General features: G+C 41.5%; 5 protein-coding genes across 10 annotated transcripts in view; 1 reads left to right on the plus strand and 4 right to left on the minus strand.

Moving 5' to 3' along the window:
• Window positions 1–24,060: 24,060 nt before the first annotated feature.
• On the minus strand, window positions 24,061–77,509 carry map7d1a (MAP7 domain containing 1a). Of its 6 annotated transcripts, none has more exons than XM_049583011.1 (19): window positions 77,107–77,509; window positions 60,170–60,376; window positions 52,714–52,782; window positions 51,917–51,937; window positions 47,109–47,272; window positions 46,704–46,815; window positions 42,745–42,849; window positions 41,277–41,399; window positions 41,017–41,138; window positions 40,488–40,618; window positions 37,966–38,204; window positions 34,772–35,054; window positions 33,764–33,944; window positions 32,398–32,502; window positions 30,693–30,743; window positions 30,550–30,610; window positions 29,287–29,368; window positions 28,679–28,914; window positions 24,061–25,059 (listed from the first exon to the last, which is right to left on the minus strand). In XM_049583011.1, the coding sequence occupies exons 1-19, from the start codon at window positions 77,174–77,176 to the stop codon at window positions 25,049–25,051; spliced, it is 2,373 nt and encodes a 790-aa protein (XP_049438968.1). In that variant the 5' UTR covers window positions 77,177–77,509; the 3' UTR covers window positions 24,061–25,048. The 6 variants fall into 6 exon arrangements, with proteins under 6 accessions (XP_049438968.1, XP_049438965.1, XP_049438966.1 ...); XM_049583008.1 differs by having other exon boundaries at window positions 41,017–41,162; XM_049583009.1 differs by lacking the exon at window positions 51,917–51,937 and having other exon boundaries at window positions 41,017–41,162.
• A 15,727-nt stretch (window positions 77,510–93,236) lies between these two features.
• si:ch211-1i11.3 (mitogen-activated protein kinase kinase kinase 5) lies at window positions 93,237–123,063 on the minus strand. The gene is made up of 28 exons (XM_049582998.1): window positions 122,574–123,063; window positions 122,336–122,475; window positions 119,447–119,634; window positions 119,099–119,267; window positions 118,471–118,577; window positions 118,161–118,331; window positions 116,332–116,444; window positions 115,840–115,999; window positions 114,355–114,505; window positions 113,497–113,601; window positions 113,117–113,166; window positions 112,421–112,516; window positions 110,053–110,137; window positions 109,540–109,673; window positions 107,656–107,783; window positions 104,790–104,926; window positions 104,564–104,669; window positions 104,278–104,435; window positions 102,240–102,438; window positions 101,760–101,928; window positions 99,827–99,989; window positions 97,248–97,433; window positions 97,039–97,144; window positions 96,686–96,932; window positions 96,403–96,515; window positions 94,299–94,396; window positions 94,112–94,188; window positions 93,237–93,904 (listed from the first exon to the last, which is right to left on the minus strand). The coding sequence occupies exons 1-28, from the start codon at window positions 122,902–122,904 to the stop codon at window positions 93,808–93,810; spliced, it is 3,984 nt and encodes a 1,327-aa protein (XP_049438955.1). The 5' UTR covers window positions 122,905–123,063; the 3' UTR covers window positions 93,237–93,807.
• A 253-nt stretch (window positions 123,064–123,316) lies between these two features.
• snip1 (Smad nuclear interacting protein) lies at window positions 123,317–127,779 on the minus strand. Its single transcript, XM_049583020.1, has 4 exons — window positions 127,476–127,779; window positions 127,097–127,229; window positions 124,480–125,015; window positions 123,317–124,357 (listed from the first exon to the last, which is right to left on the minus strand). The coding sequence occupies exons 1-4, from the start codon at window positions 127,634–127,636 to the stop codon at window positions 124,099–124,101; spliced, it is 1,089 nt and encodes a 362-aa protein (XP_049438977.1). The 5' UTR covers window positions 127,637–127,779; the 3' UTR covers window positions 123,317–124,098.
• Window positions 127,780–128,018: 239 nt separating this feature from the next.
• Window positions 128,019–132,903, plus strand: dnali1 (dynein, axonemal, light intermediate chain 1). The gene is made up of 6 exons (XM_049583033.1): window positions 128,019–128,325; window positions 131,102–131,238; window positions 131,311–131,480; window positions 132,111–132,289; window positions 132,507–132,671; window positions 132,768–132,903. The coding sequence occupies exons 1-6, from the start codon at window positions 128,245–128,247 to the stop codon at window positions 132,801–132,803; spliced, it is 768 nt and encodes a 255-aa protein (XP_049438990.1). The 5' UTR covers window positions 128,019–128,244; the 3' UTR covers window positions 132,804–132,903.
• Window positions 132,883–144,179, minus strand: part of gnl2 (guanine nucleotide binding protein-like 2 (nucleolar)) — a 22,296-nt gene continuing 10,999 nt past the window's right edge. Inside the window, exons 9-16 of the mRNA XM_049583015.1 lie at window positions 142,248–142,376; window positions 141,206–141,310; window positions 138,227–138,385; window positions 134,897–135,004; window positions 134,305–134,789; window positions 133,867–133,952; window positions 133,521–133,597; window positions 132,883–133,378 (exon numbers count right to left, since the gene is read on the minus strand). Of these exons, the coding sequence (XP_049438972.1) occupies window positions 133,235–133,378; window positions 133,521–133,597; window positions 133,867–133,952; window positions 134,305–134,789; window positions 134,897–135,004; window positions 138,227–138,385; window positions 141,206–141,310; window positions 142,248–142,376 (1,293 nt within the window). The 3' untranslated portion in view covers window positions 132,883–133,234. The remainder of the gene's footprint in view (window positions 133,379–133,520; window positions 133,598–133,866; window positions 133,953–134,304; window positions 134,790–134,896; window positions 135,005–138,226; window positions 138,386–141,205; window positions 141,311–142,247; window positions 142,377–144,179) is intronic.

The raw sequence follows: 144,179 nt of genomic DNA on the forward strand, positions 1-144,179 counted from the left end.
GTTAATAATACTTTCGATAGCCCGACACCCATTAACTGGTAACTAACTAGCCAAGTTTTAAGAAAAGCACATAATGACATGAAATACAAGCGACTTGTCCTTTTTGGACTGGTGCTGACTCAGTGAGCTTTAGCGCTGCATTTTAAACACTGTTCATTTAGAGGTGGTGAAATTTTAATGATTTGTGGTGTAAATGTCTTGCCATTTTTTTTATTTTTGTCATCTTTGCTGACAGACAGCCTTCTAACCACATCAACGTGGAATCATAGTGCCTGCTGCCCACCCTCTGGGCTCCACTGGTTAGATAATATTAGCCTTGGCACCTCTGCACATCACCCATGTCCGTGGAAGCTAACTCAGGTCGCTGCTCTTGCTGTGAGTACTGCTTGAAATAGGATGGCATTGCTGCAAAACATGGTGGCCTACCTCTGGTTTCCCCCCAGGTAACCCCGGTGGCTTCATTTTGAGCCACAAAACCTCTTTAACATTAACTATGTTAGCACCACTAGTTGTGTTTACACTATTAACAGTGCTAATAGAGCTAACAGTGATAACATGTGTTACCTCTCTCAGTGACAGCTTACTGACTCTGAACCGTAGTCGGGAACACGCTGGCTTATTAACATTAATTTTAGCTTGGCTCGTTATTACCTGGTAACTACCTTCTAGTGGTCCAGACCACTCTGCAGATGGAAGGATGGTGAGGCGTTCAGGTGCTGTTCACCAACAATGGCTTTATTGCAGTCTTCATCACAAAACAACAAACATGGCCTTTGCATGAGGTTGAACAGCAGCTCTGAGCTCATCTAGACACTTATTCTGCCGACTATCATCACTTTGCCACGTGCTGTCTTCACCATGACACACTGAGAGAGCTGCTTCCCTCCAAACACACAAAGCACATGTCACACCCTCACAGGTTACCCACAAGGTCACCACCTTAAAGGAGAAAAATGGTGAACTGTTTTCACAGTGACACTGCTGTGTCAGGACAGCATTACTAGCTGCGTTTGCTGAATGTGGTACACTGCTAGTTAGCTCCCAACGGATCCATTTGGTGCACAGTGCAGTAAACTGAATAGTAGCAATAGTCCGACATTGGTAAACACTCAAAAATATTCTTGGCATTTCACTGATAACAATTTGGAATGGGGATGTCAATGATTAACTAGTTAACAGTGAATCATTGACATCCCTATACTAAACAAATCAGCAAACCCTTTCTTAACTTATTCTGTACCTTTACCATGAGTCACATAATAACTAAACATAACCATTTTGTTTATGAAGCTTGTGGTGAGCAGTTTGTGTGTGAACATTATGTGGGTTTAATTCAGAACAAAATGTCTTTAAAATGCAGCTGTTTACAAACTTTTACTAGAATTTCCAAATGCCCTCATTTTCTTAATTTCTCTCAAAAGCAAATGGCACTAAGTGAAAGCTAATGTTGTGCTTCACATGTTTACTGTGAATTTCTTAACTTTTCCATAACTTGGAATTGGACAAAAAAAGATGTTTTATAAATGAAAGAGGGTGTAGGCTGCAGATGTTCTTCCATGAGCAAGTTTGAGCATCTGATTTAATTCTGGTGCTAAAAAGACTCTTTTCAGTATTACAACACTTGCGTGCTGTTTTTTGAGCCTTTGCTGCATGTTGTTTTGGTTATCTAAAGAACACAAGTTTCCCACGGCCTTGCAAGTCTCGAAAATGATACAAGGTGTTGGAAAATAGCACACATAAACACAAAAGACAAACAAAAAAAAATGCAAATGAATTTCAGGTATTTAAAAATGCCTTGATTTTTAAAAATCAAGACCAGGAAAAGTCAGCTTTTAGTGGTCCTCTTAAGACAGGATTGGCTCATTGTACTGAATAGATTTGTGTGATAAATTCTCCTTCCCTTTTACCTCTCTGTATGGTCCTCACTGAATGTGTCTTTTGTCCATGTGTATTGTGACTCGCAGAGGGAACTATACAATGCATCTCTCGTTATGCTGATGATAGTTTGTTGTATTTGTTAAATTACAGTAAGCCGATTTCTCATTACTGACCTTTTCAGACTTCTTGGGATCTTTCTTGGCTTCAGAGTTATCCCAAACATTTCTCCATAATAATAATAATGTGAAATAAAGAGTAGATGATGCAGTGTGAGCAGCCTAAAACATATTCTTAATGGGTGGTATGATGCCACGACCGGTGTTAAAAGCATTTAAGATATGCTTTTTTACAACACTTAGAAGGTTAAACTGTGGAAAAGATGCTAAAATAGAGACATTTAATACTTGGCCTCTTGCCTTGGATTTCAGCAAGAACTTTATTTAGATTGTAATCACTCACCTAACTTGTAAGCCATAATGTGCCTTCTCAAGTATCTACCGAACAGTATGCACTGTAGATGTGTTTATGGTATAATTATATGTTGGATGTCATTTATCCATCCACTTGCATGTCTGCGTTTGCTATTTATTGCAATCAGTTGTGCACCGTAGTTGATGTCTGCTTGAGGAAAATAATTTACGTTCTATTCTGGCTTGTCAAACACACTGTTATTAGCTTGAACACCTGGAAGGCAATCCAGCTTGTGACTAAGATCAGGGAGTATGTGAAGGTTGCGATCAGCCAGCACACCTGTTTTCTCTCATAGGGGCCAGTTTAATCAAGACAATGTGCTTGTTAGGTTTCGTCTCTGAAGTGTATGTTTGAGTTCAAGCTAATTTTCTCAAAAAGTCATACATTTGAACAGACATTCCCCTAGTCAGAAAGAAATGTAAAAAACAGGAGTGACAGGAGAGAGGTGGAGTAAAGGGGGTCAAAGTGGAATCATACTGTGAATGTACTCTTTCGCTCTTACCCTGGTGAGGGAAACCTTTCCAGTCTCCTCCACTTCCGCAAAGAAACAACTCCACCAGGAAAAAATGAGGCCCCTTTAGTTTCAACCCAAACAAACTTTAGTTTCTGGTCTTGCACTTTCATAGCTATACGATGAAATTTGATCGCATTCAACCAACAGACACATAAAGATCATCTGCTGTTTTGGAAGGTGGAAAAATGCGTTCTTTTCTGTTTTCATTTAATTTTTTCTGACATTTCTGTGATGGCAAAAAAGAGTGATCTCATTTTATACCCATTCAGACTGGTGCCAGGGAAAAATGGTTTGGTTTGAATAGACCCACTGTTCTGCTCTGTTCTGTTCTGCTAGACGTCTCTACAGGGCTCAGGGATGCTGGATCCAGACCTACTTCTGTGGCTTTTGGTTCCGCTCCAAGATTTGGTTGAGCTGTGTTTCCCCCTTTTCCCCTTCTCCGTCTGATCTGTGCTGCAGACACATGCACAGTCTGTATGTACACTCACTTTTACAAATAATGCAAAGAGCAGCCGTGCTCCTCACACATGTTCCATCACTCTCTCACTCATGTTGACACACTGAACATCTTCGAGCTCAGAAACACATTTCAGACAACGGGGGCATTCACAGTTCCCTCGCTGCTCAGAGGAGGGACTGTTAAGGGGCAGCCGGAGAGAGAGCAGAGAGCAGGCTGTCTATCAACATTACATCCAAGGCTGTGGGGCTCAGAAAGCTTTAGGCTTTCAGGAATAGCAATGGCGACATACTACACCATTGTAAACCTGCAAGGCACTCTAAAATTGTTCCTCTCATAAACAACCTAAAGCTTTCAATGATGAAATCACATCAGGTTCACTGGAAGGGCACAGACATTACCTCCTCTTAAATAGTCTCAACCCCACACCTATTAAACACCAAATTTTTTATTTATTTCTAGGACCTCGAAGCAACACATAAGCAGTCAACTGTTGCTCAATTTTTCATAGACGTGATAGGTAGGGGTGTAACGGTACACAAAAATCATGGTTCGATACGTACCTCGGTACACAAGTCACAGTTCGGGGTTTTTTCGGTACAGTAATGAAAAAAATAAACAACTATTAAATTATGTCCGTCGGGGAACTAGATATTTTAAATGGTTCGGCTCACAAAAACGGAATTAAAATAAAACAAAATAAAATAAATAATATCCTGCGCCCAATAATTCGGTACAGGGTCGTGCCGAACCGAAAGTCGCGTACCGAATGGTTCGACACAAATACATGTACTGTTACGGCCCTAATGATAGGTAAAGCGTTTGTGCAATAGTTCTAAAACAGAAGTCATGAAATCTTTGATTTTCTATCATATTGTGCAGCAATGTGTGTAAATTCACATTTAGCCAAGAGGATCCAAAACATGCAATCATCTGTCCTGTGCAGTTTGACCATAATATTAATCTATCACAGATCAACATGATTCTGGTCTTCCTCCAGTTCCAGTATGTGTTTCCCTCGGTCCCAATGAAACCCAAGATGTTGCACAAGCTGAACTTCTTCTCCATGTCCGTATGAGCATTTTGCCTGTCCAGTCTTTGGGAAATGACTGTTTATGATCATCATGTGCAAAGATGCTTGGCTTTTAGGAAGTACCCTGGCACTGGACCCATCAAACTGTTCTCATAGAGGGTTTTTTTTCACCCTCCCACAGCTCCCACAGCCTACAGAGACTGTCTTTTTTACAGAAGGTTGATTTAGTACCGTTTTCACACCAGATGAAGAACACATGTAGAGGACTTTTGGTTCTGGTGTTCCTCTTTCCATGGCTGCTTTTTTATGGAAAAGGAAAAAAAAATAGAGGACAATTGTCTTTTGTGCAAAAGGGTGTAATAACGTCGTCGCTCATTTTCAACAGCGAACAAATAAACATAAATAAAGTTATTTGGACTGCTTCCTAAGAAACTCATCAGGGTGCCAAATAAAATGCCTGCATCATGTACTTGACAAAGTCCTTCTGACTCTGATTTATGACAGCATGCATGTGTGTTGGTAATGGTTGGCTTAGCTCAAAATAAATAATACTTTTAATATCAGTACATTTTTATCTTTTTCTCTGAACCCAAAGTAATAAAACACTAGAAGCTTGTATAAGCTGCAACCAGCTTCTTCATGCAATTCATTTGGTGTTTGTTTTTTTTTTTTTTAAAGGAGAATGAGATTCACATGGGAACATATGTGCTCCTGCTAGTGATAAACTGTAATGTGCATCATCAACACAAAAAAATGTTGACAAACATTTTGCACACAAAGTTGCTCCCTTCAGCTTTTAACAAAGCAAATCACAATCCTTAACGCAAGCCTGATATTCTGTCACACTTCTCCTGCAGCATGCACATCTGTACTGAGTGCTACATAGTGTATATGTGTGTGTGGCAGCGTCTAGAAGTACCACTTCCCTGGCACACTGCAGCCCTTCTTGGCTGCACTGATTGTTTTTGGATCTGAGTTATGCAAGTTCATGAATTAAATCAAGTCCAAAGCAGTTTTAAAGTAACCAGGACCAGCTTGTTCCCCTCCATGCCAGCCCCTGGGCTTTACTGATGCCAACCCTGGGCAACTATTTCCTTGTTTGGCGATATCAGCAGGAGGACCAAAACTTCTGCAGGACTCTTTAAACCCAAGCAGCCTGGAGCCACTGGAAGTGATTAGGTAGTATGCAACCTGACACTACTTTCATACGCAAAATGGAGTCTGATGACTTAAACATGGCGGAGCAGGAGTGGTAGACTTCTTTGGACTTTGGTTCAGCTGCCATGTTGCTGAACAAACACCAAAAAGAGAATCTGAGAACACAGGGCAGAGCAGAAGGGTGCTGACAGAGGCAGGGAGCAAATAGATGACTCCGGGTCAGAACCCTGCTGTGGGGCTTCTTGTGATGTTTCTATGAAAGTATGGGTCTCCGCCAGCTTGCTTTCAAAGTGAAAATGAGGTGCAGGCATTTTGTTTCCATCCTGAAGATGGTAGAAACTGATCTTGTGGCCTCAAGACCCTAGAGCCTTGTGGGGGTCCTGCAGACAGCTGCTGTTTATTTTTAATTAGTGCTGGTTTAAGAGGATGGAAGAGAAAAGTAACCTCAGATTTTACTGAGAAGGAGCTTTGTCTGAGCTAAAGAGCTCTTCCTGAGACATTTTTTAGCCATGCCTACAGTATGGCTCTTGGGATGGTAATATTAGTCTGTCAGGGTTTGTTGGGTTGGTCCCTGTTTACTTCCTGTCAGCTACGGGAATTTACATAATCTCTCAAGACAGATTCTGCAATTTACATTGTAGAATCTGTCGGCAGCCCTGTGTGAAAGACAACTACAGAGGGATGGGGGGGGGGGGGGACGGGGACGGGGGGGGGCTTTGAGTTTGAATGATGCTGTGCTTTAGCCAATCACAATGGAGGGGGCAGAAACAGCAAGCTCCGCGTCCATGGCGACCGCTCCACCCAAAACGCTGTCTCGTCAACGTGAAAAAATATTTTTTCCAGCGGATGTCTTAGTTACAACATGATTGAGCTAACTGGAGTAATTTCATGTCGTATCCGACAACAGGAGGCTTTTAACTAGGGTGACCATATTTTGATTTCCAAAAAAGAGGACATTCCGCCGGCCACGACATAGCCTACTTAAATGATAACCGCAGCTTACTCAAAGATGCCTTATCATTTTAATATATTTAAAATTTATATGTATGGATAGAAAATTCAGTTATATTACAAAATAATATCTCTCAAAGACAGAAATTCAGATAGGCCCCAAAAGGGACACATACACACACTAGAGTGTGGCGATCTGAGCCCGACGGTACCCGACAGGTCGGGCCGGGTTTGGTCAAAAATGTAGCTATAAATTGTATTCGGGCTCGGGTCGGATTCGGTCAGCTTTCAGTGAAAATGTAGTGTAAAAATAAATACAATCCTATTGTCTGTCCTGTTTATTGCTTGGGCACTGTTATTTACGTGACAACACCTGAACATAACACACACAGACACACATTGGCTGTTTGGTTCTACCTCTCCCCTCTCTGGAAGTCTCAGACCTCCAGCCGCCCGCCTCCGCCTTGATTAAACGCTGAAAATAAAATAAAAGAGAGAGACAGGTTTTTCCTATTTTATCTTATTTTGTTTTATTTCGCCCTCTCCTCTCGCTGGAACCGTCCTCCCGCCTCCCGCTCCCTTCTCAAACACGGAGGTCTCTCTCTCCTCTCCGCTGAGGACACCTGGTCTGTTAAATAGCCTGTAACCATAACAACTGTGTGACACAAACTCATTGCTATGGTCATTAAATAATGTCGGGCTCGGGTCGGGTTCGGACAGAAATATTCGGCCTGTGCCGCACTCTAACACACACGAACACACGGAAAATCGGACATTATCATCAGTTTATAAAAATCCCCCGGACGCCCCGGACGGGACGTGAAAAGTGGACATGTCCAGGCAAAAGAGGACGTTTGGTCAGCCTACTTTTAGATGACGTCCTGATGTTAGCTTTGCTACTGCTGTTAGCTGTCCCTGTCAGCTGCAGCCACTGATGCTTTCTAGACATCGTGATTTCCCAAAACTGAATAAATACCACACATAGCAACACAAAACTGCTTTGCCAGCTCAATCATGTTGTAACTAAGATATCCGCTGGAAAAAATATTTTTTCACGGACCATTTATTGAGTTACTGAGTTGCTACAGACACCGCTAACGGGGCTAACAGCTAACGGTTAGCCCAGCTAATCTACGATAACCATGTTATTAATTACAAAACGTGCACACAGAAATAGTAATGTTTGTTCAATCATTGTGTTTATAGACTTTACAAATATCAGATTAGTCTAAACAGTGATATAGTGACGTGAAAAATGTGATTGATATATATGTGTGTTTGTGTGTTTGTGTGTGTGTGTGTGTGTATATATAAAATATATATATATATATATATATATATATATATATATATATATTAGGAAACAACATTAATATATATGATTGGCTCTGATTGGCTAGTATTCAGTTCCTTCATTGGTTGGATTTGATAGGTTTGACTGAGATTGGTAAGAGCAGAGATATTTGATGAAGCGAGATACCCAACTCAGCACATTTCCTGATTCAGTGACGTCAGCACCACGCCCCCGTAGGAGACTTGCAGCAGCTGTGAATGTATTGTCGTCAATGAGGAAAATGAACGTGATCACAATTTATGGTCAATTCTTTCGCCCTGTAGTCACTAAAGTAAATATTGGTTTCATTTTCCACAAGCCACACATCTTCCCAATATTCTAACACTAAAACTGCATTTTTCATCCGCACAGATCAAGAGAAAATTAACTTTGTTTGAGCCCTGTCCGTCTCAGAAAACAAGTTCTCGCGAGATCTCGTGATTTTGATAAACAGGCGGTAAAATCACAGTTAGCTTACAAACAGTTATTTACCGGTAGTAATAAATAAAAAATGCCCAAGCTTTGTGCAGCAATAGGCTGCAATAATAGGAAGAATGTATTTTCATTCCACCTGCTTCTCGATCCACATACACAGACATCCACAGAGCCTCTGTTCAACACGGTGGTGGTGGGGGGGAGTTGAGGGAGAACAGGCTCTGATTGGAGGGAGAGCTAACCACGCCCACTTGGGAGACAGGAAGAGTAACTGTATTCTTAACATTGGATAAGTCTACAGTTGGGTATCTCCCTTCATCCAATGTCTCTGGTAAGAGTTAGGGTTAGGGTTAGGTTTATGGATGTCAGGGTAAGCCAATCAGAGGCATAGTAGGACGGGTCATGCCTTAGCCATCCTAGGAAACAAAAATAAGCATCAGAATCAGAAATACTTGTTTGATACCTGAGGGGAAATTGTAATTTGTTACGGTCACTCTGATGTAAAGAATAGAGAAATGTATGCAGCAAGAACAAGGGTATGAAATAGAGTTGTGTAAATATAAAGTAATAAAATAGAAATGAAAATGTCTAAAAATGTGTTTCAAAATAAAGATAGACTGTGCATTATGCTACAGTGTTTAACACTCATACTTAAGATGTTAAAAATATTAAAAATAAAATACATATCTTTAGCTACTGCATAAGCAGACATTCCAACAGGAAATACACTTGGACCCATTCAGAATTTTTATGTTGTTTGAAACTGTCTACAGTGAAATGACTCAACAACAATTGGATGGATGGACATAAAATTTCTTGCAAATATTCATGTCTCTTTCATTAATTGTAATAACTCTGGTGACCCCCTGACTTTTCATGCAGCATCATCATCAGGTCAAAATTTTACTCATCTGATAGTTTGGTTTTTGACCAATATCAGTCTCAGCTGTAGTTTGTGTTTATTCTTAGCGAGCAAATGTTATCATGCTAACAGGTTAACACAGAGCTGCTAGCATGCAGGTATGGGTAGTAACACATTAAAAATAGTGCATGAGTAAAATAATCTTTTAATGTTCCTTTAAACTGTACTCCTAATATTTACTTGAGTATGTTTTTGAGCCAGTTATCAACCATACTTTTACACCTTCATTACATCTAGTAAAGTAATCAATAGATGCGTTGTAAATCCCATTGACGCTCTTCACTAAAATGAGAGCACTGTTTCTTGAAGAATTAGAGCTTTTCTTTTCTATATGAATTAACGAGCGGTTAGGTTAAGCACATTCATTGTGCTCGGCGCTCTGCTCCTCTGAGAGTGTGGTGCTCTGATAAACTAACGGTACTATATTCCAACAGTGCTCCAAATTTATGAAGGTCCAGTTTGTGCCAGAGTGCGCTTATTACTTGAACAGTCATTGTAACAAACTTTACACTGCAAAGATGAATATATTATCACAAATTATGATTGAGTTAAATTATAAAAGGTCTTAAGAACAGGACAAAGGGAAGGAGGGAAGACTGGATATTTCACTGCAAACCTCCAGGTGTGCACTTATAATATCAGGCGATGTTGCAACGGTACTTTCTGATCAAACTTTTAACTCACACAGGCCACCAAACAGAATTTCAACAGACTTTAATTTTTACAGGTTACACAATAAATGGAAACATACACTCACTGGCCGCTTTATTAGGTACACCTGTTCAACTGTTGTTAATGCAAATTGCTTATTAGCCAGTCATGTGGCAGCAACTCAAAGCATTTAGGCAAGTAGACATGCCTTGTTGATGCCAGAGGTCAGAGGAGAATGGCCAGACTGGTTCAAGATGATAGAAAGGCAACACTGACTCATATAACCACTCGTTACAGCCAAGGTCTGCAGAAGACCATCTCTGAACCAACAACACGTCCAACCTTGAAGCAGATGGGCTACAGCAGCAGAAGACCACACCAGGTGCCACTCCCGTCAGCTAAGAACAGGAAACTGAGGCTACAATTTGCACAGGGTCAATAGAATTGAACTATAGACAATTGTAAAAATGAGGCCTGGTCTGACGAGTCTCGATTTCTGCTGCGACATTCAGATGGTAGGGTCAGAAGCTGGCATAAGCAACACGAAAGCATGGATCCATCCTGCCTTGTATCAGCGGTTCAGGCTGGTGGTGGTGGTGTAATGGTGTGGGGGATATTTTTTGGCACACTTTGGATCCCTTAGTACCAACTGTGCATCTTTCAAACACCACAGCCTACCTGAGTATTGACTGTGTCCATCCCTTTATGACCTCAGTGTATAACACACCATGTCACAAAGCTCAAATCATCTCGAACTGGCTTCTTGAACATGACAATGAGTTCACTGTACTCCAATGGCCTCCACAGTCACCAGATCTCACTCCAATGGAGCACCTTTGGGATGTGGTGGAATGGGAGTTTGACATCATGGATGCACAACTGACAGATCTGCAGCAACTGTGTGATGCTACCATGCCAATGTCGACCAAAATCTCTGAAGAATGTTTCCAGCACCTTGTTGAATCTATGCCACCAAGAATTAAGGGAGTTCTGAAGGCAAAACGGGGTGCGACCCGCTACTAGCAAGGTGTACCTGATAAAGTGGCCAATGCCACATATAAATGTACATGATACAAAGTAGCTGGCCTGTGGTAACGTGTTGACCTAGCTGACACAAAGTAGCCAGGTAGTGTGCAGAATGTTTATGTGTATGTGTTGCTTGGCATCAGTCAAGTCCCAGTCCAGTGGCAGAACTATTTGTGTTGACTGAGCATAATAAACGATTCAGTAAACAAATAAATCATTATCTGTTATCACTTTTTACTGTTAACAAATGAAAGCAATATTAAACTCGTCACCATGCAGTTTTACTGAATATCAGCACAGCTGTGATTATCTTCAGCACTCCCTCTTGCGTGATGTTTGATTAACGTACTTGCTGTACTTCAACAACTGCTGTTTTTTAGTATTTGCATCGGCCCACACACCTTAAATGTAACTCATGCTTTCAGTAATCCGGTACTCTTTAAGTTTTGCTTGAGTAGGTTTCTCAAATGGTAATTCTCACTTTGACCCCAGCAGTTTTTATTTTCTGAGTAATTGTACTTAAATATGGACTTTCAGTACTCTACCCACTGCTGCTAATATGACTGTAGACCGTCATCTTAAATGTCTATACTTGTGGTCTAAGTGAGGAGTACATGCAGCTGTAATCATGAAGAATCCACAGGGGACAACATTACAGCCTATATGTTGCAGCATGTCACTCCGATCAGCACCATGTGGTTGTGATACCTTATATATATAGATATATTGTGTCCATCTGTCCTGTATGTTTACAATATGTTTGGGGACAGCCAGAGTTTTAATATGACTGTCGTTTCTCAGTTCAAAGGTGTTCTAAGTTCAGGCTTCAAACTGCGTAACTTATCCGGATTTCCTAAACTCAAAGACATGCTGTGAGGGGACTTTCAGAGTGAGGGCACACAGGGTAAGGGGATTGCATATGGCATCTGTTTTGAATAAAATTTCAGCTCCAGCCTGACTTGAAATGATTATATGGGTTTACATCTGAAATATATAAACATAAGATAAACTAAGATAATATTCCACAGAGGGGAATACGGTTGTTGTTGCAGCAGCAGCACAGGGACAGAAATAAAAAGGCCTATGGGTAAATAGAGAATGTAAAAAGTAAATAAAAAGATGTATACAAAAGTAATATAAGATTCTAAGAAAAAATAGAAACTATACAAGAGCAATTAACGTAAACAGCACACACCAGACTAATATATAATATGATTAGATAGTTGTATGTTGTGTCTTAACATAGAAATACAAGATAGTATTAAGTGTAAAAAAACAGCATAACATTAACATAATATAGGATGGGATATATGCCAACGCAAAGTCACGATTTGTCCCTGTAAGAGAAGCACATGACTTTTAACTCAAGGTCAGTGGCTGAATTCTCCAGAAAGCATCAATCATCTTCAGATTAGCAGTAAAAAGCTGAGCCACGTCACACCCAGCAACATCAAACCCAGACAGTTGACACTGCTGGCGAGCCCGCTTCCTCTCACATCTGAAAAGGAACGAGCAAGAAACTGAAAAAAGGGATGAGGACCATGATGCACAAAAGGGGACTTTCCACTGTTCAGAGTGAGAACCAGCTGTGCCTGACATCCCCACTGGGAGAATATGTTCAGTTAAATCAGGACAATAATTGGTTTCTTCACAGATCGGTGGAGTAAAAAGACCCAGTATCTTGCTGGCATCCCAACACACTTGATTAGAAGATTTAGCAAATGTGTGCATGATAACTGGCTCAGACTTTTCATGTTACCATTCAGCGGCTGCAGTTGAATTAGACACACAGGTACACATACTCTTTTTTATATTAGCCTCACAGCAACACAGCTGGTAACTATTTCCTGTGTTCTGCAGACAGATTAGTTTGAAGGATGGAGGAAAATATCAATAACCACCTTCATTCCCTCCTCTCTCTCAGTAGAGTTTATAAAGCAAATCTCAGAGGTGACATTTAACTTTAAGGGACAAAGAACAATGAATATTACTTAAAAACGAACAACTACACCATATATTTACCACGTACTTGTCAACCTTCTATTATCTGTACTTGAGATTTTGTGGATATAGGTTAGATAACAGTGAGAGTAAAACTGTCAAACCAGTTTGATATTAAGCCAAACACTGGACCAGATGTCGCACTTGACTCAGCAATGTTAAGTGGAACATAATGACACTGTGTCCCAACAGCCAACGAGTGTCTGGCTACTGCAGTAGCTTGTTATTAGCCATGGTCATTTACCTTACAAGAAACATTAGCTCCCTGGCTATCTTCCTCCATCCAGCTGCCACCTTGTTTTGTTTGTTGTAGTGAAAGAAAAAGGTCTCTAGTACAACCCCAAGTCCAAGAAAGTATGGACGCTGTGTAAAACCTTAATAAAAACAATGAGGATGAGATTAGGACAGCCTATATATATATATCCTCATGTCCTTTTCCGTAACTCCGTATCCTGTTAGGAGTTGCGGGCAGGCTCCCCAACAGGATAAGCGATATATATATATTTTCTTGCTTGATGTATGTCTTCAGTTCCTAAACAGTCTGGGATCTCCATTGTTGTATTTTGAGCTTCCTGATGGGCCACACATTTTCAGTGTTAGACAGGTCTGGACTGCAGACAGGCCAGTCCTGATTCACTCTTTTACTACATAGTCATGCTGATGGAACACGTGCAGAATGTGGCTTGGCATTGTCTTGTTGGAATAACCAGGGACATCCCTGAAAAAGGAGTTGTCTGGGTGGCAGTGTATTTAGCTCCAAAACCTGTATGTACCTTTCAGCATTCATGGTGGCTTCACATATGTGCAAATTACCCATGCTTTAGGGCACTGACGCTCCCTCATGCCATCACAGATGTGGGCTTTTGAACTATTGAGCTGGTAACAATCTGGATGGTGATTCTCCTCTTTAGCCCAGAGAGCACAACATCCACGATTTCCAAAAAGAGTTCGAAATGTGGACTGAGACCTCAGCACACTTTTACACTCAGGTCCAGAAAGGTTGGCAGTGTTTCTGGATGTATGGCTTTCACTTTGCATGGTAGAGTCTGAACTTGTATTTGTAGATGCAACAACAAACTGTGGTTTTCCAAAGTGTCCCTAAGCATATGTAGTAATTTCCTTTATACAGTCAAGTCAGTTTTTAATGCAGTGCTGTCTGAGGGATCAAAGGTCATGGGCATTCGGTGTTGGTTTTCAGCCTTGCCCTTTTCATGTAGAGATTTCTTCATACTCTCTGAATCAGTTGTGCATTGAGAAAAACTGTTCTCAAACTGTTGGACTGTTTGCCTATCCAGTTCTTCACAAAGTGAAAATCCTTGCTTGTTGACGACTAAGCGTTTCATGGATGCCCCTTTCATTACTCTTAATAATGCTATTATTTGTTACCATTTAACCAGGTTACCTGTGGAATGTTCCAAATAAGTATTTTACTGACTATCCAAGTACGTCTGAATGCTCATAAATCTTCGACTTTTCCTACTCTCTGTTATGACAGGGTATTGCTCATGCTGCCTGCATGAGCAATACCCTTTCAAGACCTTTGCCAGACAAGGCCAATGTTGCTCTCACATGCTCCTCAGATGGTAGTTCTTCCTACTTCAATGTATTCATGATTCATTAAGTTGTAATTAGGAAACAACATGAACGCTATGAAGAAGATGGTATGTATTTTTTTGCTCAGAGCATTTTAATGACGCATTATAATAAAAAGCAAAGGAAACAGATAAAGTTAGCCATGAAATATGATTGGGAACTCATTTCTCAGATTGTTCTGACACAGTATGATTGTAGCTAGAGATGCACCGATCCAGCCTTTTCAGTTTCGATACTGATCCTGATGCAGTGGATTCAATACCAATCTGATACCATGGTTGACCTAAAAAGCCATATACCTTTACATGTAGAACAGAAAAGATTAGTGGCATCAGGCATTGATGACTATGCAGTTCTTTCCTAAGATAAAATGAAACAAGATGAAACAGATTAATGCAATGATGAACTATTTATTTTTAACAAAAATCAACAATTGTGCAACAGCAGTTGAAATAAAATCGGATCGTGCATCTGTAATTGCAGCTCATGGTTGCAGAGGTAATTGGGACATCTACTACTTGGCCCTCAGTGAATGACAGATTGGTCAGCGACATTTCTGTAACATCATATTGTGCTTACATCTTCCACCCAGATACAAGTGGGATGAATCAATGCGTTAAACTCTACATATTGACTGGTAGTGCATTTGACAGCTTGACACTTTGTAGTGTGACTCATAAAGTGACACCATATTTTGCAGAAAGTATCAAAACTCAAAAGGTTTTGATTCATTTACATGGATGAACTCAAAGGAACCGATACTGTGACAAGAATCAGTCGGCCCATTACCACTGATTTTAAATTTAGAGTGCTTTCACACCTGCCCTGTTTAGTTTGTTTCAATCAAAGTAAAGTTTGTTTGCCCCCTAAGTGAGGTTCGTATGGGCAGATGTGAACACAGCAATCATACCCAGGTGCGCACCAAACAATCAGATTGAGACCTTCTTGAAGAAGTGGTCTCGTTACAAACAAACTCTAGTGCAGTTTGTTTGTGGTGACGTGTTCCGACCTGGATCTGAACCAACTGCAGTCACATGACACATTGTTTGGGTTAAACATGAGCATGTTACAGTCCTGGAGGATTATTAATGTGCACCTCCTCCTGTACTGCCTTAATATGCACATTCAGCACATCCAATGCATCTAGTTGGAGCTGCGCCTCGTTTTCAAACTGTATGGTTTGACTAAAATGAACAATGACAGCAATATAGTACACAATGACCAGCACTAAAAAAGTGTCACATTTATCTTACAAGTGTACTCTTCTTCAACGTTTTGTTTTCTTCCTGGATTTTTTGACCAATAAAGAGCAACTTTCTCGCACAAGGCATTTGATCTGGTCCGCTTGTAAATGCTGCCGTGAGAACATGAACCAATTCTAGGCAATTCACCTTTCACTAGTTCCTGTACAGCAGGGTCAGTCTTTTTTTCACTGTTATAATCATTAAAAAGCAAAAGCAGCATGTGTATACATTCAGTAGGCTATATCTTCAGTAGCTAGCTAGCTAACCTTACACTTTTCAGGGTTTGATTTTGGTTTTGGAACAGGGAAGAAACGTCTATCTTTTTCCAACCTCTCCAGGTAACGAATATCATTAATACACAACGTGCCCCAGGCACAACATTTAGCTCCAAATCCACAAAACCAGCCTGAAAATGAAGGAAATCTGAAACAGTTGCATTAGAGTCAATGGAGCACAGCTGTGTTGTTGTCAGACCCTGGTCTGAGCCGGCCCCATGCTACGTTATGATTGGCCAGTCTGCGTCCGGGGGTGGGACTTAGCAAAGGGTAAATTTTGCAACTTTGTAACAAAATGAGTCCCTGATTCGGACCAAAGCAAGACAACTATAGGTCTGACAGCACCCTAAGTATTAATAATGACCAAGCTGAAAACATCCCAATACACATTGTACATTTTGGAGAAAAACATTAGGAACCTGGTAAGATCTTAACAATGTTTTCATGACAATAGCACATGTATTTCTGGAAAGCTACTTTTGTCCTTTACAAGTCTAATTTTTGATTAAGTTGTAGCCACATTAAAAAAAACAACTACGCAAGCACACTCGTGTTTATTCACACTTTCTACCAAATGCCCTCACTATTTTCCCTTTAAAACAAACTACGAAAACAAAATGATGAAAGGCAAATAATCACACCATATTAACACATCAAAGACAAACAAAGAGGCATGGAAAGAATTTGGTTAAAGTTGCTCATTAAACAGCGTTCTGTTCAAGAGGAATCAAGAGTAAAACACAGATGTTTTTTTTTTTGGTCAACATGAGTGTCTGCTCACCTGGCATTTCATGTCAGTTTATGTAAATTTCTTTTAATTTTCAGTCTCTTTTCTCATGAATGTTCCCACCACTTTGTCTAAGTGAAGCTGCTCTTTGACCCTGAGCGGTGTGAAATAAAAATGTCACACTTTTTTTTAAAAAAAAAAAACTTCCCCTCCACCACCTGAATGCTTTCACTCTGACAGTGTTGACAAGTCAGGGACACTGTCGCCGGGCGGACGGTAGTTTCAGCCCCCCTTTTCTGTACTCCCTCTGCTCTCCAGGGTCCCTGACGGCTGCTCTCATGTGTCATGCACACACACTTGCTTGCTACCTCTTTCTCACACACACGTTCCCACACTTCAGAAAACACATTGAGTGTGTGCACGTACACATGAATACACATGCAAACAGAATTGTGGGAATGCAAACACAAATTCACATACATTCTCTCTGTGTGTGTTTGTCTCTCTCACACACACAACCGCACAGATGCACAGATGCCCGCATACAACACCTCGTTAATGCCTCGATGATATATTACTAACAAAGTTTTTCCTAGCAAGATTTAAAAAAAAAACTTTAAAAGATTCAGTGCCTTAGCAGCATCGACTAAACTGACCGAAGGGTTGAGTCATTATTTTGCAAATAGTATCTCATGTTCTTGTTATGGGGGTTGTAACTTTTGTAGAGCAGAAAATGTAAGAAAACACGGTCTAATTCCAAAGGTACTTTAAGTTTGAAAAAATCTCCCAACATTAAATCAGAAGGACAGAAATTCCTGATGGAAAAGAAACCAGTCAGTGAGACTTCATCTGATTACTGCTGTGGTTGTGATGTTCCACAGTGTCACAGCAACCAAGACACAACATATTAGTGGAGCGAAGATATACTCCACGGGGACACCAGACACCATAGGTGCCAATCCAATAGTCAGAGAAATCGTCTATAGGAGTTCTACTCTACTGAGCCAATACTAACACAGAGTAGCACCAGAGGATCCCCTTTCTACTTTACACATTTTTGGCTTCTTCTTCTTCTTCTCATGAGCCCCCGTTTTTGGGGGTTTGCCTTCCAGATGGAACAAAAAGAAAACTGAGCAATCCAAAGGCTCTTCCTGTAGCTGGCAGCGAGCGTGCGACAGGGATTAATTCTCAGTTATCCCATGAACTGAAAATAACCAAGCCTGCAAGCTGGCAAAATTGAAGCCGCTTGTCCTCTGTGTTCTGATTGGCAGCGATGCTGTAAAACTGTCAGCTCCAAGATTGAGAGACAACAGATCTTTGAAATTAAAACTGTCTCGGTCTAAATGTGAAACCTCCTGGGTGTAGTTGGTCATTCAGCTTTTTAGCCACCAGCCACAGTAGCTGCAAGGCTCTCGGGAGGTAATGTTGGTCAGTTGGTCCACCATTTTGGTCCAGACTGAAGTACCCTCATGCTATTGGATGGACTGCCCTGACATTTTGTACAGACAGTCATGAAACCTACTGTCATAGAGAACCTCTGACTTTTACTCTAGCACCACTCAACATCTATTGGATTCATTGCTGTGGAATGTTGTGAAGATGAGTCCTATTTACATTGGCAACTCCCTGATTTCTTTTTTTATCTCTAGCACCACTAGCAGCTCAATGTTTTTACTTATTCAGTGAAATACAGGTTGAATTCTTATGGTGATCCCTCAGCAATTCCCCTATCCCAATCCTTACCTCAAAATCCAATATGTCCTATACTTTGATTATGATTTAAGACCTTAAAAACACACCAGCCTCAGCTGTACTTTGTGTGTGGTGCTAATGATTAAATGTTAGCATGCTAACATGCTAAAATAAGATGGTAAACATACCTGCCAAACACGAGAGTGTTAGCAATATCATGAGCTTTTTGCTCAGCCCTTGCTCAGAAGCTCTACCAAAGCACTGTTGTGCATAGGTAGTCCATAAGGAGAGTCCGACACATTGAGTGTGAACCCAAACCAAATACTGGGGAGTGGAAATGGGTTATAAAACCCTCCAACAGCGAACTTGCATCGATGCTGACTTACTGACCATGTGCAACACCGTTTTGTGTTTGTATGGAAGACACCCGTACAAACATAAACTGCTCAAACAATGATAGACATTTAATATTACTATATAGACGTTAACAGCCTAAATGTTACATTGTATTTAGGATTAAATAAACCCTTCTCGCATCTCTTGAAAACGCTAGTTGTGTTCTGATGCAAAAACCAAGTAGCTTGTAAACAGTGTGAACAAGAAGAAGATGTTTATAAAGGTAAAATAAAATAAATACCACCAAATACACTTACTATGACATTTCTTGGGCATACTTTTGTTTTTATGTTTTTGGTGACACGTTATGTCATGCTATACTATGACATTTTTTGGGGCATAGCATTGTATGGCGTTTTTTATGACATGTTTTGGCATACTATACTATGACTTTTTTTTTGACATACTATACTTTGACATTTCTTGGCAGACTTTACTGTGACTTTTTTTTGACATGTTATACTGTGACTTTTTTTGGCATACTGTTCTATGACATTTTTAATCATGCTATACTATGACATTTTTTAGGCATGGTATTGTATGACATTTTTAATGACATTTTGATGGCATACTATACTATGACATTTTTTATCATGCTATGCTATGACATGTTTTTTGGCATACTATACGATGACTTTTTTTATCATGCTATACTATGGCATTTGTATCATGCTATACTATGACATTTATTTGTCATGCTATACTATGACAATTTTTATCATGCTATACTATGACATTTTTATCATACTATACTATGACATTTTTTTGTCATGCTATACTATGACATTTTTATCATACTATACTATGACATTTTTATCATACTATACTATGACATTTTTTTGTCATGCTATACTATGACATTTTTATCATACTATACTATGACATTTTTATCATACTATACGATGACTTTTTTTTATCATGCTATACTATGACATTTTTATCATACTATACTATGACATTTTTATCATGCTATACTATGACATTTTTATCATACTATACTATGACTTTTTTTTGTCATGCTATACTATGACATTTTTATCATACTATACTATGACATTTTTATCATACTATACGATGACTTTTTTTATCATGCTATACTATGACATTTTTTTGGCATGCTATACTATGATAATTTTTATCATACTATACTATGACTTTTTTTTTGTCATGCTTTGTCATACTTTTTTGGCATAATAAACTATGACATTTTTATCATGCTATACTATGACTTTTTTTTGGCATACTATACTATGACTTTTTTTTATCATGCTATACTATGATTTTTTTTGGCATACTATTCTATGACATTTTTATCATGCTATACTATGACATTTTTTATCACGCTATATACTATGACATGTTTTTTGGCATACTATACTATGACTTTTTTATTATGCTATACTATGACATGTTTTATCATGCTATATACTATGACATGTTTTATGGCATACTATACTATGACATTTTTATCATGCTATACTATGACATTTTTATCATGCTATACTACGACATTTTTTGGCATACTATACTATGACTTTATTATCATGCTATACTATGACATTTTTTTTTGTCATGCTATACTATGACTTTTTGGCATAATATACTATGACATTTTTTTGGCATATTATACTATGACTTTTTTGGCATACTATAGTATGACATTTTCTTATCATACTATACTATGACTTTTTTTATCATGCTATACTGTGACATTTTTTTTGGCATACTATGACATTTTTATCATGCTATACTATGACTTTTTTTGGCATACTACACTATGACAATTTTTTTATCGTGCTATACTATGACTTTTTGGCATAATATACTATGACAATTTTTATCATGTTATACTATGACATTTTTTTGGCATACTATGACATTTTTATCATGCTATACTATGACATTTTTTATCATGCTATACTATGACATTTTTTTGGCATACTATACTATGATATTTTTTTATCATGCTATTCTATGACATTTTTATCATGCTATGCTATGACTTTTTTTGGCATAATATACTATGACATTTTTTTTAATCATGTTATACTATGACCTTTTTTGGCATACTATACTATGACATACTTTTTTATCATACTATACTATGACATGTTTTTTGGCATACTATGCTATGACTTTTTTGTCATGCTATACTATGTCATTTTTTTGGCATACTATACTATGACATTTTTGGCATACAATACTATGACTTTTTTATCATGCTATACTATGTCATTTTTTGGCATACTGTACTATGACTTTTTTTTATCATGCTATATTATGACTTTTTTTGGCATATTATACTATGGCTTTTTTGGCATACTATACTATGTCTTTTTTTTTTATCATGCTATACTGTGGCTTTTCTTTTTCTTTTTTTGCTTACCATACTCTGACTGGTTTGACTGGTTTGTGTGTTCAGGTAGTTTTTGTGGTGGGGTTCCAACATTATTTAGCAATACAGGTTTTCAGGTCTACATTTTGCCTAAGCTGTTAACAAAGGAATCTCAATACCAATAACCACCAAGCAGATGCACCCATAAAGTAAACGCCTACTTGTCCAATAAATGATTGCCACTTTCTCTGAGCATGCTTTTCCTCACATGTAGCAAGGGAGAAACATCTTATGCCTTCAGCTCACAATATTGTGAATGCAGAGTGCACCTCTGAGGTCAGTCTTATTAAATACTTAAGGTTTTGTGGAACATCGCACAGTCAGAAAGGACTTCATCAGGCAGTGTCCATCCCTGACTGGTCTTGACAATGATCCAACAGCTGCCTGTTTATAGTCAGCTGCTTTTTGTCCCCAGTGACCACCCTGATAGGATGTGAGGCCTTGGGATGTCTGTGCAACCTGAGGGCAGTTCTGTGGTATCAAAGCTCTGTCTGATGCGAGGGGGGCTGCTCTTAAATCTTGCCATCTCCCGTTGGAATAGCTGAGAGGTTGCTCTGCTCTGAAAGCTCCGAGGGGGATCAGGAAACAGCCTTGCTGTGAGTGCTGGCCGTTCTTTGGCCTGTCATTAATGCACTGCCATTTGAGAACAGCTGTGTGCAGAGAGCCTGTTGCTGAGCAGATCAAGACAGGTCAGTGTGAGATGGGGAGGGGGCGTGAGCATAAACACTGAACAGAGTTTGGGCCATGGGCTTTTGATGGTTATGGTGTATGCATAACTAGCAGTGGTGGTCGTATCTGAAGTGGTACTTCGAGGTGTAACCCAGCACTGACCCCTATATTTTAAAATCAAGGCGGAGCAGGCGCACTTGCCATTCTGAAACATTTGCAAGATTCCTCACAGTCTTCAGGTTCAGAGATTTACGTCTGAAACAACAGCGAGCTCGTGTCCATAAGTAGCCAGGCTGCATACGCATTACATTCAGAACATAAACACAGAGGTCTGACAACAGGCCCATAAAGTCCTCACACATGACAGGATGTGGTTAGCTCTTCTTTCTTTTTTTTTCACAACCCTTACGTTATTCATCCTTATGGAGGAGAGTAAGAATAGAGAGATAGATTGTGACAGCTCACATGCGCTGATCAGTGTACTTGCATTCTGTGGAGATAATGCACCCATCAATCAAAGTGGCATGAACAAAGGAGAGGGGGGCCCAGCCATTCCAGCTAGTCTGACTGGCAGAAAGCACCTTTATCCATTGACCATTAGTGTATCACTCTACCCATCCACAAATACATCTTTTCTTTGCAGTCCTCATTCCGTGGGAATTTCTTTAGAGACTTGGCACGACTCCGCCTGTAACTGTGCACTGCCTCGCTGACACCTCCCTAAAAATAGTGCCCACTAATCCTCAAGTCCCCTCTGAAAAGCACTACACATTACCAGGGCTTCACTAGCACATCAGCTGCATCCAAATCTACAGAGAGATAATACATTTTGAATAAATCTACAGTTTTTTTGTAGACATTTGCATTTGCATGTGAGCAATTGCCATCTTGTATCACATTTAAAAGAGCAGGCATGAATCCAGAGAAATGTAATAGGTTGTCTCCACCTCCACACTGCAGTGCTGCACCCTCTGGTGGGGTTGATGAATACAGCTTTTAACAGCATGTGGACAACTGCAGTAGCAAAGCACTGAACCAGTGAGATCATGTTGTCAAAACTTGCACTTATGTGTCAGCAGGGGTTTACATCTTTCTCAAGGAAGCTTGAGAAGCCAACTGGCCGTAGCAGAGTCAAACTGTGAGCTAAGAGGTGATGTCTTTGTAAATCTTCTGGTCATAATGGTGCCTCATTATTTCACGTCAAAGAACAGACGAGCATTCAGAGCAGTAAAATTTGGTGCATCAGCAAACGCTTTTCCTTGCATTTGGCTGATCGATGGATACTTTGTAGGAATAGCATTGTAAGAATAAAAGTTTCCAATGAAAACTGCCATGTTTCATCATGTTAATAGCTTTAAAAACACAGTCCTCACTTACTTTAAATCTTCCTCACACGCATGTTGGGTCTCCTCACTGATGAATCTTAGCCTTTTCCATGCTTTCCGTCTTTAGGTTTCTGTTTCATTTTGATGAATGCATTTCCCTCTAAAAGGTAGCTAGTTATAATGGAGTTTGCATGCATTGCTCAGAGCTTTCCACTGCATGGTGATCAAATCTAATGTCGCCCAGAGGGAGTTAAGAGGCTCTGTGTGCATCACAGGTTCAAGTTAACAAACTGTGGTGCCTCTCCCTACTCGGCTCCACTACTGTTACATTTCACAAGAGGCTATAAGTCATTTAAAGTGCATAAGTTCTACATGATGATCAGTGTGTCATGACATAAATCGTGTTCGTAAAGAAGTAGTCGGCTTGAAACAGTGTACCAGGCTTCCTGCTGGCTACCAATATAGCGAAAGGCGGCAGCAGATAGCGTGGCATGCACCCCCTGTAGGGATTTTGTAAAAGGAGACCCAAACTGAAATGGACAGCTGAGCCAACTCACATGCCTTGTACATCAACTGTAAGGCCCTCTGGTTACCATCTCCGAATCTGTTTTCCTGTGGTTAGCATGCACGCCGTCTTTTGCGACTTTCAGGGGGAGTAAGTATTTCCCCTCAAAGTCACAATATTACTGAGCCTCAGGAGTAAACAAGTCAAAGTACAGTGCAAAGCATTCCCACACTGTCAAATTAATAACAAATGATGATCAATTCCTGAGTCTGTTTTAGATGAATGAACCTGAGAGTGTTTAACATTGAGCTTCAACTCTGAATTCAGAACATCTGTATCAGTTTCTCTCTTCCCACAAATAATCCCTGAATTCATCAAATGCACAAGACAAATAGAAGAGGAGACCGCAGACTGGACAGCTTGTTTTTAATAAGACTTCAGATGCTCCCACTGACCTTGTAACGCACATCAAAATAATTATAGCATAGACACGCACCAGCATTTCAAATACATATGAGTCCATAGCATCTCAATGCAAATGAGAGAAAATGTTGTCATGCGCATGACGCATGAGAGGGAAAAAAAAAAACAAAAAAAAAACAGCTTTAACTGTTTAATAGTGGAGTAAATCCCTCTGATGGGGATTTGACCTTGAATGACTTCTGGTTACTTAATCATGAAGGTTGCACACTCATTTTTTACATCCAGTTCTGCGTACAATCAATCATGGCTGAGGTTCGAACAGATGGTGTGTTTGTTTACACACAGTAAGAAGCTGTTGGGTGTGAACTTGCATGTCAAATCTCTTTCCACATTTCTCAGTTTAACTTTACAAAAACTGTTACAGGTGGCTTTATACAGACCAGGATGTATAATACCTGGGTTTCACTCAGAGGTGTCTACTCTGAGCAGAGTAGCATAGACAGACTCCCTTTCATACAACTTTAATCCACAGACCTGTCCCTCCTTTGTCTGTCACACACAGTTAATTTACATTATTCACAAAAATGTACCCAGTCTTTTATATTTCTCTTTCAGTTAAATAACTAAAGAACAAAGAAAACAATTACTCAGCTGTACTGTAATGTACAAAGGATGATACTGTCGAGTAGTAAGGTGCATGGAATCGGTGCCACAAAGATCTTTCACAGATGTTAACACTGATGCACCCGTGTCGCATGAGGCAACACCTTTCATCCTCTTTTGTCTTTTGCTTTTGTGTCCTGATGATTGGCTGTCATCTTCTATTGCCCACTTCATCTTCAGAGAGACGTATGTTTGCTTTCGGGGGCTTGGAGAAAGGTTGGCACAGGTCACAGGGCTCCCCGTGCGAGCGTTGGCAGGGCTAGGAAAAGGTCAGTGGCCCAAGGCGACGAGCACTTCAACACTGGGACATGTCACAGGACCTCTGTGATGGAGGCAGAGAGCAAAGGGTTAAAGGTCAGCAGCCGTCGGGGGTTAATAAACACATGCGCACAGACAAAACAGAGTCACCCTCTTTGATTTGAGTAATGATATGGTCTGTAAACCTCTGACCGGGTGACAATACTAAATGGAAAAGGATGCTGAGCATGTTGCAGAAGGCATGACCCCGTTAACATTTACTGTCTTGTTTACATGGGGGTAATGGACAGGCCTCAAGTGAAAGTTGTTTTATCGTCGAATGCAGCCAACATGTGAAGCAAGTTTGCAGTCGATATAACCCTAAATTATCTGACTGACAACAGCACATGTGAGGCTGAGACACGCCAAACACTCAGCAAGTAGGAACATTCAAATAACCCTGGAAGGATGCCACGAAATAAATTGACGACCGATGAAATTACATTCAATAAGTCTCGCATATCAATAAGCCCTCATCATAAAAGTCCCACCAGGTCAAAGGCGGCTCAAGTGTCAAGATTTACAAGAGTGAAAATAAGAAGAGAGAATGCTCGCTCTTTATATGACGCGGATAAAGGCAGTTGCAGTGAGATAAAGGAAGTTAAGAATCGGTTTAAATGTGATTTCGGGACAGACATCAGAAGGCTAACACAGATAAACATCCTCTGTTTGCTTTACGTAGTATTTATGAGTGTTGGTTTGTCGTCAGGCTAACAGGTGAAGGTTAAGGTCTCGCAGAAAGGCGAGAGCAGGGTGAGGAGGGGAGTAGGGTGCTGCTGACGTTGCCGCTGGGAGGGGGTTTGAGTGAAGAGTGATATGCTGCTTAATTGCCTCGGGGTCCTGTTTCTAACCCCGAGCAGTGAAGCACTTGTGGAGAGGGTCTCCTCATCGCCTTGGCTATTCTAGGAATTCCTCACTGGGTGCGGGCCCATGTCAGTGGGGCCACTGAATAAAAGCTGTCATCAGTATAAAGATACCCCGCTTCTCCTCACCCTTCCCTGCACTATTTCTTCCATATCTCATCTCCACCCCTTTGCGGGTGTAAATAGAGTCTCCGTGCCACACCATGCTCTCCCCAGGGGGTGCTCGCTCTCACCGGGGAGATGACCTGCACATTAGACCAAGTGCAAGTTCAGGTTCATGGTTGCCTTGTGCCAAGAACAACAGAACTAACTTTAGTGCCTTCTGTACCGCAGTCTTTTTTGGGTAATGTGAACATGGCCAAGCTCATGTGTGCAAATAAGCACACAAACGTATTGCAAATGAACCACGGCTCTGTCTGATGCTCCTTTTATTAGGGACAGACAAGAAAACAAATTGAATGAGTACATTGGTGCTCTTGTCTTAACCAGATCTTTTCATTCAATGTATGGTTGTTTGTGTAATGACACTGATGATACCGCCTGTGGTTGGATCTTTGTGGGGATCTCTGTTTTATGTTTTTGTGAATTCTTGTCTGTGGATCAGTAAAGCCTTGTTATGTTTTTTCAAACCCTGGACTACAGCCACAGTTAAACCCCCTCTGAACTACACCAACTCTCAAAAAGTCATGGCTTCATTTCCTTTGAGACTCCCAAAAGCACAGTATTCACAGCTCAGTTAACACACCTTTAATGTTCCTGTAGTTCATCTAGACTTTAAGGTAGACTTTTAATTAATAACAAGAGACAAGGGTATATTATAAAGAAAGCTGGTGATGTCATTATTTGTCTCCTTTCCCCTGCTGTTTGATGTTTTAATAAAGTTTTATATCGCCAGCTGGCTTTTATAAAACACTGTTGCATTTGTGAATGCCTCTTCATGTGCCTGCGCCTGTTGAGGGCTTTCTCCTATTGTTTATAAACACTGTTTGTGAACGCTGTTCTTTGTGCCCGCACGTGTGTGCCTGAACGCCATCCTGTACGCAAATATGCGAATCCTAGGATAGCGAAGGAATGACCGCTCTTTGCTCCCTATGATTGGCTGGTATTTGCCTTCATTGGTTGGATTGGTTAGGTTTAAGCAAGAAGAGTGGGACGGGTTAGTGTTAGGGTAAGAATGTCAGGGTAAGTCAATCAAGGCAGAGTAAGGCGGGATATTTCTTCGCTATTTTAGGATTTGCAAATTCACATCCTGTAGAGTAACCACAATGCTAATGGGCATCTGTTTATACTTGAGATGTCAGTTCAGTTCATTTCTCCTTTGAGAGCCTGAGACACATTGACTAGTGACTAACAGATTCATTTTTAAGAAAAGCCACAAAATGATGTGAAATACAAAAAGCCATTTCTTTTGTCCTGGTTCCACACTGACTCAGAGCTTTAAAGCTGCCTTTCAATCCATTAAGAGGTGGTGAATTTAAATGTTTTGCTTTTCATTTTTTTTTCTTTTAGCTTTGCTGACAGCCAGCCAGCTAGCTGCCCTAACATAGTGCCCATTGCCCTCACTTCGGTCTCCACTGGTTAGCTAATGTTAGCTTTGGCTGCTCAGCACTGTGTACCACCTGGGTCGGGTGGGAGCTAGCTAGCAGTGTTACTCGTTCACATCAGAGCCACAAAGCGGTGGCAGCTGTTGTATTCACCCAAAGTTGAGCAAAGTGGCACACAGCAATGATCATTAGAGCCACCTGCAGTTCTCAGAAACTTGTAATACTCGCACACGTACTTTTTTTGGTTTACATGCAGCGTTTATTGTTGTTTGTGTTGAGCGTCTCTGACCGAGACAGGAAGGAAAGCGGAAACTAATATGCCAACCCCTGATGAAACCGGATGTGCATCACTGTACTTGTGCACAGAGCCTCTGACCGCTACTAACGGCTAATAACGCTGGTGGTGGGACAGCATTGCTGCAGAGATATGTCGGCCACCCTCTAGTCTCCCCCTCTGGTAGCCCCTGTGAGTAAGCAGCTTCATATTGGGCCACAAAACCCCTTTAGCATTATTGATGTATGTTAGCACCAAAATTTCAAGGAGACATCTATAGAAACGTGACACTAGGCCATTACGATTCAACCAAGAACATGACTGACAGCCTTTTTTTCAAGTTCTCCTTTTTTTCCCCCAGAAGTTTTGCCTGAACGCTGATGGTAAGATAAGAAAATTGATACCGCTCTGATTTATAAAGCTACCGTCAGTGGCCGCTTAGCTTAGGCTTTACCCAGAGGCTCATTTGTTTGAACTGTTAAAACAAAGTAAAGTAAGTTGCGTGCCAGTGCTATTTCTTTCCAAGTGCAGTGACTTCTGGAAGTCATGCAAGAAATAGTTCCAGTGGCACGTAACTTTCTGTAAACCCACAACTTGTCATTTGCACACTTCCATTTCTATAAGGATTAAACAAAGAAAAAATAAGGTTTTTACTTGGGCTTTATACATGGTAGTAGTCTAGCTGTTTTCCCTTGCTTCCAGTCTTTATGCTAAGCTAGGCTAATCATGTTCTGGCTATAGCTTCATATTTAATGTGCAGACATGTGAGTGGACTCTGGCCAGAAATCATTACAAAGGGTAACCACCAGTTGAACATCTCAGACTTAAGTTGGTATGATTATTTTTCATAGTTTTTATTCTTCCTTTCTTCTACTCTCTTCAAGTTTTTATTGTTAATTTTCAGCTGACTTAGATCTAAAGTGTTTGATATCAAGTTTGGTTTGTATTGTGGCCTCTCTGTACCTGCAACATGCTGTGGCTTCATGGGGCCGGCCTTTTTCATGAATGGCTCCTCACTTTGAAACGTGAGGATGGGCTCGGTAGCCATGCTGGTCTCAGACTTTTCCCGTGCTCCGTTGGTCGTGTTGCCGTGATTAGCGAGATGGATGATATCTCCAAAGTGGGCAGTGTCTTCTTTAGCGGACAGACCATTCTCGTGTCTCATAGGCTGGACCCCGTTGACCACTTGGACTGAGGGGCTGCGGGAGAGAGGAGAGACAAAGCAGAGTATGGCTTTAGTTACGATGGGTCGGAGTGAGTCATACAACAAGTGAGTCATTCCACCACCGTCCAATTACGGGAGTCTTTTAAAAATCTACCCCAAGAAGCGTATTCGAGTACAAAGAGTAAACATTTCAAGAAACCGAATCTCTCCCAGTGTTACGATTGTTTACTGTTGGCCTGAATCGTGTGGCTCCTTGTGTTTTCTGTTGAAGTTTACAATATTACAAACGTCCTGCAGACTTGACTGGTGATTTTTCTGGCACACGACTTTTATACTGTTCATGGTGGTCTTGCATCAACATGAGCACAAAGAAACTCTTAGAAAGAAAGGAGCAGTGTAGTTTTACCTTTCTTTGACATCTGTCTGTCCATTCTCTGTCTTGTTGTTGAGCAGGCTGACTTCTGTCTTTGGCTGATACTCAGCAGATGCTGGAGGAAACAAAGTAAAGCAGCCATTTATCCAGTGTAAACTATCCACACCGGCATGATCACACACTCAGCATTCAACCCTACGCTGCATCATCATCAACCACATGGTGACAAACACCATTAATAATCATCCTTAAACTGTGTCAAGCTAACTTTAATAGGCAGGAAAGAGATGCCAAATTTTCTTAGGGCATCCTTCCTGTGTAGCCAGATCCCCCTTGACTCAGCTCTACTGAGGACATGGCTGTGGTTCAGACAGATTTCCACACCCCTGACTAGAATGGAAGTACGCCTGCCAGGCCTCCGACCACATCAGTGGCTGGCTAATGTCTTCCTGCATTGGGGAAGTTGGGGAGCTTTGCTACAAACAGCAAATCTCCCAGACCACATTGATCCCCTTCATCTTACTCATTCACTGTGTGTGACGTGGAAGCTTAGACGAGGAGGGTGTGCAAGTTGCATGCTTTTTAACAAAGTTGGGTTAAGACTTTTTCCATAATTAGAAGTTGTGTCTACAACTTGCAAGACATGGGTGGATATGGTTAAGGCCTTTGCAGCATCACATGTGTCCTTATATTATTACTTGTTTTAAAAGTAACTGTCTGATAACTGCTGCAGGCTGTTGCCATGAGCCCACTCTTCCTCTCTAACTCCCTCAGTCCCACGGCTTGGACAACAAGCAAGCACACATGGGTCCTATTGTACAGAGAAGAAGAACTCAAACTGCAGCTGTGCAGGATATGAGACTGAGATATAATCTAGTAACCCTTTTATACAGACTGCTCTGATTTGAAGATGACTCACATGGGAAATGAGGACAGGAGTGCAACAAATACCTGTGAATTTGTTGATGCAAACATATGGAAGTAAAAGATGAAGAGGAAAGATGTGGGATTATGTGTCATCAAATATCAGCCTAAAGGTGGGATGAGTAAAATGAGTTCATCTGCAATAATGTGAGTCAAACACCCTCTAACATTGACTGCTAATGTGGGTTTGCTGATTAGAAATCCACTTCTAAGTGGATTCTGGCCACAAATCATCCACTTAGTTTTAAATCCCCTCACAGATAACACATTAATGGAAGATGAGTAAAGACAGTTACCCTAAATGATTCCTGCAGATTAAAGGCTTGCAGTGGGTAATGATTTTCCTCCCTTACTTGAGGATGTTCTGCTTACCTTTGCTGCTCTCTGCCTCTTTGTCATTGACATTTGTGGGAGGGGAGGACTTTGTCTCTTTCTGTGAAGATGGGAAATAGTTTCAGTACCCTTTTTACTGGAAAGTCAGTGCTGTTTTGGTTAAAACAGAACAGCAAATGTACCTTGTCACCGCCATCTGTCTTTCGTGTCCTCTTCATGATCTCATCCAGACGCTGAGGAAAGAAAAAAGGAATAAGACCAAGAAAAATGCCACAGAGACAAATACCCATAAGAGAACCTGTTCTTAGATTTCCTTTGTATTTTGTGCAAGAAATAAGGGCAGACGTGTTTTCAAAGTTATGAAATGAAGATTTCAGGTTGTTAAAACTGGGTTAGGTTTAATGGGCTAGACTGAGCCCACACACCTTGACAGACTGTTTGCTAGAAACATAGGTTTCATATTTCGCTGTTCATTGCTTCTCTTCACCACAGAAAAAGCTTTCCCTGTGTCTTATATCTAAGGCTATTATGCCTGAAGTGAGTGCAGTCATGAAGTCAAACTGAGGCTCTTATGTCTCCAGGTGGAGAGCTGTGTTAATAATGATGAAGCAGCACTTGTGTATTCAGCTGGAACGACAGCGTAGGATGGTGGAACAGTGAACAGTAGGGTGGAGGAAACAGGATAAGTCTATACCGTGCTGAAGAACAAACCACTCTTTGTGGTTAATTTGTATGCACAGACAGCAAAGGTTTAATGCAAGATGCGACCTTCATCTGAGGACACAGCTAGCCTGGGACACTAAGACCAGAACTGCAGCTGCCACTCATAAAAGTGAAGCATTTTTAAGAGCCAGGATTATTCATGGACAGCTCACACACTTGGGGCTTTGGCATCTGGCCTGACTGCAAAACTTGTGCCTCAGGACAAAAGATTCTTCTTTGTCTAACAAGCTGGATACTTTATGGATACTTAAATCCACACATGCTTGCTGATCACAAACTACCCTTTGTTGAGGTGATAACAAGAGTAGGCCACTTAGTTTTGATAGACGTCAGTCACCAACAGTGTGTTGTACAGTGTTAATATGCAGCGAGTCTCTAGGGCAGAGGACATGCTGTTCTTGCGGACTAATTCCAGCACGGAGCCAAGCTTGGGTTGGCTGAGCCAGACCTGGCACGCCTCGATAAGAGCCTTTCTCACATGGACAGAAGATGAGGAGAGGGAAAGAAAGGCTTAGCTTGCATATAGAAGCGTGGGCTTACTGGAGGTGTGGGTGGCATACTTGAGTAGATAGCCATGGTCATACTGCACACACACACACACACACACACACACACACACAATCAGCACACATGCAAAGATATGCACAAACCCACACACAGATAACTGGCACGGGGAGGTCTCCATTATTAGTGTTTATATATAGCTTCATGCTCGACACACAGTCTAAGCCCTATTAAATCATGGCATGCAGACAACCCATCCAGGATAAGCCAAAAACATCATCCATCTTGGTTTCATGGACTCAACTTCCAAGCCTGCTTTTGTCATGTCAAAAGACAGACCACAGAGTGACCATACCCCAGAATATGATACCTCCACTGGGGGAGGGGAGCTCATTGGAAACTGTCTACAGTATTAATTTTGTGTTACTGTTACTCATGCAGTGAGAGCAGAGCTGGGACTTTTAAAATCAGGCAATCAGTTTGGAGGATTTTAAAGCAGTTTTTTCCTTACAAAATCTAAGAAAGTATTTTTGAAAAAAAAAAAAAGAGGATTTAATTTCTACTTTCAATATTCTAAAAATGCGCTTTTCCGTTTTGAAACGGGTGACTTAGAAACCTGGCTGAAAGAACAATGATGGGAGGACAGATGCGGTGCCCTACCCTTTTCCTCTCCAGCCTCTCCTGCTCCTCCTTCTGGAAGTGTTTCTCCCTCTCCAGACGCTGCTTCTCCGCCTCCTCCCGAGCTTTCGCCTCAGCCTCTTCTTTCTGAAACACACACAGGCGAGAATCCAACCACAATCTTAATGCCGGCAGAAGGGGGGAAAAAAACCCCAGCCAAAATAACATGCCTTTTACATAACAAGGGTGTGGTTTCTCCCTGCAATTATTGTTTACAACCACAAAAGGGATATTTTCCTGTACCTTTGAGCCAAAAAGATCTATTTCTAACATTTACAGCCTCGTGAGGACCATTCAAAGTGAAATACAATGCTTAAGCCTTTGCATAATTATATTTGATCAAGTTTAACCACAAAAGCCACTTTCTGTAGAGGACCACAAGGGGGTGGCAAAGCGTAAGTGCTGGATACCACTTCCAGAGATAAGACAGTGCCAGAGCTGATCATGTTACAGGCCTACAGGAGAAACAAATATTGTAATGAAAAGCCACATTTCCTGTTTCTACTAACCAAGCGTCATTCCCCTCTACTTCTTCCCGGCAACATCAGCAAACACAGGAAGAGTCAATATTGCCTTTAATGGTTATTTGACAAACTGAAAAGTGAAAAGGGCACATTCATTGTAGCTACTGCCTCACCAGTTTGGATCAATATTTGCCTCTAAAGCACAACAACATCCCACTGACGTTGAAAATAGTAGGACTGTGCTTCCTGACCAACCTGTTATCATCGAAGTTCAGTGTGAGGTGAGCAGCTGAGCAGAGACAGTAAACAAGTGACTCTGAAAAACACCACAGAGTTTGTTGCCAAAGACAGGAGAGCGTAAAAGTTTGTGGTGTAACGGGCAAAGTGCCTGGGAATGATGTGACGAGTGCATACATGTGTGTCTTGACCTTATTTGAAAGGCAGTAATAACTGCCACAGCGGTGCTTAAAGGTCCTCCCTGCTATGGGCTTTAAGCACTTGCAAGATCCTTTCACCCCTATCTGACTAACCAGACATCTCCACTGCACCACATTAAAGGAATATTTCAACCCCCAAATGAGCATTGATCTATCAGTTACTCAGCCCATGTTACCATGAATTCAGGGAGGAAACTTTTTTTGTTCTTGCATGCCTCCACGTTGACTGAAGAATTAAGAAAAGATTAAAGTAAATTCTTGATCACGGCATATTAAAACAGCAAAACTACATCATCAATCGTTCAGCAAAGGCATGTGAGAAAAGCTATTTTTTCTTCCTGAATTCAACATAACACTGGGTGATTTATTCATATAATAATCCTTAAACAACCAACCTTACTAACAGCTTTCCTTTGTCTGCGTGCTGAGTGTTAACAGTCATTATACCTGTTTTTGTAGGCGCAAGTTCTCCTCCTGCTCAGCTTTGGCTCTCTCCAGAGCCTCCTTCTCCTCCTGCAGGCGCTGCTCCTCGTCCCTCCTCTGCTGCTCCTCGGCCATGGCACGTGCCTCCTCCTCCCTAATTCGCCTCTCCTCTGCCTCCCTTGCTATTCGCTCCTCTCTCAGGATCCTAAAGACGTATGAACATACAGCCGAGGGTAAGTATTTCCACTCAATCACGTGTCAAACGCTTTGAACGCAGTAAACAATTTAAAATGTAAATGATTCCATTGACGGGACATTTCCTCTTTAGTTTACACCATCTCTGCTGAGTTCACATTAAAGCACGAGTAGCAGGAAACCAAAACTATTTAAGGAGATGGAAACAAATGGAAGTATGTGTGCCAACACAAGATCACATCAAGCTGTAAATAGTGACTTGTTGTGGTTAGGATCACCCAACAGGCTATCCAATTCTTAATGCCTCCACACATCATGGCCAGTGTTGAGTGAGGTCTCATTTGGACATACATGTGCTTTGATAGTACATGGAGCCTTCCTGTTTAGTTTTGCTGATGTCTTTTTCATTATAAATGGGAAATAGCTGCATGTCCTCAGTGAGGTTTGTTCTGCATGATAAAAACAACTACAGCGGCGTAGTCTACACCAACAAACACACTTTCAGAATAAAGTATACTTTCACATAAGTTCAAACGTCATATACATGTCAGAGGGTGACATTGCAAATGTGCATTTTAATTATGGCTCCTCCACTACCTTATATGACCTCTTGAGATGTCTGACTGGGAAAAAAGAAAATAATGGGTAATTAAAGGACCAAGCCCTTGAGTGGGAACACAGCTTGGGAATTACTGTCATTCAGCATGGACACAGACGTGTTTAAATTCCTTTTTTTTTTCTCTCACAGTGAAAGAACTTGACAGATGTTTGACTATGCAAAGTCAACACTGTGCCGACCATCTCCAGTTTTGAGGCATATTAAAAAAACCCTCTGACCTCTCCTTCTCCTCCTGCTCGCGGCGCTCCTGCTCCTCCCTCTCCCTCTGCTCTCGGGCCTGTCGCCGTTTCTCTGCCAGGATACGAGCCGCCTCCTCTGGGTCGTTGGTGCCTGCCATGGGCTTGGCTGATGGAGACGGTGCAGGTGAGGACGCAGGGGCAGGAGGAGCTGGATGGGCCGGCTCAGGTGAAGGGGAAGCTGCAGTGGTTCTAACTGGCGTGCTCGACGCGTGTGGTGAGGCAGCGGCCGAGGCTACTACGATGGCAGGAACCACAGGGGAACCTAAAAGAGAGGAAACTAGTGTTACAGAAGAGACACTAAGACATCATGCTGTGCAACTTAACAAAAACCTTTGAAGTGATTTTTCATGCTTCCCCACAAGTAATGACTTTTGAAGTGGTGCTTTGTCAAAGGAGAACCTATAGGTCATTTATTATTCTCCATTATTAATAACGCATTCAACCTCAGTCCGCATATGCACTGTGAAAACATTCTGTCCCCTGGCAAATGGAAATTGTAAACAGCCATAGCTTCAGCCTAAGAACTTGGTAATTACATAATTAAGGCTGATTAGTGCAGCATCTTACTGCTGTGTGTGGCTCACTCAGTACATTCCCTTTGTTTTCATGACTAATTAAGTCTGATGATAATCTTTGCCTATTGCTTCTTGAAAGAAATGCAGAGTTTCCAGAGGCTTTTTCACTTTTTCCATTAGATACATTCTTCTAACCAGTCACAGGAAAAGACCAAGCCAGACAGTGAGGAGCTCTTTGGGTACATTAGAAGAAATAACATAAAATACAGTATGACTCAGCCATGCAGGGAAGCTATCCCAAATCCAGATATACTGTATCATTAGACTGTTAAAATAGGACAATCTATCAGTGTGGAGATATTAAGTTGCAACAAAATGCTGATTATTGTGCAGTATACTGTTCTACAATAATATTAATAATAATCTTTATTCGCTTTCAGCCACGTTTTATGGTCTTTATCTACAGATGGAGTTTTTGCAGTGCTCATTATGACCTCATCATGAAACTTCGATAACTTGATAACAGATGGTCGACTGAAGTTCCATTCTTGGTTCACATGATGTCAACTGGGCAAACTCTGGCCACATCCACACTAATATGTTTCAGCCCCATCTCAAAAATAATCTCTATCCATACTCACATGCCTGAAACCACAAATAACATGACCATTCATGTACGCTTGGCATGCCAGTATAAACAGGAAGCAGAGACTACTCGATGGTGATTTCTTTGGTTGGAACAGTTACCAAAAGTATCACATGAGCATAAGGTGGTCAAGGCAGCAGAAAACCGACTGGTAGTTGTTACCAGGCAATATGGTGACATATCAGCTGTAACAGGAGCATCACCCATCACTGGAGGAAGCCATAGCAATGGGAAGGCAATAACATTACCCGCACAAGAAGGATGAAATCACAAAAGTATGCGGGCCTAGCTGTAATGTTTTTGTTTGACACATCATGAATGAAGACCTAAATGGGAAGCAAACACAGGTGTCTGCATTATTGTTTTCAAAAGTCTCTGTTTCCACCCTTCCAGACTAAAACTCAAACTAAAATGGGGTCAGCTGTGTTTTCCAAGATCTCTGTTTTAAGGGTTCCAAAATGCCGGGGTAGTGTGGACGCTAGACATAAATGTAGCAATAGTTGTGCATTTCAAAACGAAAGTGTTTTAGTGTGGATGTAACAGTGTTATCTACTGATGAAGACCATAAAAGGTGGTTAAAGCTCTGGAAGAATCCTGTAAGTGGATGATTTCTTTTGTCAAACTAAGGTCCCGAGGTCAATCATGAAATTAAGCTCTGGTGAAAGTTCAGTCAAAAAGACAATACTCTTCATACTCAGGCTGTAAGTTTCTTTCTCAGCCTGCCACTCACTCCTTGCATGTATGCTGACTAGTGATGTGTCATTCGCGAATGAGCCAGCTCTAAGTGCTGATTCTTTGTAGCGAATGAAAAGAGCCTACTCCTGTCGGGAAGAGCCTAATCTTCGGCTTTGCTGAGAATCCATGCAGGCAGGGGCGGGACTTTATTTTGATGGGCACACCATGCGGCCAATCACATGCGAGTCTAGGATCATAACATGATGTAAAAGAAGGAAGGGGGCAGACGCACCAAAGACAGCGAGTGTAATGGTACAGGCCAGAAGAGACAAGGGGAGCCGGATTTAAATGCAAGCACGTCAATGATATTGGAGACTGCAAAGCTGATTGCAGAATTTGTAAAATGAAAATATCCATCAGAACAGGGTCAACAACAAACCTGCACAGACATGTAAGAACCGCCCACCCGTCCGTGCAACTGGAGTAGAGCGGGCACTGTAGAATTTTTCTTGTAACGAAAAAAAAAAAATGCATAAAAATGAGGCTTTTATAAAAACACTGAATGTAAAATTGCTTACCAGCACACAAACCATTCATAATTGCTGAATAAGGCTAAAATAGAAGGCTCCGAGTGATACTACATGAAGCGCCATTTGGGAGCCATAAGAGCTGGCTCTTCTAAGGGAGCCGAGCCAAAAGAGCCAAATCTTTGAAAAGAGCCAGACTTCCCATCACTAATACTCACTAACTGTCTCTAGGCGTCATTGTCTGGGTAGGTCAATTGAATCATCAGCTGATTCACAATTGCCCAATAGCACAGCGACACAACTCTGTCAGCCTATCATCTTACTGCTCCTTATTTTAAATATAGTTCTTGCTCAGCCGTAGTTCCTCCTCCTCCTCTGCCCTCCACCTCCCCATCACCACCTAGTCTTTACGGATTCATCAGCCTCATACACCTTTGGGGTAAGCAGCCACCACCACCAGCAGTGTCTGGACTCCATGGGGGGATTTATCCTGCTGCCATTCAGATGTCCCACTATCACAAAATATCTCCCTCTGGTGTCCAGGTGCTAAAGACTTCTGTTAAATCTTAATCACCACAAATCATCTGTTAAACTGTACACTCATATTCTATATGAAATAATATCTTAATTGTTTTGTCTCTCTGATTGAACTTTTGTACTCAAGCTCTAGGAAAAAAAGTAGATATAATTAACATCACTGTTGCTAGGGGAAAGTCTGATAATGACTGTCGTCACTGTGCAAGAAATTAGATACTAGTTGAACTTTATTTTGAACAGCAAGCCATAATAACTTCATTCTGTTGTACTCACTCTTTCTCTGTTCGGGAGTTGTGGGCCTACGCGGCTCCTTCACTCTTTCAAGGGGAACAGGGGAGGAGGTGCGGTGGTCTATCCTGGCAGGGGTCCTGGCTCTTTTGGGCCGACCTTTAGGAGTTGACGGGCTTCCACGTGTGGATGGAGGTTTGGGGGAGGCAGCAGGGCTGGGGGAGGCAGTTCTGCCCTTAGGCGTGGCTGGGGATGACGGCCGTTGTCTTGATAAAGGACTGGGGCTGGAAGAAAGGAAAATCCAGGGGTAAAAAATAAGACTGATGGAGAATTTAAAAAATGATTCTGTAATTCATTTACACCAAGTTGGACACATTATTCTTTTAGACTGGGATGTTTGTTTAAAAACCAGACACATGTCCTGAAGAAACCTGATTTCATCAGACAGGTTCACTGCAAACAAAGCACTCATACATTGCATCATCACATTTAAAGTGCATTATCGGTCAGCTTCCAGCTATACAAAGGCAATGCAACACTTGGAGGGGAAACATCCATTTTGCTGAAGAAGATGTTTTGTTTTTTCCTTGAGGCCTCTGGCACTGACGGCCCTGACAGCTCTGCCAAGCTCTTTGCTGCCTTTTTGTTGAGTCAAAAGATCTTTTTTCTCCTCTTCCATCCCTTCTGTCATGGATGTCATTTATTTCAATGGCCTGGGGATAGGAGAGGAAATGACCACTCGTCCTGGGATCCTTCACTCAATGGCTCGGCTCAAACAGTGCATGAAATATGCGGTCATTATAATGCAGACGTAAACACTGTCACTCTGGCTGTTGACCACAAACAAGCTGTGGGTCAAGGGGATATAAGGTGAACCTTGTTTACGATACAGTGTCAGTGATCATGTTTCTATACATATTAAAACAGCAGATTATCATATGTCAGATTATTCAATTGGTTCTTAGGGTATGTAAAGTAATATGATTTTTTTTTTTTAATTGGAGGTGGTAGCTTTGAATTATGTACCTTAAATAGTGTGTATGGTGTACTTTTCAGTTGGAGCTTTCACAAGGTTTGGTTTCAGTTGTTCATGTTCAACATCGGCCTCCATAAGGCTGAGGATTATTTTAATGATGAAATAATATGCCCACTATTTCCGCGACTATGCCAGAAATATGGAAAATAATTTCCTAGAATCCAAGATTACATCTTCAGATGTCTTGTGTTTTACATCCAACAGTCCAAACTTCAAAGTAATTCAGTTAACAAAATAACGAAAAGCGGCAAATTATTATTTATTGGAATTTTTAGTAGAATTATTTCTTATATATTATACAATTAATTATTATATATATAATTTATTAATTATTTATTATTGTAAAATTATTGGTTGGACCCTGGATTATTATTTTTGACACTTTGTACTCTAATGATAACTCAAGAAGATTATTAATAAATTAATTAGTGATAAAAATAATGAAAATAAATCCATGGTTCTTCTTAGTATTAAATAGGATGGGAAATTAGGATTAACATTACACAGGCTCTATGCAAAATGAGTTGTGTGGACACTGTTCTCAACATGGAGGTGGCTAACTCGGCAGCTAACGGTGCGAACTAGGACTGTACAATTAATCAAAAGATGATAAAAATGGCAATATGGCCTACTGTTACATCAAAATCACAGGAGCTGCAATTTTTTAATAGATGTAAAATGTGTCACAACATACTATTATGATGCAAATGATGCATTGTGGTGCCACAGAGATGCCTGGCCCACATATCACATCTAACGTTAGAGAGCATGCTTGTTTGGCACAGACCAAAGCAAAATAATCACATCATTGTCATTTTACAGGGAAAATGAAATGCAAAAATTACTATTCCCTCTAAAACTGTGACTCATATCGCATAGCAGTATCTCTCAAAATCATCCCTATGTCATTTTTTTGGGGGTTTTTTTTGCATATAATGCAGCCCTAATACTAACTCAATAAACAGCACTTAACAGCAACAGCACTGACAGAGCTAATGGTGATAACCAGGGTGCAACCGGAGGGTCGGTGCTACACTTCCAAGATGCCGCTGTCCCAATATCAGTGGTAACCACTGTATGAGCGCATTGCAAAGCAGCTGTGATGAACTAGCCAGTGGGATACTCTCATGCACGCACACCCATTCTGGCTCACCGCAACAAACCACAGAGAGGCTCAGATTACAACACACACAAAGGTAGCGTGACTTCATCCTCCTGTCAGGATGCCATTGCTCCACTCTACATTTACATAGAAAATAGTGGTTTGCTGCTGTATTAATGTTCTCAGTGTCGCATGCAGAACATTTGAATCAAATTAAAGGGCAATGACCACAGCTTATGTCAGTCATTTTCCTCCTAGCATCAGCAGTAAGTAAGCAGTGGTAATAGACCACAGGCTTTGTTAAATGTGTAAACAGACAATTAAATGTCATAATTAGAGGTCTGATAGAGGAAGTCAGCAATCAGGTTTAAAGTGAACTGGAAGTAAAGATGAAAGGATGAATAAATAAACAGAAGCTGTATGTTTTACCTTGGATCAGGTCTGTGTCTCATGCTGGGTAAAGACTGTCTCTTCTTAAGCACCTTCTCTTTGGTGAGGGCGCTCTTCTCCTTCTCATTCTCCCGTTCCTTGTCCTTCTTTTCTTTCTTGTTTTTATCCATCTGGTTGACAATAACACATTTTAATCTTTTCATTTTCCATTCAGAAAAAAAAGTTCAATTGTAATAAAAACAGAAAAAAGGCCAAGATATGCTAAAGGTTATTGTACATAAAGTACAGGAAAAGAGGAAGTCTGGTCAGGGGCCATGCTTTGCTCTCTTGGCAATAGTTTCTCAACAATAATCCAACAATACCACCATTAAATTTCCACTCAAAATCAGATTAAAGGCACACCCACTTGTAAAAACAGAATCAGCTGTTATAAATTTCACGGCTGTTTAACCACGCTTTTATTCTTTAAACTGTTTACTTATTCTGAGTCTCTTGATTGAGTCCAGCATTGAAGACTGACTGTCAGAGAAGACAACAACATGGCAGACAACTTATCAGTCAGACTTACAGGTGTGGAGCTCCGTCTGTGTTGGCGCTGGGTGATGTCGGGTGTGCTGGACGTCACTCTCCAGCGGTCGGCGCAGCGGTGGTGGGGCTGGTGGGCGCACAAGGTGAGGGGACTGGCTGAGGCTGAACGAGGGCAGAGAGGAGAGTCTACATAGAAAAGTGACGTACAATTAGCTCGCCAACACTGATACAGCAGTGTGTTTTAATATATTTAGAGAGGCAGAAATTAAGCTAATGTGTGTCCATTATTTTTCAACTTACAACCATCTTTGCCATTGTTGAGGACGCTGGCAGCACTGCGGCTCCTGGCGAGGAAAGACAGTGTTGGCGTCATCAGCCGGTCGACTATACTGCTCTCCCATGGACTCAGTGCAAGGCTGCGGGCTGCAGGTAGGAAAACAGATTGATCAATGTGTGTTTTATTTACTCCAAAGACATCTTACAGGGATGTCCTCAGTTGAACCAGAATTTTGCTGCAAGCATGTATCACCCAAGCTGTGGTCAAACCTGATGAATTACAGGAACTTAAAATCAATCATTGCAGAGTTCTCCATTATCACCCGAACACAGTGATGAAATAAACTTTACCATTTGTCCCTAGAGGGAAATGAAAAGTTGTTAAGGTTATGGCTCATGTAGCGACATGTCTACAAGCCATAAAGACCCAATGAAATACACAAAACCCCAATAAAGACACCTCAGCGCCACCCAAAGAGATAATAGGAGACAGAAAATGAGCTCAGTGAATGTGTCTACTATAACCTTGGGCTGTAGTGGTACCACCCAAGAGAGAGCGAGAGTTATTTGAAATGCATGTCTAGACAGTGAGTCAGTTATTTATAACCACAGCCCTGAGCATACAGGCAGAGACGAAGAAGACTGGAGACTCATCAGTATTTTATTTGGGGGAGAATCTCCCTCCTCTGGCTTCAAGGCGTAGGGCGAGGAGGATGTTGCAGTGAATGCTAACAGACAGGGTGTGTAATCGTGCTCGGCTGGAGAGGAGAGCGACAAGAGGGGCAGGGTAGTTACCTATCTATTTTTTCCAGCAGCACAGAGGAACAGTGCCTGCTCCAGGGGAGTTTTCAGAATACATTATCTCCTGAAAAATGCTGACTCACTCGCTAACTTTACTTTTCTCAAGCCCTGAAGTTTCTCCTTCTTTGCAGGAGTACACCGTGACCTGGTTAACTTTAGACCTATAAAAAGAGCTGCACTATCTGAAGCAGGAACAAAGGTTGATTCAAAGACACAAAGTTGATTCAAATAAATAACTGTCACCCACCTCCACATCACCCATCAATAAAGCATTCAAGACGATACAAAAGACATCCGTTTCCCCGTATGTAACGATGAAAATGAGCACAAAAGGATCCACTTTACAGTACAAACACATGAAATGACCACAACCACAAAATGAACGAACCAAAGGACAGCAAACAGACAACAGTGCATAACCCATATTAAAATATGAGCATGCAGCATGTCAAACAAAACCCCGACCCAAATTCTGGAGAGTAAAAAATAAAAAGGAACTCATAGAGGTTTTGACAGATGGAAATGGGTCAACCACCAAGCACAAGAGAGGGACTGAAATCAGAAAGGGGAAGAACTGAAAAAAAAAAAAAAAGAAAAAAAAAAGAGGACGATGATGGACGGGTTCGGAGGCGGTGGCAGAGTGATGGACACACTTAAACGGGAGGGGAGGGCATTCCACATGTTGCCTTACTTCTGCTGGGGGAGTTCCAGAGCGTGGCGGAGGACTTGGACAGTCGCTTGTTTATAACAGAGTCCACGTGTTTGGGCAGGTTGACCGTTGACACAGAGCATCTGCCTAAGAAGCCAAGAGAGCGCCACACAGATGTTCACACAGGTCACATGGTTATGAGAGGAGGAAGGGGAACTTCTGTGGCGTCATGCGTTACGCTCGGATGATGCCTCTACAAACAAACGCCCACACACTGCAAAGGCCACTACAGTACGGTACGTGTAATGTGAGCAGCCCCCATTAAAGCAAATTCCTGCGTGCTGACCGTGTTTATGATAACATCCACTGCTTTACAGTACATACACGCACACAGAGCACCATATGTTCACTTCAGGTAGCCTTTAGGTATGTAGGCAGCCATCTATGACACAAAATTGATGTTTAATGTTTCTCTTTTTAAAGGGTCAGTTCACCCAAATTACAAAACTGCACTTTTAATGACAATAAAAAACAAAACATGTGTCTCTTAGATTTTTGCCACATCCTCATAACAACTGAGGTGAGTGGATTTTAGCTTTTGGTGCCTAAAGTATTAAAAAATGACCTTTAAAAATGTTCATCATCAACATTTCTTCCCAGAAATCCCCATTACTATGTATAATCCACACAGCACACTGTCAACAGTTTCCATTGGCACTATTACGTTGCTAGAGAAGTAGGTCCAATGAGAATGGTTGGCAGTAGGTTTGTGGATTATCCAGAGTGACAGGGACGTGTTTTCTGGAAAAAATAAGTTGCTAATGAACACAGGGTTCCTACAGCTTAAGGCAAGTTAGATTTAAGACTTACTTAATGTCACTTGGAGTGAAATTCCAGACCAATTTTACCCAACAACCCCCCAAAAAAGGAACATGAAATGACATCGATTAGGGTTAGGGAAAATTTTGCCAAAATGTTTGTTGTAACATAAAGCACTGCTTTTTATTGTGTAGCAGAGACTAGGGTAGAACAGAACTTCTTTTCCCCCATTTTTTTGGGGAGTTTTTCCTTATCCACTGTGAGGGTCCAAAGACAAAGGGATATTGTATGCTGTAAAGCCCTCTGAGTCAAATTGTGATTTGTGGTATTGGGCTTTATAAATAAAACTGAATTGAACTGAAGTTGCAAGTTTTCTTGGTATTTTGCATTTCTCGCTCTGCATGTGGGACTCACCTGTCTTGACTCCCATTGTGAGTTTAAAAACTTTTTGCTTGAGGTACACCAAGCCTTCAGCCACATCGTGAAATCTTGGTTAAACAGCTAATTTTCATTGAATATGCACATCCCCATGTTGTCCAGGGGACAGTGACAGCTAGCTAGCACACAGTTGATCCAGACAGAAACAAATATGACTGTTGTTCGTTCCACCTAAATATATCTCTGACATGCTTGTGACATATGAATCTTCTAGGACCCTGAGGACATCTGGGGCAGGCTACTGACCATCCCAAGAGTCAGAACAAAACAGGGTGATGTAGCATTTCGTTATCATACAGCACAAACTCGGAATAACCTCCCCGATGATGTTCGACAAGCCCAGACTTAAGAAAAATAGATCTTTTACAAAGCTACATCAGAAAAAAAGATTAATAAAAAAAACTTCTTCATGTGTCTTAGCATTTTGAAGACTTCTGGAAGATTAAAATAAGATTATATAAGACCTTTAAGGTTCTTCTTCTTAACAAAGCTTCATGCCTACTTCACAAAAACACCAACTCCAAAAAAGCATGTCAACCACACTAAGAAACCTTTAAAACAGCTTCTTTTTTTTTTTTTTTTTTACAGCTACCAACAAAAGCAACAAAGAAAAAAAGACATCTCGAAATCCTGTAGCAACCAAACAAGTGATGGAAAGAGACTGCTGGGAAACATACACTCATCTTATAGTTGATGACGTGAACTGGCTCTTCAGAAAAGGGCAAACCTCCTATCCTTGAGACCATCCGTGTGCATCCATCCCAATTCTATATCCCTTTAATACACTGCAATCAAACCAACACTGCTCTTTTCCAAAATGTCGTCAGACAGGATTCAGAGAACATTACGGTAATGGAGGTGCAGTATTAAAGCGGGCCTTGTCTCCATTTAAATGGACAATGAGGCAGTATGCTCCTTTGACGGAAGTCATGATGGGTAATTTGGGACATTTCCTAAATAACATCCCGAACTGTCAGCCATTCCACTGCGGCCTGTTTGTGCTTGTTTACTTTCATCATCTGACAGATGGAAGGCTGCAGAGGGAGGAAGGAAGGAAGGAAGGGAGAGATTGATTAAAGTTGTCAATAATTCCCCTGGCATACAGCAGACATGACATAAAACAGAACTTTGGACTCCTCAGATTTAGAGCTTCATGTTGGGAGGACGGCACAAAGGACAGAAGCATCCATCAGGCTATTAAAACATCATTTCTACAGTATGACCTGGCCTCTGCAGTCACTGCATTATTAGACAGCCTATTCAATTTGCCTCTAGTGGATTGCAGCCTGCTTACTGCAACTGATGCAATAAAGGAGCTGAATACATTTTCACTTTGTGCGATCAATGCAGTCTGGTGATGATCAGCAGCTAATGACCCTGCAGTAATGTTTAAGAGACAACCATCCTGCTAGGACAGAGCTGGAGCCGCCAACACATTAGAGGAAATGGTGTGTTAAGGTGGAGGACTGCGACTGATGCAGCAGAACCACATCAGATTTAAATATAACAAAAACAAACCTGCGGTGCAAATCAGTTTGGGCAGAATTCATGACTCTGCACCTGCCAGCGTCATGTGCCAACTCCAGCAGTGAGCATAAAACACTGCACATCACAACCAAGCCATCCATTCGACGTTAGGATGAAGACACAGACAAAAAAATTAGGTTTGGTATAATACATCTGAACAAGGTGATAATGCACCAATTTCTGGCTGCAGTGCTTCAGATCTAATAAAAAAATTCAGTTGTAAAAGGACAGGAAATTAATCAACAACCTTTTCGATAACTGGTTATTTGTTAATTTATCAAGCAAAGATGCCAAACACTTTGTGGTGTCAGCTTCTCCACTGTGAGGATTTTCTACTTTCCTGTTTTATGCCATTGTGAATTAAAGATTTTTTGGGATTGTTTGTCTGCCTGTTTGGACAAAACAAGCAATTAGGCTTTAGGAAACTGAGATGAGACATTTTTTCACCATTTTCTGTTATTTTCCGACATCTTACAGCCTAAATAATTAACTGGGAAAAAAGAGGTTGGTCTAATCAATAATTTATCCTTTACAAATCTGTGACCTTCAGAGGAACAAGAAATCTCCGCAAGGACATTAGACAGCTGAAGCAGGACAATCACTGAAAGACATCTTGTACAGAGCTTTTAATTTCATAGGGAATCTCGAACAGGAGTCTATGTGGGACAGGCCTTTAATTCCTTTCTCACAAAACTGTTGTTCAGCAAAGACCTAAGAAGCTAACTAATGTTAGCTTAAGTGAGTAGCCAACAACCTGGTTATATGCATCCAAAGAACATCTATAAAAATGAACTGCTTGGCAACCAGACCAGGCATCTGATCGAGACAGGCATTTGTCAAAATGTGTAGCCACACTGGGCTAGTAAAAGGGACTGTGTGTTAAATGGGACTAGAGTTTTCCTGGACAGTATATAAAACAATCAATCTTCAGTAAAAACAGTGAGGTACATGGCATACTTAGGGTAGAATAATTTTCCTCTAATGGACATCAGAGGTTAATGGCACTGAAACTCAAGAGCCAATAATGATGAATAAAAGCCTCAACAGACAGAATCTATGGCTGATAAAAGTGGTGATGCGTTGCACCATTTCCAGCAGTATAGCTTCCATCAGCTGCCTAAAATTAGCTACAGGAGTCAGATATTCTTCAGTGATTACAGCTGAGTCCTTTGCTTATTTCATGAGGATGTGTATCCAGATTACATCAGTGTACTCACCTTCTTTCTGGCTGGAGTTCTGGCTTAACGCGCCAGCCCAGGACCATCTTTGCTGGCGGATTTCTGCCCACGTTTTCTTTGTTGACCTGTGGATGGCTGCCTCATAGCGCTCCTGTAAAGGATAAAGGAGCAGATATCAGTTATTTAAACTGTCTAATGCATCAAAGGTGATGTGCTGAACTGCGGGGCATAGTTCATCCTTCAGCTGAAAAGCCTGGATTCAAGCACCCAGCCTGGCTTAGGTGTCCTTGAGTAAAATCCTAAATCCACTCATCTGCAGCTGACCCATTAACAATTCATCTCTGGGTATCTCGCAGTATAAGAGGAAGCAAAGTATGTGTCAGCACTAAAACAACTATCACATATTGAATGGATTATTTTTAACATCTTCTCATCCCAACGTACTTTATTCTTCTCCAGTTTCTGTTTCTGTCTCTCCTCCAGTGCAGCTCGCCGTTTTTCCGCCTTGATCCGCTGTTCCTCCAGCTTCCTGCGGCGCTCCTCCAGCTGCTGCTCCCTCAGCTGCCGTGCCTTCTCCTCCTTCTCCAGCCACTGGTTCTTTTTAGCAGCTAAAACGGGGCAGAAGTCATGGTCAAGAGAGGTTTTAAAGAAAGAAGACAAAGAAGCCGTCTCTCTTCCCTCCTGCTTTCAGAATACTATAGATATAAAGCACACTCTCTTTGAAAGGTCTGTAGCCGTTGGGACCTAAAAGAGAAGTGTGATACCTGTTGAAAGCATCTTTTCATAGGTTGTGGGTTTTCAAGAACAATTCTGTTGAAACTTTTAGAAAATATGAAAAAAGTCGAGCCTTTCTGATGTTACTTTTTATCTACAGCTGTCGCCCTTCACCTGAATCCCACTTTGTGTTTGGAAAAATAAATTCAATTACTTGACTTCTCCGCAGAATACGGCACAAAGCTGGATTTGGCAGATACAGCACTTCTGAAGTGACACTTTTACACCACACTAATCGCATCAAGCCTCCACGTCAGCTTCAATAAACCACACGCACTTTGATATGGAAATCGCCTTGTTGTCCCTGAGCCATTCAAAGAGGGCGTGAAGAAGCATTTCGCAGCTGCCTCTCTGTGTACACAACTCGCCATATTTCTTTAAACTACAAAGTAAAACCTCCATGAAGAATCAGCCTCTGCAAGGAGGCGAGGCTTAGTTCTCTAAAGCACTTGATGCAACAAAAGCAACTGGTTGTGGATTTCAGATTATGGTGACGGATCATTGCAGAGATGCTGGAGGCTAGAGGGGTTAAAATTTATTGGGAGGCACACAGTTCAGCTTTTATCCGGGAATGGAACGGAAAGCTGAGTTATACGGAGGCACTGCTTGCCAGAGCCTTGCGGCAAAGAAAATATCTGCTGCAGTGCGTATGTCAGCTCATCACAGTGCTATGGCCTCGATTTGAGAGAAGCCACATCTTTACCATACACTGATACAACTCCTAAGAGGTGGTGCTGCATGTAGAGTGCAGTGGAAACTGCTTCATAATTCACTGGTTGTGCTGTGATGACAACAGAGGGAGGAGGAGGCTGCTTCAGCAGTGTTAAAGGCTTGCTGTTGTCCACATCCACAGCATTCACTGTCTGCTCATAAGGGAAACTTTTACCCACTTTTTCAATGAATTTGACTCATTCAACAGAAACGTTTTGTAATGGTTTTCCAGACTATAGGAGCTGGATGCAGGAAGGACAGTGAGCTGGAAATTGGCTGATGATTTACACTATAATCGATTTCATCAAGCACCATTCATCATTAGGGTTGCAACTAACTATTATTGTCACTGTCAATAAATTTGTAGATTATTTTCTCGATTATTCAGTTACTTGTTTGGTCTCCAAAATGTCAGAAAATAGTGAAAATTTTCAATTACGTTTTCATTTACTATCCATAACCGCTTATCCTGTTAGGGGTTGCTGGTGGCCTGGAGCCTATCCCAGCTGACATTGGGCGAGGGGTGGGGTACACTCTGGGCAGGTCGCCAGATTATCACAGGTTTAACACACAGAGAAAGATTCACGCTCACATTCACACCTACGGCCAATTTAGAGTCACTAATTAACCTGCATGTCTTTGGACTGTGGGAGGAAGCCAGAGTACCCGGAGAAAACCCACAGACACAGGGAGAACATGCAAACTCTTGGTTCGAACCAGGAAATCTCTTGCTGTGAGGTGACAATGCTAACCACTGCTGTAAAGAAACCAGAATGTTTTTTTAAAAAATTATTCAAACCAATTAATTTATTAATGTACCTTAATCAGTGCAAAGATGTATGGACGACGAAAATGAACACTGACACTTCATTGAGGTCGGCTAACTCAGGCGAGGCTGCACCGAAGCAACAAACACTGAGAGTACTCTCTTCAAGGGACAGAGAAATTTCCTGGAGATAGTGACAAGGCCAAAAAGACTACAGAGGGAGTTTGAAATTATACTGCTATTGCTGTTCAATTGTCAAACATATACATAACTTTAAAGTACGTGAGATGTGCGCTGTGCAGTTATCTGGGAACACAGAAGTATCGGATCAGGACGCGGTATCAGCAGATGCTCAAAATTAAATGACTCAGATTGGAATAAAAAGACATGATTGGGACATTCCTAATCATATTATTTGGTGATAATTTAAGAGATGATAAATCAATTATTCATTGCAGCTCTATTCATCATCATCCATTTATGCATCAGTTCCAGGGTGTTCAGTGATAAACAGATGTCCATTTCTGAATATCTTAAGCCGACATGGTTTTAAATCGCATTAATCAACTCACTCTTGACAGTGATCAGTGCTGACAAGTAGCATCGGGACCTACTGCAATAAAACCATTAAATAATTATAAACAGAGTGCAGCTCTAACCCTGGTACATAAACTATTTATACCATCCCACCAAAGACAGACTAGGCAGGAGAGTAGCTTCTGTGCCGTCGTAGCCAACTCCCTGATGCAAATTCCTCAAAGCTTCACTTAAACGAAACAAGGAACCAATGAGATCAAGCTAGGACTCTCTAATGGCGTCCCTTTTACTACTGAACTAGTGATACTGCTGGTGATGGTTGACAAGCAAAGTCTTCCTGGGCAAGATCTCTTTTAAGCTGATATTGTAAACACAAGCTTTGGCAGGATCTTATCTTATACCCAGGTCTGACTGAGAGTATTAGATCAGACCCGTCCCATCTGGCATGCCTGCATGGTGATCGCCCAATTAGACTGATCCACGCTATGAAGTGTGTCAAACTGGTCTTACTGCTATCGAGCACACGGTTGGATTAGACAACATGGCATTGCTGAAAGTACAAGTATGATAATTTAAAGAAAGCAGCGTCTTGTGAGGGTATACTTGCCCCTCAAGTGTTTACTAAAACATGAATATATTTGTGGAAGCCATGATAGCATATTTAGACTCTGTTTTACCATTTATTCTCTGACTGTAAGGTAATTGGTATTTCTGTCTGTCACTAAATACCACACTGACGATACACCCTGTGAGACCATAGCTAAAAAGGAAAAAAACGTCTGTGCATAAGTCATGAAAATACATCATGATTCAGCTCTGTACTAAACAAGTGCACACTAATTTACATATTTTCCCATTTTAGAACATTCTGATGCGTGTGTTTTTGTGTTTAGATGTAAATTTGCAGCCAAGATAAATCTGGCTACAACAGTGTCTCTAAAACCTCCAATTTCTTCAGTAAGATGGTAATCATAGCCATTTTGTGGCATGTGGTTCAAACGTGTTATCTTAAAATACAAAATCCAAGGAGTTGTGACGTGTCTGCAGATGGAACATGTGGATGACCAAGTTCAAACTCAGGGCACGCTTCATATCCTTGTATGCAGACACAACCATTAATAATTTATTTACAAATGAAAGGTTAAGTGATCAGTCTACATGGTTTTTATCAAAGATACACTGATGATGCTCAGAGAGAAAAGGTGGAGAGTCATCCAGTGGAGATTTCTTTGATAAAGAAATAAATAAAAGAACCAAGATTTTAAAAGAAGGGACAACATGGGGATTAAATGAATGAAACTGCTCTAGAGCTGGGCAATACAACCAAAACGCAATATTGCAACTCTTTTCATGCATGAAGGCTACATGATACGCACAACAAATCATATTGCAATTACATTAACAGAAACTGCAATTGCAATATGACTTACAGTTTTAGTAGGAATGGTAATTTCTGCATTCATTTTCAATGAAAAATAACAAAGTTAATAAAGATGATGTGATTTTTGCTGGGGTCTGTACCAAACAAGCATGTTTCCTTATTTCTGGAATATAATTTGTAGGCTGCAGCATCTCCGTAGCACCACTCCTGCAATCTGGATATTGCACTTGGCTATATTGCGATTTCAATAATATTTCGATTATTTGTGCAACCCTATGTATATTACTTTAATAATGATGAAAATGACAATTAAGTTTCACTTTTTTTTTTTGAGACCTTTCATCGGGGCTTTCTGAGAATAACACATCTGCATTATGTCTTCTAAACAGGGCTGGGTGACATAGGGAAAATCAAATGTTTTTGACCAAATAACCCAACATCTACACTGCTTTCACAAAATATTTATAGAGTTCTGATAAATAATCATCAGTAATGCAGATATAATGACTAAGTGGCTAAAGGCAAATAATAGAACAGGTACAACACTCTGAAACTGCATCACTTTACTGTAATGCAGCCTTTAAAACCAGGGAGAGACAACACTTAAGGTATTACGATATCCAAATCTAAGACAGTATCTTGTTTCGTATCACTTTATTGATATCATATCAATATATTTCCCAGCCCTGCGTCTAAAAGCTTTAGCACTGTTAATGAAGCATTAGCATTAGCGCTGATAACTTTACATTCTGCTTTGTTATAAAATAAGAGGTGAAATGAGGAGAGATGGAACCAAAGCATGTGACTCAATGTGTGTTTTTTATGGGATGGTTCTTGACGTCATATGGGAGGAGCTTTTAACAAACATACTGGGATGAGCGAGGCTCCGTAGTGACTCCTAATGTTTGTATGCTAGTATGTTTGTGGTATATTGCCCAACTCTAGTTAAAACTACTGAACTTCATTAAATTGAGAGACATCCAAATATGACAGAAGGATTGACATGGGTCACCACCACCATCACCACCACCACCACCACCACCACCACCACCACCACCACATACACATAGGTGAGTGGCTTACCTTGTAACATGCTGAGCTCTTCTGCAGAGGGGGAAGGAGTGAGAGAGAAGACAGAGGCAACTGTCAGTCATGCAAAGCAGTGCACGACCAGCGCGTGTGTAGCCAGGTGACAAAGTGACAGCCATTTGTTAAAGGAAAAAAAGACTTGGGCAAGGAGATGCACTATCAACTGACACAAAAATGTACAGCCATGTCAGTTGTTGTGATGCCCAAGTGAATTGCACTGAGGATATTTTGCACCAATTGATAGAGTTAAATTTTAATAAAATCTATACGGTTTCTGTGCTTTTATGACTGTGCTGTTGCCAACCAATTTCAAATAATGTTGAGTCATAAGAGATATTCATCACACTGCAAAAAAGCTGCAAAATTGCCAAAATAATTGATTTCATCAACACAAGCATGCATTATTTTACTTTTTTTTTTTCCAATGTGAGGAATATCTCTATTTAATTCAAATTGTACTAACACACAATTAAGAGTAGATTAAGCGCTGGTGTGTCATACAGGCATACAGTAAGCAAACATTTTGACAGAGCTCATTAACTTCAGCATGCATAAGGGAAAATGAAAGCTTGCTCGTCTTTGGTAAAATGGTGGCTTGGCTTTTGCTGATTTCAATCACTTCTGTGCAGAAGCTCAAACTCCCCTTTTATCCTCTCTGTGCTACATGTGCATGCTATTTGCAGCCTGGAGCCAACTCAGTAGCATCTCAACTGCAAACTACAAAAAAAACTCTTCCACCCCAACACTAGGGGGAGCTCTCTTCCCATGTAACACCCCTTGTTCCCACTTACCAAGATATTTGGCCTTTTCCTCTCTCCGTTCCTTGGCAAGCTTCTGCCTCTCCTCTGACTTCATGATGTCTGGGAAGAGAATGGAGGAAGAGAGAGAGGAAAAACAGGGAGAGGATGTGTAAATGAGAGGTGTCATATCAAGTTTAATTCATTCAGCCCAATCAGACTTACGTCACAAAGCATTTACACCAATCAACCAACACATTAAAACCACTGACAAGTGAGGTGGATAACACTGATCATCTATGTACAATGTAATGTTCTGATAAGAACCTCAGGTCCTGGCATTCTTGTGAGCAACACTTGACACACACCACTCACCTGAACACTGTTGCAGGGCAAGTACAACCCCTCAACAGCATCCCTGATGGCAGATGCCCCCAAAGCAGGATAGTGTTTCATGCCACACCATAAAAACTGGTCAGGAACATGACAAAGAGCTCAAGCTATCAACCTCGCCTCTAAATTCCCCAGATCCAAATCCATTCAAGCGTCCTTGGGATCTGCAGGTACCCCACTTTGCAAGCCACAGGACTCAAAAGATCCTCCGCCAACACAGGATACCCTCAATGGTCCTGTGTCCAAGCCTCGACAGGTCAGAGCCAAGTCCGATCCAAATCCAAACCAAGTAAGCTCCACTGTGGATCAGGGATACCTCTGGGGTAGTGGCACTTCCCACACATGCTCGATCTGATTGGGATCTGGGGAATTTGGAGGTCAGGTCAACTCCTTGAGCTCTTTGTTACATTCATCAGGCCCTTCCTGAACAGTTTTGCGCATTGTTCTGCCCGGGGTGCCGCTGCCATCAGGGAGTTTCGTTGCCATTAGGGGATGTACTTGGTATGCAAAGGTATTTGAGTGGGTGGTGCATGTCAAATGTTGTCCACATGAAAGCCAGGACCACAGATTTGATCTGATAAACATGAACATATGAGTAAATATTTTCTTCACTGCTGCAAAGTCAGCACGACAGAGGCTTTAAACTTTTAAATGTCACCACAAGGAAATGCATGCCACAAGACAATGACAGGAAACTGGCAATGTCAACATTTCACCTTTGATGCTCAACAAAGGACTGGAGCTAATGTGTGCTACATTTTCTGGATCAACAAAAAAACACACACAGAGAACAAACGTTTCAAATCTTCATGGAAACCAATCTTGTCTAAATAAGCTGCAGCATGTGGCAGGCTCACTGAATCTCCCACGTCATGTGGATGTGGGTGTATGTTTGAGTGTGATATGTTATGACTACAGGGGGCGCATACGTATATCTCTTCCCTCTGTGACATCTCTGATGTGTGCTCACACAGGATTCCTCAGAAATACCTCAGTGGAACCACTCAGTGAGAAAAAGCCGAGGGGAACAGCAACGCAAGCCAAACTGAACTGAGCCATTTTAAGAATTCAAACTGCATCCTTTCCTGATAACTGGTTCTACTTCCTGGGAAAAACATTGTCATTCTTACTTATCAAAGGCATGCCTTTCCTTTTTATATCCTCAAGAGAATATCTTAATGTCAGTATTTCATTAGAACATTTATCAGCAACTATTTTGATAACTAGTTGTTCAAGTATTATTTCAAAATGTTATATTTAATTTTTATCATAGAAAAATAAAAGTATAATCTCCAAACAAACTCACACACATTCAGTACCCACATACAAAAACAAAACAGCAAAAACAGCCAGAATATACAGATACAAAGTTATAGAACAAAGTTTCAGCCTATTACACTGACAGAAATGGCTACGAATAGCAAAACCTGATGTCATGCAGACAGGAGAATTAAGATGTCTAACAACTGAGTCTCAAGAACTCTCAAACGTATTCTCCAAACCCAGTGTGTCAAAGCCTCTCACGGTGTGTCCCCGACATTAGTGTTCTAAACCATCTAGAGAAACAAGGACGGCTGGTAGCCTTCCATTCCCTGAGAGTTACCCTCTTAACTAGTAGATGGACTGCACTTGTATAGCACTTTTCTAGTCTTCCAATCACTCAAGGTGCTTTAACACTACATGTCACATTTATCCATTCACACACACAGGTGCCCAAGGTTACTGTGCATAGTGCCACCTGCTACTCTGTAACCACTCATACACACACCGATGGAATAGCCATCAGGAGCAATTTGGGGTTCAGTATCTTGAATACTTCTTGGATAGTTCGGCATGCAGACTGCAGAAGTTGACTGAACCGCTGATCTTCCGATTGGTGGACGTTCTCTACCCCTGAGCCACTGTCGCCCCAACTACTAACATAGCACCATCAGAGTCTTCTGAACAGCATGTGGCACTGCAGGAGAAGCTTCGAAACAACCAAACCAGGCAATTAATGCATCAGATTTGATTTGTATATCATATACAGTATTTTACAATACTAAGAACAGATATCCTGCTAACAAGGGACAAGCCAAAGACAAAACCAAAAGTCTAAGACTTTTAATCAGAAATGGCAAAAACTCACTGGTTACAGCTTGTCCAAATGTGGATATTTGCTGTAATCTGAATATCTTTGAATTTTGGATTAATGGTTGAACAAAACATGGCATTTGAAGACATCACCATGGAGTCTGATAACCTGTGACGAGCTTTGCTTTTTGCTGACATACTATGGACCAAATCAATCAATTAATCGAGAAAACAATGCCTAGATTAATTGATAATGGCTGTGATTGTCAGTCGCAGCCCTGTTAACAACACAAATGTGATTACAGCCAACTAATTCCTGCTTTCACTTAATTGGGCAATATTTTATTTCATAATAAAGAATTGCAACTCGACAACATAATCCTGAAACTCTGACTGAAATCCTGCAGCGTGCTGCTTCTTTTTCAGACATCACAGGACCTTTTTATGACAATGTTTCCCTACAACTAATAACTTATTTTCTGCAGCCCACAAAATTAAATAAGCTTAAAGTGTTTAGTCATCAAAACAGATACCATGTGAAATCATATATAAACATTGTAGTGTGTATGACCACAAATAACTCGTCCATCACTGGGAAACACTGGCACAGGCTGCACCCTTGATCTTTCTTGTGTCTTCATGCTACATCATCCCCCTCAGTCTTCACAGACCAGATGTTCAGCATCAAACACAAAGGAGCTCATCCTTCAGCAATGTCTAATAGGAGGAGGCGTGAATCACAAACATGAAAACAATCTGCCATGCAGCCTCCCCTAAGAACAACCTCTGACCCACTTTGATATTTATAGGACTATGGCCCATGTGCACGGTGTTGATCGGTGTGATGTGCTCCTGTTTGCAGCTCACCACCGTGTTAATCATGATGTCACATGCACAAAAACTGACTGGCCCAGAAAATACTGCGAGGTGCAGTGCTTGGGCTCAAAATGTCAGCTCTGTGTTATATTGTGCGCCTCAAAAATGGAGTACAATAGGAGCAGTGCAGGCCAGGGTATACTGTATAGGGTGGCATTATTGTGCAAATTCAATACACACACATAGGAAGGACAAAGTGTTTATGGACAGATTTCTTTCACTTTTCCCTCAACACACTTAATCAAAACGGTGGGACAACCCTTGACATCGTGCACATGAGGATGTTCTCAGGGACCGAAGCAAATCAATCACAGTTCTCATGGGAAAATATTTGACATGTGACAAAATACAACAGAGCAGACTATTACCAATAGCGGTAGCTCCCAACTGAACTACAAGCCTCACCACTTCATTTTACTAATTAAGGGGCCACAGAGTGCTTTTCATCTTCATTATGCCCCTCTGGGTAGTGTAAAACCTCACAAGTAATGAGTTTTACAAAACCAGCAGAAAAGGAAGTTGGAAGGACAAAAGGGAAGTGTGGTCAGCAGACTTAAGACTCAACGGCATATTCCTCTAAAATAGACCACACTTTGGCAAATAGATCACCATAACACTCTTGATATAACTGACGTGGCTCAGGTTATAACAAAGTATCCAAACTAGAAGTGTTATTATAATTTTGGGAGCAGTTTGGGGCTTCGAAGGGTTTTATTCCCATCACCTCATGCTAAGGGAATAAAGACCACAGTGAATGGATTAATGGATAAAGAATAAAGGAGAGAGAGGAAAGAGGCTTACCCTCCAAAAACCCTCAAACATGTTCCTTAGAGTTTGCATGTGTTGTTAGCCAGTGGCTGCAAGGACTTCAAGTAGTGGCATTGTGGAAACGGCTATGGCGCAACTGCCAGGTCAAACTAAATGCCCTCTTGGCATCGCTCACTGAAATGGGATTCCTATTCAGGGTGTCCACCTCTCATTAGGGACCGGCCCAGCGCAGTGATCAGCACTAGCTGAAAGCTCATTTGTCTGAATTTCACTGGGATGTTTCTTTACTAATTCAATCTGGCCTAAAATCTTTGATTTGTTCTCACATAGCAGCTTCTGTTCCGTACTTGTTCCGACAATTGCAGCCGCTCTATTGGATTTAGGTTCACGTCTGAAAGCATGTGGTCACTATTACTCAGATACTGAAGCATTACCTTGCCTCAAGAGAGCTGACCTAACTCCAGCAGACTGCAGATGTAATTGCACCATTTTAAGAGCACTGCTTGATGTCAGGCCAAATTCAGCTTTGACCTTAAAAGGGATACTTTGCCAATTTTCAACCAGCTTTGTATCATGACAGTGTGGGTAGTACAGTCAGGTCCATAATTATTTGGACAATGATACAGTTGTCGTCATTTTGGCTCTGTACACCACCACAATGGGTTTTGAAACAATGAATACCTGCTTAAAGTGCAGACTCTCAGCTTTCATTTAAGGCTTTTTTCAAAAATGTAGTATGAACCATGTAGGAATTACAACCATTTCTTCACACAGTCCCCCGACTTTAAGGGCTTATAAGTATTTGGACAAACTCACATAATCATCAATTAAACAGTCAGTTTTAATACTTGGTTGCAAATCCTTTACAGTCAATGACTGCCTGAAGTGTTGGACACATAGGCATCATCAGATGCTGGGTTTCTTCCCTGGTGATGCTCTGCCAGCCCTTTACTGTAGCCGTCTGCACTTCCTGCTTGTGTTTTGGGTGTTTTGCCCTCAGTTTTGGCTTCAGCAAGAGAAACGCATGCTCAATTTGCAGCAGGATGAAAGCTGAAGTGTTTGGGGCTACATTATCTGCTCAGATTCAACCAAATGCTTCAAAACTCATTGGACGATGCTTCACAGTGCAGATGGGACATTGACCTGAAGCAGACTGCAAAAGCAACCAAAGACATTTTTATGGCAAAGAAGTGAAATGTTCTGCAATGGCCAAGTCATACCATCTGACCTGAATCCAATTGAGCATGCGTTTCTCTTGCTGAAGCCAAAACTGAGGGCAAAACACCCAAAACACAAGCAGGAAGTGCAGACGGCTGCAGTAAAGGGCTGGCAGAGCATCACCAGGGAAGAAACCCAGCATCTGGTGACGTCTATGTGTCCAACACTTCAGGCAGTCATTGACTGTAAAGGATTTGCAACCAAGTATTAAAACTGACTGTTTAATTGATGATTATGTTAGTTTGTCCAAATACTTATGAGCCCTTAAAGTTGGGGGACTGTGTGAAGAAATGGTTGTAATTCCTACACGGTTCATACTACATTTTTGAAAAAAGCCTTAAATGAAAGCTGAGAGTCTGCACTTTAAGCAGGTATTCATTGTTTCATTTAAAACCCATTGTGGTGGTGTACAGAGCCAAAATGACAACAACTGTATCATTGTCCAAATAATTATGGACCTGACTGTATGTGTAAATACACTGTGGTAAACTGCCCTCCATCTAACTAGTGCCTAGATCATCCTTCCTGCCCCCTAGTGAAATTTCAACGGATGATGTAGATGACACAAAACATGTCATCTGTCCTCTTTGGTCTCCTTCTCAAGTGTCTTCTTTAACTCCCACTGGTCCAGAATTCAGCTGCCCGTATCATTACCAGAACCCCCTCCATAGATCATATCACTCCTGCTCTCCAGTAGCTTCACTGGCTTCCTGTTAAATATCAAATCGATTTCAAGATTCTGCTTCTCACCTTTAAGGCCCTTCATAATCAAGCCCCTTCGTACCTGTCTGAACTCCTTCATATCTACACACCCTCCCACACTCTTAGATCCTCTCCTGCAATCCAACTCACATCACCAACTGCCCACTTGACCTCCATGGGCTCTAGAGCCTTCAATCGTTCTGACCACCACCTCTGGAACTCTCTCCCCCACAACACTCCTTTTCAAGCTGGCATATTCGTTTTAAATTTCATGTTGACGCACATATTGAGACTTGCACTGATGATGATTTTATACCTAATATTTACAATTATGATTTATGTCTAGATATTTTATTAACTTTTATTGTATATTACGGAATTGTTTGATTTTATGATCTATGGAAAAATTGCTGCTTGTTTTTTAACTGTTTTGTAAGGTGTCCTTGAGTGCTCTGAAAGGCACCTATAAATAAAATGCATTATCACTATTATTATCTCTCTCCCAGGCTGTTGCTCGAACGCCCACCACCCATGCCGCCACCACAGACACAAAGCGCTTTAAAGGATATCAAGGGACAAACTCGAACCAAAAACTGATCATACAGTAAAATTAGGCAGCAGTGATCAAATATAAACAGGTCCTGTTACAGCGTTGTCTATTTCTCACTTCAAATGTTTTCAGAAACATATTTTAACTTACCATTTAACTTTAATACAAGATTGTTTGTTCCCAGCCAGCGCCATTGTGTCAAAAAGACTAGTTTGCATTACGTCACTCACAGGTGGGAACATTTATTAGAAGGCACAGTGCATTCTGGTAGTTGCAGGTTTCCTACCTCTTGAGCAACAGAAAATGCCACAGCCATTTTTCTGTTTTCTCTTGTTATGTAGCACCAGATTCAAAAGTATTTGCATCTTTCTACTGCATAAAGAACCCATATTTACTCCTTTAAGCTACTGAGCTCTATACTCGTGTCAAAAATATCTGTTTATTAATATATATCAAATCTAAATATTTGAAATGGTGTCAATACTCATATTCTGCAGTACTGATACTATCTTGTCGGTAAAGATTCTCAGTCATCCAGGTCATGGTAATCGATATAGCACTTACGAATGCTGATACTATCGATACCAGTTTCTTGCTCTATCTTCTTTCTGACTATGAGTTGACATACACATCGCTGCAGTTCCTCCCGTAGTTCTGCCTCCTCTCTTTTACTCAATGTTCTGTCTCATTTGCTCCATTTCTTTATAGACTTTTGTGGCTGTGTTTTGGTTTGTTTTTGTCTTGCATTTTATTGTATTTTGAATGTGTGGAAAAAAGTACAACTAACCAAGAAAAGTCACCGTTGTCATGTTATAGCCTTGTAATGTTTATCTTTTCTTTTATCTTTTATCTTGTTACAAATTCCAGTATCGTGACAACACCACCCTATACAAGCAAAACAAGCACTTTACAGGTGAAATTTCCATTTACCTTTACTAGGTTTCGACCTGCGGACAGGTGATGCAGGTGACCCAGGTGATCGAGAGAGGACGACAGATTTTGTGGGCGTAGCCAATCTCTGGTCTGTATCCTTCTTAGCTGGAGACTCCATTCTCTCTGTGTTGTCTGTATTCGGGGGGCTGCTCTCCCCCTCCGGGTCAGGCCTCGTGGGGTTTGTGTTCAGGTCTGAGTGGGGAGCTGGTCGAAGAGAAAGACACAGATAAACACAAGTGAGGTTAAAGGAAAAACAAGCACACAGATGGAACTGAACCAGTCTGTCTTCATTCCTGTCACTGCTTGGGCCTGAGAAGTTGTTTAGTGTGGATGACGTAAACTTCCTCAAGAGCTACATGTATCAAGAATGAGGGGTGGAGACTGTTTTCTTTGAGAAATTGTTTCTTTTGATAACTCAGATATCGGCACTGTAACAAGAAAATGAAACATAACACCTCCAAAGAAGCAATCTGAGCTCTGTTTATGTGCAATGTCTCATTCTGTTGTTGGAGCAACATTATCTGCTGCAGAAATTACACCATTATTTTACTCAGAAGCACAAGATAATCTGTCTTAAGTCTGCTCCTCAAACTGTACGCTGAATACCATCTTCTACTCCGCTCGGCTGATTTATCGACAGACCACCCGAGCAAAAGGCCCGACTCTCTGGCAGAACAAAACGCAGTAATTGCTTTTTGGCATCCTGATGATTCTATTGAGGTAAATGAATTGCTTAGAGAAACAGAATCAGAGTGATCATCTTCCCAGAAGTAGTCAAACTTCTTTTTGATGAAAACTACTCAAGAGGAGACAGGCAGCTCAGGCCCATGAGTCATCGGTAGTCTCTGAGATTTGAAACGTTTTTCGATAAAAGGATTGCTGGGTCGGTTTGTTGGGATAGCAGCTTCACTCACAGCACCATGACTCACATTTGGCACGCTGCTGAACTTGAATCTCCTACTCAAACATTAGTTTGCCCAGGCTTTGACGGCCAAACAAAGACCCTCGTGGGAGGGACTCTTGGCTTTGTCCACTCAGCACTGTACCCCTGCGCTCCCCGTGGAACCATGTTGGATCACAGTTTCTTCTGCATAGTCTCTGAAGGTAAACACTGGGGCAACATGCTGTAAATTATTCAGACTTTGGCTAAAAACAGCTCAGACAGTAGGGGGCTGTCACACTGAGACAGTGAATGCACTCAAGATTTACGCTACAAATGCTGTGCTATTCAACAGTTTGCAAAGAACAGCACCAATGAGCAGCGAGGCCAATGTTGTGCAACTTTAAAGAGAATTGATTATAGCGTTCTATAGACTCTCCGACGGTACAGTGTGCCTCTTAAGCCATAAACATCTCCTTCAAAAACAAGCCATAAAACCTTTTTTTCCGAACACACTGCTCCTGTGTGACGAAAACTCTGATTATTATTAAACTTAAGAGGCACAAAGCTGAACAAAGGTCTGTATGAAGAGCCGAGGCCAAGTAAACAGGTCAGCTTCCCACTACTGCAGCTACAGTACTCTGGAGCATTCAGCGAGATATGAGGCCTCATGGCAAAGACTGTCTGAGCTCAGCTCTGCACGTTGAAAGGCTATGTCATCAGTCCAGGAAATGGAGGTGGTTACTGATGACCCTGAGTTAGACGACGCCTGATGACCAGAGAGAGCAGCAGTATGAGTCTATGAAAGAGTTCAGCTGGGAGACAAGACACTGTGTTTCCCCTGTTGAAGCATGCCACTATTAAACAAGCATTCCTTGGGCAGTGATGTGTTCTGACAGAGAGGGGCCATTGTTGTGGTCTCTTCATGGCAACGGGAAAGCGGCCAAAATACTGTGATGACAGTGAGAGGGGAGAGGAGGGAGGGGGAATGGTAAGAAGATAAACTGAAAGCAGGAGAGGTGCAATTTTGGGACAAAATGCAACTTGTTGGGGAAAAAGACAGAGCAGGAGCAAGTTATGTGTTCAGGGATTAAAATTTAAATTGCTCGCTATGGGAAAAAATGGAATGTCATAAAGAAACACAGCATCTGCAGCTTGCAACCAACTTAATTTAAACCTGAATAAATCCAGTAAAACTGCCTGCTCTTGGCTTTTTCTCTCCCATTTGTCCATGTTGAGGGTAAATCCTTACAAATAAAGCACTTTGTGACTAATATCTGTAATCATTAACCGGATCTCTACAATATTCTTGCACACAAATGATGCTACACACTATCCCAGGTGCAGCATTGCAACTTGCACAGTTGGTGACTCAGGCAACCCTCGTCTCTGAATTCATCACATTACAGTACCCACTTTTCTTACATATCCCTAAGGGCAGAGATATCACAACTAGACTACCAAAGGTGATAGGAGTAAGTGCAGCTCCAACAGACAAGTACTGTGTTGCCTCGCATTCTGTGAGAGTTCCCCATACACCTGAGAACTGGAGCCACAAAGAATTGGCTGTCTGACAGCACAGTGGGCGACTGGGCAGACAATCACTTGGATCTATACTGTCAATGATGAGGAGAATGAGAATGTAACGTACTCTGGTATGTTGGTGGCACTGACAATGAATACCAATGAAACCTGAAGCTCTCTGGAGGAAAATGGGATGGGAGCTGAGGGAGAGGATTGCTGCTGCGTGGCAAGAGACCGAAACAAGGGCTGATTGATGCAGCACTCCGACTGTCTGGCTACGAGACAACTGGGAGAACAGAGTGTACGATAGATGACAGAAAGTTAATGGAAAAAAATCGTAGAATGTAAGAAAAACTTTGAACTATGGCTGCAACTAACGACTATTGTCATTATTGATTAATCTACTGAAGATATTTTTGACTGACTGATAAATTGTTTAGTCTATAAACTAAAAAAAAATAATGTAAAAGTGTAAAATGCATTGTTACTTGATAAATGACTTAAGAGTCAATTGATTTTAGAAATAGCTGGAGCTTAATTGTCTTTTAATCACATAATCAATCAACTTATAATTTCAGCAGTAGGTACAACTGCAATTCATACTTAAAGGCACTCTTTAGAGTTCTGGACCACATGTAGCGCCATGGACGAGCGTTGTTACAGGCACCAACACCAAAGTCGATGACTGCAAGCTTGCACCAATGGACGCAAACTAAGTACAATTTAAGCTACATCCACACTCATACGTCTTCGTTTTAAAAATACATAACTGTTGCCTTTTAGTCTGGACGGGCCGAAACAGGACTTTTTAAACGATGACACACACTCCCCCATGTTCGCCTACTGACTTGGTCTCATCAGTCACAACGTGTCAAGCCAAAACATTATAGCTAAGCCTACATAGCTTTTGTTATTTTATCCTTTAGCATGGCTTCTCCTTTCGCATTGCCATGGCGTAGTTTGGCGATAGATAATGCTACCGGTACAGCTCAAATATGTCAATATACTTGCTTTGCAACAACTCCCAAACTGTTTTCCTGCACTTGATTGCCTTATACTCGTGTTACTGTCAGAAACAGTTCCAGCTTGTCGTTGTTCCAAGCAAAGAAACCTCTGGTCTTATACATTCAACACATTTGTCAGGCCTTAAAGAAGCACATGATGCGTTTTGGTCAGGAACAATGAATCATAACTGTGTTTACAAGAAACCTTCAAATGGCACCTTTGACATAAAAAGAACAAAGAAGCTTATAACGGCTCTGATTCGGGTACTGTTGACTGTCCTCAGCTGACACACTGATGAGAACAAATGTATTTGGAAAACTTTCTACAGTGACCCCTGACAGCAAACACGATTGGGACATACTGATGCGGGACTTTGAGGAGAAAGCTTAAGTAATATTTGCACAGATGTACTCAATGCAATGACAAAATGGGTTCGGCAATCCGTGAACTTTGTGTCCTGGCTGTTTTAACAGACTTTAAAGACTTGAGCCAAGCTAATAAGATTATCTAGTTTTGATGGAACAGAGTGGCCTAATGTGATGTTTATGTGTGAAATCATTACAGGAATACCAGCATAATTCTATTACTATATTTACATACTCATACAGCAGAAGGGGTCTATCAGAGGAACACTTTTCCCATCTTAGTAACTGCCTCCTTACCATATTTACACTCCAGCCTCCCAGAGGCCCTGCACCCAGGGGACGACTCCAGCCAAAAGCCATTAGACCACCCTCTTGTGACATCACTTACATTATTCATATTCATAAATCAATGCACACCAACTTCCTCTGAGAGGCTCGAGTCTCCATCAAGCCTTAACATGGAAAAACACTTTGGTGGAGCTTATTGTTGGAGGATAGGAGGAGAAAAATATGGAGGACAAACATTTGGTCAGTGTTTCAAAAGCTTGATAACATTTCAGACATGTTGATGTGCACCACTGGTCCTTCTTTAGATTTCCGGAACAGCCAGCTTTTATTTAGCTTCTTTATTTTAAGCAATAAGGTCCAACATGTTCATTTCATATCCAAGATTTGTGAATTTGTGTTTTGTTTGTGCTCCTCACAGTGGTTGTTAGATGGCAGGGATTCACGTTCCTAAACTTACAAAATAACAATCAAGATTTGATGATAGTTGTTGGGTTGTTTGCTTATGATAGGAGAGATATGCCACTGTCAAATCAAATGAAACCATCCCTATATTTAAGGGTGTTTCTTCAAACTTCAACCTTGACTGTTGCTTATTTAGTAACAACTCTAACATGTCAGAGAAGACATGATCTGTCTTTTAAGTATAGTTTTATAGCACAGTCTCATACTTATCTGATGGTAGTGCGTAAATTTATCTTTGCAGCATCTAAAAGCAGTGATGTCATTGCACGGTGGCTTTGTTTTATCCTACTGAATATCAAATGGGTGTTTGACAGCTATGAGACCCTACAAAGTGGGTCAGAGGAGGTGCAGGAGTCTCCAGCATGCTGTGCGTGATCATTGGTTGAACATCACACCGTCACCTTGTACCTCTACTCAGTTGGCCCCTTAATTTCCCCCTATGGGGCCTCTCTAGCAGCAGGTGTCAAAGACAGCCTAAGGCACTCAGCTGAACCCATTTACATGCAAAAGTCATAGAATAGAATAAGATATCTGTAAAAGTCAGCAGAAATAGTGAAAGGACCCCTGCAGAAGTGGGTGTAGGCACGCATGCACGAGCACAGTGTGGGAGCAGAGCGGCAGGTTGGGAATCAGCAGGTAATTAGCACAGAGTCTGTGCCATTTCCCAGTCAGAGACACGTTGGGTAAGATTGGACAAAATACACGAGCAACTTCAAATGTTGGATGAGAGAATACAGCAGAGGCTCTGCAAAGCTCAATTGTGAATTCACTCCCAACTGCAACCACAAAGGGATTTAGTGCTTTACAGTTTGGCTGATGACATTGCGAGTAAAGAGCCACGTTAAAACTGGGACAACTGGTAATTCTGCCACACAAAATGTGATTTAGAAGAAATCCAATTTCACAGCATATTATTTTGTTAGAGCAGGTTATAAATACCCACACTGCTGCCCCAGTGCCACTCACATAGACTTAGATAGTCACCTCCAAAACTGCAGGGCACAACAGCCTTTCAAGTTTGATTATCTTAATAACTATAAAACATGAATATTTAAGTACAAGCAATAGGAATTCAATTTAAAAAAAAAACACAAGGAAGCAGAGGCACGAGAGGACTGCACCTTGGAACAGCATGTTCCCACATTAAAATGAAAGCACTTTCTATCCCCAGCCAGCTATACGGGCTATAGGATCTGACAGGCAACTGCACTAAACACGGGGTTCAGACGCTACGCCACACTGCTATTTTTCTACCTGTTCATCAACCTCAAAAGGGACCTGCAAATCAAGATAAGCAAAAGCTAACGTCTGCCACAGCCCAGCAAAACACATGACTCACTATGACAGAATCAGCAAACTATGACAGCACATTCTTATGACTGTGTTTGCTCATTAACAGTTTAGGGATGATACTTTCGGCTGAGAGGAGCTGTAAAAAGCAATGCTATATGAGAAACTGCTTGACACAAAACAAGCAGAAATTACAAAGAAGTAATGATAAGCTTTAAAATTATCTTGATGATAGTAACCAGTGATAATGTACACAACTTAGAATTACTACTCAGCCCATTTCAACATCCACAGCACTGCCAATGTCTCGCCAAGACGCTGTGCAGAGTACAAATATAGGGCAAGACATGGAATATTTATGAACCTAATAGCTTCACTCTTAAGTACAGCCTTCTCTGTCTCCTGCCAAACATATAAGATGAGGAAAAGAGGTGAACGCACTGTCAGACCACCTACAGGAATAAGTACAGGCTTGTAATACAATGATTTAGCATTAATGCAAAATCTAAATAGGGCTAATCTTACAAAAAACTTGGTCAACAGGGAGGAAATGCAGCCCATTCTCTTGAAAAATGCAAATGAGGCAAGCAGGGTAAGGAAACAGTACTGAGACCCAGAGTGTGAAATCAAAAGACTGGAAAGGGAAAAGGGCGGCAACCCGTAAAAAGAAAAGAGGAACTCGGGGAAACACACAGAGAATGGATCTGCATCTCATTTGGGATGGGCCAGGGGGACTAATGAACTACCTCATCGCTTACCCCCCTAACCCGTCGCCCCTTCACCCTGTTGTGTCCCTCCTGCTCCGAATAGGGTGATGTAAGAGGGCAAGGGGGCCCAGACACACAGGAAGCGCAGTGTAAACAACAAGCACTGAGTTCATGCCAAACCAGGGCCTGCTTGTGTGTGTTTAGAGACCAAAGTTTTCATTAGATGTGCTTACAACCGGGGACTACAATTTTAAAGGGGAACTGAGATAAACATTAAATTCTGCACATAAACTGCACTTTAATTCTATCAAAGTACTTTCAACTAAGCAAAAATGAATGATCACTTTAATTATCGGTTAAGCAAATATTGTTTTTTGAAAAGAATAGTACAATATGTGAAGAAATTAGTATAAAAAATCTCATCAATCTCATTTTTGCATGATAAAAAACTTTAGCTAGTCCCTAATCAAAATTATCCTTGATTTATTTTATGGTGATTGTGATCATAATACAATGGCACTGACTGCAGCAATGGATTATCTTCTTCATCAATCCATTTGCCAACTTATTTATGTGATTAATAAATAATCATTTAGCCTCTAAGATGGCAAGAAAATATTGAAAAAAAGAACAGCAAATCCTGACAAATGGGAAGCTGAACTAGGAAATGTTTGGCATTGTTGCCTGAGAATTTATTCTAACAACTAATCAATTATCACGATAAATGCAGATTAATTTTCTTTCAAATGACTGATCGATTTAGCTCTGGACGTAATTAATCAAGAACGGGTCAAAGATATCTGACTCAGACTGATGAGCCCTCATCAGGCCACAGCTGATGTCTGCCCTAAAAAGTGGTGCTGCATACCAACCAACAGGGTTCAAGACACTTAAAAAGACCGCATTCCTTCGCTGCATGCCAATCGGCCTGTGAATACTGATGTCTCTGTCAGTGATTGCAACAGCTTTCATGCCATCACCTGGCCCAGACTGAGAACAATGCCTGGCATTTAGCTGCTGCTGCTCTCTCCTACACCGGCGTAAGCACCAAAGCCACCGCGCTGATGAAAGGCTCCGCTTATCTGACCTAGCAGCAGCTCCCAGGGGACGCTGCATCTGCTGCTGCCACCAACATGCTCCTACATAAAGGGATAAGTAACCTAGACAGTCTGATCAGTAGTGGGGGGGAGCGTGTCAAGAATTGCCGAACTCAAGATTTTCTCAATGACATCAGAGGATGAGGAGGGATCGCTGGGCCACACAAGCTACCATTCATAACTGAGAGCAGTATATCTGCATGCCAGCCAGTTGCTCCTGGCAACTTGCTCCACGTCCCGTTTGGGGGTTGGGAAGTGACAGCATGATCTAATTCTCACTGGTCTCAGCGGCCGAGCTTTCAGGTCCCCTGTCAGCCTCAAGGACCAAATTTTAGTCAGAATAAGATGTAAGCTATTTGAGTTTAATCCTTTCCAGTTTAGTTTGCCATGCCCCAAAAATATTTCTAAGCCCTATTGACTAGAAGAACAATGCTTCACGGATGCTTCAGGAACAACTTGGCCAAGACTTATAACTAATGACAAATGGGAAGCTTATGATGAAACATAATATTATTAGATTAGAAATATATATAATGGGCTTCAATGGCTCTCTAATACCAGTGAAATTGATTAATCTCGATATCCAATTCAATACCAAGGTAAAAACAAAAACAAATGATCAACCAAAATGTTTTTTTTTCCCAGCCAAAAATGCCAAGAGGTCTTCTAAAAACACTTGATTGCTTTGAAATCACAGCAATTTTTCAGGGAAGACACTTTGGTTGCCTCTGGTTGCTATGATATGAAATATTAGATGAACTAAAATGTCAGCACAAGGTAGAGTACTTGCTCTCGACAAAAAGGAAGGCTGAAGCATGTGGGCAGAAAGGACAGAGCCAGTGGTCTGTGAGGGTTCATGAAATTTTGTAGGCAAGGAAATATATCAGTACGTTAATGTATTTCTTCCCTATTGTTGTTGTTCTGCACTTGTACAAGTAAGATGTGACAACAGGATTTTGTGGTAGGCTATCTGTCCCAACCCTACTCCACTAAGATTGGACGGCCGGGTAACAGTGATCAGCGCAACGTTTTACCCAAAGTTGAACATTTTTCTGCTTTTAGTGACCAGAAAAAAAGCCAAACGTGCAGAGCTTTGTGCAGAATAGATGCTAAGGGTCTTATCTTGCATGTTTGTAGCATAGCGCAAATATGTAGTCCTCCCATTGGCAAGGATTTGATCAAATATGCTGACCTCGGACAAAAAAAGTCTCCTTTTCAACAAGTTGTGGCAGAGCTGTTGCTGCAGCTGCACTTGGTGCCATACTCCACTTGTTGCTGTGCTCCTACCATGCTGGTAGGCGTTCTTCCTCATTCTTTGGTATTAAACGACAGACTAGAACACCTGTGGGAGTATATGCTGCCCTGTCAGTGCCGGAAGAACTGCATCCCCGCTAGTGTTGCACGGTATACCGGTACTAAAATAGTACCGCGGTACTAGAGTATTCCAAACGGTACTATACTGCATTTGGAAAATACCGATACTTTGAAGATTCAATTCATTAATTTAGTTCATTTATTTTTACTAATTTATTCACACAAACGCCTTTCTTGTTCCTACTGGAGCACAGATTGCACAAGTGGTGTGTATGACAACACCTGTATCAACATTCGCAGCTGGCGCATGTGAAAAAAGACAAGAGAAAGTCTGCCTCACAAAGGGAGACAACATGAGACAACACAAACTTGGTGGTATCCAAAAGGACTTTTCCTTAGGAAAAGTACCGAAGAGTATCGAAATTCATATTGATATTGGTACCCAAACAAAGATTTTGGTATCGTGACAACACTAATCCCCGCTAGCTACATTTTCAGAACTTTGGCATTAACTTGGTACCCAAGTATTGGTTCTCATGACATCCCGAATCCAGGGTTCCCACGCATTTTCATGGACAAAATTTCAAAACTTTTCCATGACTTTTCAAGGGCCCATAATCACTTTTTTTTCTTGCCCCACCTGCCTGACTAGCAGGCATATATGAGAAACGGAAAGTGGGGAGAAAATGAAGAAAGGTGCATGATGGACAATAACACCTTGTTATGCAGCGGCGCATATTAGAGCTACGATACGTCGTCAGCTCCAAACAATAATTTTGCCCCTATGTTAGAATACATGGAAGGTTATCCATGGGAGATTACAGTAAAAATTTCAGTACACACAACAAAATTCCATGACTTTTCCAAAACTTTAAATTAATTTTACTAATTTCATAACTTTTCCAGGTCTGTCAAATTTGATTGGAAATTTCTATGACTTTTACAGGTTTTCTATGACTGTGAGAACCCTGCTAATCCCAGAATTTTCCATCTGTGTGGCAGTTTCTCTTTTTGTACAGAACTTAACACTATGTTGCATATCATGAACAACAAGGCGGTGCAAATGGAGTGGTTGGAGCAATGCTTCTCTGTTCTCGAAAGATCACTGGGATCAATTATTAAATACAGGATATATAACTGGTGACATTTTGAAAGAGCTGTGTGTGTGTCCTTGACTGAGGTAGCTCATAGAGCCGTTGTTTGTCATTCTGTTTCAATATGGTTATTTTCATAAACATCACCTAAAGCAATAAGCAGGCACAGGCAGTAATTTTGCGCCTCTTGAACTTACAATTACACCCAACAGTTATCATTAACTGGATTTTTGTCTCCCCACACAAAAAGCCAGAACTTTTCTGCTGGCATCAGGGTCCAATCATGGGTGTCACAATCACAGGTAATGACAACGATGCCAGCGGTTCTCTCCCGTTCAAACAAGGTTCAAATCCATCAACAAAAACATGAACTGTAATGTTAGTAACATTTCCTAGAAAGCAGGCACGAGAGCTAAAATAATTGTGAAATGGGCCAAACAACGGTTTCAGATGATTTATGGTACACCTGCCAAGGAATGTGTCGGGAGATCGAGATGTGTTGACTGTTTAACAAGCACGCCCTTTAGCTGAACAGGACTGGGTCTAATATTAGCGGATAGGTCTGGTGACTGGAACTTTCAGGCGACCAAAGAGCCCAGAGCAGCCTGTCTGGGATATTTTCAGACGTAGAGGAGGTGGAAGGAACAAGCGACACAGTCCAAATCAAGACTTCCCTCCCTTCTCCTTCCTCTAGTGTCCCAGGGAGAAGGGCAGCCCAGCTGACTGATAATAAATTTAGGCCACAACGCTGCATCATCACTGGCCTTCTTTCTTTATGCCACCGTCGAGACAGACAGACAGAAGGGGGTCAGGAAAAGCAGATGCCTTCCAAATAGCACATGTGTAGGTTTCACAGGCTTCTCATGCTTTTGGTGAGAACAGCATGTTTCTTTGGCATTCAGTCATTTTCTTGCTACCCAGCTGCTACAGCTGTCAGCATCCTGGACCAAAGGCCTAGCTCCTATCTTTTGATTTTTGTCTTGTTGTTTTAACTGTACTTTTTATTTGACGATTTTAATGCATTGCCTTTATGCACTGGATGTTCTAAATAAACCTGCCTTGCTTGATCTTGATCCAATCATTCAAACAACCTCTGCATAGTCTTTCTGATCTCAATGTGCTCTGCTGCAGGCAATTTGCGGGCCATAAATACTTTATGTGTGTCTTTGAAACAATTTATCCATTTTAATAATAAAAGGAAAAGTTTCTTATTTTGGTAAATGTGCTTATTTGCATGCTTGCCGAGAGTGAGATGAGAGGTCAGTTAGCTTTGCTTGGCATAAAGACTGGAAATAGGCAGTAACAGTTAGCTTGGCTCAGTCTAAAGGTAACAAAACCTGCCAACCAGCACCTTCTTAAGCTCACCTCATGACTCACATCCCTCAAAAAACTAAGTGTCCCAAAATATCACTTTATTCTTTTAATCACCATCATGCAGGTTGACCTAATAGGGAGTTTTGCACCAAATAATTCTCCTGTACACTTCTCAACACACCTATTAATTGCCAAAAAACTCTGAGGTTTAATTCCTTCTCTTCAAAGTAATCACAGGTGGCCCTTAACAAGTCATAGCTCTTTGAATGATCAACTGTATTATATATCAAATGGTCTTGTTATAGGGAGACGACCAAAGGAGCCGAAGAGGTGAAGACAAGTTAATACATCATTAAGTCTTTCTTCAAACACATTCTCAAAAAGCCAGACATGCTCATGGGGCAAAATCTGAAGTTACAAGGATCTTTGGCTCATTTTAGAGGATTATCTGCTAAAACAGTAGCCCCCAGTCATTTTGAGTGTGACTAATAACACATGTAATGGAGCTATAGAAAGTGAGCGGATGACAATGCATGATGCACAAAGCATAGAAAACAATTAATTGTCATTTATCAGCATTTCAGTGACATCAGACTGAACATATGGCAACTAGACTTATTATTTACAAGATGAGACCAAGCAAATTTTTGGTTGCATGTGAGCTACCTTGCAGTTTTAGCTGGTTAAAGGTGGTTCAAGTGCAGGCAAGTTGACCTCTAATCCTGCCTTAACCAATTCAGAGTAAACACTGACACTGTTGTGTTTTTCCCTAATTAATTCAAAATGAGGAGTCCAAAATTAAGGGACCTCACACGTATCATTTCAAAAGGCCCTATCTGTCATTCACATTCACAAAAGCAAACATGACCTGTGCCTGCATGCATGTATTGATCCCTTTCGGTAGTCATTTCCTGGTAGAGTACCGCAGAGGCTGAGAGTTTGTACACTTTGAGCGCTGGTTAATGGGAAGGCATCCTACATTATTTGCCTTTCGAGAGTGCTGGGTTAGAGATCTACCTCTATTAGGTCAGCATCTGGGCGGTGTGATTTACACCATCTGGGTGCTAAAAAAATGGACCGACACTGACGTGATGCCTTCTCTATTTGGGGAGTTGTAATCTGGAGAAAGCAGTTCAATCAGTTTTTTCCCACCCTTTTCACATAACAGCATATCATGCCGTCCTCTGCTCTCTGCCTGTCTTCACTTTATAGCTTTAGTGTTCTCGTATTTCTTATTTCTTGGGACTTCAATACCAGGCATTAACAGTAAAGCAGGATTCTGCCTTAAGGAATATTGTGATTCTTATACATAGACGCTACTTCCAGACTGCAGGCAAATCAGATCTTGAAGACAGACTGTCCACACAGTTATTTGTAAGTGATTAGACCGTACTTCTATGTCTAGACATCACTAACCTATCTGCATGGGTTGCTGAGGTAACGACATAGGTGTTAGTGACTACATAGCAACACTGGTGATGCAGCTTTCCAATGCAGAAGCATGAGAAATGGAGGTCCATTATTTGACCCACCAAACAATTTATTTTGGTGTCTACTGTCTCATGTTGTCCTCTGCTAGTAGCTGCATGGATCTGCTCAGCACTTCTGTCACTGAATTTCACAAAGTGGTTGTGTTTTGTGTTCAAAGACTTTGAAACCAGACTTGAGCAGCCAGAACAAGACGCATCTGTCGAAATTTTATTTGAATCACTTTCCAAACCACCTCCAAATGTGGTTTGAGTCAGATTTGCTAAAATCCCATTTCATTTGTTTGTTTTTTTCTCTTTTTGTTGATGTCCAGACTTCCAAAAATTGATCTGCATGCAATCTGGACATGCCAAAAGAACAATTCCTGCTGGCAGTCTGAACATGGCCCTAGTTGTGAGCACAGGGGTAATATGAGCCTACTTGCATACTCAGTGCTCACACGTGATTGTTGTCTGCATTCTCCAAAATATTGGGATTCAAAATGAAACTGTGACTATGCAGTTTAAGTGCCAACTTTTAGCTTGAATATGTTTACATCCATGTAAAGAATTTGCACCTCTATTGCTGTTAAAACAGGCTGTTAAAAATGCCATGGGACTATGTCGAAAAAAAAGGATATGACTCCAAAGCTCCCAAACTAAGATGATGTGAACACCCTCAAACATTCTTACAGCTGCGACTCAGCTCTTTCACTCCAGTCAGGGTTTCATTTTAAATCTAATGTGCTGGAATACAGAGGAGCCAAACAAGTCAAAATGTGTCACTGTCTAAAACTGCACTGTAGTTTCAAAAGCAGACCTCAGCGGCACAGTGCTGGCATGACTTCAGTCGGCTCTTTGCGACTCCGATGTTTCTGCTCTTTCCCCTTCTCTCTCCAAACTTCACAGGAACAAAGCTGAGTCCCTTCTTTCGAATGTGCCGACTGTGGGCTTTGAACATATCTGAACATGTAGGAACTGGGAAGCTCCCAGTCTCCAACACCAACAACACTGCCTGACGAAGCTTTAGAGGAAAAATCAATCAATCTATACACCAAAACAAATCTTGTGAAAGGCTGTGGTAAAGTATAATGATTCTCATTTTGCTACTTTAATCCTTTTAGCCATGCATGCCTGGGAAAAGCCAGTTGATTGACAAAGTAATCTGTGATTGCAGCTACATACACTGAATTAAATGGATTATGTATGATGGAGCCCAAACATAGGTTGGTCCCCTTTGTGTGCACCTCCCAGCTGTATGAATGAGATTATTTAAACAGCAGGTAGAGCTGGATAAATGTATTGTGGTAGCATTCATTTCTCCCTGTGATACAGAAATATTTAATAATCACTGCATAAATGACTTGAAGCACAGTACATATCAGGCCTGTTGCTTGACCTGTGCAGTAAGGGTCGCATCTACATTTACAGAGTTACAGTTTGGGAAGGCGACATTATTGCACGCCCAGAAACACATAAAAGTAAATTGTTTTGCTCTTCATCACAAACACAATCATACTTTTGAGGATCCATTTCAAACATGAGCGGTTTCACACATTGCTAACCTGTCAAGAGTCAAATATATCTGCCTCCTGCAGAACATTAAAACACCTCATTATAACACACTCCAGCGCTGCATCGCTCATAATTAATCCTGCGTACAAACGTTGGTTCCCATTGTTTTTAGGCTCCATTTAGGTAGTGAATCTAGGAGCACCCATGGGATTCTGCCCACTGCTAATTTACAAAGACACTCCAAAAATGGGATGCGGTGGCACGTATCCCCCTGATTACATAAGAACTCCTGCAGCTGAAGATGTGTAGCTCACTGATCCTGTTCATTACAACACAGGCTTGACAGCCAAAGCTGGTAGATTCTCCTACATTACACGACAGACAAGGACATCACTGTGATCTCCCCTCCCTGTCAGTCTGCTGAGGCGTTTTTCTCTCAGCATAGCTGTGGTGAAGCATCATGTCTTTTTTTGCTTAAAACAAAGCCTGCATAATGGCTCATTAACAATTTAAAGCACCGCCTCAGTCTCTTCTACTGTATACATCCTGCTCCTCCTGTAAGAATTTCAGAGATATGAGCAGTGTGATTCGCCCGGGGTGTATGAATGTGCTCGAAAAGGAAAATCTTAAAAGAAAATAAGAGTTCCTATTCATCTCAGCTGGTCACAGCTTAGCTGTTCAGGTACGGAGATTAAAGAGGACAACCAAACAGAGCCAGTTGTCAGAGAGTGGCAAAGTGGAGAGCGCAGAGAGAAGAAAGCCTGCATAAAGAAAAGAGGGATTAGAAGATCTTCTCCTTAAATCCTGACAGCAGGTTTTCACAATGCTGGGCCAGGCTTTCAACAGCCCTGGTCCAAGGGCTAGTTTTCAAGCACGACAGATCAAGTAAGCTTTTTTGGTGCCTGTATTTCAACAAAAGGAGGAGGCTTGTCCAATTGTCCTGCTGCTTCCAGGTGTTGTTCACATATCTTGATCAAGGATGTTTTACATGGGAAACACACGTTCTTGGCGACAAAATATGTCTTTTATCAGAGATTCTTAGGGATGGACGTACTCCTTCTTCCCCTTCGTAAGAGAGCAAGAGTTGAATGATATTTAAATCTTCATTCTTATGTGATACAGCTGTGCATATGTTAAATACACATGATCACAGAGTCACATCAAGCCAGAACCATATGTCCGACTTTGAGCTTTGAGTTATGCATGAGGAGTGTTGGATTTACGATGAGCATTCAACCTCTGATGGCTTATTAAAGAAAGCTGGAGAGGCAACTTTTGTAAGCACAGGAAGCAAAACAGTCTGGCTGACAAACAGTACATCACAAGAAACAAGACGCCTGATGTCAATGCTATTGCCATGAGTCACAACAAGTGATGACAGCTCCTCCCAGCTCTACAGCACGTTCGTTATGTTATTCAGAACATGGCTGTTCAAAGACACTCCAGTCTACTGGTCAAGATTCCCACAAACAGGGTGGAGCACGTCTCTCCTCCTGCTTGATGCAGGGCCAAAACAAGCCGACCTCTCTCCATGCAGCCCCCTGTCAGCAGGAAGGAAGTTCTCTGTTGTCAGAAGGAGGAGGTCACATTGTGTGCGTCCAGAAGCAGGCAACATGTCAGTACACAATACTTTGGCACGGAGGTCAAACTTTGAAGCAATGCTGGGTGTCATGCAACTTCACATTGGTAGGTTTCCATTATGGGTATTTCATCTTGTGGCTTTGGCATTGACCTGCATGATCACAGGATCACATATTTATAATTGCACGTATAAAAGCAGTAAGCTGGATCTGGCCAGAGTGTGAGGTGGACTCTTTATCCACTGCACTTTGGCCCTGTGCTGAGCCTCTCATTAAAATATCCTCGATTTCAGGGAGTTTGCTGTTGCTGCACCTCTGCACCAGGAGAAAATGAGCTCCACTGCACCTGTGCACACACGAATATCCTCTGTATCTGGAAAACATCCTCTGATAGCGCAGCAGCAAGGAGGAGATAGGAAGGGATACCAGACTGCCTATGACTGCATCATGTTAGTAGTGAGCTAAACATAACATACAGAGGGGGATGGGGTGCTACTAGTCAGATTACCTCATCTAGCGCAAATTGTATTGTTATATCCCTGCCAGCTGGGCTCTGTGTGAAATAATAGCAACATATATATATATATATATATATTTTTTTAAGAGACAGGCATGAGCAGTCTGCTTTGTGACCACACCAGCGCTTTGTTTTCATCATCAAAAAGGTATGCAAACTGGTAAATCTGCATTGTAATGCCACCCAGATTCATATCTGGGTTGAGGTTTAGGTGTTAATCTTGTGGACAACAACAAGGTTGCGTTATGATTTGTGGGCTGTCTGCATCTGCACCTCCTAATGGATTATTCATAATTCATCAGACAAATTAATCCCCTAACACGCTCTCTGTAGCGTCACCTTAACTCCAACAGTGTTTGTTACCCCCCAAAATGAGCAAGGCAGCTGTAAAGTTAATGCAAGCAAGACACGATTTTGTAACTACGTGACAAAGGAGGTGAATGACAAAGCACTCGTGCGTTTTTTTACTAAACAAGACAGGTTAAACTCAGAGGCAGACGGTGGATAAAGACTTACATGTTGCTCCTGGCAGAGTGTTATCCTCCATTTCGGCGGCAGCACCGTCGCTTTCTGCTCTTTTGTTCATTCAAACATGCGAGTTTGGGCTCTTCCTCTCCGGCAGTCCTCTCATTCCTCAGGCAGAATGGGGGGGAAACTTGGTGGAGTCACTCCAGTTGCACCCGATGTCCTGAACGAACCGGGCAGGAAGCCCGTCCGGTTAAACCCGAAATAGGACCACAAAAAGCAACAAAATAAAGCAAAACCCAGCCAGTACCCGCCTGTTGTTGACGGAGGCACCGGTGGCTGCTGAGAGAAATTACATAAATAGGTGTCGGAGGGAATTTGGGAGAAAGAAAGCAGCAGGAGGAGGAGTGAGGGAAGTTTCACTCTGCGACGCACCACAGCTGATGCTCCTCTGCCTGTGCGGATGGTCCCTCACTGGCCTCCGGATCGGACTGTACCATTACCAAGAGGGGGGCGCGGGTGCTACCTGTTGTATTTATCCTTAAATTCTAGCTAAATTTAACGTCACGGAAGACAGATACAGTAACTGCTAGCATCAGCAGGCCTGCATCGAAATCTAAAGATCACTTTCTGAATGATAAAAACAATTCCTATATGAATAAAATAGTTGTCCCCCTCTGTTCTGATTGGTTCCTCCACCCACAAAACTACAATGCTCTCACACCCAGCCAGTTCACAGTTCACACTCTATATAAATCTTTCCCTTTGGAAAACATTCATCTGACCAGCATGCTAGCTCTATTTTCTGCAATGTTTTTGTCATTGCCTAGCTGCCTTTAACATCTGATTGAAATGCAGTATACATAAATAGGCATAACAACGTGACAAACCACTATATTAAATCATATTTTTATTTAACCAGGAAGTCCCATTGATAGTTAAAATATCTTTTACAAGAGTGACCTGGCCAAGGTAGCAGCCAATCAAATCACATTTAAAATGCAACAAATACAACATATAATCCACAATAAAACAACAACCATTCAAACATAGTGGCCTCTCAAGAAAAACAAGCACATGTCTCTGTCACCACAGTCTTTGTGATGGCCTAAATTCATCAGTGGATACAGGTGTTTAAAATGAGATTGCTGTAACATTTCACCAGCATACCAGGTTTTTGCTTATATTTATTGTGGAAGTGGTCTTATAAAAGGCATTTACTTTGAACACTTCCTATGCATTTTTTAGTATTGAAAAACAATGGAGGGGGAGAGCGGGTCACAACCTAACACATTTTAGTTTGAATGCTATTAAAACAGTTTGAGATGAATTATTTTTTTGTTTTATTCAACATGCACATCTCTGCTACACATGAACAGTTGTTGTTTTTTCTAGAACTTACCTTTCTTCTACAATTGCACTGAGAAGTGGTGAGAGTGAAATGTTACAGCGTACCCCATGGGTGGGGTTAAGTGTAACAGGCAGAGGGTTAGCTGTAACACTTGCTGGAATTTCTCTTTAACAATTAATTTAATACAGTTCTACCTATATACCAGAAGTCTCCATCTACATCAGGGGTAGGATAGGTATCCGTACAGGTATCCATCTATCTGTTTTTCTATCATTGATATTCAGTGGCTGGACCGACAGATGTACACAGATTGCATAACCCAGATCTACATGTCAAAATATGAGTTTTAAATGTATGAATATTGACAAGACTGTGAAGTTGTGTACATATCTCATTAAATGAAAGACATTAGTTCAAACTGAACAGAAGTTTGAAGTGCAAAAATAGAGAAAATACACTATAGTTGTGACATTGTGTTACAACGAGCCCCGCCAGATGGAAATTTGTTGCTGGGAGTTGGTTACATAGTTTAAAATGTTGCTGTGTTTTAGGCAACAAGAGTTAAGAGTGATATATGGTTGGATTCGGTGACTCACAGAGACTGTTCAGTTATTGAAAAACAAGTACAACAAAGAAATTTACTTACATTGGCTGAGAACATTCTTTGTTACTGAACTCAGGTGAAACATGTCCACTATCTGCGGAATTCCGCGGGTCACTGTTTGGTGGTATCAAGGTCAACTGGCCGGAAGCACAAAAGGATCGACCCTGTGTTAATATTTGTCTGCATTAGGTTGTGCACATTTATGCTGGACGTCCCACTCCTAGCTGGTATGTGTGCAGAAGAAACGCAACACAAAACAAAAATGGAGGGGTAGTCCATACACTGAATAATGCAACACACTTAAACATATTGAAGCAAAGATTTAACCTTAAAGGACTTCTAAAATAGGCTTCAGGTTTGCTTCAAAGTATTTTGGAAAGCATGTTATATTCAGTGTAGTTTTTTAAAATAGGGATTAATCAATACAAATCTATTCTGAATATTTAAAACAGTGTCAATACTCATTCTCTGCAGTTTTGATACACTGGCACCCGCTGCACTTTCTTGTGCTGTCTTATTGTTCTACTTCTGTACTTCTTCTTTTACTTCACATACACAAATAAACCAGAAAATGTCTTCCTAAAATCTTTGAGGCTTCTTAATTAGGATCCTTTTGAGTTATTTCTAAATAAACCTGCTGTTTCCCTGCCTTGTCAGAAGTGATCTGGAAATTGAAATTGGTTGCACTTTGTCAAAAGAAGCAGTGTTTCCTGAGGGTGCCCTCTTCTACATCCATGCTTGCTTGCACTTTATGGATATATTGCTGCTCTTAGATTAAGTAAGGGCAGATTTCTCACTGTCTACAGCTCACACTCAACCATATGTACAGTTAATGATTTGTACATGCATGTAATTTTAGTTTAAAGAGAACACTAGATTTTCCTGTCAGCCGAGTTTTTGTTTCGGATGATGGAAGATGGATGCTTCATGTGCGAAACAGGTTACTCCACCCAACGTGGAGCTGCTGCAGTGTCATATATTTAGAATTCTTGAAAATCTGAGACAACACAACCCAGCTCAAAACACAAACCCAATAGGGATCTTTGTTACGTAACAGTTTTAAATACTGCAGAGTGTTTTCTTCGTCTACCACCTGTGGATCTCTCGGAGCATCTGCCAAGGTGGGGGCTGGGCCAGGGGCTGATCGGCACGCTTGAGAGGGGACACCCCGTCAAAAGGACCCCAGTAGGACTCTTTTGTGCAGCTGTTGAGTCGTGTTCACCCCAAACCCCCAAGAGCCACCTGTCACTGCAACTGGAAAGTGGGGGATGTTGAAAGAGGTGGGGGGTTGGGTGTGCAGGCGGTAGAGTGAGTGGCTGGTAGGTTTTGCAAAAAAAAAAAGGCAGAGGAGTGACTGTTTAATGTGCATGTCTCGACATCTACTTGTACTTGTTATCACATTCTTCCTAATTGCCCTTGATGAATTCACACCAAAGAAATGGTTTTGTCCAAAATCCCACTCTCCCTAAAGTCATTACAGTCTGTTGATTCAACAACTATCTGTAATTGAATCACAGATAAGTATGGTAGTTCATTTACTGAAAAAAAAAAATAACAAATAAGAGTCAATTTCCAATCCTTTCAAGACAGGAAAGACTGAAGGTCAGACAGCAGGAAGTGTCTTTGAGTGCTAATGAAAAATCAATAGCTTCACACCTCATCCAGAACTCAATAACACACAGAATGTATTGTTTGTTTACAGAAGATAGAAGCCACACTGCTTTCTTACACCACCTTAGTTTTCAGCTAAAATGCCTTTTGTTGCCTCCTCTTTTGCACTTAAAACATTATGGGACATGCAGACAAAATGCATCAGATGTCATATATATTACTTTTCCAGTCTCCTGCAGATGCATGTTCTTAAATCTTTTGTGTTGCCTCTTAAGCCAATGAATTGAAAACCCTCCCATCCTTTCAATCTCATCTCTATACCCGGCCAAGACGTGCACACACTTGCACACGAGCACCTGTGCACATATGCACATTAAAAAGTCTTTTGAATGACAGCATAATGTTAATTAGTGTGTTGCCTTACTAAGTATTATGTTTTCTTTTTCTTTATTTTTTTTGAGAAATAAGAGTATGACAGACAAACTAATCCTCAAATTTGGATGAGGCAAAATGAATTGATTTAGCTTCTGTAAAATATTAAAAAATACAACATGTTTTCAGACTGAAGCAAAAGCAATATAAATTTTTTAAAGAAAAATGTCTGCATGGTTTATTTATATTATTTTTAAGCAGTTGTTCTGATCTAACACAGGATTTGCTATAATTCAAGTAAAAAATTGTACATTTTCTGATGTAACACTTTTTCCAAAAAAAATACATCTACGGTCCAAACGAGTTTCTATGTTTCTTGATACTTTATATCTCATAAAAATGAAGGTAACCTTGCCTTTTTTAAGAATACTGGACAATGTTACAAATAAACAGTTACTATTATATCCTGCACAACAGACAGTAGATCAAGTGCTTGAGCCAGCAGTCTGATAGAAAATTAAAGGCCTCAAAATAAAAGCATATCTCAAAATCAGGAGGTGTGTCCATTTATCACACATCACTGTACCATGCTGTGCGAATGAGCCATCCAAAGTGAGGTGGATGCAAACAGGAGAAAATAGCACAGTTGGCCTCCATTAGCTGCACTTTAGATGTGCTGAAATGTTCCGTGTCTTTAGGTTTACAGTGACTGATGAAGATACACATAAGTGCATTCTGGTTGCTTTCTACTCTCACACCCCTCTCTCCATTTATTGTTTTGAACTCACGCCAAGTTCTGTTAGCAACCTGTGAGCTCACATCATCATCTCCATTTGTGAACCACTTGTTTGACCTCACTGCACACAGGAAGTGGAGGACCCCCTCCTCCTCTATCCCTCAGTGCTCAAGAAAGGACTTGATTTTGGAGCTGCAGCTGCACTCCTCACTTCACACACAGACACAGACACAGACAGACAGACACACACACACACACACACACACACACACACAGACATGCGTATACACGTGCACACACATCTCATTTAACTGCCACTGATTGCCGTTAGCACTTCATGCCTTGAAAAAAGGCAGTTAAGAGAGAACACTGGGAATACACGAGTAAACAAAAATCATTACTACCAAGAGGATGAGGTTGCATCAGTAAATACACATCCCAAAAATAAGAGGAAACAACTAAAGAGATAAGAACGCAGAAGAAAAAAGCTCTAAGGAAAAGAGAGAGGGAACTGGGATCCAGGAACAGACTCTATGGGACAAGCGATACAGCAGAAGAACAGAAAACTGCCGATGAGGACTTATCTGTGTAAAGATTGTATTCTGAAGTCTTAGTCTCTCTTTCTTTGCAACACTTTAGGGATGTGTTGTCTGAGCAGAAACCAAGTAGCTGTTGGGAGAAGTTTGCCTTCAGGGAATTCTGCCAGAAAGCTCGTTCTTGGTTAGGCTGAGGGAAACAGAATATGGTTTGGGTTGAAGTGAAAAGATTTCTGCCAGAAAGACGACTAATTTCTCCCATGTGCAACCGAGCGCAAGACTGAAAACCTGTGTGAAGCCCAGGTGGGTGTTCAGGAGTGGAAAGAGCACTATATCCTGCAGCTGAATGCTAACATCAGCACGCTAACATGCTCACAAATGAGAATGCAAAAATGCGGATGATGCTGATGGTTAACATGGAGGTTAATAACTGTTACGTTAACCAACATAAATTATTTTTACTGTAACGTTATTGCAATTCATCATGAGGGTGGCATGAACGGCTAGACCAAATGGCAATCCATCCAACAGGTGTTGAGATATTTTACCCAAAACCCCAAATTTCAACCTCATGATGGTACTACAGGAACACCAGCGGATCACCAAGGTCATTGGGTTTCATCCTCTGAGGACCATGAATGTTGGACAAAATTTCATGACAATCCATGTAATAGTTAGAATAAATGTCTTCATTGTGGAAGCTGAATCATGGAGCTCCCAAAAGTCAGGGGGGGTATTTCTTTCTTAAATTCTTTTGCATTACCTCGCATAAGTTTTGCATTCCCTTAAATCCATAGAGAAAAGCCCCTGTGGTTGAACAATGCTTTCCAAGTTAATGTTAATAGGTGCAGTAAAGAGTAGTCCTCGCACAGCTATATCCATGGCATAGAGTCAACCACATATGCAGCCCTTTAACAATATCCACAGCCACAGCTTCATCCACCACAGCCAGGAAGAGCAGCTACAATTGTGCTCAGAGAGCCAGTGGCTGTATAATGTCGGAGCTCCGCCTTTCGAAAGAGGTAATGAGTAGTTCCACAAAAATTTCAACCATGACCCCTCAGGAGCTCTGAACAGAATTGGTCACTTTTACTCAGAAAAGTCAATGTAGCACTTTCCAAAACATTTTTGCACCATCACTTCTGCAAAAAGAAAGAGCTCCCTCCGTTCTATTCCAAGGAACACGGTCACCACCAGCACCGCCACTGAGTCTAGAGGTCAGCAGCTGTGAATGGCAAGGGTAACCCTCAGCCTGGTAATGAAACAACAATAGCAGGAATGTTCAGAATGTCCCCAGAGAACATAGACCCAGCTTATGTTATATAGACTACTGAATACACTATCTCTGCCTTCAGCAAATGGCAGCATTGAAGCAGCCGGGTGGTGTAGCATCAGGGAAGGGTGGATATGAGGCTAATTAACTATGATGGATTTACTGCTGGAATATGTTTGGTTTTTTTGTTGCACTTGCTCAATCTATGCTAGCGAAGACATTTAGCAAAGACAGTGCTGCACACATTTTACAGATGTCAGTAGAGTTTGGGTAACTTGCTTCAGTTGCTGGTGCAGTTTGCTGTTCAGAGAGCAACACTGCTTTGGTTACCATGTAGCTGTCAGCAGGGTCGAAGGTCACTTGCACCTGTAGGGGGCCTGCAGATTCATATAATTTACGATGGTGTTGTCTTTTGTTTCCTGTAGTGTGATTTAATCAGATACTACATCACATGTCACACTGGAAAAATGTGTGTGTAAGCACAGACAGAGAGGTGGGGAGAGACAGAGTGTGGGAGCGTTCCCTGTGTCTTTGTGTTTCTCTCTAGGGTGCTGGGAAAAAGAGCACTGTTTAGTCTGAATCATATGAATTTAGTCTGCCTTGCATTGTGGACTGGGATTTCGACTTGAGTCAGAGGTCTTGTTGTATACATCTAAGACTTGTAATTTACATGTTTTACTGTAGGAAAGTATTGAATGTTGTGACTCGCAGCTTCATTGTATTAGGGCTGAATTTTTATGTGAAGTCCTCAGTTTGAATCTGGTGTAGTATCTGTCTCCCCACTTCTGTCTCTCTTTGTTGAATCTATCAAAATAACCAAATAATCAATCAGCAATTTGTACTGTACTCTTAAAAAGCCGGCAAACTCTGAGACAGTGTAAAAATACAGTGGCTGAAACTGAAGCAGCAGAGATTAAAATATCCTTCTACTTTTCATCCTTAGTATAGGTCAAGTCCCCATAACGTTTTCCATAATGCAACTTTCATGTGATCATTCCCAGTGCAATGACTCTGTACAACACCTCAAACTCAACTCTGTTTGGTCTTCAATAACCTTGCACATCTTGTTCTCCCACTTTACCTCACTGCATTCTTAAAACTAAAACATAAACATATTTGCACATTTGCTTAATGTTTATACCAGTAGTGTGTTATCTTACACTTACTGGCCACTTTATTAGGTACACCTTGCTAGTAACCTGTTGGACCCCTTTTGCCTTCAGAGCTGCCTTAATTCTTGGTGTCACAGATTAAAAAAGGTGCTGGAAACATTCCAGAGATTTTGGTCCATATTGACATGATAGCATCACACAGTTGCTGCAGATTTGCCGGCTCTACAGCCATGATGCAAAACCCCTAGACCCTCACATCCCAAAGGTGCCTTTTTGGATTGAGATCTGGTGACTGTTGTCAAGAAACCAGTCTGAGATGATTTGAGCTTTGTGACATGGCACGTTATCCTGCTGGAAGTAGCCATCAGAAGATGGGCACACTGTGGTCATAAAGGGACGGACAGGGTCAGCAACAGTAACATACTCAGGTAGGCTGTGGTGTTTAAAGGATGCTCAACTGGTACTAAGGGGCCCAAAGTGTGCCAAGACAATATCCCCCACACCATTACACCACCACCACCAGCCTGAGCTGTTGATACAAGGCAGGATGGATCCATGCTTTCATGTTGTTACGCCAGATTCTGACCCTGCCGTCTGAATGTGGCAGAAGAAATCAAGACTCATCAGACCAGGCAACATTTTTCCAATCTATTGTCCAGTTTTGGTGAGCCTGTGTGAATTGTAGTCTCAGCTTCCTGTTGTTAGCTGACAGGAGTGGCACCTGGTGTGGTCTTCTGCTGCTGTAGCTCATCTGCTTCAAGGTTCGACGACTGGGGACAGGATGTGCACATTTCTTTCCCAGGGAAGTGACAAATTGAAAATTGACAACTAAACAGCAGTTTGCATTTGCATCCTCCAAAGTCAGCCAATAAATAACATACTTTAATTCATGGATCTGACAAGTCTATTTTTGAAATAAATGACTTTAAACTGTTCTCCATATGGCATACAGCTCAGTCAGTAATTAACACAGCCCTCCACTGCTCATAAACGCCTCTTGCACTGATCTTCCTTGAACAGATTTCCCTGACCTCTCCAACAACAGGTGGCATTACCAGAGGCTCATTTCGCTGTCTTCCATGAGGAATGTGATTCCGCAGCAGTATGTCTCAAAACAGCAGAGAGCCTGGCAGACCATGACGTAATGGCCTAAAACGTGCTATCAGTTAGAAGCAGGGCCAGAACACGTGGAGTTGGCTCTTCTCTCTGCTCACCCCCGGGGGCCCCTCTCTATTCTCCTTTTCCTCGTCTCTCTCTCCCTCACCCCCCAGCCCCTCCACCTCCCTTCTGCTCCAGCGCACTCTCTGTTTATGAGTGCATGAATCGCTCCATTTCACTATCCCCAACTCCCAGCCCACTACCAATCCCACAACTGCTTCAATAATAGAAGTCCCCCCTCCCCATGCTTTCATTTCCATGACAACCCACAATGAGGAGAGCAAGAGAGAGGAGGTAAATAGCAGAGGCAGGAAAAAACGTGAATGAGAGGGTGGGAGTGCCTTCCCTTGACCTCTGCATCCATTTGTAAGGAGGGAAACCTTCACTACAACAGCCTGAGCTTCACTGAGGTTAAACTGGCCAATCAAAAGAGCACTAACAACACTGCTCTGTCATGATGCAAGGTGCCTCTTGAGCAAGCAAGTTAACTTAATTTTGTGGTGCTTTTCAAAAAAGAAGTTACAAAGTGCTTTACAGGAGGGAAAAAGAGAAAAGAGGCGTAAAAGAAAACATCAAGACAAAGTCTACAGCCATGCGAGCAGCTGAGTGAGGCTGGATTAGGCTAAATGCTGACATCAGCATGCGGCTGTTACATGCTCACAGTGACAATGGAAACATGCTTACATCTAGCAGGTATAATATTTACCATGGTCACTGTCTTACTTTAGCACTAGCATGCTAACATTTGAGCCTTAGCACTAAACAGAAATTACAGCTGCGGATGATGGGAATGTCATTAGTTTTGCAGGTAATTCCTCACAAACCAAAGTACTGAACTAATTCCATTTTGACCTGATGATGGCACTGAAAAATGAAGAGATCATCAAAGTAATCACAATTTACCTTTTGCTAAGCCCCGTCCCTTTGTGATTGTCCAGTTTTGTATTTTGTATAATGAATATAAAGGGAAACTTTGCTGATATTGAACCAGCTGTGTGGCATCGCAGTGTGTGCAGATGAACAGTGTTTGGCTTCGCCCCCGTGCCACTGCCAGCACCCGGACCTCCGCCGCCGGATGGGCAGGGATCTCCGGGGGAAGTAAAACAACGTTCATCTATGCACAATGTGATGACACAGAGCTGGTTGAATATCAGCAAAGTTTCCCTGCTTCCCTTCACTGGTTCCTGTACAGCAGGGCCGGTCTTTCACTGTTATAATCATTAAAAAGCAAAAGCAGCACGTGTATACATTCAGTAGGCTATATCTTCGGTAGCTAGTGAGCTAGCTCTACACTTTTAAGGGTTTGATTTTGGTTTTGGAACAGTTTTTTCTGTGGTGTAGTGGTAGTTGATGAGGTGGGTGTACAAGGAAGATGGGTAGGTTACAGAGGAAGAAGTGGGTATACTCTTCTATATATTTGACTTGCTTTTTGACTGATAGATGGGAATGAATGGCCAAAATAAGAGGAAGGTATATCCTGTATACTTCCATATACCCTTCATTATACCAGTGTTGTTTTCAGCCACCAACATGGCTACAAACAAGGCTACAAACAAGGAAACAAAGACAAACCACAGAGTATGAAGTTACAAAAAACTAAATACAGTAGTCTCTACTTTCAATATATTCAGTTATTTCCTTTGTTAATTTTGGAAAGGTCTCATTAACACTAAAATGTCACAGTTCACTCCTCCCTGATGGAAATCATTGGTGCAGTGTCATATGGATGGATGGGTGTCCTTCAGAGTGACACAAAAACAACAGAGGTAAACAAAGGGGGAAAGGTCTTGAAGTCAAGCACCAGTGAAGCTTTGTCACACACACACACACACACACACACACACACACACATAAACACACTCGCTCTTACACATGTGTATGCACACACACATAAGATTACTTGTTTTAATTCAGCACCCTGGATTACAGCCAGGATTAATTCTATATGCCTCAGTACTGGTGAGGAGATATTTCTCTCAGGCTGTAACTATCATGGCTGCCCAGTGCTGTGTCTGGCCTGTTTTAATACTAGCTGCTACTCATTGGCTTTTCTTTTCCAAAATGAGTGAAAAGGAAGAGATAACAAGGCATTATTGGCATCCAGTTGATTGCTTGTAAGATTACTCTTTCCTCCTCCCAAGCGTCGTGAAGATAACAGCGTTCCTACTAAATGCTCCCGAGGGAGACAGATACCACAGCAGCATTTAACAGTTGCATGACATTTATAAAGCAAAAACATATCCTAAAAACAAATCTGTGAATGACAATTACTGCATGTAAACAAATACTGACAAGTGTCAGTTTCTGTGCGGTAATCCAAAACTAAAACATGCTATTTATGTACAAGTCAACATTCCAACACAGTTAAGTGTCACTGACACTTGGGGAGTGATGGCAATGTGAAGAATGTGCTCAGTCTGTTGTCATGTGATCATGTTGCAATCCTCTGCACTGTAAAAGGGAGAGGTGTGCCCATTTAGCAAGGAAATAATGAGGAGAATGGTCCTGACCTGATCTATGTATGTAGTAAACGTACGTGAGCACCTGCAGGCATGTGAGCATCAGTAATAGAAGCAAAGCAGCCAGCTTGTTAGCAAGCTCTTTTGGTAATGATCATTAAAATAACAAATGATGAATTAATTAACCAGCTCTTGAAGTGGTGCACTCAAGGCCAGAGACACGATTTACTCTACAGAGTGGAAGCTAAAGTCTGATTCACGCTGCAGCCCCGCTGCTGCATATTTAATCAAATCATGCAAGAAAAGTCAAATTTAGCTTTTCCCCGTGTGTGTTGGCACAAGTTGAGTCCAGGACAGTGGGGTGACCTGTCCCACGGGAGCTGGCAAGAGAGAGGGTGAGCTCAGTAATCCCCGAGGTTCTGGGCCTCCCAGTGTGGTGTCCTCAATCCCCCCAAGACCCTGCCAAAATCCCCCTGACAGCAGCCCTCATTATTTGCCTATCAGTGGCTTAGCCTCACCCAGAGACAGAACAGAGATGGAGGGATTTGTTCTAGACTACAGAAGGAAGAACAGAGAAACACTGAAGACAATACAAACGTGATTTCCTTAAATCCTCCAGTTCCTCCGACACGAGAGCCAGAAATGAAAAATCTATCACGATGATGACAAGAGGATAAATGTGAGCTTCAGGATAAAACTCAGACGCTGTAACCTTGACTGTGTACTCTGTAACCAGATCAATTTTCCTACATGAGCCAGTTGACACAGACTCGATGCACCATTATGTCTGATCAAAGCTAACAGTTTGCATCCTATTAGACGGACAATCCTAATGCTATTGTGTTATAAATCTTATTAGAATAAGGGAGACTCGGGGGGGTTGCACTCACATTACATTCAATTATCTGTAATAGGAAATGAGTTAGAGGTGACAGCTGCTGCCTGCTATGTAGCTGCGAGGCACTGCGACTTACAGTCAGCGCAGCACATTAGCATCAGTATTCCAAACACGACAACAGCCACTTTATGCCAATGTGTACAGAGGAAATCATTTTACCTTTAAACTGTCAAGAGGGGATTTTTTTCTTTACATAGACATTTACTTTATTTATGTCATTTTCATTTGTAATTTCTGTCAATGTGGATTTTTTTGTCTAGTAGGGCTATACCAATATATCATGTGAACTATGTCACATGACCCCTACATGAGCTGTTAAATTGCACATCTGTTTCCAATGCATTTTACACTGTGGTGAAGACACTCTAGTTGAAATGCGTTGGTTTATCCATGTATTAATAAAAGATTTTTAACTACAGTCAAGTCATACCTTCATGACAGGAAGTACTTTGTCTCGACTGGTAACTATAAGTCAGAGCAGATGGCCATGGCATGTGGGGTCCCACAGGGATCCATTTTGGGACCCCTCTTGTTTAATCTTTATATGCTCCCATTAGGGCCAGATCATACAATTTAATAATGTAGACTACCATAATTATACAGATGACATGCAAGTATACATATCTCTTTCACCACGTGATTATGGACCTATAGAACGCCTGTGTCACTGTATCAAGCAAATAAATGATTGAGTGTGTCAAAATTTCTCCAACTCAACTGAGATAAGACCAACACAACTGTCTTTGGGCCACAGAAAGAAAGTCTGTCAGCTCTCACCTTGAATCCTAGTCTCTTATAACTAAGAGTCACGCAAGAAACTTTGGTGTTATCCTGGACTCAGATTTGAATTTCCACAGCCACATCAAATGCGTAACGTCATCTGCCTAGTAACATTTAAAAAATATTGCTAAAGTCAGAGGAATGTCAAAGCATGACCTTGAAAGGCTCACCCATGCTTTTATTTCCGGTAGATTGGATTAATGCAATGGTCTGTTGGTAGGACTTTGAAAACAAGCTGTTCGGCAACTTCAGCTTGTTCAGAATGCTGCTGCTCGGGTCCTGACAAAAACTAGGAAATATAACCACATTACTCCAGTTCCAAAATCCTTACACTGGTTACCTGTCACTCAGAGAACTGATTTCACAATCTTGCTGCTTGTGTATAGATCACTCTGTGGCCCAGCACCCAAATATATCTCTGACATGCTTATGACATATGAACCTTCTGGGACGGCATACTGACCGTCCCGAGAGTTACAACAAAACATGGTGATGCAGCGTTTTGTTATCATGCAGCACAAACTTGGAATAACCTCCCAGATGATGTTAGACAAGCCCCGACTCTGACCACTTTTAAGTCAACGCTAAAAACATTCCTTTTTTACACTGCCTACTCCACCCTGTAATGACTGCAACTTTATTTTAAAATTTAAAATAATTTTGAATATTTTTTTTATCTTTGCTCTTGTCTGCACTTTTGTTATTTTTATTGGTTTTTTTTTAAATTGTAAATAATTTAGTAAATAATGTTACCTTTCATATCTTTTTTCTCTTTACTCTTTTCTATATCCTTTATTATGTTTTATATTTTATTGCTCTGTAAAGCACTTGGAACTGCACTGTGTGTATGAAATATGCTATACAAATAAAGCTGCCTTGCCTTGCCTTATAGCCAGAGTGCCTCAGATGCATTTTTGGACTGCCTACCTGTACTATGGACTTTTACACTGAGTGAGCAGGCTAGTCGTTGTTTTTATCTTTATGTGACTATTTGCCCCATCCATGAAGACCTGATTTTTTTCTTTATAACTAACTATATAGAGCTTCAACCCAGTGCAGCACTCCCTTTTTTTCCTCTTTAAGGCTGATTGTTAGCACACTGTATTGTATAATTTTTAAAATGCTTATCATCAGCATGCAGAAATATCACACTTTAGAGATAAATAGATTAATTTATGGCACAAATAACAGGGAGGCAGGGGAGTGGACTGAGAAGACAGGATGATGCCAAATTGAATTTAGATAATATCATCCCAGTATTAATTTCCTTCTGACACCATTCAAGGACAGATCAGACAGATGCCTGGTGTTATTTATTGACCCTGTAGCTTCTGATTTGTTCAGCATTCTGGATTATTGCAGAGATAAATCAAAGATTGTCATCTTCACTGTGAGCGGCCTTATCAGTGTTTTGGCCAAAAAGGTTGCAGCAGGTTTTTTTAGGACCCTATGATGCTGAATGAATAAAGAGTGTCATAAATCTATTGAAACAGGAAAGGCAAATGCCAGGTTTAAATTAAAGTAGGAGTTGCTGGAGTATACGAGCTGCAAAATTGTAGCTCATTTTAAAGGGGCAGGTCACACCAAAATCAAATATACATATTTTCTCTCTTACCTGTAGTGCTATTTATCAGTCTGGAGTGTTTTGGTGTGAGTTGTCGAGGATTGGAGATATCAGCCGTAGAGATGTCTGTCTTCTCTCCAATATAATGGAACTAGATGGCACTCAGCTTGTGGTGCTCAAAGGGCCAAAAAATACATTTGAAAAACTCAACAGCAATGTCTCTTTCCAGAAATCATGACCCAGTTACTCAAGACAATCCTAACTTGTTATGAGCAGTTTCATGTCGGAACTATTTTCTTCCTACTGAACTACATCTACCAACTGTGTCGTCACGCAGAGGAAAGCATACTTCCACTGCTAGCTAACATTACAGCTCAGTTGAGGAGGATGCCATCAGTGTTTACATCTCGCACTGTCTCAAGCACAAGTTTCTTGTTCATACAAGGGTGTAGGTTTGGTTTCAACATTGGGTTGTGGGGAGACACATATAAATGGGGGATTTAGGGGTCCTCCACCAGAAAATTTTGAGCATCACACTGGTGAATTTTTATGCATTTGTGCCTTTTCTGCGTCAATATCTGCATCAATAAATAAAACTCTAATGTTTTTACTTGAGGGGACAAATGCACATGTTCTAAATATTGAGGGGGGACATCCCCCCTGCATCACCCCTGAAATCTACACCTATGCGTCCATGACTGGATGCACGCCTCCTTGAGCACAATGATACAGATTCAGTTGGTGGGTACGGTTGGTAGAAATATATATCACAAGAAGGTCTGTGGATTATTTTGAGTAACTGGATCATGATCTCTGGAAACAGATACTGCCGTTGAATTTTGCAAATGTATTTTTTATTAATTTTTATATTTTGGTGCTTTGAACACCATAAGACCAATGCCATCAAAACAATCTAGACTGATGAAGGTAAGAGGAAAATATGTTCTTTTCATTTTGGGGTGAACCGTCCCTTTATAATTGCTTCCTTGACAGCTTGCAGGGTGAGAGATGCTGAACATGCAACATAAAAATACTTAAATGATCATTCAGATAGGCACACAGAGGTCACATGAGGTCATGTAAAGAAGAGACACACCCTTTGAAATTACTGTTCAAGCCAGATGTTGAAAGCAAAGTTCAGAAGAGGGCACTCCTCATATCTTTAATGAGTGTCGTGGTTATTTATTAGGAGCCAAGCCCAGTCTCTCAGTGAAGTCATATCCCTGCTGAATGAGCACTGGAGCTGACAGGCATATGGCATTTAACAAGCCTCTGTTGAGGTTATCACAATAACGAACATCCTCTGATCTCACACAGGACCACTGAGATCACTGGGCAATATCGACACACTGGAAAAAATAAATCAGATCAGATATGTGCGATTTTTTTCTGCTGCTGCTTCATCTGCCAATGTTCTGACCTTTTCCCTTCCCACTTTAATTCCACTCTTCATATTACTCAAGCTCTACTTCTTAAGTCTAAACCGAGCAAACTGAGGACTACACAAAATGGTTTATCAGAAGAAAAGTCCTCACCTAGAAGTCTGAAGCTCAAACAGGAAACACACACACCGTAGACACAAACACACAAGCAAAGTCCGTGTCGCTGTTTCTAAGGAGATGTCAACACTGTGAAAACAGATGAGGGAACACGTGTGGAATTTTAAGACTGTTCACCACTTCATCACTTCTTCCAGCCTACTGTTCGTCACTCTCTAAAAGAAAAAGGTCCCTCACTGTTACAAACATGCAGATAACAAGCCAGTCTCAGAGAGTTAAAGTTACTGTTTATTATCTGAATGAGTTTTAACAGGATGTACAGTACAGATAATCTGTGTTTTCCCTCAAAATGCACAGGCATTCATCTTAAATACAGTTTGTGCTTAATAACTTAGATCCTGCTAAGCCTTTCTGTAAAGCACAGTAAAACAGCGTCATCAGAAGGCACCGTTAAAATAGCTTTTAACACGTTTGTCTGCAAGCAAATCAGCGCTCTACAAGGCAGTTTGCATGAAATCATAAGCATTGCCCCACTTGTCAAAGCCCTGAGAAACTGTATGAAGTCTAATATTTAAGTGAATCTTAATGCATTCTACCTTACATGCATTAAAACTGGAAGAACTAGTCAGTATCTTTTCAAGAAAACACATTCACAATTCAACATTGTAACCAAAATCCATCCTGCTTTGCATTAGTTCCCTTCAGAGACAGATATGTTCAACACTGCCTCATTTCCTCCAGATGACACAGGACCAGCCTGTCAATAAATCTGTCCTTTGATGTACAACATCAGCAGCCATTAAAGAGGAGTGTCCTCGCTGTCCTCATTGTGTGTGCTGAGCTGGGCCTTCTGGTGAGCTGCGATGGCTGCCCAGATTCGACACAGCATGCCACCTCTGAAACAGCAATTTTGGACAGCTTTGAATACAGGGTTGCAAACGAGCCATCTCAAACACCACTGGGGCTTTTTCTTATTTTGATAAAAGTCAAACTAATGAGGCAGACTGCATCTTTTCTACACAACCCTCTCTGAGCGAGGGCACTCCCCTCTTACGTTTCTGCATGGACAGATAGTGTGACGGTGATGTGTGGAGGCAGCTCACCTTATTCCACAGTACATCAAGTCATCCCTGGAGGCCATGTAGAAGAGACAGTCCAAGGTGAACTCGTGATAGAGCAACTAGAAAACAGGATCACACAGGTTTGGATTAACAGTGGGCAGATGAGTAATACCAAACAGCCTCCAGAGTAAAAAAACAAAGGAAAGGGCTGAGCTTTAGTTGAGTTTACCTTATCGATGGTGTCTTGATCTACAGGAACAGACTTGAGCCAGCGCACCAAAGACTTCACTTCCGGATTAGAGTGTTTCTGTGAAGCCGATCCACCATCTATAAAGTACAGAGATTACAACCATTCAGACTGTCGGCTGTGTTTTACTGTGTTAATGTTACAGCAAAAACACTTAGCATGTTTCCGCAGGCAGACTGTATAATCATTATCCAAACTGAAAAGTCAAGTTTCAGCAGATTAGCTGATGATGTGCTGGTGTACACCTTTGACAAGAACCAGTCAGGCAGAAATCCGGAGCCTGAGGCTGAGGCGTGGAAGAGACTGATGGGTACAAGTGTTAAGAAACAGTGACAAGAATCACTGAGTGTACTGATAATCCAAACAGGGCGTGGTCCCTTGATGCAGTGCAGATCATGCTGCAGCATGTGCGATTAATCATTGGACCATGAGATCAGTGGTTCCCAACTGGTGGGTCGCAGTCCAAAAGTGGGTCACGGGCCCATTTTCAATGGACCGCAAGTGACTTACTAACGTATCAACTTTGTAAAAAACGCACTTTATTTTGAAGTACAGTGTGTTTTCAGCACAGAACTTTTATTTTGAAGTGCCATTTCCTGCTGTAGCGTGAGTGAATAACAAACAGATACTTCACAGACACAGCAAACTAGCTTGAGGCATGGCCAAATGCAAGTATGACACTGAATATATTACACTTTGTGGACCTTGAACTAACAACTTTGGAGAAATCTGGACCCTGTGGCTGAACCACTGGCTTCGATGGTGGCACACTCCTCGCGTTATTGGCAAACAACTTTAGATACATTAAATAGCAATATCATCAATCAGCTTGTACTGGATATCCTCCACTTTAATTTGGTATGTTTTTTCAGCAAACATTACAAACTGTGGGAATCATAAGCAGCACTCACTTTCATGATGACACCTGACTCTGATCAAACAGAATTAGCAAATGTTCTTGAATGTTTGTTTTAAGCTGCTCGGAGTACAGGATGGTTAGGTTTCGACTGACTAAACTCAAAGCTACCGACAGAAAGACATTTTGAGAAGACTACGTGACAACCATTAAAAGAACGACACCAGATTTTTTTCAAGCCTGTTTTAGTAGCAACAAAGCTGTCTGTCTATTCTGTCTATCTTCATAAATTGTAACTGTGTGAGAAAATTGAGAGCAACACATTCATGTGTAAATATACTGGGGCAATAAAGCTAATGCATCACAATTTTTTTTTACTTCCCCCATTTGTGGTGCCCCCTATGGATGACAGCGCCCTTAGCATTCGCCTATACTACCCATGCTTGGGCCAGCACTACCTCAAGCCTCACATTGTTTTTGTAAGCTGAAACCATTTCCCTCAGTGGAAACGAAGCTTTCATTTAATTTAATTTCACAGATAAGAAGCAGTAATTTGTGAAGACAATAAAGCCTCCACAAAAATAGCATTTTAAGTCTTGTGTGTGATTTAGCCAGGCTTCATATGAGCAGAGGAAATCTCCGCTTGTTGCTAGGCTAATTTATACAATGTAAAACATCACAGGCTTATGCTAATAACATTAGCGTGTTGTATTTGTGGGGAAAATGTGTCCAGCAAAAGACAAATGTTTTTTTTCTGGGAATGCTGCTAGTTATAATGAAGCTGATTTGTGTACTTGTGCTTGTTTTGACTCTGCTAAACTTTACAGCACTTCACAGAGACCCCTGCTGCCGACTAGTGTTTTGGAGGTGTAACTGCAGAGTGACACAGACACACCACCGCACAAGTATAAATGCTCACAATGGAGTATGCTACTTGTGTAGGCTACCGTGTAGGCTCTGCATTGAGCTGACGCACACATATAAATCCCACTTAACTCTGGCTACCTTGCATTTTTGCTCAGCACAAAAAATGTGGATTTTTCCCACCATGTAGTTGCACTACCTCCTCTCCTTGACCCATAACTCTCTCAATATACGTATGACATATAATTATTTAGTATTTACTATAAGACAAGTCTTATACACACAACCAAACTCTACCACACAGACAGCAAAGTTAATGTGCTATCTATGTGGATGTAACAGACTATTTGGTTGAGTAAACATTACCTTCAGCTACTGCAGCTTTCCTTAGTGCATCTATCATTTCCTGCTTCTTCTGGACAGAGTTCCTCAGCAGCTCCTGGTACTCCCTCTCCTTCTCATTCAGCAGAGTCAACAGTCTGCAACACAGACATCGATCACCACAGACATTTCATTTAAAATTCAAATATCAGTTTATGAGGCCTTGAGAGCTTAACACTTAACAGGCATGGCAATAATGCAAACTGATGCAAAATGTCTCAAAAATAAATGCAGCATGCATCATAAACAGAAAACACCTGAATGTTACCTGCTGGTCTCCAGTCGCAGGTCTCTCAGTTTTTCACTGAGGGGACAGCTGCTGTTGAGGGCGAGGTCTGTAGGGGAGTTGGGGCTCGCTGTTGGCTGAAACTCCTGTGTGGGTGTTGTCTGCTGCGTGTCTGCTGGCGCCAACATTAGGTTAGGGGCAATAACTACAGGAGTGTCTGGGTCGGCACATTGCTCCTCAGGAGTGCTGTCTTCAATCTCAAATGAGGACTGCAGCTGGAGCTTCAGCTCTGGGAGTGGAGTGGTGGGGATGAACGGAAAAAGCAGAGAGAATGAATAAATAAACAACAGGTATCCCAAACTCTGAAACTTACACTGTGTGAAATAAAGCTCTACCTGGTAGGAGCACAGTGAGGGCGTCCTGTACTGCCTGTCTCAGCAGATTGTCCAGAGCAAACATCCAGTGAGGTTTCACTTGTTGTTGCCTCAACACCTTCTTCACCTATACACACAGAGCAGAGGAGTCATGTTCAGCCCCAAAAAGTCTCACCAAACCTATTGCTGACAATAACAGGAAAATCTGTGTCCACTCTGAAGTAACTTACTGCATCTTGGAAGCTAAACAGCACCGCCTGCAGGCTGTTCATTGACACTGCAGCAGTAACCATCTTGGCTCGAAGTTCCAGCAAGCTACTGGTCAGCTGCTTCTTGTCTGGGGAGCGGATGTTTTCTCGCAGGCAGCTAATGAGCTCAGTGATGTGCTCTGCAGTTAGCGATGATCCCTCTCCGTGCTTTTAAAAGAGAAGATATATATTGAGCTTCTGAAGTCATAGCTGTGGTACATTATTGAAAACAGTGCAGTTTTATGTTTTTATGGATCAATCTTTGCTGAAACACCCAAAAAAATTGAACTGTTAAGTCAGAATGATATATAAATTTGTATTAATCAAATATGAAAATGGATGATCAGACTGTAATACTGACGTAGAAGAACAGCGTACAGGAACTTAAAGTGTGTAAGTTGCCTTTTTTGTTGCTATTGTGCCTTGTTTGCCTGTTTTAGGTTGTTTTGTTGTTGATTGCTAAATATGATGTGCTGTTAAAAGCGTCAGTGTTGTAAGCTGTAGCTTCAGCCTGCACCTTTTTCAGACCGCAGAAGTGTCTAAGTTATGTTAAATGACTTTATTGTAATGTTTTGCACTGTACTATATGAGTATCTGCCATTTTCTGTGAGAGGCTGTGACTTTATTTACATCAAGTTGTAGATTAATACATGCTGTTCTTATTTCTATATGCAGACCGAAATAAATTCTAACTTCTTCTTCATTTTGGGGATGGCAGTAGCTCAGCCCAGAGGGACCTGGGTTGAGAACCGGAGGGTCGGCAGCTCAAGTCCCTGTCTGGACCAAATATGGAGTGCCACTAACAAGGCACCAAACCCCAAATGCTGGAGCGCCTGTCCAAGGCAGCCCCCTCACTCTGACATCTCTCTATTTAATGCATGTATAGGTCCTGTTTGAGCATGTGTGTGTATTTCGGGCCTGTGTGTATGACAACAGCTTGAAAAAATTCCCCTCTGGGATTAATAAAAGCTTATCTTTCATCTTCTTCTATAAATCATGCTTTACACAGAACAAATATATAATTTTACGTTACCGTTTGACATCAAATGAATTGGTGAGAAACTGCTAAAGCTTATAATTTATTTAAAAAGCGCATGCCCCAAACAAGTTTCGCCCAACCTGATGTAGCCATGGGCAAAATGCATTGTTTGTAACATTTCAAATGACGACTAAATTAATAGAAGAAGCAATGCCGCCCTCCTGTGTGTGATGTATCTGCTTATTGGCTATCGTTCTTACAATTTATTTATTCATTTACTTGCTGTATTTGTTCTGGGGGAAATGCTTTAAGTTTTAAGTTTAAGTTTATTTCCTTTATTAATCCCCCTGAGGGAAAATTCAATGTTTTCACTCTTGCTTGTCAATTACACACAGGTCTGAAAGACACACACATATGCACAAACAGGACCTATACATGCACAAAGTGGAGAGATGTCAGAGTGAGGGGGCTGCCCTTGGTGAGACGCCCCGAGCAGTTAGGGGGTTCGGTGCCTTGCTCAAGGGCACCTTGGCAGTGCCCAGGAGGTGAACTGGCACCTCTCCAGCCACCAGTCCACGCTCCATATTTTGGTCCGGACGGGGACTCAAACAGGTGACCCTCCGGTTCCCAACCCAAGTCCCTATCAATCAATCAATCAATCAATTTTATTTATAAAGCCCAATATCACAAATCACAATTTGCCTCACAGGGCTTTACAGCATACGACATCCCTCTGTCCTTAAGACCCTCACAGCGGATAAGGAAAAACTCCCCAAAAAAACCCCTTTGACGGGAAAAAAAAACGGTAGAAACCTCAGGAAGAGCAACTGAGGAGGGATCCCTCTTCCAGGACGGACAGACGTGCAATAGATGTCGTACAGAACAGATCAGCATAATAAATTAACAGTAATCCATATGACACAGAGAGAGAGAGAGAGAGAGAGAGAGAGAGAGAGAGAGAGAGAGATGCAGGTAATGACAGTAGCTTACAACAACATTAATGAAAGTAATAAATGGATGAACTGAGGACCTATGGACTGAGCTACTTCATGCATAAGCCATAACAGCTTTTAAGTGGAAAACAAATACCAAATTCAGTGTAAAATAAGATGACAGAAACGCCCTTAGGCTCACAATTATTGACTTGCAAGTCAACTTGATTATTAACTACACCCAGTGCAGTCTTGTCATGTTGCTGTTGGTTCATATTTTGGATATTTGGCAATGTCAACGGTGCATAAACATGTCAGGACAATTTGTGCAATGTCAAACTAAGATGGAATACACACATTCAGGGCTTATTATATACATACATGGTCATTCGGGCATAAAGTCTTTGCCTATTAGCCAAACTTCTCCAATTCTGAAAAACTATGTGACATAAAACTACCCAATAATTATTGGTGGACCAGTAATCTGTCTAACTCAAAGACCTGCTCGGCTATTTGTATTCTGAATCTGTAAAAGCCTAACCAGAGACAAGGGCTGCAATCCTATGTAGTGTTATGTTGTATAGAAAGACATGCAGTTAACAGATTTCACAACGTTTTGACTTGTGTTGCTGTGACTTTTCTTCACCCACCTGAGGCACAGATTCCTGTATATTAAAGACGACGTTGCTGATGTAGTCGGTGAGGACACGGTGCAACGTGGCTCTCCTTTCGCTGTCCTTTCTCAGCATAAACAGACCAATATTCTCCTCTGTTGAGACTGGACTGCTCATGTCTGAAGAGTCCTCTGGTACTCTGGACAGTAGGGGGCAACAAAGACATCAATTACACCAGATTAACAAATGAAGATAAAAAACAAGTGCACTCTAGATTGTGTTTAAAGGTGACACCGGTTGTTGGAGGTGCCCTAATGGGGACCCATGTCCTGTGGTATTGCCTCAAAGTAAGTGATTTTTGGACAACTGTATCCAGAGAATTGTTGGTCGGGAAGTCCACTTTTCCACTTGTTTACTTCTGTAGGGAGGTTCGTACACAGTTGTGATCCTAGTCTTTGGGGGGGCCCTAGCAAAGAAGCCCACTGAGGCTCCCCGCCTGCACTCCCCCTATGCCCCCATTAAAAGGCATTCTGGGTACACGAAACGATGGTCAACAACATTAAACAACAGCTTTTTTAATTCCAAATTTTGACTTGAAACAATATATTAACTCTTCATCCATCCATCCATCTTCATCCGCTTATCCGAAGTCGGGTCTCGGGGCAGCAGGCCAAGCAAAGCACCCCAGACATCCCTCTACCCAGCAACACTTTCCAGCACCTCCTGGAGCACCCCAAGGCGTTCCTAGGCCAGATGAGATATGTAATCCCTCCAGCATGTTCTGGGTCTTCCCAGGGGCCTCCTACCAGTGGGACGTGCCCGAAACACCTCTGACAGGAGGCGCTCAGAAGGCATCCTGATCAGATGGCTGAACCACCTCAACTGACCCCTTTCGACACAAAGGAGCAGCGGCTCTACTCCGAGCTCCCTCCAAATGTCAGAGCTCCTTACCCTAACTCTAAGGTTGAGCCACCCCACGGAGGAAACTCATTTTGGCCGCTTGTATCTGTGATCTCATTCTTTCGGTCATTCCCCAGAGCTCATGACCATAGGTGAGGGATGGGACATAGATGGACCAGTTAATCGAAAGGTTTGCCTTTACACCAGGAAGCTTTACTGTTTTCAACAGTCACCATGAGTGAACCTGGTCAGGTTCCAATGGGAGGCTAACTTTGCTCGCTAACTTCAGGGCTAACCCTCTTCACTTTAATCAGCAGGTGACCGGCAAGACACAGGAACTTGTCATGGGTCTTGAGTTGTAGCATTTAATCACTGACAAATAGCCTGAACTGTAAACACACTGTGCTGCTACGCTCTCTCTGTGCGTCTGCTCGTCCACCTTGAAAGATACAATTCCTTCGATCCATACTGAATGGATCCACGGCACTATTACGTTGGGTAAGAGCCTGTTCGTCCAACAACAGAAGTCAGCTCACACATCTTCAGTAACAGACTGGCATTATCTGCTTGCTAAGGTGGCAGCTTATCAACGGCTATCCTTTTCTCTGATTGGCAGGATAGAATGGGAATTTGAAGACAAAAGCATGGCTGAGCTCTTTTCTGCGTATGTACACACACATGCATGCATTTGCTGACTTTGTCCCAATTACAACACAGCCTCTTTGCTACTCTTATTTTACCTGTATTTTGATTTTTCTCTTTTACTAGTTAATGTCTTAGTCCTCTGGTTAAATGAAAATCACAAAAAAGTGATGCATCTGCAGAAATGTAAATCCCACAGAAAAGAAATGAATTCATTCAATGATTCATTCAGTGAGTAATGCATGGCTGTCTGTAGACTGTGGCATTTAATACAGTGGCATTAAGCCCCTTCCACAGGATGTAGCCTGACAAGACTATGTAACTGAAACCTTTATGCGGTTTGCCTTTGATGTAAGATCCTGTAGAACCACGGCCGATGCAGAAATGATGCGTTTTTTATCGTCTGTTGCGCAATAATTCAACTCACGGCAGGAAGCTGCTGGTGCCGGTTGGACCCTCTGAGATTTCATCTTCTATGAGGCTGCTCTGGACCCTCCTCAGGTCCAGGGAACAGGACAGGTCGATTGAACCCGAGTCCGAATCAGTGTCCTCGACGAGGATGGAGATCGGCACAGACAGGCTGCGTTGGTAGTCGGCTGCGAGATAGTGGTTAGATATGAGTGAGCGATCCAAATTTCTGACAACTAGGTTTCATCACATCACTTAACACATGTGCCACAACATGTGCTCAACAGTTAAAAAGAAATGTGACAGAAGAAGATGAAACATTACAAGAGAAATAAAAATGATGGTCAGACATCCTGACGCAAAGGAGGGAGATGACTTGACTACCTTAGATGTTGTAACTGGAGCAGAAGGTAATTTTGACACACTGGCTGATGAAACACTAACAACATGTGTGAGAAAGAAGAGCAGTATGTGAATCTGAACTCTACTCAAGCCTCACCTGCAGAAAGGTCTTTAGATTCTACTTCCTGCGGAGCCTTGGCCTTCTTCCTGGGGGACGACCTGAGGAAAGGGTTCTTCAGCAGCTCCGCGGCTGTGGCTCTGTCGTCAGGCTCAGGGACAAAACAGTTCATGATGAAGCCCTTCGCCTTGTCCGACATGCACTCTGGGACCTTGGGGTGGATCTTGAACATGCCCACCTGGATGGGATTGTTAAAAAGAAACTGTTATTGTTCATATAAGCAACTTAACTTTGAGACTGTGTGTTTTAAAAGAGAAAAAACAGACGCTGCTTAGATTTGTTCAGCAGGAGTCTACAGGTGCATGTGAGGCTGTACTGGTGCTGCGTTCATGTTACGGTGATTACGATTTTCTGATTTTTAAATAGCCCTCATGTCAGTCTCCAAGTTGTAATGAAGACTGTGAGACTGATTTTTATGAAAGCTCTGATTTATCCAACTTGGCAGTGCCTAACGTGGAAGTGCCTTAAACCAAATATGTATTAAATATTACATCAGACAAAGACCGTCATTCATGCGATGTAATCAAATCGAATTAAGTGGAAATGGTGGTGGAGATTGTTAACATGGGAATCTGATCTCTACCAGCCATCTCATGTGATACAGCTTTGGGCAGTAGTGCTTACTAAAGGTAACATCAGCATGCTATCATGCTAATGTTTACCTTGGTCACCTTCTTAGTTCAATGTGTTGGCATGCAAATGTTAGGGCTATATGGAATGTCATTTTTTATGATGTCATCAAGTTTTTTTCCTCAAATCCTCGAACAAAATCCTCAATTTCAAATAAAGTGATTTTTTTTGGATTAAATAAGTGATGACATCATGACAAGGAGTCCTGAGTGGCAAGCAAATGACTTAACTAATTTACTATAATAGTGTTAGAGCTGTTAGATTCTTTTGTTACTGTGGTTGTATAAATGTAAATTATGGTGCAGTTATACTGCTAGACCGCCTTGTACATACAGGTGCGTGCCTTTTTTGTGTGCTGAAACAGTTGTTTGACTGCAGTGAAACTACTGCTTTTGAATGGTTTAATGCAAATACATACGGATCACTGTACATTAATCATGTTGATCTGTTCTGTACACACGACATCTATTGCACGTCTGTCTGTCCTAGAAGAGGGATCCCTCCTCAGTTGCTCTTCCTGAGGTTTCTACCATTTTTTCCCCTGTTAAAGGTTTTTTTGGGGGGAGTTTTCCCTTATGTGCTGTGAGGATCCCAGGACAGAGGGATGTCGTATGCTGTAAAGCCCTCTGAGGCAAACTGTGATTTGTGATACTGGGCTTTATACATAAAATTTAATTGAATTAAAGCAGAATATTTCTTTAGATATAGGTCTTTTGGACTGGAGTTTTTGGAAATGTCTGAACCACATGGGTCGGACACATTCCTACACAACCAGTGCTGGAATCTAATTCTACAAATATAGGAATACTAATGATACATTGTAAAGGACAGGGTGCGTCTAGTGGCTGGTGGAAACGCGCAACACCCGATTCATCCTCAATTAGAAGGAACACGCTGGCAATTCAGAGGCTAAGCTCAACAATGGTCTTTACTTACCACAACCAGGAGGGAACAGCAGGCTTTAGACTAGTTGGGCACATACAGAAGCCCTGGTAAGATGAGTTGTAAATATCAGGACATATGTGTAGGTGTGTGGTTTATTCATTTAGAGGGAACAGAGGAACTCAACTAGATTGAGCAGTGGACATGTGGCTCACTGCTTTGGAGGTGGGAACAGACTAATGCAATTGAGCGGAATAGTGTCATACAATCCAGCTAGGGCTGCTGGGAAATGGAGTTCTTAAAGGATAACAGGGAGTTTTCTACATATAATATTAGTGTTACCTAATCTTTGTCTGCAACTGGGCAGAAATACTGGCAAAGAAAGTCCTGGACCAATTAAAATTTTGACCTGATGATGGCACTAGATTAAAAGTTACCAGTCATTGCAATTCATCCTCAAGGAGACATTAAGTTATGTCCTCATACACAACTTCCCCTGACTTACCTTGAACATGGCTGCCTGAGGACTTCCAAGCTCATGGAAGGGTGTTTTCCCTGTTGCCATTTCTATAATAGTGCACCCTAGGGACCAGATATCAGCCGGCTTCCCATAACCCCGAGGCCCTTGGTCTATAATCTCTGGAGCCATGTACTGCAGAGTTCCTTTTGAAAATAACCATAAAAATGATTAAAGGAAGTTACTGTGATCAGTTTGCAGATAAAAATACACAACATCCTGATAACATAACACATAAAGAGTCATACAAGTTTTGAAAAACACAGCATCTTACCGGCAAATGTTTCAGTGCAGGGGTTGATCCCTGCTAACCGTTTGGAGGTTCCAAAGTCAGAGATCTTTAAGACTCCACTATAGGTGTTGATCAATACATTGTCCCCCTGCACCAAGGACAAATAACCCACAGTTAGATGTTTCACACAGACTACTATCTTATAACAAAAAACTAGGATGAAATAACTCCGAAATTTTTATTATTTGCTATTTGTCCCTCGGCTCACCTTAATGTCTCTGTGGACTATCTGATGGTCGTGAAGGTATTTGAGCCCCTCCAGGATCTGTTTGGTGTAGAAGATGATGGTGGGCTCATTGTCTTTCAGGGGACCCCATTTGGAGCGCAGGAGGGATGACAAACTTCCTACAAGCAGTAAATGTCAAATCACATGAGCTGATTTTATTTTTCATTTCAAATTCTCATTTTTAAGAACAGAATCCTGCTGTGAAAAATGTTATGTCTTGCAACATAACAACATAACAGAACAAAACATAACTTTTCTTGAAAAAGCTATTTCTTAGCGGCAAGTGGCAATATAAAAACCAAACTATGGACTGAAATTGTTTGCATATCTTCAGACGTTTTTTCCAACAATTACGCCATTGTGTGAAGAGATTTTTCTTCAATGAGCAGGATGTTGGAACCACCCACTTTCTTGAAACTGGCTTCCAGTATGTGTTACACAATCGCCGATGAACTGTCAAATCTGCACACAAGACAGACGCTGACTTCCTTGATGCTTCTTAAAGACATCATCCTGTAACAGAGCCACACAGTAACTACGGAAATGCAGACTTGAAAGCAGGGGCAGGGCTTCCTCATGTTGGCACATCCATTGAACCAAGGCATGACTGCTTTGCAAGTCTGCTTTGCAAGTCTGTTTCCATTCCAGTTTCAAAGAACATCTAGAAACCTAATACTAATTCGCCTGTGTATAATTGTTAGGTTGTAGATTAAATTAAAACATTACTAAATAAATGTATTAGTCTAGGTCTCTGTGTAAAATAACAGTGAAAAGGCATCAGTAATTGTATAAGCAGATGTGAATGCATGAAAATAAGCACAGAATAAAACAGTCACACTGGGTGAAGTTGGACTTTGCAAAAGTTTTTTTGTTTGAATGTGCCAACAACTAATTTTAGACACCCTCGGGCAATTCTAGACAGTTTATTTTTTTTAACACAATGTTTTTAAGTTTAATCACTTTTTTAGGGAGACCTGTAAAGACACTGTTGCAGTAATCAAGTCAAATGAAAATATATGCATGGCAAGTTTTTCCAAGGCCTGCTGAAACATGTATAAGTCTTCCTTGATATGATCTTAAGTTGACAGTAGGACAATTTTGTAAGCCTTTAATTGTGGCCATTAAAATTCAAGTCTGAGTCCATGACTATACTAAGATTTCTGGCTTGGTCTGTTGTTTTAACTTTGCCAAATGAAGCTGAGCGCTGAGTGTTAGTCATTCTTCCTCGCCTCCAAAAAACAATGACCTCTGTTTTACCTTTGTTAATCGAGGAAAACTGTGGCAAATCCAATCGTTGATGTGTTTGTTGCACTCAGTGAGAGACTGTATTGGACCATAGTCCTGTGGTGATATGGTTATGCAAATTGTAAACTGTTTAAATAAAATGTATAACTATTATCATTATTTTGTTGTTTTTTCAAAATCTGAGGAAGTGGAAGCATGTAGATATTAAGCAGAAGAGGCCCCAGAATGGAGCCTTGTGGAACTCCGAATGTCATTGTTGTACTTTCAGATGTATTATTTTCTATAGAAACAAAGTAGTCACTATCCTTTAAAGCCACTACAAGGAACTTTTAACTGGATATGCAAAAGTCTGTCATTTCTGCTGATGTCTGTGCATGACCTACAACAGCAAATGAGACAATCGGTGTGAAGATAAGCTATTTCTATATAGTGTATATCCATTCCTTTGTGTACGGGTCTGTCCCAGGTTGCTTCCAGGACGAAGCGATTTACGGCAATCAGACGGCGCACGTCATTTTACCTAGCTGCTTACATTTTACTAATAGTGAAATGAAATCCTGACTCTTATAAATAGTTGCTATTCCTCCTCCTTGACCCGACGTCCGCGGGGAGTTAAAATAGCAGCAATCATCGGGTAAAAGTTCTGTCAAAGCACTGGACTCACCAACAGTCAGCCACGTCTCAGTCACACAGAGAAAATCCAATCCTCGGGAAGTCAGGAAATCCTTCAGCATAAACGTTTTGTTCGCTAGCGATCTAGCATTTACCAGCCCAATCCTGGCAGGAGCCGGCAAGTCCACAGCTTTAGCTGTCCGGGGAGCCACACACAGAGGCCGCAGGTTGTGCAGATTCACCCCGCGCCAGCAGGGACGAGGAGAGCAGGGGCCACAGGGCTGGAACACCTCATCCGGGCCGATGACGGGTACCAGCCAGGCGTCGACAGGGTCCAGTGAGTGCCGAGAAATAAAGAGGTGAGGCACCGCTCCATACTCAGTCCAAGAAGCCCCGGCGGCAGTGGTGCTTACGCTGGAGAGGTGGAGCTGGGGCGCGGCAGAGGTGAGCTGGGATTCCCGATAGGAACGGGGGCAAAGTTTTCCCGTCTTGTTGTTTCATTCATCCCCAAAACAAACACATGCACGAGCCAGGTAAGCGTCTTTACGACAATATGCGCTAGAGCTCATGGAAAATGTAGGCTTCATTCCGGCAAAACACTGCCGCTTTTGTCCACAGGGTCGCCAAAATAAATTCAAAATGAAAGTTCCTTGTAGGGGCTTTAAGTAGGAGTAGTAATGTGCCAGAAAGTCCCACCCAATTTCCAGTCAGTCTAGTAATATGATGAGGTCATCTGTGTCATATGCAGCACTAAAATCCAGTAATACTAAGACTAAAAATCTGCTACTGACTGTGTTTGGGTGGATGTAATTGAAGAACTTCAGTAACATTTTGAGAAGTGAAACAACTTTTAATACCTTGTTTATTAGCCAGTTAATGTGTTTTACAGCCAGTGTATAGACGTGGATTTGTCTAAGAATGTCCAGTGATGAACAGTTACCCTTTACTGCGTGAGCTAATGTATTAAAAGTTACAATTTTAGAATTCATACCTCCAGGTACTTCCTCCATGAAGATCTTGATGAAACCATCCTGACTGACAGAGCCCAGGTACTGGACAATATTTCTGTGTTTGAGCCTCTTGTGCAGAGCTATCTCTTCGTGGAGGGGCTGGGAGTACCTGGGAGGGACAGAGGAGTAGACATGTGACTGTGAAGTCATCCTAAGTTCACAAGTTCAGAAAAATAGCATCCCATATGATAGCCTAGTTCTAACTAGGGGTGTCAATTGATGAAAATATTTAATTGCGATTAATGGCACGATTGTCCATTGTGAACTCACGATTGATCGCACATTTTTTATCTGTTCGAAATGTAACTTGAAGGGATATTTTTCAAGTTTTTTATACTCTTATCAACATGGGAGTGGACAAATATGCTTGATTTATGCAAATGTATGTTTATTCTCATCGCAACAACTCAAAACAATGACAAATACAGTCCAGAATATTCTCTAGAATAATGTCAAAGGTACTGCATGCTCAAAAAATATGCTGAAAGCATATCATGGCAAACTCAAGCCCAGCAAGCAAAAACAGATCGACATATTGACCTGAATGTAACATTACTTAGTTATACTGACACATTGTAGTGTCCAACTTTACACTTGTAAAGGTTAACTAAACATTCCCTGGTTTTTTAACAGCCTGAAGTGGAAATTCAATTCACATTGATGGAAAATGCAAATAACTTTGGTCTTGTCGAGAGAACCATCAGGCAGGGCTTTGAATCTGAACTTGCCATCAAAAGACGCCTGTCTTTATCCATTTCTGCTCACACAGGTTTGTTTCTGCTTGCCATCCATGTTACTGTTGCATTGCTTTCTAATTTCCCAAACTACAAGGTGGGGCCGAGGGTCATAATTATAGAAGGCACATGCGTTAATTGCCCATCAAAAAAAATAAATAAGGGGCATTAAAAAGAATTTACGTTAACACATCATTAACGCGTAACTTTGACAGCCCTAGTTAAAACAATTTAAAAATTATGGACAAGCACACACACTAATATACATACAAACACAATTTATGCAGGATAAAACTCTACCTGGCATCTCCAAACCTCTGAATTCCAAATAAACCAGTTTAATATTGGTCTGAAAGAACATGGTAAATGTCTGTGGGATGCATACCTAAATTCTCTTGACTGTGCATGATAAACTACATGTGCAGTTTATACTGTTAGTCTAATAAGTTTTTTTTTTTTTTTTTTTTTTTTTTTAAAAAACCTCCATTAGTATATAGTTGGTAGAAAGAATGTAGCAAAGTCTAACAATGTTCAGGTTTGCATTTTAAGAATACAAATGAAATGGTTGAAGAGAGTGCTTATAAAAGCACTAAATATCGCATGACAGCTGCTATTGCACAACACTGAAAATGTTTTTCCTCTCTCTGTCCCTGTGTCTCGCTTAGTGTTCAGGATCTTCTCTATTTTGTTGTTGTACATCTGGATCATCACTATAACACCTACTAATCTGACACTCTCAATTTGAGTAATTATTTGTTGCTGGTAACAACACAGTTTGACAAATGCAAAGATAAATCCTGTGCTGTGTCTTGGACACGGCAAGGTTTGGTAAATGCTTAAAAAGTGATTTAATTTTTCACATTTCCTTTGATGGAATACTTCCTTCCCACATAGCACTGCAGTGTGAGCCTCGGCTCTTTGTGCAGATTACAGAGCAACAAACAAAGACTGAAAAGCCTAAACACTCATCAATCTCCCCCAAGATTCCTGAAGAGCACTGGGGATCCAGAGCATGCCAATGGGTGCTATCTCTGCCAAATCACTTTCCATTATGGTTATTATGGAAAAACATTCTTGTGAGAAACAGTGCAGCTTAGTGTCTCTCAGTATGGGAAGTGTTGGTTCTCATACGTGCTGTCCTTCTCAGGAATTTCCTTGATGGCAATGCGAACTTGGTTGCTCACATCCCTCCCAGCATACACGACACCGTACGTTCCTTTACCCAGAACCACCTTGTCGCCATTTTCATTGGTCTCGTAGACATACTGTTGAGGGGAATGAATGAGAATGCATTGACTGAAAGTATGAGCATCACAGGAACTGTGAGGAATTTCACAAGTAGAAGAGAGACAGGTAGAGTGGAGAGAACAGATGTTTCATTCAGGGACTTCTGACATAAAATCATTAGTCTAGAATTCTGAGAATAAATATAAAATTAAATATGGATGTGTTTATTATTTTTACACAAACAGATACCACGCACTATGCCAAATGACATGGAAAATATGACACTATGTTACGGGAATGTTTCTCTTGAGAATCTGATTTTCACCCAGCAACTGCAGTTGTTTCCTACTTGTTGAGGCAACTGAGACCTAAAATAGAGCAAAGTCTGTGTCAGAGGAATGGAAGACTGTGACTGACCTCTAGTACTCCCTCAGCTACATGGTTCAGGTCAGGAACAGGGTGTTCAGCCTGCTGCAGCAGAGAGTTCACCAGCTCGCAAAAACTAGTGAGAGAACAGAGTGAGGAGACATTAATGTAGATGAGATAGTGTGCTTCATGGAACAAATAAAGTTCCAGCAAATTTCCACTGAAGACAATATGTCAGATGTGCCTGTAGACTTTTGCCAAAGAATTTACCCATAAAAGGAAAACACCCACCACATGGAAGACAAAATCATCTTTGTGAACAGACTCAACAGAGCTCACAGTGGAGGTTTGACCACAGTGCAATGTTTTCCGAGTGGCTGCCTTTTTTGTTTATATAGTGCACGCGAAGATGGACATGCATGGGTGCAGCAAGATACTCAGTCCTATTGGGGTTTCAAACTATTCCCCTGAAAAACAGTTGCCATTGGTAATACACTAAGAGACACTGCATCAATGACAGTAAAAAGGAGGACTGCTGGTAACAAATCATGAATGTACTACGGCTCCCTAATAGTCGAGGAAACGTTAGTCGACCAGAAAGGTCATTAGTCAGCAAGATTTCATTGGTCGCTTAGTCGCAGAAAAAAAAAAAAGGAACTCTATTAGGAGCTGCGTCTTGTCAAAATAAATCAAAACCCATGTGACTGCACCATGTGGGAATTTAATTTGAAAGGACAGACACAGGGAGTGTCCACGCTCAGCAGTCAGACAGGAATCACATTACAAACCAATCACAGCTGACAGATATCTTTCCCTTTTTCTGTGAATATTCAGTCTGTGATGAACATGGAAAAGTTGATCATGTTAGTGCAGGGCTTGACATCTGTCCCATGGACGATAGGCGTAAACACTTATAAACAGCTCCTGGAAGAAGATCAGCTCTGTACTCAGGATTTCAGGTAAAAAGGCTATATGATGCTTGTTAAGGGTGCTTAACAACCTCAGACTCAACCTGCTGCCGCACTCTTGAAAGCCAAGGCACAAGAGTAGCACCCAGCGCCCGACCTCGTGTTTTCCAGGCAGTCAAAGACATGGCATGTGTACGGCCCCTAACTTCCAGGGCTGGTACCTGTGGTTATTCCACAGGCTAGTTAATAACACGTCGAGCAGGAAATCCAAAGTGTGGGATCATTTTGAGAAGGTGAAGGACGAACCCAAGGTGACATGTAAACTCATCTTCATTGGTCAACCACAAACATGACGTATCATCTGAAACATGGAAGTAGCTACATGCCCATTAGCCACTTAGCACAATCATTACTGCTTTGCTGACAGCGTCATTAACAGGCGGCTCGCTCAGTGTGTGACGTGCACTTGTAGATAAAATATAGGCCTATATTAATGAAGGTTCATTAGTACGGTTTGTATTACTCAATACAATGTTAACAATGTTACTGACACTATTCTTTCTCACACCTTCAACTCAAACCATTGTGTTGCCCCGCCCAAAATATATCATTTAATACTTCCATTAAATCAGAAACATGCGGGCGAATAATCGACTAATGGCCCTAAATGACGACTATTGGTCGACGAGGAAAATTCTTAGTCGGCAGCCCTAGAATGTATACAATGCAAGATTTATAACCTTTTTTTAAAAGCTGGTTTTGCAAATGTTCTGTGGGGACGACAATGCAGCCAAAAGTTAGACATCAAGGACACACAGAGTGCATATTGCTGTGAAACGCCTAAATTAAACATCACTTCTGTTTGTTTTCCAGAAAAGCCCACAGGACACCTTCAAAGAATCAGCTGACTCAAAATCACAAAAAAACATTTCCTACAATATTTCCCTACTTTTCCAAAGAAGTGTGTCACCAGGCAGTGTTTCAGCTTCACTTCCATTTCCTTGGTAGGAAGTTCAAAGGAAAACCGTCTACATTCCTGAGACATTAGGAGGAGTGCTTCGAGCACCATAAAACTGAGTTCACTGTTAAGGTGGCAGCAGAGTTTTCAGCAGCGGATCTCTCAGCTGAATTGATCTGCAGTGGTAGATGCCATAGGAAATGATTTTTTTTTTTTTTGGTGACTTGGGTCAACTGACTCTTTAAGTAACCATGAAAAAAACATCTGCCTCCGGGGAACGTTCTAGAGGGCAATAAAGGAAATAATGACTCATTTAGTGTAATTGCATCACACCCTTTTCTTCAGGCCACCTTCTAGACTCAGTCTGCAAAGCTAGTTTATCTATTTGCTGGACATCTGAATATCCTCATTTAGCCAGTCAGTTGGTGAGTAAGCAAGTTATTCACACTGCCTCACACACACACACACACACACACACACACACACACACACACACACACACACACACACACACACACACACACACAGAGTCCAGCTGTTTCTTTGCCCTCACCCTTTACAGTGAAGCTCAGAGGGGAAGCAGAGCTGGAAGTCATCTGAGTTGTAGTGGACATACAGGAAGCAGCTCCGCTCATCAATCTTTGACGCACTTCAGTGGAAAAAAGCAAATAAAGATTTGGTCAGAATTTCTAGTTTATTTGTTGAGAATATGCATGACAGCATCAAAAACTTGTGTAAATGGTTTCTGCAGAACACAGGATGAAAACAGACTGTATCTATCAGCCGATTTTCTGTCTGAAGGAACCAAAGGCTAATGTTTGCATTACAAAGGGTATCAGCTGTAAGTAAACAGAGGAAAACTGATTAATTCAGTGAATGCAGAAAGAAAAAAGACATTTCCCAAACACATCACAGTCTGATAAAGCTCTCTGTTCTTTCCTATAGCCGACTGACTTTCGGGTGTTTGCTGAATATTGCCCAACTGGCAAATCAGCAGACAAAACAGGGCTAAAGTACACAGCAACACTGATCAGTAGCCAGAGGAAAGAGAGAGGAATCAACAAAACCTGCAAACAACAAAGAGGCAAAGCTTGAAACCATCCTGACAGAACAAAAATCTGACCGGGAGCCAAGGTCTCCTAGACAACCTGTATGTTTTGGGTCTTCTAGCTTTGCTGCAGGCTTGAACACACCCAGAACTGGGAGCAGATATTTGAGAGATGTTAGCACATGCTGTACTCCACTTTACCTCACTCCCCGAATTGCAGAGGCTGGGAAAGTCCACTGGTGTAAGCCTTTCTGTGGAATCGAGAGAGAAGTTAAAACACAAGATACAGACAGTTGATAATACCCAGCTTTGATTTGCATGAATGTGTACTTGCAAAAGAGAGAAAGTAAACACTCCTGAGGTATGAAGTTTTTTTTCCCCACCACACACAGTGACGCTCAGAGAACACACCCACACGCTCACCTGATTAAACATTCACTGAACAAGAAATCAGTGAGAGAAGTTTCTTCCTTTCATGATGCAATTTATTCTGCATTCTGTTCCTATGGCAGGTAAACATGTAGCCAGATAATAAAGTAGGTCCAAGGGTGGGTGGGTGGGGCAGCAGAGGGTCTACATACCTTTAAGGGTGTAACATGTTTCAACTGGACAGTGCGACTTTCGTCCTCTTCACTCACACACACAATAGCTGGCTGGAGGACTTTACTGGGCTCCAGAATGAGCACCTGAAAATTCAAAAAATGTTAACAGCTACATGACTTTTATTTATTTGTAATGGTGGGCCAAAACTAGCTGGATTTCTCGATTATTTCCTGACCATTTTCCTCCATATTATAACTATATTACAGCAGTGTGTATTAGCTTTAAAAAAAACATACCTCACCCACAAAATGACCATCTGTAAATGAATCAGTCATGCTGTGTTTCATGCTTGGTTTTTCTCTCATGCCTCCAAGGAAAACAAATTCACTTTCTGATGGATGGGGACCACTTTCAACAACAGCAGACATATATCAAAACATCCTTTAACAAACTCTCACACAACTCCTTCAGTGAAGTCTCATTTTTTTCCCAAACACATGCATTTTCGCTAAAAAAAACCCCTCAGTATTAGAGTCCGGCTTTGAAGAGAGCATAAATGAGTTTCACTTCCAGTTCAGTTTTAAATAGTAAGGTTTTGACGGAAATGCATGTGTTTGGGAAGTACTGAGCATACGACTAGAAAAATGAGACTTAGATTATACTGCACAAGTTCTGTGAGAGTCTGTAAACAGATGTTTTAATATAGTTCTGCTGTTTTTACACATGGTCCCCAAATAATAAATCAAGAAATCAATTTTTAATTTCCGTGAAAGCATGTGAGAAAAACTTCTTTCGAATTCAAAGTAACATGGTGTGACTTATTCATTACAAATGGTCATTTTGTGGTTTTCTGTTTATTGTTAAGGTTAGTGTTAAGGGTGGAAGTGTTTTCTTACCGGGCAGCGGCCTGTAGAGTCAGTGGGTTTACATGTCTGCAGAAGCAGCTCCATCCAGAAGTCCACAATGTCCTGTTTAGGCGATCTCACCTCAGGTAGCTTGGCAAATTGACGGTACAGGATGTACGTCTCCATTATGGATGCCACATACCTGAAAAAAGACACTGAACTCATTAAAGGGATAGTTCACATTTTTTTGAAGAGGGGTTGTATGGGGTGCTTATCCATAGACAGTATATTATAGGCAGTAGATGTCAGTTGGTGCACCCCCAGTTTGGAGAGGCAGGCTGGAGTCCCACATGGAAGCTAAGCAGTGATTTAATATTGCTGAACACAGGAGCAGCTAATCTACTGCTGACTCGATCTGTTAGCTTATAATTGTATGGTGTTTGAAAGGGTTAGTTACTTACTAACTGATCAAAGCAGCAGTAAGGCCCACACACTGTTGGTGAACAATGCACGTCAAAAAATACACCCCTATCATTTTCAATGTACAACCCTACACCGGCAGCAGCAGGATGTAACGCCCCACAGCAATTTACGCCATTGTCTTATTTCCAGCCTTGCTCCCCCTGGAATTAAATGCATTTTTCTTTTTCTCTGCTCCTATGGCAGCTTGATTCCTCTCCTCACCATTGATACACAGAGAACTCTGTTGCTGTGTCTCGTGTGTGACAAAGAACATATGAGGAGAGACTCATTGTTTAGGTCAAGAAATATCCCGAGCTAAACGACCCACAATCCCATCACTATAAAGACAAGAACCAAAAAGATATTGCCTGGTGAGTCAAGATTGGCTCTTCAGGTGAGGAATCAAGTTTAATTAGGTGCTGTCCACACGTGATTTTAAGCTGACGCAAAGGTGGAGGAAGTACAGGTCTTTCAGTTAAAGTAGTACTAACTTTGCATGGTCGTCTGTTGTTCAGCTGCAACGCAACACGTCCAAGAGTGTGCCAGGGGCGGCATTTGATGCACATCTGATGACACGCCATGCCACGGTGGCACCTGTGTGTTTTCAGTGGTAGATCAGCAGCTCCAATGTTCAGCCTGCTTCTCCAAACTGGGGCATGGATAATTACCCCATTCAAGTGCACTTTAAAAAACCCGAACTACTCCTTTAATCCACATTAAAATAATATGAAAGAAGAGCTTCTACCCTCAGGCTACAAGGTTCCAAAAAGAAGACTCCACCTGAGACACCCCCACACCCTATAGACATACATTTACTAGAATTACACTGATTTATACAAATTGAGGAAACCAAAGGACTGCATTTCACTGTGCTCACATGACAAATAAATCGACTGATTAACTGACTGTAAATAAGGCCAGAATCCCACTGTGTGCTCTTATCCACAGAGGTTTCTGATTTTTTAAATCAGCCAATCAAATTAAACTAATATGCCCTGCAAACTGAATCCTGATGATGATTAAACACCTTTATCTGCGTCATTACTATTAAACAACAACTGTTTTAAGCCTCACCAGATAGGGGCTTTGAGTCTGTAGAGCTTATCAGAGGCCATGATTACTTTTCTGTGTTCGTTAGCGAGGATGTTTGCTCCGAGGTAGAAGCCGACATCCCAGTAGTCCTTCATCTTCTCCAAGCTGCCCTTTCTACCGAGCAGGGTGCTGAGAGTCACACCTGAATACCAACATAACCACACGGAGCAAAACAAATCGTTACCAAACACATATAAAATCAGTATGTGCATCAACAGATGATGGCTCTGTGCACAACTAGAAAGTCATGCACTAGCAGAATGTGAGCTTACAAATTTAAATTGCAGGTTACATCATTGCAAAGCCGAAGGTTTAAACCCCTACACTATAAAGTGTAAAGCATAAGTAGTAAAAACTTTGACACACTGAATCTGTAGACCTCTGGCAGAGATTTGTATTCTCTCTACATTATTAAAGTGAAAATCTGTCATTGATTTTCTCTGATGAAGAACGAATGAAGAGAGTACGAGGCACCTATTTTACGCAGCTCAATTGAAGTGTCAAATTCATGGCCGGCTGCCATCAGGAGGACCACGTTGTTGATGCCGGAGTGAAGAGTTGGCTCCGTCTCAAAAGCTCTCCCATACCTGACAAATAATACAAAGACAGCACTGATTGATTATACTGGCACGCTGAGAGACAGGGGACATCAATAACATCAGAATAATAATGCGACATAACTGCAAACACATACAAGCAGCAACAGTTAAAAAAGTAGAACCAAATATGGCTGCACAATATGAGGAAAATATGCAATAACTTTGAATATCGCGGTAATGATATTACTTTAATATCAATAATCAGACAAAGTGTGTTCAGTTCTGCCTTTCTGCTGCTTTCAGTATCCTGCTAATATACAACAGATTGCTTGTTAAATTGACATCTGCAAGTTGACATCTTAACGAATATAAAGAAAAACATGATATTGTGCAGACCTACTATGAAAGGTCTGGTATGCAGGACTTATACTCTTTCAATCAGACAGTCGTGGGCTGGCTTGGCTTAGTTTCGGCTGTCAGCCCAGCACGGCAGGAATTTGCATTTCCATTACAACAGAGTTGCACTTTTTGAAGGTGTGTCCTAAACTTAAACTGATGATGGCTTGTCTGGAGTGATGACGTTTGAAAGCAGAGTGCTGATTCAGGCTTAAGTCCCCTGTTATTATTGCTGCATGTGTTTTTCCACAGCAGGGCAGGTAAAAGAAGTTTATCTGTTGGAGGTGAGCTGTTTGCAGAGGTGTGTGCAGCTCTCCACCAGCATCTCACTGTGGCTGTTTCTGCTTTCACTTTCCTCCCTGCCGTATTATTAGACATGTCTTTATAATATGAAAGCCGCTAATAAAGTTCCACTAATTCAGTGATAAACACATTTTATTTCCTATAGATTCTTCACAATAAAAGTTAGTTTGTTTTGTATAAACTTTTATTATGAAGCCGCAAAATAAGGAAATGTTGACTTTTTGAGCTGCAACTTCACACAGCTAATACAGCAGATAGTGAACATGAATACAGTAAAATAAAGCAGATATCTAAAGTAAAAAAAAAAAAAAAAAGAACGTAGGAGAGAAACTAAACTCCAAACCACAGTGATTAAGTTAGAAGCTACAAAAGGCAAGAAAGCTAAACACAGAGAGACTTTAAAAAACGCCTTTCTCTCTGGTCTCCCTGCAGACAGAGGTGAGGAGAGTCTAGCAACATATAAACACGTTTGGGGGGAGAACAGCAGTCGTCGGGGGTTGGCTGCAATTGGCGAGACATCACCGTTACCTGCTTGAGGGCGGGCGGCCCTGCGGCCCTGCTTTTGGACCAACTCCAGAGAAGGTCCATCTCTGGCACGGGTTGCCGTGGCATAGCGCGACTAAACTGGCAATGGAAATGGCTTTACTAGGCGCAGCCAAGAGTGTCAATGGAAAAAGGGTATTAATGGCATCTTGGGACTTAGCTTGCAGATTCCAACTGACTAAATCCTCTCCTCTGTGCCAAGTGTGCTGTAAAACTATGGTGGCCAACACAAAAATGTGATTGTCCCTATTTAGAGCTTATGTTTGTTTTGTCCGTACTGGGCTACTGTAGAAACAACATGGTGAACCCTGTGAAGAGGACCCGCTCTGTGTGTAGATATAAACAGCTCATTCTGAGGTAATGAAGACACAACAATTCTCTTATTCTCTTTATACCAATATGTTCCCCTTAATCCTACACCCTGGACCTTTAAGTAGAATCTATAGTGAGAAACTGTACTCTAAGCAAAAGACATGTAGACCAGTTTGTAAGACCAGAGCCATGAACAGGAAGTGTTTGTACCAATAGCAGGCCTGGTCTCTGCTGCTGTGATCAGTGAACCCAGAGCTCATGAACATGTCTTTGTAGATCCGTCCACACAGGCAGTAGACATCTGAAGCCACCTTGACCCCCGACTCCACAATAGGCAGAATTACCTCCAAAGCCTTTGCACGATCTCCAGGCCGATTCCGCCTGTCGAGGGAAGAGTTGATAACATCAGCAGTGATGAGCTTTGACAAAACCCTTTTTGTCTTGTGTACATGTAGGGCAAATAAAGGCTACAGGCTGAGAGATTACAACAGTTTAATCACATCACTTTATATCTGGGTACCTGTTTAGAGCAAATATGTAGTTAAACTTGACATTCTGGTGTTTAGCCACCATACACATGGGCAGCTCGTTCAGAGTCTCCACCAGCTTGATTATGGCATCGTAGTCCTGAGAGGGGAGTGTAGAATTACAATGTATTATTTACCGTGCACACATCTGATCCCCTTTAATTCATATTATTACAGCATTTATTACAAATAACGACTTCAATCTCAATGGTCGTTTTTGCTACTATCTCATCCTGGGTTTTGCTTTATCATGAGCCTTGCAGACCCCCAAATTTGTCTGCTTCATGTTGTTAACATTCATATTTTCATAATGAAATAAAGGCTTTTTCATGTCAACTAAAGATGCATATTTTGTGCTTAATAATTTAATAGATTTATCAATTAGTTGAGCCATAGTTTTTTATAAATTCAATAAAAATGGGAAATATTTTTTTCCAGCAAAACAATACTTTGCTTATTTTATTTATTTATGTTTTAGCTTTTTACTCAAATAATATAAGTGATAAGATAATCGATTGTTGGCTCTGCAACCTATCAGTTCCTTTTTTACAGTTTTAAAAACAAATAACCACTGGCTGTCATCCATGACTGTTTACACACTCCATATTGACATTCACACACCTGAACGTCCCTGTAGGACAACAGGAGGTTCATGACGATATCAGGGGTGAGAAGGTCTACACTGTCCAGGCGTTTCTGGATGCGACTCAACTCTTCACTAAGAGCTTTGCCGCTGAACCGCTCCCGTGCCATACGGATCTCATGCCTGATTGACTCCCGGAAGTACTCACTGTCAGCACAAAGAGCGGAGGAGTCATAACAGTCCACAATTTCACAATCTTCAATAAATCATCCACCACGGAGGAAGCCGTGAGTAATAGCATAAGCACATGCATGTGTAATCTGAGATGATAATGTTTTTTGGCAAAGCACACAGTGGTGAACAAAGCCCTGCAGTTTATGCCTGACCTGGACTGAAGGTGCACATTGTTCAGCAGATGCACCAGTCTCTCCACCAGCGGGGTCAGCAGAGGCTCCAGCTGGAAACTCGGCTGCATCAGCTCTTTGATACCTGTCATCATGGTGGCGTCACAGGCAAACACTTTGCCCTGAGGTGACACTACGTAAGGGATGAATGTGTAACTGCCACACTGCTCCTGAGGGAAGACAATGCACGTGTCAAACAGGGACACATGCGAACTGAAAGCTCCTGAATGGCCTCAGTGGAGCTGAGGCAGCATTTACAAGTTGTTCGGGTTCCTTCTTTTAATGTTTAATGTTTAAAAAACTCTTGAATAAATACAACTGATTTGCTACTGATTTCAAATTAAATCTCTCTGATATGTACACTATTTTATTTAGAGCTAAAATGATTCCCAATTACGTTCTCTGCTTCGCATAACTCTAAATGGACTAAACCCAGAACAAATCATTTGACGTCACCTTCACATCTGGGAAATAGTAATGGACTTTTTTTTTTTTTTTTTTTTAAGATTTTCCGGCATTTCACAGACCAAACTATCAATCAAACACTCAAGAAAATAATCAGCAGATTAATCAAAGATGAAAAGCAGCAGCCATGGCCAGATTAAGTGCCAGAGGGCCTGGGGCAAAAATCAATTGTGGGCCTGCACTAGCTCCATCATCTCACTCTCAACACACATGGCATCTTAACTGTACATTTTGAACAGAGCTGCAAAACACAACCCGTACCCCTAGGCTGACAAAACTTGTTCAGAGGTCTGCGGTGAAATAAAATTAACTTCCCAGATTTGTTAATTATGCAGGATTGCCTTAATTTCCTCTTAAATCAGTTCTCTTTGATCTTACATGGTGCGTATTCTGCAACATATTTTCAGTTAAAACAACATGTTTTACACAGTGTGCCTGACTTCTGGGCCCCCCAGTTTGTAATCCATAGCTGCAGTCCTAGTTTAATTATTACATTCATTCATAACATAAACACAAGTGGGACTATGTGTTGCTTTTTAAAGGGACAGTCCACCCCCAAATCAAAAATACACATTTTGCCTAACACCTGTAGTGCTATTTAATTTATCTAAATTGTTTTGGTGTGAGTGGCCGAGTGTTGGAGATATCAGCTGTCGAGATGTCTGCCTCCTCTCCAGTATAATGGGACTAGATGGGACTCGGCCTGTGGTGCTCAGAGTGCCAAAAAAATACATTTGAAAAACTCAACAGCAATGTCTCTTTACAGAAATCATGACCGGATTACTCAAAATAATCCACAGATTTTGTTGTGAGCACTTTCATGTAGAAACTATTTTCTTTCTACTGAACTACACCTGCCAACTGTGTCACCATGCAGTAGGAAGGGTTCATCCTCTACTACCTCACCTAGCAGCACCGAGCTGAGTAACGTTACAGCTCAGCTGAGGAGGATGCCATCAGTGTTTACATCTCACGCTGTCACGAGAATGAGCCTCTTGTCCTTGGGTTCATTCTAATATCCATCCTCGACTCCTCTATCCTCGATCACTTGACTTGGAAATTGATTGAGACTTACCATCTTAAAGATATTTTTTAGGGCATTTTTGCCTCCAATTGATAGGACAGCCAAGTGTGAAAGGGGGAGAGAGAGAGGGAGCGTCACGCAGTAAAAGGCCACAGGCTGGAGCTGAACCTGGGCCGCCGCGGCAACAGCCCTGCACATGGGGCGCCCGCTCCACCCACCAAGCCACTGACGCCCCAGAGACTTTCCATCTTAAAGGTTGTCTCAGTTCGTTAAAATGTGCTCGGAGGAGTCGAGGAGTCAAGGAGAGAGAAGGCTTTCAGAGGGGAGGGAAGTGAGGATACACGAGTGCAGCTTTTGCTTTTTTTTAACCAAGTGAAATGAACGAATCATTTCCAGTGTTCAAAGACACCATAACCATATTCAAGGTTATTAAATAATGAATTCACAATCAGAGTATCAATAAATACAGATGCAAATCATTAAAAAGCCTAAATCATATAGGAACTGAAGGAGCCTCTTGGATGAGTGGCGAAATGTCTTCAAGAAACACAAGCAAGTCCAGTTGCCTACGATATGGCACTTGTGTTTACCATGACCTGGATGACTGAGAATCTTCACCGCCACGGCCTGAATCATATAAACACATTTTATGACTCTGAGCAGGATACAGCCCATATTATAAATACAGAACGCGGGTGATTGTTAGACAGAGAGAAAACACTGCTGCTCTGCTACTGATAACTGTATCTGTATCCTTATCATTATGTATAACATTATACGTGGGCAGACACACACCCCATTAAAAGTTTCTGTTGCTGTTAATAAAGCCTCCTGTCAGCTGATCCAGAAGTAATCAGCCGTCACCGTCATCATGATACACTTCAGAGGAAAAGACGTGTCATTTCTCTAAGGACATATTTCCTCGTTTTTTCTCTTCTTGCCTCATCCTCGCATCTCTCCCCTGTGTCTTAGGAAGGCTGAGCTAAGATGCGAGAAAAAGATGACATCTACTCATGGGATGAACCTCATGCGTAGATGCACGCTTCCCTCTGCACGGTGGCGAATGTAGCTCGGGAGAAAGAAAACAGTTCCTACATGAAACTGCTCACAACAAGGTCTGTGGATTATCTTGTGTAACCGGGTCATGATTTCTGGAAAGAGATGTTGCTGTTGAGTTTTTACAAATGTATTTTTTGGCGCTTTGAACACCACAAGCTGAGTGCCATCTAGTTCCATTATATTAGAGAAAAGTCAGACATCTCCATGGCTGATATCTCCAACACTTGGCCACTCACACCAAAACAATTTAAGATGATAAACAGCACTACAGGTGAGAGGAAGACAATATTTTTAATTTGGGGTGAACTGTCCCTTAAAGTTACCTTGATAGCCTGTAGATCACTATCTTGCTTGTAACAGTAGAGGATTATGTTATTGGTCATGCTGAAACTTTCCCTCACTCCCAGGTGATAGAAAAGGGAAGGCTGGCAGAAAGAGTCACTCATCTCCACCACTGCTACATCTGTGGGGGAAATTGAACAGAGCGAAGTTAGTTAGTTTGCGTAACCGGCGCAGCGCTGCGTGAGACAGCTACCCTGCAGCCAGCATGCCTACACTTGCCTGCATTGTAGAAACTATCCAGGATGTCGGTGGTGCCCAGGGATATTCTCTCAAATGAAAGAGTTTTAAAAGTTGCGTGTGCGTCCGCGCAGGCTTCCTTCAGACATTTCAGGGATAAGTTCCCCTCGGTCTGCGGCACCGATGCGTCCTCGTTGACAATATACGCCACGGATACAGCTCTGGTGCGACTCCGTGGAGAGACGATCGGTTTACCCGAGGCGCTCAGCTCCATGGCTAAAGCGTCCTGCCACAAACTTCCAGCTGACACCCTGATTGGATCTTTCCTCCTCATGTCGTGCAGGCTCATCCGCCTGCGCTCCGTCGTGTACATGTTGCGTCTTGCTCCGCAGCTCCAACTCAATGCATGACCTTCGTGGGGACAGCTTCCATTAAAAACCCAACGGCACGGTTGCTTGTTCTTGTAATTCCCCAGGTGTGTCGCCACCCCCGCGCACAGCGCATATCCACTATGATTCCCGGTACTCCTCTCCACTGGACCCGCCCTTCTCTCCTCCCCTGCTCCGCCTGCTGACACTGAGAGTGAAACTGAACACCACACAGCCTCGACTCTCGCACGACCTCTGCTGTGGAAAAACTGTGATTCAGCTGCATTAGTTTTCTGTTGAAAACGGACGTAGCGATTTGTCCCACCCACCCTCAGTGCCACACTGTAATGCCACTTTTTTCCAGTGCTCTTTTTACATAGAATTACAAACTAAGCTCCAGTATTTGTTTCTCAAAAATAATTCAAATCAGAGCGGCTGCAGAGAGACAGGTGGACAGGAAGATGTGTTTCATCCCTTGCTTTGCTTCACCTGTTGCCAGATCTCTATTTTATTTGTCATGTAATGCCCTATAAATGACAAAAAGCACTTAAACGATAGAACATTTTACAGTCAGTGAGTTTTTTAAACAATAATCCAAACCTGGGGACATCCACCTAAAACCAGGTTCTTATGATCGTCCCTATGTCAGCTTCAGAACAAATCATTGGAAATCTGTAAATATACACGACATTGGTGCAAGAAAACACACAACAGCATCGGTTATTTTTTCTCTTGCACTAAAAAGCAAAAACAAAAAAAAAAGTAATGTAATTAAAATGCTTGAGTTCACATTCCACGAATTGTACACCAAAACATACAGCCTGGACATCGACAAAGAGATTCTGCTGAACTTTGTACTCAGTGCTGTGATTCGAAAATAGAAAATAAACTGTTGCGTTTAGCGAGATATCTGTATCTGGCACCGAGCACTTCGTCCTGTAAATTAGAGATCAGTCATGCATCACACAGACGTTACACAAACAACCTGAGAATCGGAAGTCTTCTTGAGACAGTTGTGGCAGGTTTAAGCAATAGTTACAGAATATACAAACCAGCCTTGTTCCTTTATTGTGATCAAGTCCCACGTTTACCGGGTCAGTTCATTGTTCCAATCCCTGCAGATACAACTATGTGTTGAACATTGATGACGATGTAATCTAACCTGAATGAAACTGGGCAATACAGTCTATGGGAACAATTTACTCATCAAGACCCTCGTCGTCTTCTTCCTCTTCCACCTTGGCGTCCACCTCGCTTGTGTCTGAGAACTCGTGCAGCAGGACGTATTCGCGGCTGCTGAAGCCGAACTTGATAACGTCTTTTTCTTTGAGCTCGTAATAGCGCTGGGATTCGATGCGCTGGTTGTTCAGGTAGGTGCCGTTGCCAGAACCCAGGTCGATGATGTAAGGTCTCACCCTGCGGCCGGTGGTGCCGTCGGCCCGTGTAAACTCCATCAGTCTACAGAAAAATAAAGGAAACAAAATCATCAAAGTTTAATGAGTTAAGTCTAAATAATACAGATTCAAGTTAAAGAGTTCTAACGCACAGTAAACACCTTAGCTAATGATTTTTATTCCTACCTGTACTGGAACACTGCATGTTGCTTGGAGCAGGATGGGTGGTCAATGGGGATATCAGCGATTTTCCTCTGCCGCCCCAACAAATAGGCACTCTGTCTGTGAATGTACATGACTGGGAGGGGTTCATCATTCTTGAAGGGGTAAAGTCGCCATCTGCGCTTGGGAATGCGAGCCTCAGGTGGCTCGTTGTACTTGATCACCACCCCGCGGAATGTGTTTGTGTCTTCTGTCAGAGCCCCCGACAGTTCAAAGTTGGGTTTCTCCTTTTCAGCAGGCGGGGCACTTGGGCTGTCGCTCCCTCCTCCCGACTGCCCAAATTCCTGCTCTTGGTTTTCTTCGCGCCGCTGCCGGTTTTCCCTGCGCCGCTCATCGTGCTGCTGTCTCTCAGCTTGTTGAGAGGCGAGTGCGCCTCGCTCTCTGTGTCTGTCACGGTCTCTCTCCCGCGGTCTGTCTGATTCCCACCTGCTCCGCCTCTCCTCTGGCTGGTCGTTTCTTCTCCTCCGTTCATCGCCACCAGACCGATGCTCATCACGCTCCTGAGAATTTTAGTAAAAAGACAGTAAAAGAAAAATGATAAGTCCAAGACAAAAAAGACATTATCATTGGAGACATTTTATTCTATCAGGCCCTGATCACACAAAGCATTTTGCAGGTTGGAAAATGTGAGGCACGCCTCACTGCCCCCCTTTTCTTTTTTACTGAATGCCACTAGTGATTAAAAACACTTGCTGTGCCATTTCATTATTGCCAGGCAACCACGGACTCACCTTCCTATACTAACCTTCCTGTGTATTCATTCTACAGTTTATTTATTCATTTTAATTATTTGACAGTTATTAGTATGTAGTTCCTAAAATGGACAGGCAGAGGGTACTCACACTTGGTCTGGCTGAGGGTGAGAGACTATCAGCAAATTGTTGTTTTGAGCACAGGGAAACGGAGATCTGTGTGTGTACACGAGACCCTATAAAAAAAGAGTGGATCACGGGGATTACCACCAGTTGGTCCAGAAGCATTGCCTCAATGTGGGCCATTTCGTTTCTGGGCATATTTTAGGATGACTCAGAGGCAGTTTGACAACCTGCTGTCTATCGTCGGGTCGTACAGCTCTAGATAGCAACAGCTACCACCAGTTTCCCCTCCATTGTTTACCAACAGTAAATGTGTTGTCGTGACCACCACAGAAGACCCATCACCTCTCTAATCCTCTGATTGGACAAAGGGAAAAAAAGTGATGACAAGGAGTGTTTTTCCACCCTGAGCTGGAGTTTTTTCAGCTTGAGGAGTTCAGAGCCCTCCGGCAAAAACACCAAGGCACCTGGAGTGCAGAAACGTGACGTGCGTTGCAACACAAAAAACGTGAGCAATAAGCTCCATTCTCATTAAAAACAATTACGGAAAGGCGCCTCAGGCTGCTAAAATGCGTCCTGTGTGATCAGGGCCTTAAACCCAGTCAGACCGACAAGACTGAAAAGTGGCCATGGTTATGCCATTGTTGTATCCAGCATATAACACTGATGATTATGCTACTGTTGAGTGACATATGCCTCTTATAAATAGTAAGTTACTGTAGTTACAATAATAGCTACAACATTCCACCCTAGTCTCAAAACTAGGAATCATGAGACTGTTGCACTTATTATCTCTCAAAGGCAGTTGTTGTGCTAATACCTTGGTGAAAGCTGTGCTATCTGACCAGCTGTAGCCATATTGGCTCTGTAAATAGCAGGCACAGTCTGTCCCACTCAGACCAAGTCTGAATGACAAATTCATTAAATTGTTAAACTGCTGTTTATGTATATTTATTTATTTGTTTTTACAAAGTTGTGAATCGGCACCACTGTCCCACTGGATGTCTGCCAGTGAGAACTAGTATATGTCAGTGAAACCAAGGCTGGTGTGTACTCTCCAAGTACCATATACCAGTCCAGAGGTGCTGTCATATGCCTGTAAGAATCGGTGTGCGATGAACACTGGTGGCCTCAACTTTTTTATGTGGCACCTTCATCTTTTCAAGCCTAGATTACTGCAACAGTGTCTTTTCTTCCCTGAATCAAAAATCTATTAATCGACTCCCGACTGTACAGAATTCAGTTGCCAGGCTTTTAACCAGAACCAAGAGACAAGATCACATCACTTTTTAGGCTCTTCATGGTCTCTTTCCCAGCTATATCTCCAACCTCTTATAGCCATACACACCAGGACGTACCTTGAGGTCCTCAGCCAGAGGTCTTTTGTCTGTTCCAGAGGCCTGGCTGAAAACTAAAGGGGACAGAGTAATTCCTGTCAGGGCCCTGAGGCTCTGGAACAGGTCCGACGTCAGTGATCTCTTTTAAGTCCCTTCTTAAAACATAATTTTATCGGAGAGCCTTTTCTGATTTTACTGGAATTTTAAGTTAATTTAGCCTGTCTTCTATATGATTTTGATCAGTTCTTTTACAAGATGTTTTATAATGTCTTGTCTGATTAATTATTGACATGTAATTCACGTTTTAACTCTGTTTTGAAAAGCACTTCATTAATGGATATTATTATTATTATAGCACATATGCCACAGCAAATTACCCTTTTAAAGCTGTGTGGCATCTTTATAAAAAATAATAAAGAATCTAATCACCCGTTTTATTTTGACATCAGCACCACGGAGTGGAGGAGTGCGACTTCTTCTGTTTCTGGGGGATCTGCTGGCTCGTCTGGCGGGAGGTGACTCTCTTCTAGCTGGTGAGCGGTCCCTCGTCCTGGCTGGTGACCTAACGTTACATGAAGAACACAAGAAACCCTTCAATGACTTTTTAAAGACATTTACAAACTGCCAAATTATTGCCAGTTAGATGTAGCATGTGTGGGCTTATGCTGCGTTTGTTAACGGCTAGCGGAAAAAACCCCAACATGCTTTCGTTGTAAGGACCGATTGGCCAACGTGTTACGTCATTTTGTTACTGTCATGGCAAACGCAGGACAAAAGCGAAGTAATATGAAGGCTACATTAAAAATACCTGCTGGCTCTTCTCCTCTGTGGACTTGAGTTGCCGCTGGATCTCGACCTCGAGCGGCGTGATCTCTGTGGCCTAACAGGGCTCACTGGCTCCTGCTTTACCTTAACTTTGGGCTCGCGCTCCGGTGACTCTCTTCTCCTGTGACGCTTTTCTTTGGTCATTCTAATATTTGTATTGTAATCCAGCCGTTATGTAACTAAACACACATCGTCGTTCCCCCAAAAGCGTATAAAAAACAAAAGCAAACTCAAAAACGTTGCGATTACAAACTTCGATTGTTATGCTCAAATTAGTCACTTCCGCTTCCTGTGGTACGCCGGGAATTTATGTCGGAATGGCCGTTGCCAACTGTCTAGTTCCGCTTGGCTACGTCTCTCACAATTGAATATAAATGCAGTTGTTATAATTGTCGAGAATTTTTTTTACAGCAATCCCTTCCTGTTTCTGTTACTCAAGGCACATTGTAAGGCGTAAAAACGACGCAAAATTAAAATCAAAGCAAGTGAAAATCCAGCAGCACCATAACTGTATGAATACTAACTCCTTTGTTGTGTTGATTTTATTATATTTATAATAAAGGGTCACCAATGATGAACAGGCAACCACAAATAACCCTGCCTACCGTTATGAACCTAACTGTAGATTCCACACGGACAAACTAAAACGGAACGCCGGGACACTGTTGCCATGACAACATAAACTGAAACCCCACACCGAGAAGTTTCTGGCTTTCAGTGTTTAGCTTTATTATTTTTATGGTGAAAACACGATGATTCCACAGGCCGAGTCTCTCCTGAAATATGACAACCCAGTGTTGGTCAGCAAAACCACAGACGGAAAATCACCAAAGGTGAGTTCACTGAGTAACACCAACAGACTTTAGTTAACGTTACCCGGCCAAAGTAACGCTGGGTGGAAAAGTAAAGTGATGCCAGGTAGGGGGGAGAAACACAGGAAATTATCACAAAGATAATATTACTTACAAACTGTGTACACACATGTAACGTTAACTACATATGCAGATGTCATGCTCATTTTAGTTCAGGGGCCACATACAGCCCAGTAAGACCATTCCATAATAACCTACTGATAACAACCCCTCCTGGTTTTTCCCCTTTTTAGTGTAAAGAAGTCAGTACACGTGCACTTCTTTCCTAATTTTACACTATGCCATATTGTTTCAAGACAAAAGTCTGATAGAGATTATTTTGTACAGAAGCTGCACGATGTTCAATATCTCTGAATCTGACCACCGTAAGTATTCATTGTTATTTCAGAGAGCTGTATTCTGATCAGGGTGGAGAAGCCTCTGAGGCAGCATTTTACATGAAGTAACTGCTTACTGTTTAAACACTCTTAGCCTTCACAAGTGCATCAATGTCAGGTGTGAAAAGTCGTGCAGTGGGCCAGATTGGACCCTTTGGCGGGCCCCCAGGCCGTATGTTTGACACCCCTGGCCCAGACCTTTACATCCACCCATTGCAGTTAGTTGACTGATTTTGAGTCCCAGAACTCACAAGGTAAACCGGTGGCATTTTGAGATTATTTTTTGGTAATAAGAGAAGGCTACTGCAGCTAAAACAATAAGGTCATAACGAGAAAAATGGTTGTAGGATGTTCCAGTTTATTATCTATTATTTTCACAAAACTTTTCATGGGAAAAGGGTTTTGAGTGAGTAGTTAATGCATTCAGTAAAAACTGGACAAACAAAGAAGCTAAAATGGGACATTTTTCTTGATTGAAACTAGCATTTTTTTTTTAGGCTACCAGGTTTAAAATTAAAACTTAAGCTATTGTGTGCCACCCTGTAATATTACAGAAATGTTTAATGTTTTTTTGTCACTTGAAAATATTAAAGTTGATGCCCTGACTCAATTTCTGACACAGTGGTCCAGACTTAGCCATAACTGGTACACACATCAGGTGAGCACACACACACACATCCATTGTGGACAACATGGCACCAAAGAAACAGGCAGCAAAAGGACAGGAAATGCAGCAGAAAAGTTGGACGATCTTTCTTAATTATTAGTTAGGCTGCATTAATGATTGATGAATTAATCACTGAACTGGATGGACTTGACCATTTAAAATACAAATATGATTGTCCCATTTTACCTGAACATGTCATCAAAATGAAAAAAGAAAAGTTTCTGAAATATTTCCCCTGACAACATATTTTCTTTATAGAAAATAGGGCGGCAGTAGCTCAGTCCATAGGGACTTGTGTTAGAAACTGGAGGGTCACTGGCTTAAGTCCCCATATGGAGCAAGTATGGAGTGTGGACTGGCAGCTGGAGAGGTGCAAGTTCAAGTGCAAGTGCCCTTGAGCAAGGCACCAGGATACAATGCTTCTATTGTTCTCATTCTGGAAATATTTAAAGACATTTATCTCACAACAGTGCTCTTCTCTTAGATAGTAACAGTTCCTTTTCTAGTCTATTAGGGAAAGATTGTGTGTGATACTAATAACAATATCAGTATTATTAATTCTCTAGTCTCCTTTTATTCCTTTATATTAAGCTTCTGAAGTCACAGCTGATAAAAAAATAAAGTTTTTTGTTTTTATGGATTACTATTTATGGAGACATCGAAAAAAACACGTGCACAAACACATTTGTAACCGTTAAGTCAGTAAGATATTTAAATCTAGACAATAATACCCAGCTATTATCTAAATGTTCATCATTTTGGGGGCAGCAGTATCTCAGTCCATAGGGACCTGGGTTGGGACACAGAGGGTCAGTAGCCCAAGTCCCCATCCGGACTGGTAGCTGGGCACTGCTGAGGTGCCACTGAGCAAGGCACCTCTCCACCGTCTCTCAATTTAATGTAAGTATAGGTCCTGTTTGTGCACAGATGTGTATTTCAGGCCTGTGTGTATATGACAACAGAGTGAAACATTTCTTTTCTTCTTCTTCTTCTTCTTCTTCTGCTTCTACTTCTACTTCAGCACAGATACATCACAAATTCTAATAGTAACAGTATTTTAGGTGTTTTTTGTGTGGGTTTTCTACCAAAAACTGACCCAAATTACCTGACTCTACCTATTTAAATCTTTCGCGCCCAAACATTTTTCTGGACCATATTTTCTGTAGTAGAGTTCACACTATTTACTGTCACTTCATCCTAAACTTGTGTCACTGAAACCCTTCACACATACAGCATGCACAACTCTGAATTTGCTTAACTGTTAGCTCTGGACGAGTCCTGTCTTCCTAGACATAAAACACGGGCTCACTTGTCTGAATGACAAGTGCCTGAAAAAGCACAAGGTAGCCTGAGTCATTAATGTTTATTTAAAAGACATACACTTAATATGTGTATTGCAGCAACAGTCTGTAACCTCTGAAAATAAGGGTAAAAACTAGTTAAGCTAAAGCACTTATTGCATGCATATGGTGCAAGCATTAAAATTGCAGCAGCTACTTTCACTGTCTGTGGCAACATCAGCATTACAACATCTGCAATGCTGGACTACTGCCGTTATTACTGTCCTCTTTTTATGCATGGTTCAGCGTGGGTGAGGAACAGGTCTATTAATGAGTGAGTTACAAGCAGTATATTAAAAGGTGTTTAGTACATGCGATATATAATGTGGTACATAAAATAATGTCTCCTACAGGGACGCCCTTTGAGAGTGAGCCATCAGCAGCCTGCTATCTCTCTCCCTGTTCCACCACCTCCTAAAGCAAAGTCACCCACTGCTGACAGCATCAGGCAGGAAAATGAGGAGATCCTGAACACCATCTTTCCACCGAGGTGCAGCTCTTAACATTAACAATGTTTTATTTGAGTTGAGACCATGCTTTATCTAAACGTATGCTAATGCAGGGAGTGGAAGGAGGAAAACCAGCTGTGGGAGCAGAAAGTGTCCAGTGCACCTTGTACGAGAACAGATGTTATTTACCTGGAGGAACTGCTGGACACAAAGCTGCAGCAGAAACAGGCCAGGGAAACAGGAATCTGCCGCATTCGCAGGGAGCTCTTTTCCCAGTGCTTTGGTAAGGAGGCGGCTCGGCAGACATTTTGACATGTATTTAATAACATTATTGATAGGTGCATTCCCTTTAGGGCAGGTCCTGGTATTGCTCATGCTGGCTCATTGGAATCGCTTACTAGCACATGTAATGGAACTAAACCACTGTTTGTGTTTTCAATTTCACCTGTGCCTCACCTTTTCCTGCTATGACACATCAGAATGTCTGCTCGGAAAAAGGTCCATCAATCCACATTAATCCAGTCATCTTGGTACAACGCAGCATTCTGCTGGGAAACCTTGGCTCCTTGGAGTCATGAGGATGCCATTTGACGCACACCACCCACCCAAACACTGTTACAGATGCCAGGACCCGAGGTTTCCCAGCAGAACATGCTTTGTAACAAGATGATCAGTTATTAACTTTACCTGTCAGTGGTTTTACTGTTTTGGCTGATGGGTGCATACACACACACACACACACACACGCACGATAATACAGAGCTATAGGACAAACATTATAGTTTGGTGATCCATATGGCTGGATTTTTATCTTTAGTACGCTCTATTCTGATGGAGCAGTGCTACTATGTACAAATTACAGCACATTCTGCAAACATCAACTGTCTAAGCCTGCTAATTTTCTTTCTTTAAGATGAGCTGATCAGACAGGTGACCATCAACTGTGCCGAGAGGGGTCTGCTGCTGTGGCGCATTAGAGAAGAAATTCAAATGACTATCACCGCCTACCAGATGCTGTACGAGAGCAGCGTGGCTTTTGGAATGAGGAAAGCACTGCAGGCTAAGCAGGGCAAGGCTGACATGGAGAAAAAAGTAAGCGCATCGAGTCGTCTTTTATGACTTACAACAATTTTCCATTCATCTATAGCCATAGATATGGAGTTATAGACTGTTAATCAGTTAGATGTCCAGCAGAGGGAAGCATTTCTCTTTAAGAGTTATCTTAAAATAAGGATGGTTGTGGTGTTCTTTACATAATTGATCCTGTGTCTGGAACCAAACTCACAAGTGTGTCTTCTTATGTGCGTAGATCGCTGATCTGGAGGATGAGAAACAAGACCTGAAGAGGCAACTGAATGAACAGAAGGCCAAATGTGACAACATTGAAAAGAGGGAAAATGACAGGCGACAGGCTGAGGAGAAGAAGCACGCTGAGGAGATTCAGTTCCTGAAGAGAACCAACCAGCAGCTGAAGGTAATGTTCCATAATTACACATCAAAGAAAATGTATTCTTTTAGATGGTAGCTGTGTTGCCCGTCTTCATATTCTAATATTTGTTTTCCTATACAGGCTCAACTGGAAGGGATGATTACTCCAAAGAAGTAACTTCGCCAAACAAGACGAGTGGCCATGCCCCACTGCAGAATGTTATTAAATTCTTGTTTTAAAATAATATCAATTCATGTAAAGAATGTAATTAGTATATATTTTATTACAGCATTGCATGACAAGTACAGTTCAAACAATAACTGTACATTTCTCTTGAACATCAAGAGTGCATTACATCTGTAAATGACGAATGAAATGTCATTCGAGAACAGTTCTGGGTTGAAGGGGAAAGGAGGTTGAAAAGGCGAGATACAAACAGTCGTTCTCCCTGTCGAAGTCAAGATAAGGCATCAAGTGGCCACATGATAAATACCATTTAACACTTAGATAGCGTTCCACTTTCGATCAACTCTGCACTCCCAATAAAAACATGGCCTCTCTGGCTAGTTTAAATAAAGATTTATTGCAAACTCTGTTATGACTCCACTCTAGTGCTTTGATCTTTTGGTCTTTTGGCGTTCTGCGGATGGTGCTGGGGCCTTTCTGTTCTTGTTCTTGTTTTTCACATTGTGTGTTTCGTAATAGCGTGCACCAACTTTCTTTGTCCTCTTAGCACGGTCCATCGCTCTTCTCTGTAGAGACGGATAAAAAGAACATGGGAAAAAATGAGCTTTTCATCTCCATTCCTGTTAATCATGAAGAGGAATAGATATTCACCTTACATGTCTCCGCACAGATATCTGTTTGATGTCAGAGAGAACAAACACTGCATACCTGTTTAGACGTCAGTCTGGGGGATTGGGTTGACTCCTCGTCCTCAGCTTTCCTCTTCTTGCTCTTCTGGTTTGCTTCTAAATTCAAACAAGGATTAACAAATCTGATGTCAGCGCCTGACTGGATTTCAATGTCAACCTGATTTACCCAGTTGGTATGGCTACGGGGCAAATGCTGTATAAATCAGTATTGGTGTCAAACTAAGATGGCATGCGTGTGTGCTTTTGATTTGATTCTGAGGAATGGTGGATGGTTTTTTTGGAGCTGAACCAACTCTGATACCTCTTCCAAAAAATTTCCACATTCAGCACCATACAAAGTCATGACAAACACGTTGATTGACTACCTTTCCTCTGTGCTTGCTTTGCTGCTGCTGCTGCTTGTTTAGTCTTGATGTCTGTGAACGCTTTGTCAGACAGTGCCTTAGGTATCCTGTCCAAAGGAGAAAAAAAAAAAGTTCAGTTTACTCCTGTTGAAATGAAGTGTAATTCAATTAGGCTTATACAACTGTTATTTGACTTTGTTCTTCAGTGTGTGGGCTGAAATTCAAAAAGAGATTACAAAACACAATGACATGCAAAAGTGATGGAAACAGGCCACTGATCAGAGTAAAACTGATGACTAAGACTCCTCGGGGGCTTAAAGGCTGGTTAGCACGGACCACCTAAAATGCATGGCATCTCTCTGCCTGACAACTTCGTGTAACTTTACTGAATAATATAATAAAGGCAACACACAAAACAAAGAAAATATGTAAGTGAGGTTTGGGTGAGAGCAGACGGACCGGATTGCAGAGAAGCGTTTGGATTTGGCCCGGTCCAGGAACTGCTTGTACTTAGAGATCTTCTCATCCAGCGCACGAATCACCTCGCGTGAACTCTTGTTGCTGTCCGCTTTGCCAGTTGAAGTGGTTGTGGGCTCGGAGTCCTGTGTCTCTCCATCAGCTGGCTCATCATTGGTCCCGTCTTCCTCTCCGCTCTCCTCTTCCTCGCTGTCTTCCTCACCATCGGAGCCTGAGATGTCAGACAGTTCCAGATCTGGCATCTCCACAGGAACCAGGTCTTCCTCACTGAACTCAGGTGCCACGTTGATCTTTCCAAAGTTCTGTCGAACATTAGCCAGAATCCTCTGGACCTGCTCCTTCTGTCTGTGCTGCCGCTGCTGCTGTTCCTCATGCTCCTCCGAGATAGCATCCGGATTGTCTGGCTGTTCCACCTGCACATTCTCAACTGCGTCTGAGGGCCCTTCAACTGGTAATAGCTCCTTGTCCTAGAAAAATGACAGGAACAAAACAGGTTGACACACAGCGCACAGGTTGGTGTGGTTACAAGTCATTTACTGATAAAACGCAGGTGGAAAATTCAGTGAACTCTTACCTCCTGATCCCCCTCAGGTCCAGGGGGTTTCACAAAGAAGGGGATACGTCCTCTCTGCCAGTCATTCAACACCATTTTGGAGACGGTGGAGAGATCTGGCTCACCACCCTGTACAATACCAAGAATATGTTGATCAAGCTTAGGATTTAAAACTAGTGGTTCACATTAGGGCTGGGCTATATACTGATATCATATTTTGAAAACTTTAATATCATAAGTGTTGTCTTTTCCTGTTTTTTTTAAAGGCTGCAGTAAAGTGATGTAATTTTCTGAACTTGCCAGACTATTTTAGCTTTTCTGTTGTTTGCATTTACCCACTTATCATTATACCCACATCAATGATAATTATTCATCAATAATGTCAGTGTGTAAATATTTTGTGAAAGCACCAATAGTCAGCCTTACAATATAGCTAGTTTGCAATCGTGACTATTATGGCGTGCAAAATTCAGATGGAGGGCAGGAAATGATAAAATCTTGCACTGCAGGAATTGGATATAGAGGAGAGTGACTACATGAAAGGGTTGGATGAAGCTGTAGGCAGCAGGTATCATCAAGAAATTGACACTCATGCGATCCATACAAAATGAAGGAAGTGATTTTTTTCTCACAACTTGACAGATTTGTCCGGTGTGGACACAATCATAACAAATTACCTCGTCCTGCAGACCTCTTGACGTTACTAAGGTTACATGGCGAGTTCATGAAAGCGTACAAGAGTGGAGTGGACTACAACTATTTTGTGTGGGGTTTGGTTCCACGACTGAAATGACTGCCATCTTGTTTTTGGCCTGGTGAGTAAATGGACTGCACTTGTACGGCGCTTTTCTAGCCTGCCGACCACTCAAAGCACTTCTACACTACATGTCACATTCACCCATTCACACACACAGTCACACACTGGTGGCCGAGGCTAGCATACATGGTGCCACCTGCTAGTCAGTAACCATTTACATGCACTCACACACCGATGGAACGGACATGTGGAGAAATTTGATATTTAGTATGTTGCCCAGGGATACTTTGACATGTGGACTGCTGGAGCCTGGGATCAATCCGCCAATATTCTGATTAGTGGACGACCCGCTCTACCACTGAGCCACAGCTGTCCACAGTGTGCAGTTGTTTTATTTCTCTGTACATGGATGCATCGGAGTCAGGCTACCTTACTAGGTAATGTTAGCTAACTTTAGCTACTGTTTTCTACCTGTCTGGTAAACCGTTCCAAGAGGTCTGGTAAAACACTGTTAAAAATCTGGGTTGTGACTAAAATTACAGAGAAGTGGTTACTGTACATTGTAATTGCATCCAACTCAAGGCATGTTTAACACAACTTTTTATTATTTATGTTTAAAGTTTGCTGACTCCACTCCTCCAGACTGAAGACGGAGGTTTTTGATCCACATCTGCTGGTGTTTCTCAGTGACTTTTTTTTTTTAAAAAAAACTTCTCCCCTTTACGTCCTGCTCATTTCAGGACTTACAATGGCCTTTGTTTTTTCCCCAATTCAATTGATTAGGACGACTGTTAACACTGCAAATTATAGGCATTAGTGCAGTGTTGGTCGTCTTTGCCTCCAGTTGCCTGCCCTCCATCTGGACAGTGCACTAATGTATGGCGTCATATGCAAAGAAGCTATTGAAATCGTGGTATTTGGTCAAAAATATCTGGACATTTTGATTTTCTTCCTATTGCCCAGCCGCTCTTCACATACACTTATTATTTACCTGAAAGCTGAAAACAGACCAGATGTATTACTCATAAAATGGACAGTTAAAATACTCTAATCTGTTTTAACTGAAATTATTACTCACACTGATAATGAAGTTTGGTTAGCTTGTTAGCTTGTTGTTACATTTCTGTAAAATAAATACATGAATAAAACAACAACTTGGGGCAACACAGTTTTTAGATTTAGCCTGTTAAAGGGAAATTTCGGTTTATTTCAACCTGTCTCCTATCGTCCTAAATTTGTTTCAAGTGACTAGTGACATAGAAATAATAGTTAGCATGTTAGCCGTTAGCCTAGATACAGCCGTAGCGTCAGACCTGTTAAAACGTAAGTGAATGGGCATCCTTTCAAGTGCAAAGTTAGTCCACTAAACAAGCTTTTTCTCCACAAAGACCGCCTCATATCGTTCGGATAAATGTCAGAGAACATATAGAAAGCGACATGTAAACGTGTTGTCTTACCTTACCGGTGTGCTGCCATGTTTGTTGTTTACCATTTAGCTAAGGCTGCAACCGGTCCCTTTCCTTGCAACAGAGGTATTCCTCTTCTGTGGGCACTGGGGTACAGCATTCACAGGTAACGTTACACCACCAATCTCCAGAGCTAAAGCCTTCCAGCAGCCATTCCTCCTCTCTCGTCCTCTACCTGTTGTGCCCCTCTCTCTCTCCTCCTCCGTTCTTCAATTTCACGAAGCTCTTCATCAGTGTATTCTGGCTCAAATAAATAAGGGCGGCCATAAAACTCTGCAAAATCAAATTCCTCCTCCACAAAGTTGAAGTCTGGCAAAAAGTCAGCCATTATTCTATAAATCTGTCATAAAATAAATGAATGAACCTTTCACGCTACTGTCCGGTTCTGCCTTGCAGCTGCTGTGGCTTGTTCTCGCGAGATTTCGGCCGTCCTTTGGGAAGCAGAGGTAAACGGTAAACATACCGTAAGGTAAGACAACAACTCTGAAGACCACCTAAATGTGGAATGTTAATATATAGGCTTTCCACATCGAGAGGCGATGGCTGCCCTTATTTATTTGAGCCAGAATACACTGACAAAGAGCTTCGTGAAATTGAAGAACGGAGGAGGAGAGAGAGAGACACAACAGGTAACGTTAGAGGACGACAGAGGAGGAATGGCTGCTGGAAGGCTTTAGCTCTGGAGATCGGTGGTGTAACGTTACCTGTGAATGCTGTACCCCAGTGCCCACAGAAGAGGAATGCCTCTGTTGCAAGGAAAGGGACCGGTTGCAGCCTTAGCTAAATGGTAAACAACAAACATGGCAGCACACTGGTAAGGTAAGACAACGCGTTTACATGTCGTTTTCTATATGTTCTCTGACATTTATCCGAACGATATGAGGCGGTCTTTGTGGAGAAAAAGCTTGTTTAGTGGACTAACTTTGCACTTGAAAGGATGCCCGTTCAATTACGTTTTAACAGGTCTGACACTACAGCTGTATCTAGGCTAACGGCTAACATGCTAACTATTATTTCTATGTCACTAGTGACTTGAAACAAATTTAGGACGATAGGAGACAGGTTGAAATAAACCGAAATTTCCCTTCAGTGTCTTCCAAAGGGAGAATAAAAGAGAAACATTCAGACCTTCAGAAGTTTCCCACTGCGAAATGCCAGCTTCTCAAGGAAGTCTTCAGCAGAGTTCCAGGTGGGGATGCGGTAGGTCTTCTGAATGTATTCAGGCTTGGCCCGCTCCAGTACTGCCCCAATGTGCTCCTCTGGGTTCTTGATCTTCTCCACTTGAACCTATGTGAGGGAAGGGAAGAGAAAGGCATGCAATTTAAGACATGAACCTGCAACCTTTCAGTTACAGGGACTGCGTGGACTTGATGTTAAACCTGGGATCTGGGAAAAGGATCTGCAGGATTAGGATCAGAGCTGATTAAGGCATTTTTTAACAGCTGAGCTCAATCAAAGAAAAATAAAATTACACTAACTGGGGTGAAACATTATTTATAAAGGATCTATATATATATATATGAAATAAACATGATTCTAAAATACTTCGATCTGCTTTCATTTAATTTCTAACCTTGCAACTGTGCCAGGGAACACCTTTGCCCCAGACAAGAATTCACAACTTCAAACAATTAAAAAAGCCTGTAAAGCCTCCAAAACCTAAAACTAACAGTACTTACTGATAACACTGGTGTAAAAATATACTGCTATCATCATCTTTGTTTCAATATTTGTTCTTAATGAAAATCTGGCCTTTTGAAGATGTATCCCAGATGCTTGTCATCTTCATCAGATTTCTACAAAACATCATTTAATCAGGCATTAAGGGGTTAGCTTTATCCTAAAGACTCCTGTCTAACTTCCTGGTTTCCAAAAGGACGAGAGTGCTGCTCGAGTACTAGTAAGCTTTCTACTTTTTGATAAATTCATGAAATAATATTGCCATTTAGGTGTGTGTCACCATAACAGGTCAACTCTGTAGCCTTCCACAAGCAAAACTAAATAGAGTGTGCCAGGGCTGAAGTCAAAACCCCGAAGTTTAGCATCGCGCTGGTTCCTGGAAGACAAAGTGAATGTGATTTTTGCATTGCGTTTTGGATTATGTCAGAAAATAAGCTCTGTGGCTAACACAAATTTATGATACTTACAGGTTTTGTTCAGCGAGATAATCCTCACATATGAACACCTTTCATACCGCATTTGAAGTTTAAATGCGATCGCCAGAAGTAAAAAGCTAACGTTAGGCTTTAACGGACTACATGACTACTCCACGGTCGCATGACTCTTGACGTCACCGCCACTAAGCTTTCAACTGATTTTGGCCGCTTTATTTTAAAAACATTGTATAATGGGGAAATCTGACTGTTTAAGCTAAATAAGAAGCTGTAATGGTGGACTGCCAGCACTCTCGCCTGTTCGGGGGTGATGACGTTTAATGTCCCCCACAGGGTTTGTAGTCGTATTGAGCAACTTGTTAGCAACCGCCTTTTTTACGACACGTAAAAGCTTCAAAATTCACAAGTAGGGTATTTACTGACGTGTTTTATGTCGTAGAACAAAACCTGAAACTCGCTTAAGCTTTTGTTAACCACAGACCTTGTTTGAGGCATTTTACCAAAATCCCATTCAAAAAATGTATTGACTTTTAGACGAGAGAACCGGAAGTGCTAAAAGTGCTAACGGAGTTCCGGGTTTACTAGCACACTTTATTATGGTTTAAAAATAAGTATTTTGACTTCTTCATAATGGGTTGGACAAACATTTGTGTACTTGTACTATATGCATATGTACACACATCACTTTGTAGTTGGTGCTGGATGTCTTGCTGGTCATATTACCTTTAAGAGCTTTTTTTTGTCTTCTTTTGTTTTTGCACTGTTCATTTCTGAGGGTGGGGGGGGGGGGGCAGGTGACATGTATTTGTGTTGTTTGTGATAAAATCTGAAAATCTACAAATAAAATATTTTTTATAAGTATTCTGACTGATTGAGAGAACTCTTAGCAACTTTGAATAATAAAATGGCTACTCATTACAACTGCTGTGAAATGAATAAATATTTAACTTTTTGTCAACTCAGTAAGACATCAACTCTGTCAGATCTTACCTCTGACATTCATGCTGACAGAGGGGACATAACTCAGTTCTCTTGATGTACTGACTGACTCATACATGTTGTCACATTTTTTTTTATTGCAATATTAAATTTCAACATATTGTCCCACCTCTAGTTGTAATTGTTGGTGTCTGTTGAATTCTGACACAGGAAAATAGGTCTTTCACAGTTATTTTGTTTGAAATCAGTCAGCTTGGGTACAAATTATTTATGTAACAGCTGAGTCCTGTGAAAATCTAGAACAAATCAAAGAGAGAAAATTCATGTTTAAAATGGCTTCCTGTGTGCTTCCATTTTTTTTGTTTGTGTACAATTTTGTTTTTATGATGTCACCTCCATCAGGTGTTTTTTCTCCCTGATATATTCATTAAATAAATGTTCATTATGATTTATAAAACAAGTTTATGCCAACAAAAGTTTCTATGCTACACCTAATGTGTGTTCTTTGTGTTACAAATAACATCTTGTGTTAGATTATCACAATGACGAATTACATTATCAACAGAAATTGTAAGTGGGTAACATTTTAATGGTATTTATTACTTGAATAAATTTTCATTTTGTAGCAAATTAAATAATCTTACATTTGATACAACAAAACTTTTTAAACATTTCCTTCATTTTTATAATATGATTCTAAGACTTTTTGTGTGACAGAGAGGGAGTTAAGAAAATATGTCTTAAACTGCAAAAATAAATAAATAAATAAATAAATAACTGGCATTTTGGCCCATTACAAGGTTTAATAGTCAAGACTTTGAGCTTTTAAAATGTATTTTCCCAGAATAATTGAAGTGTAAAAATTAAAATCCCCCCAAAAAACAAGGTTTTGTCCCAATTCTTATGAACAAGTGAGCTGTTTTTCAGATGCTACTGTTTTTCGGTAATATGAAATAGAATTCACCTCCACTGTATTCAGGTGGCAGCATAAGTATGCCAGTCAGATATCACAAAAACCTTGCTATACAAAAGAAAAAAGTAAAGAGATTCTTACCACTCCTTTCAAGACAATATCAGATTCACTGTCTTCTGAAGGGTAGACAACACCAGGACAGTCAATGAGGAAGATGCGCCTCATCAAAGTAATGTACTGCCACACCTTAAAAAGGAAGGAGATATTCTCTGTTAGTCCAGACAATCATGATGAGTGTGGAAGCAAAATATACACACACACAAATCTTTTAGCAAAGCACAGACTGTTTTGAATCTGGCCAAGAACGGTGATATCAGCCTCCTGTCTTTTCTCCTCATGCTACACGATTTCACCTGAGGGATTGTAATTCTTTTCATGTAAACATAAACACACATCCACTCTAACAAGGGGAGGAATGAGGGTCTCAGCAGTGCTGCGGATCATGAGCTTGTTTGTCTGTCATTAAACAGTGTTGCGTTTGTGCAGAGATTCAAAGAGAAAGGTGAGAAATAAAGGAGTGTTGGCCACAGGCCGATCAGATTCATTGGCTGGGTGTGCTTCTCATGTGGTCCAAGTTCATAGCCTTGCCAAGCATGGAAAAATAAAAATATTTCCCCTTGACCCCGCTGTGGACACTGGGGTTTTCAGACCCTTGTTCGTTTCCAAACTGGATAAGCCGCCCCAGAGAGAGGAAATTAAGGATAAAAATGGTTGTTGTTCTTTCTCTTGGCCCAGACTCTTCTTAGATTTTCAGTTATATAGTTAAGAACTCGGAGCCAGCTACTTCTGTTGTTGCAGCTATCAACAATTACCAAGTTAAGAAGAGGGACATGCATCTTTTCACCTCACATCACCTCCCCGCTGAATCAAAGCTCATCTCACCATTCCCTCCTGTACCTACTCTCATTTCATATGTAGCTGCTGTGTATTAAGGTGTAAACGTACACCTCCATAGTTTTCAGATTCACCATTTTCTATTACAATAATGCAATACTGTCGTTTCCTGTCATCCCTTTTACAGGACAGTCCCCTGCTGTGCTTCCTGGACAGACTATCTGCATCTCCGTTGCATATCACCGATTTAAATTTAGTGAGCATGGTCAGGATGACACTTGAACCTTACCTTTGTTTCCCCGGCGAGTGGTGCCACATTGCAGACCTTCTTTGACCGCAGCGTGTTGATGACTGAGCTCTTTCCCACATTAGGGTAGCCAATGAAACCCACACTTATCTGTTTCTTGTCAGTGTGGAGCTGTGGGAGGCGAAAAATAAAGTCAGAATGTTGTGTTTCCTAAACAACAACCTCCGTCTGTTCCAGTTCATGGACGTAATTTTAGATGGGGCTCTGTTGCCATTAGCAATAAACCAAGTGAACCTGTCATCACTACAGAGCTAAAATGTAGTTTGTTCAAAACACAAACCCAAGCATATCTTTAAAAGGATTTTTTTATGTAAACAAGACAATCACGAAACCTTTCAAAGCAAGAGAAAATAAGTATCTTTCATTTTTGTCTCAGGAAGTTAAGTCTGAAGGCTGTGTTGGAACAGGTTCTCACCTTATCTCGTGGTCCAACAGAGGAAAAATTTTACAAGGATAAAAAAAAAAAATCATAGAAGTTTTTTGTATCTTTCTCATGAAACCCCTATAAATCACAATATTATATCTAACAAGAACATTCCATCGGAATGAATATTAAACCCTTTTCATTTCTTGATGTTTCAGATCTCTTAAGCCCAGTTAAGGCCAAAGTTTGTGATGAGACAAAACCGTTTTAGAGTGTTGCAGGGAAAAATCGCAACGGTGCGAACTGGCCCACCTCAGCTTGACTCAAGCCAACTGATGGTGTCACCTGCAACTCAGCTTGTCAAGTCACCAGTGTCTGGTTTTAGAACGTAATGCACCTGCATTAACTGCCCATCTGCTCTCAGTAAATTCAGCTGGCTGAGTCATTTACACACTGTACTCTCTGACAACAGCTCTCTGTCCCCGCCGAGCTCGAGCCTGTCTCATTTCCATCCCCGCAGCTGTTGACACGTATGTCAGTCTCTGTCTTTACAGTGTGTCAGTGACAGACGATGGGTTGTCGCTGCTGCTGCTACATGTCACACACACATAATGACGTTACTCAAAAAACAAAGTGGTAGTTACAGTCATGCTATGGAGACGATATACCGTCTTGTCTAGTGGCACTGGTGTAAACTAGCAGGTTTTCAGTACGTTGCAGACCGGCACATTGCCAGTAGTTGCAAGTTTCAACTCATCATGTCATTAGTCTTCGGTCTGAACAGGATCCAAGCTCCACTTCTCAGCCACTATATAACCTTGGATGGTCAGGCCTAGAGATTGGTGATATCACAGTATGGGGTAACTCAGGTTAAAGATATCTGCTATAACTCAGTAAAGGCTTTGGAGATTTGATAAAAGACCTGACCAGCTGCATCACCACCTGGTACAGCAGCTGCACCGCCCTCAACCGTAAGGCTTCACAGAGGGTGGTGGAAACTGCCCAGCACATCACCAGGAGGAAGCTGCCATGCATTAAGGACCTCTACACACAGCGGTGGAGGAAGCGAGCAGACAGGATCATCAAGGCCACCAGTCACCCCAGCCACAAACTACTCTGCCTGCTGCTGTCTAGCAGACTGTATGGCAACATCATACACTAGACTGTTAGACTCTTGAGACTCTTGAGTTCAATTATTTGCAATTACTGTCTACACAAATGTACATTACTTTATTTATGTTCTGTTTATATCTTAGCCCCATATTTTAACTTGCACTGTTTTGTGTCTTAGATTCAGATTTGCTTAAACTTGCCTGATCTCCCTTTTCTTTAATACATGTTTATTGAGCATTGTTAGAGGGTGTCTGAGGCCAAAGATTGTAATCTAAACTAGTGCTTCACTGTAATTATTGTCCTCATGATAAGTAAAAAGAAAGTGAACCTGAGTTTATAAAATGTCTCAAGAAATGTCTTTTGACGGCTCAAATGAATTAAATATGAGACACTATGAGATACTTCTTCACATCAAGGCATATATCCTCACAATGTTT

Source organism: Epinephelus fuscoguttatus, linkage group LG8 (assembly GCF_011397635.1).
Source record: "Epinephelus fuscoguttatus linkage group LG8, E.fuscoguttatus.final_Chr_v1".
NCBI classification, from domain to species: domain Eukaryota; kingdom Metazoa; phylum Chordata; class Actinopteri; order Perciformes; family Serranidae; genus Epinephelus; species Epinephelus fuscoguttatus.

Excerpts from the sequence above, each read along its gene's own strand:
- map7d1a (XM_049583008.1), bottom strand. The coding sequence starts at position 77,176 with ATGAACAAAAGAGCAGAAAGCGACGGTGCTGCCGCCGAAATGGAGGAT. Across the intron at positions 40,619-41,016 it reads ACAGACGGAGCTCCACACCT|ATGGATAAAAACAAGAAAGA; the intron begins GTAAGTCTGACT and ends ATTGTCAACCAG. Across the intron at positions 33,945-34,771 it reads GAGCAGGAGGAGAAGGAGAG|GATCCTGAGAGAGGAGCGAA; the intron begins GTCAGAGGGTTT and ends ATACGTCTTTAG.
- si:ch211-1i11.3 (XM_049582998.1), bottom strand. The coding sequence starts at position 122,904 with ATGTACACGACGGAGCGCAGGCGGATGAGCCTGCACGACATGAGGAGG. Across the intron at positions 119,635-122,335 it reads GTGATCTACAGGCTATCAAG|GAGCAGTGTGGCAGTTACAC; the intron begins GTAACTTTAAGG and ends GTCTTCCCTCAG. Across the intron at positions 109,674-110,052 it reads TAGCTGAGGGAGTACTAGAG|TATGTCTACGAGACCAATGA; the intron begins GTCAGTCACAGT and ends TCCCCTCAACAG.
- snip1 (XM_049583020.1), bottom strand. The coding sequence starts at position 127,636 with ATGACCAAAGAAAAGCGTCACAGGAGAAGAGAGTCACCGGAGCGCGAG. Across the intron at positions 127,230-127,475 it reads CAGAGGAGAAGAGCCAGCAG|GTCACCAGCCAGGACGAGGG; the intron begins GTATTTTTAATG and ends ATGTAACGTTAG. Across the intron at positions 125,016-127,096 it reads CTGATGTCAAAATAAAACGG|GAGCGTGATGAGCATCGGTC; the intron begins GTGATTAGATTC and ends TAAAATTCTCAG.
- dnali1 (XM_049583033.1), top strand. The coding sequence starts at position 128,245 with ATGATTCCACAGGCCGAGTCTCTCCTGAAATATGACAACCCAGTGTTG. Across the intron at positions 131,239-131,310 it reads AACACCATCTTTCCACCGAG|GGAGTGGAAGGAGGAAAACC; the intron begins GTGCAGCTCTTA and ends ATGCTAATGCAG. Across the intron at positions 132,290-132,506 it reads AGGCTGACATGGAGAAAAAA|ATCGCTGATCTGGAGGATGA; the intron begins GTAAGCGCATCG and ends TTATGTGCGTAG.